Consider the following 128,712-nt stretch of genomic DNA (forward strand, 5'->3'; position numbering starts at 1 on the left):
AACTACTCCCAAGTAAGGTAAACATAAGATTGTTGCCCCTTCCTCACCTTATCCCCCTATTCTACAGTCCAAATGCCTACTTAATATAAGAGATATCACTACACTCGCAACTAGCACCTAGAAATTCCTGTGCTCAGAATATTAGGTAAGTAGATCAAGTAATATATGTTATAAGAAGTGAATTTGGAAAATATATTATTATTTTGAATTGACGGGCACAAAGGGTAAACTCTAGGTTCCTCCATAACAAGTTTTATTTGTTATTTGATATTGATTGGAACAAATTATAATATTTAAAGTTTCTCATAGTTGGTTTTATGTTTGTTCTAAATGCGTTTTGCAGGACTCTGACTATTTATATTTATTGTTGTTGAAGATTTTTTTATTTTTATTTTTATGAAGATATGTTATTTAGAATAGATTATATTAGTAATGGTTATTGATTTATGTTGTAAACGAGCTACAAATTAGCTAGAGTTCTTATTTTGGTGATTTTATCTCTTTAAATTGGTAGATTTGATAATTTAATATAGCTAATTTTGTAGTTGTTATTAATCCCAACAACCACAAAATGATTTTTTTTTTGTCATTTAAACAAAGACTAAACAATCTTTTTCATGTTCAACGATAAAATAATTATTTTGCTAATATTCTGGTAAATCTTCTAACAATATTAATGAAAAATTAAAAAGTGATATATTTTGTAAATTTATGTAAATAATTACAAAAAAAAAGGTTTTAGTGTATTTTTTTATAAAAAGTAAAACGTCATCTGATCGGTCTTTTGTATTTACCATTTTAGTGATAGTTGAGAGTATATTAATGGACAACAACCATCTCTTTATTCTATTGACTATATGTTGTACAAGAGCCAAGAAATAAAAGCAAAAACTTCACTTATTGCAATACTCAATTGCTAATCGCTAAAAAGTCTTATGAACTTTTGAGCACAAGATGGATTTGACAGTCTTATGATTTCATAAAATTATAAAGAAACTGATCATGTGGGTTTGAGACTTTGAGTCAAGAATAGTAGGTAAAAAAATAATAATAATTAAATGTGCGTTTTGTTTTCAAATGTTATTGAGTTTTTATGGTAAATAAAATTCATAAAGTTAAAAAAAAAAAAAAGCCATTCTTGCCTTCTTGGTACTAAGTATTGGTGCAGGAAAATGAGGGATTTTATTAAGGAAGATGGAAGAAGATGGCGTCAAGGTATTAAAGGAATAAAAATAGGTGTTAATAAAAAGGATGGGATTATTTGAATCCATTAAATTTTTCTATATGTACGTCTAAAAAAAATAATTATTAAAATTAAAAATCCTAAAATTATCATTCAGTCATTTTCTCTTTATTTTACAATTTTGTGTTTTCTCTTTCCATTATCACACTATGCATCTTAAAATATCAGTTTCATTCATTTTGCCCTTAATTCTTTTCTTTTCTTTCCTTAATAAATCAAACTCTAGTTTTTTCTTCCTATTACCATTCTTTTTCTGTTGTTCATCTTAGATTTGTTGTTTTAAGGTATGAAACCCAAATTAAGAAACTTTTATGGTTTTCAACCATCACTAAATTGGTAAAAACAAAAGACCGATTGGATGGTATTTCATTTTTTATTAAAAATACAATTTTTTTTTTTTTTTTTTTTTTGCAGCAATCTACCTGAAATTTACAAAGTATATTACTTTTTTACAAATGAAACCACCAAAAAATCATTTTTGTAGTACACCAAGAGGCGCAAGCATTGGCAACAATCAAAGTCCAATTTTGTAGCGCGCCAAGAGGCGCAAGCGAGCCACTAGTTTAAGTTGTTAGCAGACACAGTATCGGAGATTGGCAGTGGTAAAATCATGGTCCTAATATTTTTGGGCTTGCATATTACTATTTGCTGTGTTTTTAGGTTTGAATGATTTATTTGAAATAATTTTTTTTTTTTTGTGCAGTAAAATTGAATCACCTGTTGTTGTTGTTGTTACTGTTGTTATTGTTGTGCTTTCAGATTAATTTTTTGGTTCTGTTGCTACGGTGCATACTAGGAAATGAGAGAAATGGGATTTGATGCTTCGATGTTTTTTTTTTTTATTTTTTTTTATTTTTTTAAAGAAGAAGATAAAGTTGTGGATTTAGTTTTAGAGTTTGATTTTTTTTTGTTATTGTACTTATACATACTTATATATTTTATTATATTAATAAATTTATTAATACATACTTATATATTATAATAAATCCTATTTATTATAATGACATGTTTAATTTATTATAATAAACTTTCATTTTTAAATTCTTTTGAGTTATGCTAGCTAATTTAGTACTTATAGCTAGTTTAATTCAAAGAATAACCCAACAGTAATTTTAATGGACTGGGTGCACGGTGATAGTTGTTGAAAAAAGTGAGTATGCGGTAAAATTTGTTGATTCTTATTGGGGCGGCAAAAAATAACCCATTTCCTTATAAAATTACCTAAATAACCAAACATAAGTTAATTTGTTTTTTATTTTGAATGAAAATTTAATTAAGCATTTAAATAAATTATTCTTTTTACAATTTTTTTACACCCATCCCATTTTCATAATTTATATTAATATTTTAAATTTTAGTTGAAAAATTTTAAAGAGATTTTTAAAAATTTAGAATTATAGAGATAAAAATTATATGACAAGAAGAAAATAACTTAAGATTTTAGGATTAGTATACATTTTATAAATATAAATTTAAAAGAAATACTTAGTCGTTTGTGGGTTAGTATTTTATAAATTAAGCTGGGGAACTTTAAAAAATATAATTTAAAAGGAGTGTTACAAGGATTTTGGAGGGGTGTCAAAAGCTCCACTGATGTATTAGATGTTCATAGTCCGGCCCAAAAATAACGCAATTCTAAATTCTCAGCCGTTTCGTTTTCTCGCTCCTGTTTTTCTCCCGCCAGCCACCTCTGTTCTGCTAAACCCCTACTAAACCCTAATTTGTAATAACCGGTTGCCGATAAACCAACAGTCAGCTCCTTTTAAAGCCGTTTACCCAACGGAACGATACACCGGCGAACAACAATGGATGCTGATACCACTGTCACGTTAACGGATCCAATGGACTACAAAGTAGAAGAGCTTTTGAAAGAAGTCCACTTCGCCCGAGCACCTGCTATTACCAAGCTCGTCGACGACACCGTGTCGGCCGTAAGAAAATCAATCAGTAAAATCCCCGATGCCTTTCCGGTAATGTTAAAACCTCATGAAGTTCAATTGAATATAGTCGTTTATTTTAATTGAGAATTTTTGTTGCGTCAACAATATGTGCAGGTTACGGCGGATTTAGCTCCTGGTTTTGTGAGAGACATTGGTGCAGACAAAGTAGAGTTCAAGTTTAACAAGCCCAAAACTTTTAAAATTGGCGGTAGTTATTCAATAAATTGTGTAGTCAAGCCTGCTGTGAATGTGGATCTTTTTGTTGGGCTGCCAAAGGTAATTTATCAAATCAAACTGATAAGTATAGATGGGATTATAAATTTCCATTTAACTGTGATAAAATTAGGAAGAAGTATGGATGGATTGTGTGATTTTCAATTAGGTTAGCTAATGCATTATTCAAAACAACAAGCTTTGTGTTGTTTCACGGTGAATACCATCAAACATAATGCTACATATGTGGAATATTATTTTAAATTGATGATATATCAGTCTATGAGTGATAAAATATGTGTGTGAATATACCATCCAAAAGTTGGGTAGCAACAGCTAGATTTGAGAATTGAGATGAATTACTTTATTTGAAAACCTGAAGATATAAGCATTTGTGAAGTTGCCATACTATTTTGCCTGCTTCAGTACTTTGGATATATACATCCCTTTTAGGTCTTTTTATTAGTTTATTTTCTGAGAGCTTTTTGGCCAACAGGAGTGTTTCCATGAGAAAGATTATCTTAATCACCGGTATCATGCCAAAAGGTGCCTTTACCTATGTGTAATAAAAAAACATTTGAAATCCTCCCCATCATTTGATAAGGTGGAATGGTCTGCCATGCAGAATGAGGCCCGAAAACCTGTATTAGTTGTCTACCCAGGTTTGTTTCTCCTTGCATGTTTTTGAAAAAATGGTTGACCACATTGCATTAATTTGAGTTACGAGATTCTTGTTTCTATAACTTTTGGTAACCCTTATCACACTGTTGGAAATGGGGAAAATAATAATGTAGCCGTGAAGTCTGTTGAGGCTCCTGGATTTTTTGTAAGGATAATTCCTACGGCAGCATCCCTGTTCAACATTGCAAAGTTGAACTTGAAGCGGAACAATGTTCGTGCCTTTAATCAAGGTAGTGTGTTGGCTTTGGTTTGAGTGTGGTGTTTGTTTTGAGCTATGTGGTTATGTTAATCATATGTTAGTTACTTGTGTTTTGAATTATCCTGAAGATGGTATTCCTCGGGCTACACCTAAGTACAATAGTAGTATTCTGGAAGACATGTTTCTGGAGGATAATGCAGAATATGTTGAGAAAACTATTAGCAGATGGAAGGAACTGGGAGAGGCTTTAATCTTGCTGAAGGTATAATACTAGATATCTCAATCATTTTGATTATTTGCTGCAATTTCTTTGTACATGAACCTTCGTTAATGGTGTTGTAGGTTTGGGCTCGGCAGAGAAGTTCGATATATGTTCACGATTGCTTAAATGGATATCTAATTTCTATCTTGTTGTCATACCTTGTGAGTCTGGATAAAATTAACAATTCTATGAAAGCGCTGCAGATACTTCGTGTTGTTCTAGACTTCATTGGTATGTTAAGGTCTTTTTCTGAAGTCCTAATACTCTTTCCTTACAATTGAGTTTAGTAGAAAGTTCTGGGTAATGTTACTGTAATTGTTAGAGGAGTATTATCTTATAACCAGGATTACCAACTGTTATTTTTGTATGCAGCCACTTCAAAATTGTGGAACCGTGGGCTTTACTTTCCACCAAAAGGCCAGATAGGTGTTTCAAAGGAGGTCTGTTACTTCATAGCTCCTTACTAGATGGATGTGTGGTTTCTTCTGGCTGCTCAATATGAATCTCTTGCGTGTTCTATCTTTTTTCTCTTTTTTAAATTTAGTTTTTTGTGAATACTCCATTATACGCCGCCAAGACTCACCATACACGGTAATAAAAGATGAAGTAGTGGAGATGTTCTTAGTGTGAGCATCCTCTAGGTTGCTCTCCTCCATAAGATCCACGATGGCTGTGCAATTCTTAATCACTTAACCATTGCTAAAGTTTGTTATGGCTCTGATCAGATTTAGGAGCTAATTGGAGGATGCAAAAGGGGTTTGTCTATATCTTATTGATTGAGATAATCCCAAATTTCACTGAAGTCTGCTAATTATTTTTATGAGTTTCCACTTCAGGATGTTCTATCATTGTTACCTGACTTTAAATATGCAATGTTGATCATCTTTATGCTTCTTATTTATCATACTTGAGTTATTATTACTATGGGCTTGCAGGAAAAATTGCAATATAAGGAAGCATTTCCTGTTGTTATATGTGACCCATCCGCTCAAGTAAATCTGGCTTTTCGGATGACAAGTGTTGGATTCTGTGAGGTACTCTTAAACCAGCATATTGATGAATTGATTAGTTACAGTTCAGAAGGGGGGATCTATGGAAGTGGATCTCTTTTGGGATTTCTAATATTTTTAGACCATATTGCAAGTGCCTGAAGATCTTTTTTTTCTTTTAATTTTGGTTCACATTCAGCTCCAAGATGAGGCTGCTTCAACACTTCAGTGCATGGATAAATGCGGAGATGGTGGATTTGAGGAGACATTTTTTACCAAGATTGACTTTCCTGCTAAATATGACTACTGTGTTAGGTATTTTGGTTTAATTTGCTACGTTTTGTGGGGAGGTTGGATCAAACAATTGCAAGTCCACAACATTCGATCGGATTTTGTTACAATACAGTTATTTTATTTTAAAAATGATTTTTGTACACTATATAAGGATGACACTTCAATTGTCGTTTTGATGACTGCTTTTGGTCCTGGCCTAGTTGACTGTTAAACATATAGTCAATAAAATTGCCAGAGCGAAGGTCAGACAAGTTTTTCTGAATTAGCTTAAAGTTGCATATTGCCAGTCAAATAGCTTTGCATGAAAATGATGACAAGTGCCTTGCCCATGCATAACTGGTTACGAAAGAAGACAACTTGAGGTTCATTGGTGTGAGATCTAGGTTTTAGAATAATGCATTACCGTTGCTTGTAGTTGCATTATGATTTTAATTTCTTGATCAGCTGCAATTTTATGCCCATAATAACTTCTTTGCATTTATTTTATGAAATTTTCCCTTTTAGATTAAATCTGAGGGGACATACTGAGGTTCATGCATTGGGATTTTGTTTGGATGATGAATGTTGGAGATTGTATGAGCAGAAGGTGCATAGTTTGCTGAATCAAGGATTGGTTGACAGAGCAAAGTCCATTCGTGTTACTTGGAGAAACTCTCCCTCGGAATGGAATATAGAAAATGTATGGAATCAAGTATAAACTTCAAAACATCTTATATTGTTGATACACTGTCTTCTATCAACTCCTTTCTTTCTTTCTGATTCCAGGGCTTAGCAGTACTTGATAGGGAGCCATTACTTGTTGGTATTTCAGTGAGCTCTCTTGAGAAACTTTTTAGGATAGTTGATATTGGTCCAAATGCCGAAAATAAAGAAGAGGTATTTGAAGAGTCATATATGTTCATTTTTTTATTATTTTATTTTTTCTTGGATTCAAGTATTTATCGTACTTAACCTTTGCACCAGGCTCTCAGGTTCCGAAAGTTTTGGGGGGAGAAGGCAGAGCTTCGCAGATTTAAAGATGGTACAATTGCGGAAAGCACAGGTTGGGCATTAATATTTTTGTGTTCGTTGCTGTTGGTTGACAGTAAATGGACAACAATGATTAAAATAACAATTTTGTTTCTCAACTTGACAGTTTGGGAAAGTGAGCAGTGGACGAGACACCTCATTTTAAAAGGAATTATCGAGTATGTGCTTCTGCGTCATCTTTCTCTATCGAAAGAAAACGTAGTGCAAATAGTTGATCAACTTGACTTCTCTCTGCTTCATGGAGCTAAAGGTAATACTATTCACTGCTATAATATTTGTGATTTTTGGTTGGTTGTTTGTTTGTTTTATTTCCCTGTACTTTGGAATCATATAGTTCTACAAAAGCAATGTTTTTATTTTTTCAGATCTTGTATCGTTTTCTGCAAGTTTGCTTGAAGCATTTGAAGTTTTATCAAAGCGCTTGCATCTTATTGAAGATATCCCTTTGAAGATATCTAGTGTGCAGCCTTTGGACTCGGGTATTACCTCTTAGCATTAAAGAATTTTTTGTTTAATGCTATTTTTTGTTGCTTTCCATGTTAGACTTTCCTTCATTTTGCTGTGCCATCATTGTATCTGTATAATTATTGTGAAGTAAATTTACTGTCCTCTATGAAATTCTTGCTAATTAATATGAAGGCAATAACATGTTCTTGAAATTATAGGATAGAGAAAAGTTTGATTTAATTCCTAGTTGATTTCATTTGTTTCTGTGGTTTTGTTCCTTATGAATATAATGATTCTTAGCCTCTCCACATCTTCATCTTCTTTAGCCAAAAAATATTGGTGTATGCTTATCATTATTCATTAACTGAGTGGCTTAAATTTTGCGCTATTGGAAAAATGAAAAATGATTGGTCGGCATATTATGTATAACTATAGCCGAAGTTTTAGTTGTCTGTATCTTTCTTAGCCTTCTCTCCCTTGTTGACCAATAAAATTCATGTATGCTTATCATAATTGACAGCTTTCAGGTTCACATCTGTCTTCCCTCCTGAACCTCACCCGCTGGCCAATGAAAGACATACTGTTTCAAGACTACATAAGCTCACCCCATCATGCATTCAGCCACTGGAAGTTATGATTCAGGCATGATCACTTTTTAATAGTATTTTTCTTCATACATTAAATATGTATGTTCAGATTATTTCTGAAATTTTCATTGTTCTTATCTAGTTAGAAGGCTCTGGGAATTGGCCAATGGACCATGTAGCAATAGAGAAAACTAAATCTGCTTTCCTTATTAAAATTGGAGAGAGGTAGATCAGACTAACCTTTTTAACTTTCTATGTTCATTTGCTACACCCACCTGTATATATGTTGAAAGTCCTAACTGATGATGGTATTATTTCAGTCTCCAGAATAGATGGGGGATGACATGTAGTGCTACCGAGGATGATGCTGATATTTTCATGTCTGGATATGCGTTTCGTCTTAAGATTTTGCATGAGAGAGGGTTGAGTTTAGTGAAAAGTGAAAGTAAGAACGGTTTTATATATGATTTTTAGTTCACATACTTGCAATTCAGGTTCTTTTGACGTTTGACATCCTGAAACCACTACATTTTGTAGATGGAAATAAAGCAAAGCGGGTTTATTCAACAGACAAGATACTTTTTATTCGTGGTCAGCATGCAAGCATGATTAATGGGTTACAGGGTCGTTACCCGGTATTTGGCCCAGTTGTTAGGTGAGATTTCTTGAACTACTAGTAAGCTAATGAATGTATCCAGTTTCTACTTTTGCTGCTTTTATGCTTTTCAGTTTTGGTGATGATTGAAATACTTCCTGTCTTCCCAAGAAAAAATCAATTCATATTAACTTCACTTTTGATATCCTTAAGGGTTGCAAAGAGGTGGGCTGCTTCACATTTGTTTTCAGCTTGCTTGGTAGAGGAGGCTGTTGAACTATTGGTTGCGTATCTGTTTTTGAAGCCTTTACCATTTAATGTTCCGTGCTCTCGGGTTACTGGATTCTTAAGGTTAAGTTCTGTTTTGCTGCTTAAAATTGTCTTTTGTTGAGAATACATTCAGTTTGGCCAGCAAGGGTTACTACAATGGTCAGCATGTTCTTTGTTTTTATTTTCAATATCCTGAAAGTCTATTACTGTACCTTAAGAACAGACAAAGCCTATGGACCTACAAACAAGCAGAAACTTGATTGTTTTATTCAACATATGTACATTTAGGCTCCTTTCGTTTAAAAGAAAAAAAGTTACATTTGAGCTGCAGGAGACTGTTTGCTGTGTTGATTTTACAATGGTCTGTAAATGCTTGGAAACCTCTTTCTTTCCTTTTCCTATTTTTTCCCCCTGGGGGAACTCTAACAATTCTTTTTTGTGCAAAACTTATCTTATTGTTAGGTTTCTGCGTCTTCTAGCTGAGTATGATTGGACCTTTTCTGCTTTGGTTGTTGACATAAATAATGACTTTGGCCCAGAGGACTTTAAAGTGATTAACGTAGGTTTTCCAATTGAGAATTAAACTGTATAATGTATACTGGACTACTGGTCTTTTGAAGCTTTAAAAACATTTTCTAATTACATCATGATTGTTCAGGATAACTTCATGTCAAGTAGAAAAGCATCTGAAGAAAATGTGCAAAATGTAAACCCAGCATTGTTTCTGGCAACTGCTTATGACAAGGCATCTGAAGCTTGGACCACATGCTCGCCAAACTTTACGGTTTGTCGGTCCTTCCAAATTTGTTTGATGCTGATATCTTTAATGCTTGCTAAATAATTTTTTTTTTCCCTCACATTTGTCTCTCCCTCCTTACATTTTATTGGATGCTGCTGTTTCCAAAAACTTGTTTCTATATCATCTATGTCTTTATTTGTTATTCTCCATACAATCCCCCTCCCAGAAAAGGGAGAATATAACACACACACAAACCTGTTCTCTGTAAACTTACTGTTTAAAGTTTAAATTCATGGAAGCCGATTTTTTATCCAGCTTTTAGGTTTGTAATTTGAGACAAACTGATGAATATGCAGAGTTCTTAATTAAATTATCCACTAAGAGTGGTCACCTTGGTGAAACTTCTTCAATTGTAAGAATTCATGTTGGCAGTTCCTTGACCCTATGCTTACATGCTGTTCAATACTTATAAATTTATGTGGCATACATGTGGACTTATTACTTGTGGTGCTCCTGGCCTACCTCATTGGCATGTGGCTATCTCGATGTAACAGGAGCTAAAGAGGCTAGTAGCTTATGCTCGAAGCAGTGCAAACTTATTGACTAAACTCATACTGGAGGATCAGACTGATTCTTGCAGATGGGAGGTGTGTGAGTAACTTTTGTCAGATGTTATTGCACTCATTGTTTTTTGATTATATGCATTACAGCAGTGCTATTTTCCACTTGCAGTGCCTTTTCCGGACACCGTTGAACAATTATGATGCAGTGGTTCTTCTCCACAGGGACAGGTTACCTTACCCACGTCGCCTTCTTTTCCCGTCCGAAGTAAACAGAGGTATATCCTAGACTCCTAGTGAGGGCTTTTTGACACCTTTTAACTTTTGCATCTTTCCTAAATGGACTGCTTTATTAGCGTTACATCGGATTATGTTTTGCCTATTTAATAATATAGAAAAAATTGAAAAAAAAAATGACCTCCAATGGCTATTTCTTAGATATTACCCCTTCCCAATCCCAATGTCCAGTTTGTTCAAATATTCTTATTTTGATTAATGCAAGTCTTAATTTGCATATTTTGGGCAGGGAGGCATGTGGCTCGTGTAAATGCTAGCAAGGCTTTTGGCCCATTCTTGGTGCCTGAGGAAATGAAGGGAAGCTCAGAGGAAGTTAAAAATAAGATGATGGTAGACTTTGATCCTTTAAGATGCTTTGTTGGGGACGTAGAGGCAAGTGTTCTATAATGTTTTATTTTTCCTTAATATTGATTTGGATTCTTTACTAACATGCTGTTATTATACGTACAGAAAGAGTACTCAAAAAAATTGAAGTTGTGGTATGATTCTTTGGGAGGTGACGCCATCGGACTAACATGGGAGAGGGTTGGGTCAAAGGTATATTAAAATTGAACATATAACCAAAATGTCCTGTGAGAATATTGTCTGATATCTTTATAAAGTTACAACTGTAGCTAATTACGTGTTCTGAACCCTCGAATATTACTAGAAACGCGAACGAGAGGAAGCACCTGAAGAAGAAACAGATTCAATTGGTGTGCTAAAAGCTGTGGGCGAACTGGGGAAAGGGTTCGTGAGGGATATTTATTTTCTCAAGGCCCCAAGGCTGATGAGTTAAAGGTGTCTGTTTTCTTGAGGCGCAAGGGTAACCAATCATTTTGTACCATTGTATGTAATCTTTATGATTCATTGGCTTATCAAAATATATTTATGAATATAATAGACGACCCTCAAGGCTGAAGCTCCCAATTGAATTGAATTATACACGGTGACTTTACTATAGTTTTGAATGGGCACAACTATCTCTGCCTTTTAGCCATGCCTTTTATGGAAACCTGTTCATAACAAGCAAGGATTTGATAAAATGCGACACACATAAGTGACATAACGTACAAATATTATAAAAATTAAAATGCCTTGTATGAAGAAAAAGTTTTTATAACAGAGCAAAGCCTTGGAAAAGGATCATAATTAAAGCAAAAATGGGTGGAGGTAGAGCATCAATCATTTGATTATTTTATGGGTATTGGGCCAAGATTGGTGTTGAAAGCTTCGTCAGCGTGCAAAATGCCCTTGTTGGTGTAAGAATTAGGAAGCTTGCAACTGCGAATGGAGGCAGCAAACTGGTGGGGCATTTGTTTGTGAATACCACAGCAGCAGGACAAGGTGCTTTCGTCCTCGCTTTCCACCCAATTCCTACAATCTTCAAAAACCGAAAATATTTGGCTTCCGTCACCAATCTACCTTCCCTTTACCCAATTTATAGTTATTTTATTTCCTGAGACCACAACAGGCATAATAAGCCATTAAGCATGAAGTTTCATTTATTAATCAAGTAATTTCTGGACTTTTCTTGCTTAGTGTCGCATTTGATGATCAGCATTCTAAAGCGTTTCATATTTACAATTGTAGTTTTAGAAAATTACTGAAAACTATAAACAAGTCTGACATAAAAATGCAAGCCTAAAGTATTATAACTTATCCTAACAATGAACTAAAAGCAATTAAAAATTTACATAGCATTCCTATAATACTACTATAATCATACAACTTAATTAATAATAATATTGTATATAGAAATTAAGCAAAAGGCCAGGTTTTAAGATCGATAAACCTCAACTGCCGTTACACGGTTAAAGCGAGTGATGCTCAGATAATAATAATAAAATTCTAGTCTCTTTTATTAAGAACTAGGTTTTGGTTGAGATTAGGATTCGACTTGAAGGTTTCTAATTAATGTGGGATCCTAATAATGATAGACTTTATATATATAGACATTTTTCATTTAGCATCTACTAAATCCTTATTGGTTTGCTTACCTCTATTTGGAAGGTACTACAAATCGTTATTTATTGGTACATATTTTTTTTTTTCAAATTGGAAATAATTATAAACACTCCAGTGGTCCCAGGAATCAACTTCAGTGATAAGCTTCTAATTCAATGGCTACAGATCACCAATCCATCATCTTGGATTTTATCAGGAAACAAACCGGGCCCTTTGGGTATAAAGAACTAAACATGCATTACATGCAGTTTATGGTTCAATTGTTAAATATTGTAACACATCTAAGATACATTACTTGCAAGAATCATTGTTTATTAGTTCAATTGTGCTGAGAATATCAAATAAAATGCCTTCTCAACGGGAAAAATAAATCAATCTGCAGATATGAGTATAATGGGTTCAATCCCACAACTCAGAGGTACTTGAATTTTGACGGATTAATTCATTGCTGTTGAGCTTCCCATATGAGTTTTTCAGTGAGAGCTTTAGAAAGTCCCATCACGGTATCGGTTGCCCCCACCTACAAAATACCGATTGATGCATATAACAGAAGAATTGGAGGTAATTGCCAAATTCTCATGACCATTGTATGCACAGAGAGAGAGAGAGAGAGAGAGAGAGAGAGAGAGAGAGGGAGGGAAGCAAACCACAGCTTCAACAAAGGGCAAAGTCAGCGGATGTTCCAACATCAAACCCCCGGCAACATTGAATGTAATTCCCTCTTCAATCTGAGTGCAACACACCACCAACAGAGGGACTATTACCTTTAGCAAAAAGAAAAGCTCTTGAAAAAGTACTAAAAAGGCTTGTGTGTAAAAACAATTTTACCAGGTTATCAATGACTTCATCAGGAATGTCATGGAAATACACCTGTATAACGTAAACAAGACAATAGATATCTTAGAACACTAACCATTAGCTGAAAGGCAACCTCAGTATCTAGACTCTCAAAGAAATAATAACTTGACAGAATTAACTTCCAAGAAAATTATCAACATCTTAGGCACTATAAACTTTACAAAAACTAGGAGATGATTTATTTCTAAAGTCCAAATAATCCGACGAAATCCCATGGCTCCAACCATATAAGGCAAAATAATGCAAAATCAAACTTTGAATTAACTATGTAGTATTAAAAATTTTATTTTCAGTAATGAGAAAAAAGCACAAATTAAATAGGTTGCATGTGCAGGTAACTTGTACCTCTGCTCTATCCCATCCCCCTTTTCTTATTCCTGTTTTAAGATTGCTTATAAGCACCGATCCAACAACTTCTGCATGACTGCCTGAATAACCTGCAACAAGCCAACAAATAGGCAGCATATGATTAAATTCCTCATGAGGGAAAGATGTGAACGTGAAGCCGATTATGCAAACCTTTGATAAACTCTCGTGCTTCTTCCTTGCTAGACGGTTTTTCTCTAATTGAACCTTTATACACCACCACCTCAAAATCCATCGGATTTAGCAGTAAGAAATAACCTCAAATAAGCCCTATTTCCCAACAAGCAGAAAATCACCAGATTGAAATGTTGTTTCCTAATGTTTAGTGATAACATCTTCTATTAATAGTATGCACATATAAATTCTGTAAAGTAGATCTACATGGCATGCAACCAACATGGCAATGGCAGCAGCCGGAACCAGATATGAGAAATGCAGATTTTCAAGTAAAACAGTGATGCAAGATATAGGTCTGCTTGGCCACCAGGAAAATGGAGAATGATGTATGAGTATGTGTAATTCATTAAAAAATTCAAAGCAATACGTGCATTATCATTCTAGAGAAGTAACTGGTAAAGTGACTTAGGTGAAGGTGCATCGGTGCTATAGTGACTACCCAAGAGGATTAAGGAACTTGACATTAACAAGCTACCTGACAGATCCCTTGAGAATAAGGCACCAGTTACTCTTGCCAATTTCAGTTAAGTAAATTATAATGTGAAAATAAAGGGGAGGAATTAAAACATACTGTGTCGGCAGTAATTAACAGAGTTGTGGGATTTAGTTGACCTGCACTTTGGAGTCTTGACCTGATGGCTTCTGCCTAAGGATAAAAATAATCATGTTAAGACACTAGAGTCGCTAACTAATAACTATCAAGCTGTAAAGTAGAAGGGAATGTTGTTCTGTTGTTCTTTCAAAAGACACGACAGTAACAAAAATTAAGATTGATACAGTAAATACAAAAGTCATGTATACCTTAGCCTCAGCAAGAGCCATTACCAAATCTTCTGGCTTATCCTTCCTAATGCTTTTCTCATCTATTTCTGCAGTCTAAAATCATAAACGGATATGAAACTGGACTGGACGAGCTCTTGTGTGTGTGTGTGTATAAAATGAATGCTCACTGGAACGCTTACTACGACAGTAAATTCATATCCCATTTCTGCTAGGATTTCTTTCCGTGCCATTGATGATGAACCAAGAATTATCTGTCATGAAGTCTAACCTTTAACAATTAGGAAACCATATGGAAATGCTTCCTTCCATATTACACACACACACATATACATATATGTGCGTGTGTGTGAATGCAGCTAATTAAATAGGAAAAGGAATAATTCGAACCTTAATCGGCGACGATTCGCTTCTAGCCATCCCTCTCTTTCTCTCAAACTCGGTTCCAGACTCCAGAGTAGTCTGTAGATGAGCTGTGCGAAACGTGGCTGCGTAGGCGGTATTCATTCTCTCATATCATCTACTCCTTACACGGGAGTTCTTGTTCCATTGTTCCTCCACTTTCAAATATAATAAATACCAGTTGAAATTACAAAATACTCCCACTAAAGCTACTCAAATTACCAACTTTAAGCCGATTAAGAGAGAAGAAGAAGAGAGAGAAAGGGGGGGAGGGTGTTCAAAGAAACCAGCGGGTGATCAAATCTAATACTGTACTTGACAGTTCGGATTAATGAATTAATCTAACTTTTGGTCCATATATTTTGGGGCTTCTAGTCCAAATTCTTTTATGGGTTTAGGGAAAATTAATTCTCAGGTCTTATTTTAAGCCAAATTAATAAAATTTTATTCGATAATTTATTTTTCACTTGTATTTAATTTTAAGATTAAATTTCAAAAAAATTTACGTCAATAATTTATATAAAAAATTAAATAATATTAAACAAAAAACTATTCTCTTATTAATTTTATAATAACATTGTATATTAAAAATCGACAATTATTATTATAATTTTAAAGTAATTGAACTATTGAAATAGTTATTATTTTATTAAATTGAATTTAACATAATGCTATTCGACATTATACCAAATAAAAAATAATACTTTATATAATATAATATAATCCAATCTAATCTCATAAATTAATTTAGTCTAATCATATGTGCCAAACATAGCCTTAGACAATTATCCCTGTTAGGAAATTGCACCAGCCATGTGACGGGGTGCCTTTCATAACAACATCGCTTCCAATCCGTCTAGCAGGCCTATGTGTAATTATATGCTTTAAGCTTCAATTTCTTTCCAATATTTTTCCCCACCCTCTTCCCAAATAAAGCCATTAATTTTTTTTTATTTAAAAATTTCAGTCATTAAAAAAAAAAAAGTTTTATTTCTACATATTTTAGTTGGTTTAATATTAATGAGGGAGCTCATTTGACAAATCACAAATATGAGTTCTTCTACTCTTCAATTTACAATTTCAGTTTTATTATTGTTCCAAATCACTTGAGAAAGTCCAAACTGTAATATAAGTGAGTGAGTGAGTGATAATTAACAAGTACTGGATTAAGGATGTTAATAAGTTAAATTTGTTGTTTGTTAAAATCTCTTGTGTTGAAAATAATAAGTTTAAGGTTTGAATCAAACTCATACAGGTAGCAAAGAAATTGAGTTACTGTTATACTCAGAAATGATAAAACAAGAAGTGCTGAAATGAAAATTCCATTGTTCTGCTTCCCTTCATGATTTGTATACATAACAAAGAGTTGAGCAAACTATATATATTCAAAAAACAAAATGAAGGAAAAGAAAGTAATGTGCATATATAAGTCTAGGTCAAGAACAAAATTTGTTACATTTTTTTTGTTTTTTGAAGTTAAATTTGTTACATTTAAGTTATCATAGACAGGAAAATACAAAGACAAATTAAATTAAACGACTAGTGATTACTCCTCCAAAATTCTCTTTCTCTAATTCATGCTTAGCAGTCGCCATTGATCAGCTTTATGCTTCAGCCCTGCGGATTAGAAAAATAAAAGCCAGGCAGCAAAAAGTGCTCTGCTGACACAAATTAACTAGCTTTTTTAACATGTGATGCTTGCTGCAATGATAATGAATTTTAAAATAGATACCTGCGCTTTTCATTGCTGGTGTCGTTTTGTGCATAATCAGGAAGAGGCACTCTGTCTGACTCAATGCTCTTGATGTCATCAACGAGCATCTCATACCGCCTTTTCACTTCCTCATCGCTTGTTCCCCCAACAATCTTGGCTATGATTTGCCATCGATCAGGGGTATCCTTATCGTATATTGCCAGAGCATTTTCAAACAACTTGTTTTTCTTGGCTGTCCAACTCGACCCCGAAATAGTAGAAGTACGCTGACCGGAATATTCCATATATATAGGTAAACAATGGAAGCAAGTTGTACTCAAAGGGAAACGAAGGCGAATTTTCAAGAAGACCAGAGGTGCTTAAGCAGAATGTATAGAGAGAGAAGAGAAGCTCATGAACAGTGAAATGTGAACTATCCTGGCAAATTAAATGGAGAAATGAAATGTGAGTGCAAGACTCTAGTCAAGATAGAAAGGGAAGCGAAGTTGCTATGCAGGCGGCGACCAAACCAGAAACGAATGGAGTGTACAGTGAGGTGCAAGTTGGCTAAAACTAAGTTTGTATATCGCATATATATTATATTATATTAGCCATAAAACACGAAGCAAAAGGATATCAATATTTTCGTTGCTTTTTTTAAGTGTTAGTCAGCCCACAGCAGCTTGCTTTTTCCTTTTGTCTTTTCTTTTGGTTAATTAATTACTTCTTTTCCAAGTCTTCAAAATTTTTCCTACATATTTTATTAACTGGGAGTACGACGTTCTTATATAGTTTATGAGCATGTGGGCTTTTTATTATTCAAAAAATTATTTAAGGTTCTTGAAAGAAACGAACCCACTTGCATAACCCAGAATATTATAGCTGTCTCAACACGTAGATCAAGAATGTGACCAAAAGTCTAAAAGCCAGATCCTGTGCTCCTAATCTTGTCTGTATGAACGATTAAAGGTTGAAAAACATTTTTGAATACTCCTGTTCATTTGAGTTGGAGAGATAGAATACAACTTTCTTTTTTTTCTTTTTAAAAATTTTTTAGAATACAACTTAAAGTGGCAACGAAACACTAGTTATTATCTATTGCAAGGCATTTGTAAATTATAACTTCAAACCTGAGGAGTATTTGAAAGTGTTTTTCGTAATAAACATGTCTGATCCTTCGCAAAATTCATTTGTGATATCATCAGCTTTTATTCCATATTTTCTGCTAATGCTCTTCTGGCAAGTATATTGCAAGTAGGCGAATCGATGCAGATGAGGATGCCAATTGAACATTGATATTCCAGTCTATGATGGATACAAGAGTAGCGACCCTTTTTTTTTTATATCTGAGTTGTTAAGAAGGTACTGCCCATTGATAGTAACTTAAGGAAAGCAGCTGAGGCCGAGAGCTAAGAGATTAATAAAAAAAAAAGAAAGCCGAGAGGCCGGAGCTGCTAACCAACTGGCAACTTGTCATTAATCAAGAATTAGTTCCAGGATGGCAAACATCGTTATTGCTAATTTTGGTTAATATTCGAGTGCTCTAGGATAAGAATCAAGTGTGGAAGCTGAGCTCTATAGGCCTGAATTACGGGATCAGAGAGATTTAATTTACAAAGTTGGCATCATTTAATTATTCAGATAAGGTTAAGATGTAGAGATTTCCCTGTCACAAGAAGCACAAGAAATCTTTCAGGCACGTGATGCGACTTTCATGCCTAATAAACGTGGTTGTTCACTAGCGTCGAGGACTTTCAAGTTCTTTGAGAAAGCAAAGGCCGCTTAACGGGCTAAATAATCAGATTCTATCTTAAAAAGGTTCTTTTAAAACCCAACGGGTGAGAAAAGCCCTAATTTATTTTTCAAGCACCTTACTTATCTTGGAGATTTGTATTCGGATGATCAATAAAATAAAATTACTTGAAATTCAGTCAACCATGCTCTTAGAAGTAAATAAAAACTTAGTTGTTAACGTAAAGGATTTTTAAATTGACTTGTTAATCACTCCAAATATGCAGTAAGGTCAAAATTTGCTAATTTCTCTGTTCCTACAATTAATTTAATATTCAATTTTATGCGAGAAAAAATCAAGTGTGGAAGCTGTTAACGTAATGTGCAAGTTACCTCCATCTGTTGCACTTGGTTCGACCTCATGCGAGAAAAAATCTAATGTCAACATTAAATAATATTCATCTCTTCCCCACTTAATGAGAATCCCCAAAAGCCCTATCTCCTTTGAGATTTTTGCCTTCCATAAGCAATGCCTATCTATTGTAAGATTCCTAATTATTAAAATGGTATAAAACTGACGTGTACCCTTGTGCCGTGGATTGGTTTTTATTGCAAACAAGGCCTCTTAACTTATTCCTTCTTAACCACTTGGGCTAAGCCCAAGTGGCTAGAGCCCCTCCCTCACATTTATGAGGGAAGGGGTTCGAGCCTCCGCAGTCGCATTGTAGGGGTTTAATTTAAATATTCTTCCTTGGAGCCCTTGAGCTCGAGTGAAGACAGTCTTTCTCCCAGGATGGGAGTTTGACATCCCTCGAATATTTGAGAGGGTTAAAAATCTGAGCTGTGTCATATCAACATTCATATCAATAGGACTCAGTACAAATATATGATTGTACATATCAATTATACTCTCATGTAATATGAGTTGTAATTTGAACTGTAATTTGAGCAATAGTCTCATGTAATCAAAAAAAAAAAAAAACTTATTCCTTCTTAACTGATTTATTATGGCTAAGCCCAACATTTAATATTCAATTTTATTCGGGAAATGGACATGAATTAGATGAAAATCCTATCCCCTCTCTATTGTGCCCATTTTTAGCTTTTATTTTTTTTAATAATTCCTAGTAAATATATTTTAATATAAAACCCTAATATATATATAGAATAATATCAATGAGAGATAATGTAAAGAATTGAATAAAATTTGTCAATGCCTCAATTATATAGACAATAACACCTCTATTTTGTGGATGAGTCACATATGGATTATGTTGTAATATTGATAATATTAATTCTGTTTGATGGAAATATTTTTCGACCTAGTTTATTTTGATATTTTTGTTTTGGTATAATGATTTATACTATTATTATAATATAATTTTATCAAGTTTATAAAATAAAATTATTAGTTATTTAAAAATTAAATTTTTTTAGAATCTGTTTTTATTAATTTGGGATTCTCCTTTCCTTCCCTCAAATAATTATAACGAGGATTTAAGCAGTACTTTGGGGATGGGGACGGTCAATCCCTTCCCCTCTTTATTGCCACTCCTAAGTAAATTAATAGGTAAAAATCATCACATGTAAAAATCATATCAATTGCGTCGCATTCATGTGTTAGCCAGCTTAGAAAACTCATCTTGTTAATTAGCCTGATTGTAAAACTAGAAGGGAAAATGAAAAAGGTCCCACCGAGATTTGAACTCGGGTTACTGGATTCAGAGTCCAATGTCCTAACCACTAGACCATGAGACCAACGGTGAACAGAACGTCGTTGTCAACAGAGAAGTAAAGTCAGGAGCACACTACTAAATCCCACAATGCTAAAGTTTAGTTTTTGATTAATTTCCTATGTTTAGATAGCCATATTTTTTAAAATTTCAATTTATGCCATTTTTTTTAAGAAGAGAAAAAGGTATTCATCAATCCACCTTATTTTTACCTTACCTTTTGTAGGGGTAAGTATTGGATATTGCACCATATATGTTGGCATATAATTTATGTCATCCCATTATATTTTCTTTAGATCGGATTAGTTCTTGATTGATATGAACAATCGGATCAGATTGCATTACTTATTAAAAAATAATAATAATAATTAAATATAAAAATAACTATAGATTTAGTGAGTTTTATGTGAAAATTGTCAAAAAAACTCTAAATTCGAATTTAATCTGAAATATCATTTAAATCGAAATTCATCCGAACTTAAATTCATTTGAGATAATCATCCTTCAATTTATTTCGAATTGATTTTGAGGTTCGAATTTGATTCAAATGATTTTTTTTTTCAATCCACATAATTTGAAATCTAATTAGATACATCTGAGTAGTGAATTCGATCCGAATCTAATAATCTTTAGAATAAAAATAAGCGTAACTTAAAATTTTTAAAAGTAAATGGAGCGGTTTGAATATAGTGGGGATAATTGGAAATTCAACCCAGTATTAATCCACTGTCGCAAATGGGTCCATTTCAACTTTGCTAGACTCCAGCACTCCCTCCACGTAAGAACTCAAAATTTTGTCGCGCATTGTGACACTTCGAGTCTCCTACGGAGGAGTAAATGTGGAGAAGGAGCTTTAGCAACGGCGTTAGCTTGACACGGACGTTAAAGGGTAAGAAATGGGACGCGCTGGTGATCGGCGGAGGCCACAACGGCTTGATAGCCGCCGCTTATTTGGCTCGCGGAGGCCTCTCAGTGGCCGTGCTCGAGCGGCGCCACGTCATCGGTGGGGCAGCCGTGACTGAAGAGCTTATCCCTGGCTTCAAGTTCTCTCGCTGCAGCTACCTTCAAAGCCTGCTCCGCCCCTCGGTCATTAGGTGGTTCCACTCCACACTTTAGTAATTAAAACGCCTCTGATCGTGTATTGCCACATTTTCTTTACATTATATTGCTAATCGAATCGACAATGCTTTAAAATGATAAAACCTGAAGGGAATTAGAGTTGAAAAAACATGGCTTAAAGTTGTTAAAGCCAATTGCGACGTCGTTCACACCATGTCTTGATGGCCTTTACCTTCTCCTGGGGTTTGATGATCAACAGAATAATTCAGAGATTTCCAAATTCTCAAAACGTGATGCCGATACATATCCAAGGTTCTTTGAATTTATTTTTTGCTGTTAGATTGTTGTGTATGGACTATTTATTTATTAAATGTCTCTTCTGAAAGGTAATTCCCCCCCCCCCCCCCTTTTCCTGGCTAATTAACAGATATGAAAATGAGCTTTCTAAATTCTGTAAAATCATGGATTTTCTTTTGGATTCACCTCCACCTGAAGCTTTGCATGGAGATTTATCCTTTCATGATCTACTGAGGGACAAGATGCAAAAATCAGTTTTCTGGGCGCGTTGTCTGCGGCATGTCTTGTCGTTAGGCCAAAAGGATCTGGTGTATGTATCATTTGGACCACAAATGTTATTTACTTCATAAAAAAAGAAAAGAAAGTAAATGCATACATGTGTCATTTTGATTGTTGTGAAAACTATATGATAATGATTTATTAACACTCAGCTTTGTAATATTTTGATAGGGATTTTATGGACATCCTATTGTCCCCAACGACAAAGATTTTAAACAAGTGGTTTGAGGTTGTCATAGCTTAATGATTTGAATAAATTCAATGTCATGTTCTTTTATTCAATAAATCTTGTAATTTAAATCTTATATACTAGGCTTCAAAATTTGTGAAACTATGAAGGTGTTTCTGACATGAATATTTGGTGTATGATCCCATACAACTATTGCATTTGAAGCGCAATATATAATTTGTGTCAGTAGTGTTATTGATGTGTTTTTTTTTTTCCTGAAAAATTTAAAAATTATTCCTGCAAATGGAATTTCCTCTGCTTACGTTACAAATTTACTATTAGATGAATGAATTGAAGCTTGGTTTCAGAGTGATGAGGGTGTTGTCATGAATATGAAACTTCTTACTGAATGTCGCTCTTTGGTTATCTCTTTATATGTTACATGTTGTTGTATTCCACTAATTTACCATTAGTGATTAAATTCATCAAGTGCTTTGATCTTCATGAGTGTGTGGGGGTGTTTGTTTTATTTTGTCTTTCTTGATTTTCCTGATTTTATCTTTTGCTAAATACAGAGTGATGTATTGAAGGCAACAGTGGCAGCAGATGCTATCACTGGGAGTATGGTAGGACTTCTCTTTTTTATCCTCATTTGAAGTTAGATTTCATTTTGATTTAGTAGAATGATACAATTAAATTTTATGAAATTGTTTCACACACTGATGTTTTTTATTATCTATCTACACCCGTTTCTCTAAGTATTAACAACATTTAGGTGTGAGGATGATCATCCTTTCACCTTGCTTTCTTTTAAGGTTCAGATCTTTTTTTGCATTACTGAAAAAATACAAAAGGATGTTGGTTTAAACTGACTGATGTTAGATTCAGTGTCAATCTATCTCAAAATCCGGAGTCTGGGGTTGTGTGGTGCTCTACTGAATTAATTGTACATTGCTCAATTGGCACTCTCAATTATTCTAGGCAAGTATCCATGCACCCGGGAGTGGATACGTGCTGCTGCATCATGTTATGGGTGAAACTGATGGTGATCGTAACCTTTGGTCGTAAGTATTTCATTTGTGAAGTTGATGTAAATCGTAATGATGCTACTGTAAACTGCAAAATAGTAAGGTACAAATTGTCAAGTTCAAAATTAGATCTATTTTACTATCCCATGCATTATTCCAGCTTGGATGTTTGTAATCACCTGAGGCTTTTAACTCATGTTCCAAATTTTTCTCTCAATCACCCTTGATATGATACAAGGATGATGGATCGGTTCCAGCAATTCAGTACTTCTCCATTTCAAGATCTGTAATAAAGAGGATATTAGTAGTGAATTGGGATAATTTGTGGAATAAAATAACAAGGTTAAAAGACAGTTGTAAATGGCAAAGCGTGAGTTTACATCATTGTAAGTTAACAAGTTTATTTATGTTATGATTGGGTTGGACTTCTCTATATGATTGAGTATCTTACTACTCCTTGCAACAAATTGGAAACACCTGGTCTACAACACACGTCGACTTTTATGATTGGTAGTGTCAAACTATTTGAATTTCATGACCTCAAGAGGTTATGTATCAAGGAGATAATTTTAGTTCAATTGCTTCACAAAAGCTTTTGAACAGATTCATAAAAAATTCGAACAGATGATTTTAGTTCAATTGTCTTCCTTTTCCAATTCCATTAAAAATTCCATGAACTTAGCATGCGGTTTTAGTATATTTCTTGTTTTCCTTGGAATGGATTTGAGTATATTTTTTGTTTTCCTTGAGTGCATATTATATTACATTAGGGTTGTACAAGATCCACTTAAATAACATAATGCTATGGACAGAATAGTTAGAGAGAGAGAGAAGTTCAATTTATCAATAAAGCTCCCCTCGTACCATCCAGGTTTCCCACAAAAAGGGGGGGGGGTGTGAATTAGTTAAAGTATAACAAATGCTTTTTGGTTAGCGAGAACATTTAATTCAACCAGCATATAGCTGAAATATATTAGTTATAGTATGTAAAATGAGCTTTTCATGCTAGAGTTACATTCCTTGTAGGCATGTTGAAGGTGGGATGGGTTCAGTATCCTTGGCCATAAGTAAAGCTGCCACCAAAGCTGGTGCACATATTCTAGTGAATACAGAGGTGTGTTTAGTGTTCTTCCTCATGTTGTGTTAATTATTTTTTACACAACTCTTTCATTCAAGCATACCTCTTAACCTATGCAATACTGGAGCCTTGGTCTGGAGTGAAGATGTGAATATAACTGCAATGTATTTTTCTTTGAGTTTGACCTTTTAATGATCCACTCTTGTGTATTTAATGAGTTATTTAATTTCCTCTCGTCTTTATTCCTTTCCACAGTATTATTTGAATAGTTTGCTATGGTTTTTCATTAGATTTTATGTTCCTGGGTTTTGAACTTTTTATCTTTGCATACAGGTTTCACAAATAATGATCGGAGACTCTGGTGAAGTAGATGGGGTTGGTTCACTTTATGCATTGCGTCGACTGAGTTGATCTAAAGGTTTAATCAGACTATCAGATAATTTACTATGTTGTTTAACTAGGTATTGCTAGTTGATGGGACACGAGTTCATTCTTCATTTGTTTTGTCAAATGCAACCCCTTATAAGACTTTCATGGTAAGAAGTGTATTGCTGGTAATCTTTTTGTTCAAAAGTTATGTCTGATTAAAGATTAATGTGATGATTCATGTTGTACAAACTTTCCTTACTATCAGATATTTCCTCTCAAAACTTAAGTTTTTCTAGTGCAGGGATTGGTTCCTCGAGATGTTTTACCAGATGATTTTCTTCGTGCTATTAAGTACTCAGACTACCACTCTGTAAGATTGCTTAATTAATAGCTTCTATTGCTGATGCCCGGCAAAATGTTAAACTTTATGCCCCTTTCATTTTTCAATCTCTAATTTCAGATTACTTTGTAATTTTGAATCATTATTTCTTTAAGATGTTGTTGTTGATTCATCACTATTGTTTCATTGGTTTGAAATTAATGGATTCTCAATCCTTGTTAATCAAGATCTACTGATTAAATCAGGGAGTTACGAAAATCAATGTTGCTGTTGATAAATTGCCACAATTTCATTGTTTCAAGTCAAGCCAACTTGAGGTGGGCCCTCATCATACAGCCACTGTACACATTGGTTGTGAAAGGTATGCTTTTATTTTTATGCTTAAAACGTATTGCATGGGATCTTCTTTTCTTTTTTAAATGAGGTTGTCCAATTGCCTGCACCTACTTCTATAACTGGTTATGCCTGCTTTTGCAAGTGGTATTGTTGTGTTATATGCCTGGATTAAAATAATGTTGAAAATTAGAGATTCAATCTCCCAATTTGATACCAGCTTGTTACGTGCACAGGTTTTAGAACTGAATTGTTTAATTTTAGAGTGTGATACTGCTACTGCTCATTATCGATTATTTATTTCATTTGTCAAGTATGGAAGAGATTGGCTCAGCTTGTCAAGATGCTTGGAATGGTTTACCATCGCGAAGGCCTGTTATGGAGATGACAATTCCTTCTTCACTGGACAAAACTATTTCTCCGCCTGGTAAGGGCTTAGTTCCTTTTGCCTGCCTCAGTTTTCTTGGACAACTGCTATTTTTTCTTCACTGAAGGTAAAAAAAGGTAAAAAAACTGCAAATAATTTTCTCAAGGAGAGAAACGAAAGTGCAATAAATTGGACACTTTGTCGATACTTTCAAGTTGTAGATAATGCTCTTACTTACATATTATGTGTTCAACCTATGAGGTATGTTATTTTACCTAACTAAATTATGATTGTAGAAGAATGATCTGCACATTTTCTTGTAGGTAAACATGTTGTCAGCTTATTCACACAATACACACCGTATAAACCTTCAGATGGTAGCTGGGAAGATCCTACATACAGAGTGAGTTGCAGTTCCAACTAGTTCAATTTTTTGTCTTGTTCACTGCTTTGGTACTCTCTCAACTGTCGGTTTGCATTTCTATTTGATACATTAGAAGAAGATTTTTACACTTGTCATGTTCTTGCTTGTTAGCAAAACTAAACAGATGCATTGTGAGCTAATTGATATTGTCTCTGTAGGAATCATACGGGCAAAAATGTTTTAGTTTGATTGATGAATATGCCCCTGGCTTCAGCTCATCAGTAATTGGTTACGACTTGCTGACACCACCTGATCTCGAAAGAGAATTTGGTCTTACAGGTAATTTGACTTCCCAGCCGTAGACCTGTAAGTAGTGCCTATTGGAAATTGACATGATGAATATCCATAATCTTTAGCTAAACACTACACTTTTTTACTGCATTGTTGAGTTTACTAAATCTTGACCGTCCATGACAGGCGGAAATATTTTTCATGGTGCTATGGGTTTGGACTCCCTTTTCTTGATGCGACCTGTCAAAGGATGGTAATGCTTAACAACTGGGGATGATCCATGAAATTTTTATAATAAGAGACAGAAATCATTTTCTTTAAAATTACAGGTCAGGTTACAGGACTCCGGTAAGAGGGTTATACTTGTGTGGGAGCGGATCACATCCTGGAGGTGGAGTAATGGGTGCACCTGGTCGCAACGCTGCTCATGTCGTTCTACAAGATTTCAAGAAGCAATCTCGTTAGTTTAGATTAATAAGAGATGTCTAATACATGAAACTATGCATGTGTATGTGTTTGTCCGCATTATTGTAGAATAATAAAATATAGAAATCATTTCGATGCACTTATATATTACAAAACTTTTAATTTTGATGAATTTTCTTGTAAATACGTGACGCCCAGTTGACTAGAGTACTCATTACTTGATTACTTGACTGTTTTGTTTAATTTGGGTATTAAATTATAAAATTAAACTAAATTCATTATTGATGGTGTGTTTAGCAGCTTGCATTTACTGCATTGTATTATATTAAAATATTATTTTTACGCTAACCTGCAGTTTTTAATTATATTGCACTGCATTAAAAAAGTGATTAATACAGTGAAAGGTGTATAAATAAACCTATGAGGAGTGGGGTTTTGGCTATTGCATTAAAATACTAATTATATTTTAAATATAGTTATTTTAACTTTTATTATTCAGTAAATTATATAAATTATAAAAATTATATAAATTAAATCAATTAAATATTAATTTATATTTATACCTAAATAATAAAATTTAAATTAAATAACAATATAAAATAATAATAAACCTCAATATTTAATATATAAATGATAATACATTATTTTACTTTCGTTACATAAAATCATTTAAATTAAACAACGATATTCCACATTAATAAATAAAAATAAGTTTATAATTTAATATTATATTGTTTATAATATAATATATTATATTACTACATAATACTAATTTTCCTTATAATATTAAGTTATACTATATTATAATGACTAATATATAGATATAAATTATATTAAATATTTTTATATAATTTATTAACAATATTATAGTATTTTATCATACATAGTACAAAAATAAAATCATAAATTTTAATAATATTAATTTAATTATTATATTAATATAAAATCATATTATTTTATATAATACAGTTCATACTATACCAAATCTAATATGCACATTACAATTTAATACAATACACCTTAGTACAATATAGTTAATGGTGTGTTTGACATAATGCATTATATTGCATAATGATGTATTAAGCTACAATATAGTTTTTATATCATTATTTATGTTACTATTAATTGTAAATTATTATCATTTAAATTTACTAATACTTAGGTACTTATTATTAGTTACATTAAACTATTTAAAAATAATTAATTTTTATATATTAATTATTGTAATATAATGGCATAATGTAACATTTTATTGTACTTTTATACACTATTTAATGTTTATTATTACTTATATTAAATTTAATAATAATAATAATAATATACTTAAATAATACTTCATGTAATTATATTTTTAATATAATTAATATAAAAATAAAAATATAATAGAATATTAAATTAAAAACTTATTTTATTTATTAACTAATAATGCAGCCATTGATGCAGCCAAACATCAGACTGCACTCTTTCATTAAACACGTTCTGCCTAAAGTACTCGACAATCACTGGTCTGTGGAATGAATGAAAGAGTGCTTGTACTCATCAATATCAAATCAGCATATGTTCATAATTTTAAACTGTGACAGCATATTATCATAAATGGCCAAAGTTTGGTGGGTTGTATAAAGGGAAAAATCCCTGTGAAAGAAGATTGAAAAAGAAAATCTCATCGAACAACAATTAAAAAAAAAAGGGCCAATAATGGTACACAATGCCTTTGATTCGCTGGAGCTAATCAGCAATTGCTCGCCAAAAATCGATGCTGTCGCATCTTACGGCTTGAAAATCCTCCTTGGCTGTTCCGATGGCTCTCTCAAAATCTACAGTCCAGGGTCCTCAGAGTCCGACCGATCTCCACCGTCCGACTATCAGTCTCTCCGCAAGGAATCATACGAGCTTGAGAGAACCATTTCTGGCTTCTCGAAGAAGCCTATTTTGTCAATGGAGGTATTGGCCTCTAGACAGCTCCTCTTATCGCTCTCTGAATCGATTGCTTTCCATAGGCTCCCCAATTTGGAGACAATCGCTGTGTTAACTAAAGCCAAAGGTGCTAATGTGTACTCATGGGACGATCGAAGAGGCTTTTTGTGTTTCGCCAGGCAAAAGAGAGTCTGTATTTTCAGACATGATGGTATTTACCTTAATTTATCTTTTGGTTCTGATCATTTGTAGAATTTAGAGAAAGAAACTTTTCAAAAATAACAATAGTTGTCAAATTTTAGATTTTGTACCTTATTTTTCTTATCAGTCACACTTTGTGAGAATTTGAGGCATATTGAGTGAATTCAACTGTTAGAAACTTTTATCGCTATTCACTTAGATTTTGTCCCACCAGGAAGAAGCAGCTGCAGCTTAGATGTGGGAATGAATGATATATATATATTTTTTCAAATATTGATGTGAAAATAGAATTTGCTAATTCAGCTGCAGCTTGTAGTGGAAAGTTGAAGTTCAAAAATGTATTTGTGGTTAATCTGTATGTGTTGCTCTAGGGGGGCGAGGATTCGTAGAGGTAAAAGATTTTGGAGTACCAGATACTGTGAAGTCTATGTCTTGGTGCGGTGAAAATATATGTATAGCAATTAGGAAAGGATACATGATACTGAATGCGACAAATGGTGCATTGTCTGAGGTGTTTCCTTCTGGGAGAATTGGACCGCCATTAGTGGTCTCGCTTCTTTCTGGTGAACTCCTTCTTGGAAAGGTACTTGTCTTTGATGATCATTTGCTGCAAAACAAATTTATATTTTATAGTTTTTATATTTAGTTTAGATTAAATTTGGCAGACAAAAAAGTAACAATTCATTTCTTTTCCTGCTAGTTGCTATGTCTATGAAAGCTTTCCTTTCTATAGACATTCCTATGTTCTGCTTCTCTGTTCTTGTATGTTAAAATGTCCTTGAACTGCATATGAATAGAAAACCATTTTACGATGAATTAATGAACAAACTCGTTACCGTGTGTATTTAGAATGAATGCACCCATGATTAATCGCTGCTTGGGGATCTCAAATTCCTAATTTACTGTATGCAAAACAAATATTGATTTCTGATATCAACTTATACAGCAGTTCAATATCTTGCTTGAGAGTTATTAAGGTAAAGTTTCTTACTGCTGTCAGGAGAACATTGGGGTATTTGTGGACCAAAATGGTAAGCTTCTTCAGGCAGACAGGATTTGCTGGTCAGAGGCACCTATCGCTGTTATCATCCAAAAGCCTTATGCAATTGCTTTGTTACCTAGACGTGTTGAGGTAGTCTGACTAAATGGTAGTTCATTTTCTTTAATTTGATGGAAGTTTGGCATTTATGCGTTTCTGCTATTCTCTTTTACAGGTTCGATCTCTTCGAGTTCCGTATGCTTTGATACAGACAATTGTTCTCCAAAATGTCCGGCATCTTATTCCAAGCAGCAATGCTGTTATTGTTGCATTAGAAAATTCTATTTTTGGGCTCTTCCCTGTCCCTCTTGGCGCACAGGTATCTTAGTACTCTTGATAAGGTCAATGTTATGTATAGATAGACATAGGATTTGTAAAAGCAAATTGGACTGATATAAGATTTCATGTGAATTAAGAATAATTCTTTTTATAGTCTTATAATTGCCATTTATGTCTTTTGTTGCTTTATCATGCTTTTGGCCATGACTTGGTGGTCTAATGTAGAAAGAACACAATACCTTGCTTCAAGAATTGCATAAGAATTTTTGTCTGTTAATGAATTGCAGATTGTACAATTGACAGCATCTGGGGATTTTGAGGAGGCTTTGGCCTTGTGCAAGCTGCTTCCACCAGAAGATGCAAGCCTTCGAGCTGCAAAGGAGGGATCAATTCACATAAGGTGAATATCCCTCTTCACTCTCTCTCTCTCTCTCTCTCTCTCTCTCTCTCGCTCTCTCAACTTTCACACCTTCTTTAAGAAAAAAATTATGAGACAGTAATACATCAAATCAATTTTGCAGTACAGTTTTGTATACTGCAACTGAACATGCAAAAAGAACAAACCAAGCTCTATATTTATCAAACTGCATCATGAATTTATTATGATGTATAAACTCCATGCCCGGAACCTGACTTGATTTAAAAGTTTAATTGATTGCATTGCGGGTTTATTGGCTGGCCCAAGTGCCCTGATCTTCCTTTTGGGTAGCCATGGATGGATAATATTGGCTCTGCTGGGCTGAGGAAAGAGCTTGATGAAATTTTAGCCGGTTTCTCAAAATTTGGGTGCAGCCAAATGCTGGTGTTTTTCTTGCTGGATTTTTGAAGTTACATTTTTATCAAAATCTTGAGCATCATTTCTAAATCCAACTCTACTCATTGTGCAATGTCATTACAGCTGTTGCATCATTACAGCTGTTGCAAAAACTGGTGGTCGTAAGGCTCATAACCTTTAGGTCACGGGTTCAAATCCTGTTAAATGTTAATTATATAATTAATTAACACGTTTTTCTTTCCCTGTTGGAGTGGAAAGATAGAGGCACTATATTATCACAGTCAACTATAAGAAATCATTCCTATTAACTACATTACTTTACCCTAGCGGATAGCGGGAATCAAACCGGCATCTTCTCCTTGGTAGAGAGAAATTTTACTGTTCGATTATATTCACATTTTTTCCTTGAAATGTCTGGAAATTCTTTATCTAAAGTTAGGCCAGATACTCTCTTCAGGGTAATTCCATCAAATTCCAGTACCAAACCATTTAAAATCAATTTACTAAGTAGATATTGAACTTCAATATTAATTGCAATTCATTATTGAATAGTTTTCAATATTTTTATTTTTAATTATTGTTATATTACTATTTATTTCTAATATTTTAATGCACTAACAGACAAAAAACTGAGTTTCTAATGTATTAAAATCTGTGGTTTTTTTTTTTTTTTTTGTATTTCAGTTAGCATCCTCACTTTGTTAAAGTGAGGATATCCACATTAAAGAAGAATTACACACGACATTAAAGAAGAATTACACACGCACATACACACTTATATTAATTATCAGATAATTATATTATCTTTATTAGAATTCTATTAAATAGATTCAATTTTTGAAATTTTGATTACTATTATTTTTCTACAATAATATATCTTTATAATAGAATTTTATTGTTTATAATAATAAGTATGCTTGCTTAGAGAAAAAAACAGAAAATGACATATTATGATCTTTGCTTTGCTTTGCATTGTTGTGGGTACCATCTAATTGAGGTGGTAAAATCTCTTATCTTGGAAACAGTAGGTCTGGGATTCGAGCCCTGCTTACATAGGTGGGGAGGGGGTTGGGTTTCCATTAGGTTAAACAATTAAAAAAAAAATTGATCTATGCTTTTCTACATAAGGTTTACATTTATATGGTGGCTGATGGATTCCGTTGTACATCATATATGTGCAGTGCATATTTTGCTGATTAATCATTCAGGTTATGCATGGTTGTATGATTTTTTGTTTTTCTCATCTGCTCGTGATGTATATAATAGTGGACTATAGGTCCTCGTGCTTGTACATTTTCAACCATAAACTAGTGTTAATTTAGTTTGTTACTGTTTTTACAGATTTGCTCACTACCTTTTTGACACCGGGAGCTATGAGGAGGCCATGGAACATTTCTTGGCATCTCAAGTGGATATTACCTATGCGCTTTCTTTGTATCCATCTATTGTGCTTCCTAAAACAACTGTGGTTCCTGAACCAGAAAGGCTGTTGGACATTTCTTCTGATGCTCCAAGTCTCTCAAGAGGTTCTTCTGGGATGTCAGACGATATGGAGTCCTCCCCTCCAGCACAGCTATCAGAATTGGATGAAAATGCAACACTTAAATCCAAGAAAATGAGTCATAATACTCTCATGGCTCTCATTAAGTTCCTGCAAAAGAAGAGATCCAGTATAATTGAAAAGGCCACTGCTGAGGGAACGGAAGAGGTTGTTTTAGATGCTGTGGGAGATAACTTTACATCTCATGATTCCACCAGGTTTAAGAAATCAAGCAAGGTGAATTACTAGTTTCCTTTAGTATACTTTTCTCAAAATTTCGTGTGTCATTACCCTATATAATATGTTTGCTATTCATGATATTACGTTTAAATAAATGTCATTGCCCTGTATAATATGTTTGCTATTCATGATATTAGGTTTATATTTTACTTTGAATGTGAATATTGCTTCTTCTTTGCTGGATGATGTCGCATCATGCTAGTTTTTATTCTATAATTGATAAATTAGTATGGATCAGATTTAGGTAAAATGATGTAGATGCACTAATGAGTGCATTGATATTGACACTTATCTGTACTAAATGTTTACATTTTTTGAGTCTTTTTTGACGATTTGTCATGATAAAAAGCTTTTCCAAATAATTTATTTCAGTTGTACAAGTTTCCAGTACACAAAAAGTTTAGGATCTAATATTTTTTTGGTCCTTTAGGGGCGTGGTACCATCCCCATGTACTCTGGTGCTAGGGAGATGGCAGCAATACTGGACACAGCGCTACTGCAAGCTCTGCTTCTTACTGGACAGTCTTCAGCGGCTTTAGAATTACTGAAAGGTCTTAACTACTGTGATGTTAAAATATGCGAGGAGATTCTTCAGAAAAAGAACCATTATGCTGCATTGCTGGAGCTTTACAAGTCCAATGCAAGGCACCGTGAAGCTCTTAAACTTCTGCATGAATTAGTTGAAGAATCAAAATCGAATCAGTCACAGGACGAGCATACCCAAAAGTTCAATCCTGAGTCAATTATTGAATATCTCAAGGTAAATATTCTCATTTATGTGATAACTTGTATCCTGTTTGCAGTTTAACAAAATCAAACCATAGCACCAAAATATTTGATGTGTATTGCATTGGAATCCAGTAGTGAGGTTGCTTTTATATTGGGTGAATCTTTGTTCCTAGAAACTAAGGAACTGGAGTGATGAGTGAGACTAGAGCCTTTATATGTGGAATACCAAACTAGTTTCTGTGGATTTTCTTTTGCAGCCACTCTGTGGGACTGACCCCATGCTTGTTCTGGAATTCTCAATGCTTGTTCTTGAAAGCTGTCCAACGCAAACCATTGAGCTATTTTTATCTGGGAATATTCCATCAGACTTGGTCAACTCTTATTTGAAGCAGTATGCTCCTAGCATGCAAGGGAGATACTTGGAGCTTATGCTTGCCATGAATGAAAATTCAATCTCTGAAAAGTTACAAAATGAAATGGTGAGAGTTCTTGATTTTGTAACTTTAAAAAAAAAAACTATGATATTTCGGTTCAGGATTTGAACGAAAAAAAAGATACTAATAAGTTTTGTATGTATCTGACTGTGGACATAGTTGGTGCAGGCAATGGTGATTATGACATGACTGCTGATAATTAGCTGAGATTTATCTTAATTATGTCTTGTAGGTGCAAATCTATCTTTCTGAAGTACTTGATTGGTACTCAGACCTTAGTGCTCAACAGAAATGGGATGAGAAGGCTTATTCACCAACAAGGAAGAAATTATTGTCTGCTTTGGAGAGTATCTCAGGATATAATCCTGAGGTTTTGTTGAAACGTCTTCCAGCAGATGCTTTATATGAAGAGCGTGCAATACTGTTGGGTAAAATGAACCAACATGAGCTTGCCTTATCTTTATATGTTCATAAGGTATTTTTGATTAATCAACCTGTTTTTCTCTTGATAAGAAGAATGGCGATGGATATAAAACCACTTGTAACAGAACATGAAATCAAGCACATAAATTGGAGGGTACTCCAAGCTACCATAATAAAACTGTTTTTCTCGTCCTTACTGAGGTTAATGCCAAGTAGGTCATACATATGGAAGGGATTCTTTGTAGGAACCTCTCATCCTTAAGAGGGAAGTAAAACACAGAAAAAAGTTATTGAAACTCTGACTACCGCTTTGTAGAGCGGGAAAGGTTTGACCGGCATAATTTTAATTCTTTGTTTTTCGCTTGATTACCTCTTTCAAGATTGGGAAAGGTTCCTCCAGCATAATCCTAGTTCTCCATTTTTCTCTTGATTTCTGGTGCATTATTATGATTACTTTCTAATTGTAGTTGGTTTTATTTTATTTTATTTATTATTATTATTATTTTTTTTAACTTTTGTAGCTTTGTGTACCTGAACTGGCACTAGTTTACTGTGATCGAGTGTATGAGTCTATAGCTCATCAACCATCTGGAAAATCTTCTGGCAATATTTATCTCACGCTTCTGCAAATATATCTGAATCCAAGGATGGCAACCAAGAATTTCGAGAAGCAAATTACAAATCTGGTATCATCTCAGAATACAACCATACCAAAGGCTGGGTCTGTAACTGCAGTCAAGGTTAAAGGAGGACGTACAACCAAGAAAATTGCTTCCATAGAGGGCGCTGAGGATATGCGAATGAGTCCCAGCAGCACTGACAGTGGCAGGAGTGATGGTGATGCGGAAGAATTTAGTGAGGAGGGAGATTCTACTATCATGATTGATCAGGTCCTTGATCTGTTGAGCCAAAGGTGGGATAGAATCAATGGAGCTCAGGCTCTCAAGCTCCTGCCAAGAGAAACTAAACTACAGGTATAGTTTTTGTTGTTAAGAATTGTATGTTCCTGCTGTTTGTAATGATTTCTTTGCTGAAATAGACCTTGTGTTTATCTCACGGTTCTATATGCGAGTAGATTTTGTATGTTAGTTCATGTTGGCAGTTAGCCTCTTTAACAGAGTTTCCAGATAGTGAGGAAGTAGCGACAGTGTATTTATTGAATGTGTAAATGATTCAATACCATCTATGTGTTTTAATCCTTGTGTATCCATGCTGGGCAGTAGTATTTTATTTGTAAGCTTCTTTCGTATTACGTGCAGAACTTGCTTCCATTTCTTGAACCTCTTTTGAGAAAATCCAGTGAAGCCCACCGGAACCTTTCAGTGATTAAGAGTCTGAGGCAGAGTGAGAACCTGCAGGTAGCATGAATTCTTCTTCTTTGAGTTTTAATTGGCAAATGAGTTACTAGAAATTCAGTTTTTTCTTTTACAATGACATGGCTGATAGCGCATGCTTCTGATTAGCTCTAACTTAACTTATATACATCCAATCTAGTTATCTAATTGAAGAATTGTCTGAACAGGTGAAAGATGAACTCTACAACCAGAGGAAAACAGTAGTGAAAATCACCAGTGACAGTATGTGCTCGCTTTGCAGCAAGAAAATAGGAACTAGTGTTTTTGCAGTCTATCCTAATGGGAAAACGATAGTGCACTTCGTTTGCTTTAGAGATTCACAAAGTATGAAAGCTGTGGCAAAAGGCTCACCACTAAGGAAGCGATGATGATTATGGGAGTGCTGCTGTAAAGAAATATTTTTCACGCTGAAGCATTTTGAGTAGCCACCTGTGTGCATACATTTCACTTGTCAATACCAGTGATGCTGTTTTGAAATGGGAAACTGCTGCTGGCGCGCGTGTGTATATATATATATATATATTGATATACATGACAGGCTTGAGAGTTAGCTTGGTATTGGTTTGTAGATTGTGTGTGTCTGTGAGGTTCTTTAGTTTGAAAATCTCTCTCTCCGGCCTTTTCATCTAAAGCATGTTGTAAGGAAAACGCTGCAATAAATTTATGTTTATATCTGCATTTTTGGGTAAAATTATCATGTTATTATGATATGGATTGATGATATTGTTTTCAAACTGAGAACTCGATGAGATTTTTGTTGTTGTGTCGTGTTTCTGACTCAAGTGTATTTCGGAGGGAAGGAGCATTGATCGAAACGCATACTTAAATTTGCGTTAGCTACACTGACTTGATGATTTAGAACTTTTTGCTTTCCCAGTCATACGATAAACAACCACACCGAGCCTGGCACCATTGCACGGAAGATCTGCGTGTATGGTCTCAACATCAAACAGCTTCTTCGCCTTCTTGAAAAACACCGAGTCTTTCTTCCACCTCCTCAAATGAGCCATAACAAAACTCATCATCTTCTTCTTCGGCTCAGGCTCGCCTGAATTCAGAAACAAACGTAGCGTTACAAGTAAAGGATCAAAGAGGTGATCATGATACACAACGTCAGAGGCAAGTATAACGTCAAACTCCCGTCCAACGACCGCCACGTCATTAGCCTCAGCCTCTCCCCACCTAAGAGGCGCAACGTGGACGGACCCTCCGCGGAGGGATATCAAACCAGCATTGGCGTCAACGTTGAATTGGAGGTTGGTCAAAACATGAGGGAGGTCGGTGACCGTGACTTTAGCCCCGAGGATAGCCGCTGCAGCCATGCCAACGAGACCAGTGCCCGAACCAAGCTCAAGGATGTTGAGCTGGCAACCGTTGGATAAACTGGAGGCGAGGGGGCTGTTGCTAGGGTGACTGCAGAACTGGTCTAGGAGAGTAACTAGCGTGGTGGCTGCGGGCCAGAGCTTGAAGGAAAGGCCCTGTGACGGCAGCTGCCGTATGACCAGCGTTGACTCAATCGAGGGCATGTAATGTTGCTCGGTCTCGGATGAGGATGAAGTCAAAGTGTCCTGCGTTAGCATGGCCATGGGCAAAGGACCGTTTCCATGTGTTTCATCAGCTGGAAACAGCATTTTTGCAGGATTTATTTCCATGTCGTCTTCATCGTTTTCCTGAGTAGCCATTTTCTTATGACCTTGGGATGCGCCGCAAATGCCAGTAAATATCGCTTTCCTTAAATGGCTCGTTAGTGTCGTTAGGGCTTGTGTATTTGTACATGTCAAATTTAACGGAAAAAGTCACTTTCATCCAGTTTCATGGAATAGTCTATTCCATTCATATTTGTTAAATTATGACCTAAAATACCATTTCGCTAATTCACCATTAGTTTAATGCTGTTAATTAGTAGTTCATTGAAGGTAAAATATAATTTTTTATTAAAGTGGTATAAATTATATTAAAATATTTTTTTATACAATTAAATAACACTACAAAATATGTAAAATTTATTAATTTTTTCTTAAATGAAATCAACGATGAAATAGTTTAATATAGCCATTGAATAATCACCATAAGCACAAATTGTAACTAACACAATATTTTTAAATCATTGGAAGAAAAACTCAAAAATACAACCAATTTTTATGTGATTGCATGTGCTGAAAATCTTTTTAATCTTTAACTAATTTTTATTTTGAGCTTTGCCACCACTCTTCTTTGACCATTATTATCTCCCTCAAGTCCTTATCACTCTCCTTAAGTTGGTTCACAGTGCAATTAAAGAGTATACTTATACGAATATGAAAATTGTGATTTTTTTTTATACTTAAATCTCGGGTTTATAGGGTTTTTCATGCCGCCAAAATAGAGAGTAGTGCAAAATAATTGTTTGAAATAGAAGTTTTCATCTTTTTTCGGTATTTCATGTCAACTTTTATTTATTATTTTAATTTTCTCTTTAATAGAAAATCATTTTTTACCCTCAATGAATAACTAACAAACGGTATTTAACTAATAGTGAGTTAATAAAATGATGCTTTGAGTTATTATTTAAAAAGCAAGGATGAAATGAACTATTGTATGAAACCCTAGGGATGAGAATTGATTTTTCCCTAAATTTAAATACTTCTAATTTATAAGCATTTTTCTTTAAATATGTACGTCAAATTATTATAATTTATCTTCTTTGTAATAATTTTTTTAATAATTATTTAATTGGCCTTCCTTAAATTTCTTCTATTTCTATTTGGATAGTATTTTCTTGGTAGTCAGCTATTATTATTTAAAAAAAATATGTTTTAAATTTTTTTCCAAAAACAAAATTTCTTATATTAATCTATAATAAATCTCAGCTTTGACTTTTTATCTTACTATCACAAAAATTATAGTATATATCAGAGGTACTATGGTCCAATTTGAAATTAAAATTGATGTATTAAATTATTTGGTAAACATCAGCTGATGTAGTTTAAAAATTATGTTGATATAATTTTTTATTTGTACCATGAAACGCTTATATCTTTAATAATTTTATCAAAATTACTATTTAAAAATTATGTTAATTACATATTATTAACTTTTGTTTAATAGTTACAGTTTTTTTTTTTTTTACAGTAACTATAATTTCTCAATTCCAAACAAAACCTATATAAAAAATACAACAAATAAACAATATTATGGTACTTGTGTTTTATGTACTTTTTTTTGTTCATAAATTTTAGATTTTTATCTTTCTAATCTAATTTTGTTAACAAATTAAAATGTTTTTTTGAGAAATATTTCTAACTTAAAAAAACTAAACTCTTATAATCAACGTTATATAATTTTTTTTTTTTTTGTATAACTAATTGATTCCCTTTTTTTAATGAAAGAATTAATTTTTTACTTTCTATTTTGTTGATAAGAATGAAATAATTTTATGACCCGGTTAGTATCGCGATTGTTTTACTCTTTTCCATAATCTTGACCCGAGCAAATATTACTTGGGAGTTGAAATATTTCCATAAGCTTTCCTTATTTGCGATTTAATTTATTATTAAAAAAATTCATTGAATTTTTTTTTTAAAATCTGCATTATTATCTATATTTTTTTTTTCTATCTATATTTTCCATGACTTAAAACTCATAATATTTTTTCTTTAAAAATATTATTTTATGACATTATAACGAATAATTTTCTTAATTATGAAAAATGGAGTGGTTATAGGAAAATTATTAGTCACTTAACTAAGAATTAAGTATTGAAGTGAATAAAATTGCTGGTTTTATAATGCTTTCTATAAGATGTTTTAAAGCCTGTCTCTCAAAATTAAGGGGACGAAATTGTATATTTAAAAAAAAAAAGAAAGGAAGCCATTGATCACTGTCTGATCAGTCGATCTGTAGTTTACTTGCTTGGAGCGGGAATAGAAAGCCAAAGGAATAAAAATGATAAAATCGGTGATGGTTATGAACACGCAGGGCAAGCCTCGCCTCGCGAAATTTTACGATTTTCAGGTCTTCCGTTCTCTATCAAACCATTACATTTTTTGTTTATCAATTTTTCCTCCAATCAGTTGCGTCGTTGTATAATCAATTTCGTAATTTCAGCCCGTGGAGAAGCAGCAAGAGCTAATACGCAGCGTTTTCGGAGGTCTGTCTGTCTCTCTCGCTCTCTCTCTGGCACTCAGCAACACGACTGTTTGTATGATTGATCTTCCATTTCTTTATTTATTTTCGTTTTGATATTCATGCAGTCTTATGCGGTAGAGCTGATAATGTCAGCAATTTTGTTGAGGCTGATTCAATTTTCGGCCCGGTATATTCACTTCTTGTTTCATTTTCAATCTTCGATTTTCATTTCAATTTGTTTTCATAATTATTTTCCCTAAGATATGTAAAAGCGGTTGATGTATTTTATCATTTGGTGTCTTCTTTTCCTTAATTATGCTTTTAGCAGGGTACACGCCTTGTATATAAGCACTTTGCAACTCTGTACTTCGTCTTCGTATTTGACAGTTCTGAAAATGAGCTAGCTATGCTTGATCTTATACAAGGTACATTCTATAAGTGTTTTTGTTTAACTTCCACATTTGGATATTCTGTTTTGCCTTAACTTAAGGTTATTAAAATTTCTTGTTCAAGGAAAAAGTTTTGGATGTTGATTATTATGAATGAAGACTTCAGTAGTATAGTATATGGGCTATAATGTTGAGACCTAAAAAGGGAATTTCTGGTCTATCAGCTTGGTAATGAATTCTCCTTGATCATCTTCATAAAAGTGTGTGTAATGTAGCAATAGACCAGAGTTGATTTGTGTCCCTTCTATATGGAATCAACTCAACATATAGTTAATAGCTTGTTGATTATATAAACTACTTTCTTCTTGAACCTTTTACGAGGTTGGATAATTTGTGTCACTTAAAACTTCTGATGACTGCAGTTTTCGTGGAGACTTTAGACAAATGCTTCAAAAATGTATGTGAGCTCGACATTGTGTACAACTACAGCAAGGTTGAGTCTTTATCTTGTTTTCTTCTTTTGAAAAAAACTCTTATGCTCCCTGAAATATGAATTCTTTATATGGTTCAAATTTGAAGGCTCTATGTTGGATTTAACAGGCATGGGAGATTTAGTTGAGAAAACACTTAGATATTTTTATGTTTATGAGTTAGTGATACCTTTTGCTCTGCAGTAGGTCTAGTTGATACCTGAAAGATTATTTCACTGCCTGTTGACTTATTTTAGATTTAAGCATTTAGTTAAATATTGAGTCACTTTGTGAAGCAACTTTTCCTCACTTAAGTTTTTTCAACCATATTGATGTGCTTTTGGGAGTTGTATTGCAACATCCACGTGAAATACTGATGGAACATGTGGTCTGTTGGTCTTTGACCAGAAAATAATGGGCTTCTACGTGATTGCTTTAGAGGGGGACCGAAGCACTCCCTTTCTTTTATAGTAAGCTCTTACAATTTACTATATTTTGGCAGTTGCACACTATTCTTGATGAGATTATTTTTGGAGGTCAAGTGCTGGAAACAAGTTCTATAGAAGTGATCAAGGCTGTTGAAGAAATATCAAAGTGCTCTCCCTCTCTCTCCCTCTACCTGTTTGTCTTTCTTCGGGCCTAGTACTCGCCCACTTTTGTTATGTTATAACTAATAGATGATTCTGCATGTTGCAGGCTGGAATCAGCCTCAAACGCTATCGCACTTGTCTCCAAGTCTGTTTCTGGTTGGCGAAGTCGGTAGCATGTAGTAATGCAGCTGTTAAAAAAAATCAATGTCACAATTTGAAATTTGAAATGCAATTACATTCAGTTTCAAAACTTATTTGTGTTTGAGAGGGTGGGTAGCTGTGATTCAGATTGAGCTGTCAATATGATACAGTGTTTCTAAAATTGGTGAAGATTTTACTTCTTTGACCACTAATAATTGGATTCAATACAATAAGAAGATACGCTTGGTGGCTACTAGCAAAAGCCGGACTGCTGGAGGTTGCATTCAAAATAGATTTTGTGGAAGAAAATGATAATGTAAAAACTCCTATATATTAAATTATGCATATTTACCAATTATGAAGTTTGTCCTTTGTTCCGGAAATGAGTTTGTTCTTTATATTTTGTTTCAATAGAAGTCTTCACCAAAATAGAACAATGATCATTTCAAACTGAAAACAGAAAACAAAAGGTTGTTCTTAGTATTACTTGGCTATCATTGAATAGTTCTGGTGAAACCACAGGATTATTTTCTTTTTCCAATCTCATTTTTCACCATTTATTTGGTTTGTTGACAAAGATGCGCTTAATTAACAACATCAAAGTCATAAGCATCATTAATTCAATGATTTCTTTAAATCTTGAAGAACTATGCGAGCAGCATTACGGCCAGGTGCCCCCATCACGCCACCCCCAGGATGAGTTCCACTCCCGCACATGTATAATCCTTGCAGCGGAGTCCTATAGTTTGACCTATACTCCAAAATTAACAGAAAAAAAAAATTGCATTAAACTTGGCCAGATATAAACATAACAGTCACACAGCAAAGGCTGTAATAATTACCATCCTTTTACTGGTCGCATGAGAAAGAGAGAATCTAATCCCATAGCACCATGAAAGATATTTCCTCCTGTAAATATTCATTTAAAGAATCGGGGACTGAGTGTGATTCATTATATTAATTTTATATCTGTGTGTTTGTGATCTAGGATCCTGAAGGTTGCGGTACTGAAGTACCTGTCAGTCCAATTTCTCTTTCAAGATCTGGTGGTGTCAGCATGTCATAGCCAATAATTGATGAGCTGAAGCCAGGGGCATATTCATCAATCAATGAGAAACATCTATTTGCAAATGAATCCTGCAGTAGAAATTAAATGGATGATATAGGACTACTGGGAAAATATTAGATCAATTAACCTTGCCTTGTGAAATATATATAGGGTTAGTATACCAGCTAGCTGCTGAAAAGGAGACATTCCAAAATTTATGAAGTGGTTACAGAATAACAATTGGAAAACATCTCCAAGTTTAACATGCTATGAAGCTTCAAACTGAGAGACTTAAATTATCAGTTCTACTCACTCTGTAAGCAGGATCCATCCAGCTGCCATCTGATGGCTTATAAGGAGTGTATTGAATAAACAAGTTAATAACATGGTTTCCTGCAAACAGAGAATTTTTTTTTTAATTTACAACGTAGTAGAGAAATTATACTTTTTGCAGATAACATGAAAAACCACAAGGATGACGAATACGTTCCATTTTTTTGCAGGATAAAAGTACCATGAACAAAAAACTATCCAACACCAACTAAATCCATAAAAACCTATGTTTGATACCTGGTGGAGAAATAGTCTTGTCAAGTACAGAAGGAATCGTCATTTCAATAATTGGCCTTCTTGATGGTAATCCATTAACAGCTTCTTGACAGGCAGAATGAATCTCCTCCATGCTAATAACAGTAATAAACCAGATCTAAGATTTGCCGATGTCATTTACACTAAATGGTTTTAATGATGTTAAAGTTCAAAATGAAATGTAAAAGCAGGCATGCAATGGCGAAGTAGCCAAGGTATTTTGATATTTGGGCGTTCTGTTTTACCAAAGCTGGTTTCTAAAACAATTAAATAAGATCTATGAGAGATTGAGAAAGAAAGTGATCGTAAAATCTTGTGTAGTGGAACCACATATTAGTAAATCAAGAAGCAAATTAATCCATTGCACTTGATTTTATCATCAACAACGAGCAATAAGAGCCATTCTATCAATCAAAATCAGACTCCTATCTCGAGTCCATCTTTTCTCTCCAATCAGGTTTGCCCTTCCAACGATAGGCTTCTTACAGATAAGCACATAGGTCAAACCAACAAGTTAACCAAACCGTATCATACCTCTCCGAACCAATATGAATGGTACCCACATGCTGAGGACCTGGATCAGGATGACTTAATTTGCAACATTGAAACTGGGGCAGTTTATCAACAGCTAAGTTTATTTTTGTAGTTCCCTGTTCCAATGAAAGACCGTCATACAAGAAATGTACGTTGAAGAATGAGAAATGACACAACCATTTAAAAGTTTTTTTCCATGGCCCCATAAGAAAAATGTCAGGACAAGACCCACAACGCAGGTATGGCTTTGAAGCACCTTACACTTTTAACAAATTTCAGAATTCAACACATAGCTAATGCATTATTTACCAGTATTATTTATATATAGAATAAAACCACAATGATTTCCTTCAACTTGGAACTGACAGTCCAATTACCCTTTAACTTCCGAACTAACATACAGCTGCATGCCATTAGCCAGCTTCACTTGTACAGAGGAATAAATTATTCCGTATGGATGCTACCCTAATGTTCCAAATTGACAAAATAGCAGATTATGTACAATAAGAGAAAAAAATATCGATTAAAGTAAAAACAAAAAGATTGTCAAAGACTTACAGAGCTGTAGTCAGAGTGCTTAATGGAAAGGATGAAATCATCAGGAAGAATGTTACCAGGCACCAAGTCCTGCGATAGAAAATCGCAGCCTATTATCACAATCAAAATCAATTTGCAGCAGCAAGTTGATGCTGCACAAGAAATTTTGTATTTGTTAACAAGTTACAGGTATAAACGCTTTACCATGAAAGTTTTATATGGGGTTGCGTTTGATAAAACAATTGAAGAATGAACCTGCGCACCATCGGCTAATTGCACCTACATAAAATTAGCAATGTGTCCGATATGTGATTAGTCCGATCCAAACTTCAAAATCCGCTTCATTGAGCGCATGTTATAGTGAAACTAACCCCGTTTACTCTGCCAGAATCGTTGATCATCAATTGTGAAACCTTTAAAAAAGTAAGTAAATAAAAATATAAGTTATACGAGTGACTATATACAATATAGATAACCAATGAAGGTAAAAAGTTTAGGGACAAAGTCATAAATTACTCCAGAGCTATAACCATAAACTAAAGACGCTAAGATAGCTTGAATGCTAAATAATTCTGCAATAAGAGAGGAAGTCACAAACAATTCAAAATTAAACCAGCAAACTTTTACATGTTCATAAATTCCCAGAAAGGCAAGCAAAGAGTACAGGAAATTAATCATTTAAGTTCAGGACCATCCCTCTGCTGCCTAATACAATGTTAACATTCTGCTAGTTCCCATGATTAGTCTTCCTTACTAGCAATGCAGTTCTGTTACATGTAGCTAACTCTCATTGAGTTCTCAACTTTTTAACTGCAAAATCCTTTTATTCCCACCAGAAAAATGCCAAAGCAGGTATAAGCACATGCTGTGGAAAACTTTGCGTTACTTTAAAGCTATACAAAATGATGTCGAAATAATTCCTCCAGATCAATTCCTTTTTGTTCCCCTTCATTCATGTATTATAGGCCAAATTTCATCAACTGCATGATGTTTCTATGGTCACCAGCCAGAGAAAACAAGAGCAATCAGCCCTGGGGGTTCTGCTCTACAGATGAGCAGCACAATGCATAAAAAAGAGCAGCACACATACACTTTGACAAGATCTAACTAGAATTAAATTATACACCATGTAAAATTGATCTAATTCTTGAAAAAGATTTCAAGAGGCTGAGATGACTCTCCTATTAAATTGTCTCAATTAAGTATGATCCTTCAAACATACGTTTCAATTTATTTCAAGCAGGTTCCAGAATTCATCCCACCTATTCTGGTGTGGACTGATACCAAACTACACATGTTCATGCAACCAAAGTCAGCACATACAAGTTCATAGAGTACCTTTTAATCAATAATAAGGAATGAGGTGGATCACAAAGGCTAAAGAAGTGATATTGGGCAAAAATACCTCTGCTCTTGTCACGATATGAGCCCCAGCTTCCCGAGCAGCACTGCCGATGGCCATGGATACTGAACCCATCCCACCTTCAACATATCTGGGGAAGTGTTAGTTATCAAAAATTCTAGTCACCTAGACAGCTTATAATGTGATAGATCCAACAGAATCATGGCTCACTGAAATTATCAACACTAAAGAACTGCTCTGGAAATTTTAACAAAGCAAAAATGCAAACTAATGTAGGAAGAAATGGGCAAATAATATGAAGGGAAATTTACAATCGCCCACCTATTTGTTTTGCCTTTTTCAAAAATACACAAACACTTTTTTTTTTCAGTGCGCCACCTAAAGTTTGTTTTTTGTTGCATTCGTCCACTTCCGTCTAATTTCCGTTAGTGGATTTAACGGAATGTTAATGAAATGACCTTTTTACCCCTCAAAATTACAATTTAACCCAAAATAAATAGAAATTGGAGATAAATTAGATGGATTTAATTTTTTTCAAAGATGGATGCTAGAAATTGGAGGAAAATAGTGTTTGTTGCTTGCTAAATTTAGAAAATTTGTATTTATTTTTTTGAAAGAGAAAAAATAAATACAAATTTTCTAAATCTAGCAAGCAACAAACACTATTTTCTTCCAAAAAAATAAATACAAATTTTCTAAATTTAGCAAGCAACAAACACTATTTTCCTCCAATCAACCTTTGAAAAAAATTAAATCCATCCAATTTATCTCCAATTTCTATTTATTTTGGGTTAAATTATAATTTTGAAGGGTAAAAAGGTCATTCTGTTAAATTCGCTAACGGAAATTAGACGGAAGTGGACGAATGCAACAAAAAGCAAACTTCAGGTGGCGCGCTGAAAAAAAAAAAATGTTTGTGTATTTTTGAAAAAGGCAAAACAAACAGGTGGACGGTTGTAAATTTTCCTAATATGAATTTGAGAAAAACACATGAGACCAAACTTTAATGGCATATCCCATACATGGCAATATGCAGGTAATTAATCTGGTGGGTTTAATAGAGTAGAAACATACAAGTCCATTTCTATATTCTCCGGCACAGGATTCCAAGAATGCAAAATAACAGGGGGCCACTGGTACCATGGTAAATTTGAAGATTTTTGAATTTTTTAAGGGGATACTTGGCATATTACGGCTTTGTACTTCCCTGAAGCACAATACATACATCAACCCAGCAAAAGAAATACCTACGACCAAATTCCAGGATTGCCATCAGTTTCTCCCATCACATGATGTAGAAGAACATATCCACTCCCAGGTGTGTGGACGCTACTCTACAGTAGAAATATGAAATGGAAAAATGAGTTTTAGCTCAGGTAAAATTGCAAAAAATGAGTAATATTTGATTAATTTCTAATGAAATGAAATGACCCATCATCACATCATTTTCAGTTGTCACTAGAGAAAGCCAATTGCGCAAGGATGGTAATTCTTAGGGACTATATTACATAGAAAATACGAATTTGAAACCAATCCATCTCCTTACCAATCAACAAGGGTTTCTTACCATGGTCCCTATCACAGCATCTGTGGCAAGGGTTGCCTTCAAAACATCTGTCTGTATGCATCAAAGTCCACAAACGAAAATTGATTAGCAGACATAAGCAAACCCTTCAACAAAGAATATCTAACAGCAATATGACAACTAATGAAAGATGTGTGTTGAAAAAAGACAACATTGGTGAAGAAAAGCTTGAGGAGTTCATATGAGATATTGCATAACATACCACAAAATTAGATAGATGATACAAATTAACTACAAATGAATTACCAAATAGCATACAATCAGAAAATTCAGAATGGTTTGCCAGAGGTAAGTACTGAGGAATTGAGAAAAATCCAATGAATACATACCCATGGAAATCAAGATATCCATATCAACAACATTAAGCTCAAATCTAAAAAGTTGGTTTCACTTTCAGCTGAGATTCCAATAAGAAAATAAACTTAACAAACATAGTTCAAAAAATCAAAGGATAAACTACAAAGAAATCAAGATTAAATGACAACCTCAAACCACTTGTTCAAAACCTTAGAAGCTGGTGAGAGTAAAAGGTCCACAAATTCCCTGTCAAAACATGTAAATACATTTTTAGAAAGGAAGAGGCTGCAATTCATGATAGCTAAGCCGGACAATCATGTCATGTCACTCATATCAAGGCTAGTTAGGTGTCATTGCATTAAAAATCACTCAAGATTAACAAAAAGAACCCTTACACCAAGTCTTTTTGCCCCAGTGAGATGGCCCGTCGTAAGCAATGAGCCCAAAAGGCTGAGTTTCGTATTTTATTCTTGAATTGATGACTGTAAGATGAGCTACCTTGCAACAATTCGGGAGGGGACGAATCGAAAAGTAGATCCACGAATTGGCTGAATTTATCGAGCTGGTCCTCAAATCTGTGAAATGTAATTAAAATTGCATGACATAAGCATTTAGAATAAAAAGAGGAATGAAAAAATATACCCACGTCAGCTCTCACAAGTAACCTGTATTTAAATATTTAGTTAACTTTCACATAATTATTCACTTGTCTGAAGGTAATACACTAATATTCCATGATTTAAACCTACTAAATTTACAGATATGTTAGCCTCATTCTATTTTATTTTTCTTTTTGTCCGTCCACTTGTTTGTTAATCTGATAATCACATTAACGGACGCAACTAAGGTCATCTTCAAGAAACTAAATCTTAGATTTTCCTTAAAAAAAAATTTTTTCAACATACCGTTAAACTAAAACCATACATATATTATATATTCATATAACCACAGCATGTAACAAAATAAAAACAGGAATTTTTTTTGGGGGGGGGGGGGGGGGGGGGAAGGCACCTGACATAAGCATCGGCGTCTCGTTCTGAGAACTTGGAAATCTCCGAATGATTGAGTTGCTTATCAGGTCCCAGTAAAAGGTAACGTCCATCCAAACATGGCGTAAACGATGATGGATTTCGCTTCAACAACTTCATTCCATGTCTCGCCAATTCGAGTTCCCTGTTTTAATTAAAAATTAAAAGAAAAGAAAAATCGAATAAATGAAGTGAAGGCCATTGTATTTTGTTTGGAAAAACGCGGGACTCAAACACACTTGATGAGGGAGGGACGGAGGAGGCTTTGGAGGTAACTGCAGCGAGAGAACTTGAAGCCAGGGATAAGTTCTTCAGTCACGGCTGCCCCGCCAATGACGTGGCGTCTCTCGAGTACGGCCACTGAGAGGCCTGCGCGAGCCAAATAAGCGGCCGCTGTTAAGCCGTTGTGGCCTCCACCGATCACCAGAGCGTCCCATTTCTTCTCCTTCAAAGCGCTTGTGGTGCTGGTGAAGCTTCTTCGCCACATTTCAGGTCAGGTACGGTGTGTGATATTAACTAATTTGGTTTTTCTCCTCCAACTAAGAAAGGAAAGGGAGTGTTCTGTTTTGCACTTGCACAGTCGGATCTTTTTGTTTTTCCAGTAGTGGATGTCAAATCCATACGTCAGCAGCGCAGAGCCAGAGTGGAATTTATTTACACCTCAGCTTTTGTTGTCATTTGCGATAATTCCACAACTTCTCAGAAAACCGATCAGAGAAATAAAATTCATTATAACTTGTTAATTTAGTTGAGGGTAAAAAATAGAAATTTAGAAGCTGGTCCCGGCGGGGCTCGAACCCGCGACCTTCGGCTCATAAGACCAACGCTCTAACCAACTGAGCTACGGGACCAGTATGTTTCATAGGAGCCGGAGCAATTTGTATTGACGCGTTTCTTTAAATTCCAGACCAACGACAATTGAGGCTAGAGGCCACCAACAACAGTATCTTGTATTAAACTTTAATCCTTAAATACTAAAACATTTTATCCTTTATTTCGCTATGGTTTGGATGACTTTATTACTGTTGACAACCAACGTTAATTAAACAACCGTTACTTTAATATTATACAAATACGTATGTTGATACGATGAGTATAGGTGTTTGTAATTGAACTTTTGCTTATTAATCCTATATCATCTTTTTTAATTGGTAATTATTTTTTTAGTTTTTACAATCTATACATATTAATTTAAAATTTTCTAAAAATCTGAATTTATACGTTTATTATAACACAACATAAAAGTATACGAAAATAACTCATAAACTACATCTATTCTTTATTCTCACTATAATTAAAAATATATATATGTCCATCTTTATTTATGGGCGATGAAAAAAGTGGTTTTAACTGATAAATAATTTCCTTCACTACTTAACTACTTTATTTTTATAATACACATTTTCTTCTCGAATTATTTATTCATTCTCCAATTAAATATATTATGGTGAATAATAGCCATTTGGGAGAGCTACGTAGCCTGTCCCAAACGGGGTTAATTGCACAGAATAGCACGGTGAGATTCTTCATATTTCTTGCTTTAAGATGCTACGACGGAGGAACATAACGTACAAAATACGGGCATCGAATACGGTGAATGGATTATGATATATAAACAAAAGCAAAATGCAGGAGAACAAAAAAAAAAGCTCCTTTTTTAAAATTGTATTTCCAATATAGTTATTTATTTTTATTTTTATTAATCTCGTTCTTTTAAGGGAAAATGACACAGAGACCCCCAACGTTTGAATAAGGGACATAAAATTTTCTAATGTTTTAAAAAAGACACTCAGACCCCCATTGGTTAACGAAAATCGTTTCGTTAAATCATTACAAGGTTAATACTGTAATTACAAATAAAAAACAAGTGAATTGACTAAAAACCCACACACACATCACACGCACAAACAAACCCCACACACACACTGATTCCAGACAAATCTTTTAACACACACTCATGGTTTGCCTTCCGAATGCTGCTGGGGCTGCCGGAAGTTGCTGGAACTGCTCACGCTACCGAAAGCTGCTGGAACTGCTCGTGCGTCGATCGAGACCGCGTCTAGTTGCCGGATCTGCTCGCGATCGACGTTTGGCTGCTGCTTGTGCTGTTGGAACTGCTGGAATCTCGCGTTTGGCTATTGGAACTGCTCGCGTTTGGCTGCTGCTTGTGCTCGCGTTTGGTTGCTGATCTTGCTTGTTGAATCTCGCGTTTGGCTGTTGGAAGTGCTCGCTTTTGGTTGCTGCTCTTGCTTGTGGAATCCAGGGTTCAATTCTCTTAAATCTTATTTTTTCTCTTTAATTTTCATTTTTTTTACTAAATTAACTTCTCTAGCATGTTTGATGCATATGTGATGTATGTGCATGAATATAAATAAATGATTACGAGAATTTTTTTTTTTTTGGTTTATGGTTGTTTGATGAACATAGTTCTTAATTCTTGCTAATTACTTTTGTTATTTCTTTTCTTTATCAATTTTTAGATGTGCATGGAATTTTCTTTATCAAATTTATTTTATTATATCTAACCAGTTGGGCTAGAATTCTACCTAGGTGAGATATTATGCATTTTTTTTAATGGTCCTGGAGCATGTGAATTTTGTGCTTAATTTATTAGTGAAAAGAATGTATTGGTTTGCAGATGGTTGATCAGTCATCCCAAAACATGAATACTCACTCACTTTATTCTTTTGAACAAGAAGATGATGAAGCATATTGGTCAAATGATGACAATGAAGACATAACACCTGCTGATGATGAGGGAGTTGATGTTGGGCATATTGAAAGTTGTGAAGAAGTGGATTATGAAGATAGTGAAGAAGAAGATAGAATTCTTTCTAATTGTGAGTCAGATGATAGAGAGCATGGCCTGCTTTCTGATTCTGAAGATGAGCAATCATTTCATTGTTCAAAATCTAACCCTAATGAAATGATTGAAATCAGTGTTGGGCAGGAGTTCGACAATGTCCAACATTTCAGAAGAGTACTTGAAAACTACGTTATTAAGAATGGGTTTGATCTTAACATAATTAAGAATGAGAAAAGAAGGTTTAGAGCAAAGTGTTCCAATGAGGACTGTCCGTGGTTTATTTATGCAGCACTAGTAGAATTTGGGACAAAATTCAGAATTCAGAAGCTGAATAATGTACATGAATGTAATGGAGTGTTAGAGAACAAAGAGGCATCATATAAATGGATTGCCTCTCAGTTTGAATAATGTACATGAATGTTATGTTTACTGGATTGATGGTTTTAATGTCTATTGGATATGTTATTTAGTACAATTAAGATTTTGTAATTATTGTTGTAACTAATTTTTTTTTATTTTGTTGATTATATAAGTTTAAATGATTGACATATGAAGAATTGTTATTTTTATTATATTAATAATCAATTTAATTTATTTTTATTCTTGAGTAATGGATTAAATTTATTTAGTTTGAAGAGAAAATTTAACAAAAATTAAATGAAAAATTTATGTAATGAAGGTATATTCGTAATTTTATTAATAATATAGGGATAAATTAAATAATGAACAATTAATTTTTAATATGCTATAAGGGTATAATGATAATTATATTTTAAAATTATAAATTCTGTTAAAAGAAACGGTTTCTGTTAACCAATGAAGGTCTGAGTATCTTTTTTAAAATATTAAAAAATTTTATATCCTTTATTCAAATATTAGAGGCCTCTGTGTCCTTTTTTCTTCTTTTAAATATACATAGTTTCCAATTTCCACGGTGAATAAACGAGGAGATTATTAAAAGTGACGTGGCACAGAATGTTATTGAAAATAAAATTCAAAGTAGTCTCGTCTATGCCTATCTTAAGCGCCGGCGAACCAAAACATTAAAACTTGGAAGAAAAGAGAGGAAAAGATGACTCTTGGTCTGATCAATGCGAACCCGGTGGTTCACGCTAAGAAGGCAAGGGTGCCCCGCACCGAAGAGTCCCACTCTCACTCCGACGACTGCGTTGATCCCCTCGAGATATATGATATCCTTTTTCCGCTGACTCATTCTTTTTTGATTATTTGAATTGAAAAACGAAATGGCGATCCTTGACTCAAATCGTAAATTTTGTGAGAGATATAAGAGATCCAGAGCATCCTTATTCTCTAGAGCAGCTGAGCGTTCTATCTGAGGAATCGATCACTGTTGACGAGAAGCTTGGGCGTATTTTGTAAGTCTTGATTTACTTGGCCCTCAATATCAACTTGTGTTTCACTATAGATTCCATTTTGTTGTTGGTATATTGGTTTAATTAATCAATTTTTATCACACTCAAGCTAACTATTAGGCATTTTCTTATTTAATTTTTAGGATAACTTTCACTCCCACTATTCAGCATTGCAGTATGGCGGCGGTGATTGGTCTCTGCTTGAGGGTTAAACTGAAAGAATTTTTCCCTCCGCATTTCAAGGTCAGATTTTGAGTTGTGATTTTCGATAATTGTTTTGACCTTTACTTTATTCTGATTGAATGCGAACGCCAAAACTGAAAGAATGCAATGAACATCATGAATTGTTTTCCTTACTAGCTTATTTCATGTGAATGCTGTCTCTTTAGTCTTATCTGCTTGTTTGTTTATCATCATAAACTTATTCTGAATTTTAATCAGAATTTGTGTTTCCTATCTCTTGTTTGACAGTTGTGAATGCAAGTCTGTTACTTATTTTGGCTAGAGTAATATTACGAATACAACTATCTATATATTAACTTTTTTTTTATTTTCACCCGTCCACAACTTTCATGTTACATTAATTCGTAGGAGAAGAGTTTATTGTTGTTTAGATTGTGTATGTTGTCAGTATATACTACAAATTAAAAATGTCACCACACCTACACTAGGAGTGTACCAATATCAGTTGGTTTGCAAGATGATGGGGAATCAGTTTGGTAATGCAGCTTTTCTATTTTTGGCTTCTCAGCCATCTGGAATTATCTGCATGCGTCAGATTCTCTGGAAGTGATATTCCTTAATTGTTAATGGCTATCCTGAGCGGAAAAATTGGGATCTGCTAGTACGTTTTCCCTCGGCATGTATATTCAAACTAACTCTAGAGGAATAGTTTATGTGCTTAATGCATTAAGTAACTGGTATTCATGTAGTTTCTTTCTTTTTTTATCTTGAAAGGGATATTTACCTAGTTTCTTACTATGTTTACTGATATACTTTTGCAGCTTGACATCAAAGTTGCTCCTGGATCCCATGCTGATGAAGAATCAGGTAAAATTGCTCAACTCATATAATGCCATTCAACTTATATGGTAATTATGCCTTTTCCTTTTTATACTTGCTTTGCATCTTTGTGAATATGATTGAATCTTCTTGAAGAATGGGTACTTCTCATGAACATATCAGTCCCTTATCTTCTACTTCGCCATCTTAAATAATTTTCTCTAGGAAAAAGTGCATCGTAGGGAAGGAGGTTTATTAAATCATTATTATTTATTTTTTGCAATTTTTCTTTTGTAAAAGTTACAGATTGATTATGAAAAGATATACAAAGTTTTTTTTCTTTGTTAAATTCATTTTACTGTTCATATTTTGCCTTGAAGATCTTTTCCATTCAGAATGATGCAATATTATTAATTTTGCCTCATTTATCTCTGGAGCATTTCTGAAATAACATGGTCATTACAATAGGATTTACATTCTAACTTGGTTCAATTAGCTGAACTCCTCTGACATTGGCCTTCCTTTGGTTTCAAAACTATTCTTTAAGTTGAGCATGTTTCTCTGTGCAGTTAATAAGCAGTTGAATGATAAAGAAAGAATTGCAGCTGCTTTGGAGAATCCTAACCTTCGCCAACTTGTTGATGAGTGTCTCTATTCCTGTGAAATTTGAGCAAGTGCACTCAACTGAGCAAAAATCACTGTACAGAGTAAACAGCAGCAGTATTGGGGTGTATGTAATAAGAAATGTTGTTGTAAAATGAATTTGATGTAATGACTCTACTGTACCTCTGTTGTGTGCCTCCTCCATTTTTGTTGGCTTTATTGATCAATTTATGAATCCTTTTACAGACGCTAGAAACTTAGATGGTGCACCAAGCTGCTTAACAATTTAGCAAACTATTTCAAGGCGGCAATTGAATAAGCTGTGAAAGAATTTAAAATTTCGTTTGTGATTTGAGCCCTATGGAAACTGTGACTGGTAGAGGTGAAAAAAGTGCAGGAATGGTTTGTTAATGGGAACTGCACTCTTTGGGTAAGTCTCACTGGCCATGTCCAATAGGTCGATAATTGCTTGCTCGCTCTCCATTTCAATCGGAAGTCCCTTATCATGAAAACGCTGCAAAAGTCTGAACTATTTTATTATACTATTATCATAAAAAAAGTACTCTGTAACATGTTTCCGCAATCATGAAAACGTTGCTGTTGTCACAATTCAGTGGGAGTTTTTAAGTGTATATATAATGCTGCAGTCTTTGGACATTTCAGTGTACAATGCCAAACAGTTTGGAAACAAGCCACAGACCACTACGGATCCGTGTTCTATTGAGCCATTATATGCCGAGCAGTTTGAAAAGAAACCACAAACCACTAGAGATCCGTGTTCTATTGAGCTATTATTTAAAGGGGTAATTTTTAAAAACCTCCCCTGAAGTTTGAGGCTGTTGCAAGTAGATGGTGAAAATTATTTTATTTATAAAAGACCCCTTACCGTTAGTTAAAATTTTCATTGACTAATTGTTGACTTTAAAAAGACAATATTACCCCCAATAATAGTTTATGTCAGTTAAAATTTCCTTAAAATCTTAAAAAAAATAAAATTACAAACTTAAAAAAAATTATATTTTATATCAAATAATTAAGATTTGTAATTTTATTACAAACTTTAAAAAATTACATTTTTATATTAAATAATTAAGATTTGTAATTTTATTACAAACTTAAAAAAAAGTTTACGTCAGTTAAAATTTCCTTAAAATCTTAAAAAAATTAAAATTACAAACTTAAAAAAAATTATATTTTTATATCAAATAATTAAGATTTGTAATTTTATTACAAACTTTAAAAAATTACATTTTTATATCAAATAATTAAGATTTGTAATTTTATTTAAAACTTAAAAAAAATTATTTTAAGATTTGTAATTTTATTTTTTTAAGATTTTAAGGAAATATCAATAACTTGATCATGGTGAAAATAATTGTTTTAATTACTTATGAAATTGTAAATATTTAGAATTGTAAATATTATGGGTAATATTGTCTTTTCAAAGTCAACAGTTAGTCAATGAAAATTTTAACTAACGGTAGGGGGCCTTTTACAAATAAACTAATTTTCACCATCTACTTGCAACAGCCTCAAACCTCATGGGAGGTTTTAAAAATTACCCTATTTAAAGTAATCCCTGGGCATTAACTATTTTATGCCCTATTATTAGGGATGGTAAAAATCCCCACGGGAACGGGTACCCTCGGAGATTTTCCCCATTCGGGGAGGGTATAAGGATAATTTCATACTCAATTTTTTATTCGGAGAGGGGATGGGGATGAGGTGGAATCCCCATCCCCTACCCATTTCCCCATTTTAATTTTTAATTTAATTTTTATTTTTTAAAATTACTGGTAAATAAATATAAAATTTGAATTATAAAATTATAAGTATTGGTAAAAATAAAAAATATCAAAATATTTATATTATTAAACTTTTAGGCCTAATTAACTAATTAAAGTCCTAAATTTTTATTTAGGACATTAAAAAGACTGGACAGATTCTATTAGCCCAAAACTTTTGTTTTAATTTTAATATTCATTAAATATTTTAAACTTAAATCTATTTTTTATTTATCTTAAATCTATTTTTTATTTATTTTTAGATGTTATAATTGGCCACAGCAAATCACAATTTTAATATCTAATATAATCTAATATTTGCTCTTAATTTGCTTCGACTTAACTATTGTGCTGTAAAGGGAATAGTCCACATTTATAAAGTGTCCACGCCACCATTGAAAAGTTAATTTTGAATCTAAATTTGATTTTATTTGTAACAATTTTGTATTAGGCTATTAATTTGTTCATGATAGTTTGTATCCCTTGCATGTTGCGTTACTTACTAATTTAATGTATGTGACTTTTGTAATAAATATTAATGTAAGATATATTTCGAACATTACTTTTATTTGAATTTTTTTTATTTTAATATGATTAACTCAAAATCGAAAATAAAAAAAAATGTATTAGTTATTCGGGGATCGAGGACCCTCGGGGATCCCCTGTTATTATTCGGGAAGAGGATGATGATTCTCTTAAATAATTTTGACGGGGATGGGGAGGAGACGAGAACATACGTAAAATATCGGGGATGAGTACGGGGAGATTGGTCCCCTCCCCTCCCCTCCCCATTGCCATCCCTACCTATTATTAAGTTGTGCGAGAACAGTGAAAGCTTTCATAATATATGCAGCAGGGAACTTAATAAACATTTCACCGTGTTTAAGATGACAAAATCAGAAAGAAAAGACAATATATTGTGAAGGAAAGTCTTTTTCTCATTATCAGCATATTTGGAACATCTAAATGTTAATTCACCTCAGCGTGGAACTGGATAACGTTTCCAGTTGTATCAGCATATTTGATACTAAAATTTATATCAGTCCAACTTCGAGCAGCCTTTCCCATTCTTAAATTCCTGCGTACTACTATAATAGACATAACGTTGTAGAACTCAACTAGCCGGTGGTGCAAGTGGAGCTAGCATCTCATCCCTGGAATGCCCCATTAGTAATCTTGCGCGGCCTTTGGTCATCAAGTCCCCAGAATTTAGCAGTTTTCACATCATCCTGAGCCATTAATCTTGAGAACTCCTCATGGTCATACTGCAGTGTGGCTTTCCCTCCAAACTCAGTGGGAAGGTTTTCAACATCGAATGATGACTTCATGAACTCCAGGCTCTCTTTATTATTTGGGTAAATGAACTTCAACTTCTGAGTTGTTCGTGGGTCCAGAAAGTACCTGATTGCCTGTAGAAAGAGTAAGTAGCAAGAAGATCTCGCACACATGAGATAGCTCAACAATCCACTACTAATGGAAATGTTACCTAAGAATAATCATTGATCTGAAATCAGAAACATCTCTATTTGCCATATGCCCATTACAGAGCAAACTGCATTTATTGCACTACTTGAACTTCATTGAAAGAGGAAATTACTGCTCTTCAACTTTAGGTATTATTATATGTCAAAATGAAAAATGAACCAAAGATAGATAGGGACAGGAGTTCAAACCTTCCAAATTGATTCGAAAAACTTGGGTGGATTATACAGAATGGAAATAGCGAGCCTCTCAGGGTAGTGATTCTGGAAAATGTAAATTATATCACGAATTGTCTTGATGGAGATGTTGGTGTTCAAGGTCCACCCAGTGAAGTCAATCAACCAAGTCATTTGTTCTTGACCTTCGCCAAGGTTAAGGATAGAATTTTCTAGGAGATATACCAGATGACGGACATTACCTTCTCCAGATGATGTGTTCTGTCCAAAATAAAAGAGAAATTTAATAGGTCAATTTTATTTTATTTTTTTATTAAAAAAAAAGAAAAAAAGCTTTGTGTGTGTGTGTGTGTGTGTGTGTGTGTACACTTAGCAAAAATGGTCCAAGTACAACTAATCAACCTGTTTGCCAGGCCTCATTATAAGCACGGTCCTTCCACAAAGATCGTGAAAGTTTGCTCTTGATGCTTTTCCAGTCTCACCTTCATGGGCTACCTCATTCTGGAGAATCAAATTCGTTAGTTTAGGTTTAGGTTTTTAATTAGTATATAGACATCGAATTCAAAGGCATATTATTATATACACTATTATTAATATAATCCAATTGGCATACCCAACGAATTTCCTCAGGTTTATAAGCTGCCCTCCACTTGAGTGTCTCTTGCAACATTTTCTTTGCCTTATCAACATTCCAGTCCCTGGCTACCAAATATCTCCTCAGGCATGCATCGGTGCCGAACTGTGAACTGCGTCCAGACAGCGGTCCAATCTCAGCTCTGAGTTCACTTACCTGCATTCACATATATTTGCTTAGTCACAAGTACCAGGGTCTGTTTTAATCTGTTGCTTTGTGAATGTATATAACATTCTTCTTCCAAGTGAAAATTCAATGTCATTATTATCTGGTTATTTCAATTGATCCTTCTAGAGAGTGGAGATATCCATTAATTAATCTTATGGATTCTGAAGAGAAAAGGTGACATAGATAAAATTAACATAATAATAACAATTAAGTAGCTCAAAATATTAAAATTAATAAAAAAATCCTTAAAAGTATCTATTCTTCTTGTTACCTTTGCTTCCCGTTCCGTGGAATCAATGTCCTGAGGATTCTGAGACTGCCTTCTCCGAGAAAACATACTTGCTGCAACTAATGCCAAATTGAATCATAAATTGCTCCACGAACTTTTTGCAGTGACAAATAGATACTTGCAGCATGAGCCTCTGAAGATTTGCTCACTGATCCCCCAACAAAACCCAAAAAAAAAAAAAAATCGAGATTTTGAGATGAAAATTGAGTTTACCTGGTGAAGCAAGACAGGGTGAGAAAGAGCTCTAAACTCAGTAGTTGTTGAACAAAACAAAATGACAGAGATGCGTTATGTAAGCTGCTTTGTCTGCACGATAAGTTCATTAACACAACAAAACAGATCATGAAACAGAATGTGAAGGAGGAAGAGCTTGTTCAAACGTCAATGTGCTAATTTCATCTATATATATATATATATATATATATAGGAGATTATATTTTTTTTCATTAGTACTAAAATTTGAATTAGAAAAAGAGAGTCTACGTTGGCTGGCTTTTGCCCTTTTCATTATTTTAATAGGGTCTAGTCTACGTTTCTAGCATTATTTTAATGGAAAATCAGATTCTTTTGGTTGTTTTCCTGTTCAGTAATCGACCAAAATATAAATGATTGGTCCAACAAAATCAAACTTTAAATGTAACCAACACTGATGGCCCAACCTTTTGCTGGTCAGCTGGTTAAGGAAAGCTCAGGTTATGAATTCGATTTGCCGTTAATTTATTATTCTAATTAATTAATTAATTAAGTAGTTAAGTAGTTGGCTACGTGGGGCATGTAATTATAACTCCAAACCAGTGGCTGGCCGGCCTAATGAAATGTGGTGGGCCGAGCTCTTCATAATGCTATATCCTTTTCTACTTTAATATGCTTCAATTATATCATTCAATCACCGCCTCGTTTGTTGGGGGAGCGAGTAGAGTACGGCTGACCAACGAAAAGCTAATGGCGGGAAGCATCGCTTGTCAAACAAGCTTCTTTTGTGTTCCACGCAACACGGCTGCAACGACGATCATAGCCTCGAAAATCAACCTCTTTTTTTTTTTAAATTATTATTTAGACCTTGTTAGAGACTAAAATATTGAAAATAAAAAGAAATTTCTGTGTGTATACATGTAAGAGTAGGTTTAAAAACAAACAGTTCATGGAGTGAGAATATTTGTTGAAAATGTGATGATGATTACACCCATCTTTTATGTAACACACACTTCACACCCCCGCTAATTGATTGATTAATTTACAAAAAGATATTTTTATACAATTACTCGATTAAAACCGTTTTAATAAATTATTTTAATTTTAAACAAATAATAAACACTTTACTATATCCATAAGTATAAATTCATTAACCATAAATGTACTTCACACCAACGATCATTTGAGTTCAAATAGAGACATTATTAGTACTGGGCTGTAATTATGTCAAATTTATATGGGATGACAATAATTAAAAGGGAGGGTCTAAATTTAACGTAACTTACGCCCTCTCACAGCAACAATAACATTGATGGGACTTGGTACTGTTGCTGTGAGAGACGTAAGTTATGTTAAACGTAACTTAGCGCATGCCTAATTAAAAAGAAAAAGATCACCCTAAATTTTATTGTGTTAGAGCCTGAGTGACAGGCTGTTGACTGCAGACAAAAAATAAACACCTAATGCAAGGAAAGAAAGTTAAAGTGGTAAATAAACGTAAAAACAAAAAAACAAAAACAAAAACAAGAAAATGCTAATCTTCATTTGATAGTTATCCTGAAGAAACCCCAAATATTGGGCCGTTCTTTAACTTTGGTAAAATGTAGACCAAAAATGGCAAACTATGCATCATCTGATAAGTCCTACAATCTGTCAAAACAACAGTAATCTAATAATATTCCTAAGAAAACGAAACGACATTCATACCTAAACTTAAATAGACTCTCCCACCCCTTAAGAGAGAACCCGAAAAATTTTCTTATTACTCGTTCAACGATTTCATTTTTGTAACCTGCACCAGCTTAATTAGAATACCGAGAAACAATGAAGGAGTTGAATAGAAGCTTCAAGCTTCGTAGGGGTTCTTCTAAAAAGATCGCAAAATCAATGAGCTTTCTTCTTTTATCAGAATCTGCATCTACAGAGCGTTCAAGCGTTACAGGTTACAAGAGGTTATCAGAGTCTGTGAGAAATAAAAATAAAAATAATGAGAGTGCGTGCGATATAATCAGCAGCAATGGTACTGGTAATGGTAATGGATCATCATGCAAGAGGAGCACAAGTTTGGGGTTTATGAAAAAGGTATTTAGCTTTAGAAAGGTTTCCAATGCTAATGATGATGGCATGAAAGAGAAACTCGAGGTCACAGCGTCCACTGAAGAAGATAAAAAGATCAAGAGAAAGTCTAATTGGCTTTCTACCTCTAAAAAAATATGGTGATCATATAATTGTAAACACGTAGATGGTTTGCAGCAATATGAGAGGATCCACTGATGAAAAATCTTCGCAAATCTTTGAGTCGAGTTTACATAAGAACACAATTGTATTTCTTTTTATTTTGGTTGAGTAAGTTTGAAATAAACAAGAGATTTGCGTATTAACTTGCAACTTGTGGTAGCTTTAATTTGCTTAAATAAATTGTTTTGGTACACAGAAAGAAAATAAAAAAAAAAAGAAAAAATCGAGTGCATGCAACGCCAGCAAAGAGGCCTGGTTACTTCTTAATTAATTCTGGCGGACCTGCACAATTGCGTCGTTTACTTGTATTTCATTTTCTTTAACATAACCCATTGAGTATTGAAAATTGTTAAACCCTGAACGTTAAGATCAATAGTTATAATTTCATAAAAATTACAATAAAACGTCAAGCACAGGAGTATCAGTTGACAGTTGCGGCATGCAAAAAAAATGATGGTACCTCTTGTACAAATTTATCTTATACAAACTAATGTGACATTAATTCAAAAATATAAAATAATATAAATAAATTATGTAAGTCAAGAGATATTTATTTCAATTAATAAATTAACATCAAATCAATTTGTACAAAATAAATTTATACAATAACTATATCATTATTCCATAAAAAAAAACTTTCTTCCTAATTTTATGATTGTTATTTCTAAGCTTATGTGATTTTAAGGATATTAAAACACAAGAAAAATAGAAAAGTGCAGATCTGAGTGGATTCGAACCACTACCCTCCCAAACCAAGAAGGTATAGATTTGGGCGCTCTTCCCATTTTGAGCTTACAGATCTTTAATGGGACAAGTCGGGTGTCAGGAGATACTGGCCTTAGAAAAAAATTCTTGAACATTTTAAACATGCTAAAAGTTCAACCCAACGTTTTGTACGTAGAATAATAACTATGGTCAAAATGTACAGAAATTTCCACGTCTTTGTAAATTAGTAAACTTAGCCAGGATTTATCCTAAATGTTACGGCTTTGAAACCATTTAACAAACCTTTTTACTACTTATTATGACTTGATGAGGTTTAATATAACGGGAGCCCCTATGTTACAATTAATGTAACATACACACTCAACAACAACCACACAAATAATAGACCCACACAATTTGTGTGGTTGTTGTTGAGTGTATATGTTACATTAATTGTAACATAGCATTTGCCTTAATATAATTATATCAAATAAAAGTCTCTCGGCATCTTCAAATAAATAAAAAAAGAACAAGACCAAATTTTGAATATTTTAGGGGTTCAAATTTGCAATAACCAAATCCTACCTCTTCTCTCCAAAAGCTCATAAACAATCATTCAGCGTTGTCAAAAAATATTTTAACAGTCTTTTCACGAAATTTCAATTTTATCAAAATACAATATAAAGATGCCCAAATCTCAGAAGAAAACAAGGGGCCCACAACTAGATGTATCTCTGAGCCCCTTCAGCTCCCTAACAATCCCAGATTCACCAAATTACAACTGAACTAAATGGAAAATGTGAGAAAGTACGTCACCATGACTAAAAGCTTCTGCTCTGCTCTCACTTAAAATAAATGAATGAGCAAAGAAACTCTATATTAATATTAGTTAAAGGAACTTGTAACAGAAAATTAACTAATGGCCTATATAAAACAGTTCAGAATGACATTGAAAAAAATATGATGCTGAGTAACGATTTAAAAGAGGCGACAACATGCTACGGTGAATATCAACGGAAAAAATGAAACCAAAAATGGAAGAGGACCAAATTTTGAATTCGTCAATACATATAAAAAATCTAAAATAAAACCAGAAGATGGTCGAGTTACAGGAATGCAATAACCAAACCATTTACTTGCATGTTCATAAATTAAAGATCAACTAAAATTAGAACACTTGAAAATGGATTCCAATAAGATTAAATCACCTCAATAAAGCACACTGCCTCAAAGTGCTGGACTGGTAATACTAAATATGGACGAGTCACTGAGAAAGACTGCTGCAACAAAAAGGACGAATCTCTGCAGGCTAATCATTCATTGATACAGAATAATTTTAGCTTCCCATCGATCATTTATTATTACAAAACTCCTGCCGACCAGTTACTGCAACTTCAGATTATCCCAAGCATTAATCCGTCAGAATTCAACATGGAATACATTTTGGTGGAAGCTTCAAAAAATTTGAACTCTGGATTTGAGGACATTCTTCACTCTCCATGACATATCAAGACAAAATTTACGCGGCAACACAAGCCAACAGAGTACCAAATATCTTGTTCAGCCATCAATAACAAAAATAAAATGGCACAAATTGATATCTCCACAATGTCTAACTTGAAAATGAAAGGTAGTCTCAATTTTCAACAGAAATAGACAAAGCAAAAGAAACAACCAAAATCGTAAACTAAACATCTTGATAAGATAGTTTAGAAAATTGATCATGAATAACGAACTAGTGATCAAATTCATCATCTGAATAATGCCACAAATAATACAAAGGATGCAATGACACATTGCTTCATATGCAAAACTTTTATGCAAATTTCGTGAGTGCAATTGAGATGTGAATATGGAAAAGTTCTGAAGTTGCAAGAGGACTACTATTGCTTGCTGAAACTATTAGCATTGTAATTGGTTGCTGACACATCTCAGTACAGTTGGAGTAGTAAGACCAATGATTCTGCAATTTGTAATTATGACATATGAGATCAAAGGGAATTATGTGATGTTGGTTATATATGCCTTTTACACCAAAGTAGGTGTGTGTATATATGTATACACCATACCGGCCATCCATCATAGGTAAAACCAAATTTCATGGTACCTTTCAAAATCAAAAGTCAGACGATGTTGCCATGAACTCCTCATTGCCAAATTTTGTGTTTTAACTGTCAATAAGAAATATCCATACATGCATAGTCAGATATACTTGATAATCAAAACCTAATACACCATAATTTTAAGCTCTGTACCAACTGCTTGAAGATGAATGATTGCAGAAGCATTATATACTGCATTATACCTCCAACGGACTTGTTAAATGTAAATATTACCTGCAATTGAGCTAACGATAGCCAATGATGTGGATTGGGCAGCACGAAAAATTGAAAGAGAACAAAAAAAGGGAAGACACAGGCACAGCGGAGGGGAGAACCCGGGCAATCCCCGTGCGATCTCCCCTCGAAAACCAGAAAACTTCGAATTTTTATTAAGAATATGGGGTGACCTGCCATGCAAGCGCACCTGCATGGCAAAGGTCGGATGACAGAGATTAACCAGGGTTCACTCAGCTCTACCAATTCAGGAGCCTTTTTAGCCCCTACATCTTATACATCCATGTACAAGACAATTCAACTTCGATCTTCGATTTCCTCCACTCAATTTACATAGATCGACATCGTTCTTATGTGCCATGGCAATTCCACGAGATTTCAGCAGCTTCAATCAGCTATCAGTAAGATCGTCCATCCACAACGCGCCCGCTCTGACGCAAGCAAAAACCAAGCACATGAATATATAATAGCAAAAATCAACTTCAAAGTTAATCATAACATAAAGTAACTTAAAATTTAAATTTAAATTACCTGTCACCGGCATATGCCATCATTAATAAAACTGACGACGATTATTATCAGCCGCGATAAGAGATCCGCATAAGATCTATGAACCTACAGATGCAACAACATCATCAGAAAATATAAAACATACATAACACGAAAATAGATCAAATCCGGCTACAAACCTTCGATAAATTCCAAGGCCATGCCTTCAAATACGTATTTTCTGGTATCAAAACATAGATCGCCAGAAGATCGGACAGAATCTGAGAGCGAGGAGCAAAGTATTTTTCTGGTATCAAAACATAGATCGCCAGACGATCGGACAGAATCCGAGAGCAAGCAGCACAGACTAGAAGCCATCGACGGTTGATCAGAATAAAACTGAATGAAACGAAAGCAGAGAAGATCAAAATAGCGGTAGGTAAACGGAAAGAACGATGTCCAATGAATGACATAAAGAAGAGGAGCCTTGTTTTAATATATGATCTGTTGAATGCAACGGACGGACAGGATTAAAGAAAGAGTAGATGTCAGATCGACGGATGTGATGCATCTAACGTGCCTTGTTCGGTGAAGTGTTTGTGTTTGTCTAGGATTGACCGCCTCGTTTGAGCTGGATACACATCAGCCGCTGAGCTGACCATGTGAAACACAACGCGCGCGCCTGCAGCGCCACTGGAAGGAGATTTTTTATTGTGGCCTTTTGTGGCAGGAACTGTAAAGCCCATCCCGTACAAGCAGAACAGCATCTCAATTTTAAAATGTCACTCAATTCGTGTTCCAATCCCTCATATTAAATAATAAATAAATGAAAATTAGGATTTAATTTGATGATAAATTTTGAAAACTCATTACGAGGCATTGACAGTTTGATAATTGAGGTACGGTCTAGAGTGAAGTGGTCAAAGCTCTCCCAAATTATAAAAAGTAAATTTAAAAATAAATATGAGTTGGGCCTATACATATATTGGGTAAAACAATTTATTGAATTTACAAAGAACTGACGACCCACTAATAAACACTAAACACAGTTACGATAAAGTAGAAAAAATATTTCAACTCTAAAATAAAACAGAAACAACTAGATTGGAAAACTTGGCTTAAGATTTAAATGGACATGTTCGTATAAATCCTAATTATAGGATTCAGACTAACAGTAATGCTCTGTTTATACAAGGAAGGGAAAAGTTTATTTATAATCCGAACTGATATACATTTAAATAAATTCGTGAAAATAGTTAACTATAAAACCAATCAATGACATCTAAACGGACATAGCCAGATACCAATTGCAGGCTGACATCTAAACGGCACAGTTTTGTCTTTGTTACTGGATTCACAAGCTAGGATTTTGACGCGTAGTGAGCGGTGATTCATTTGAAATGGGAAATTTTCAGATCTGACACGTACTACGTGATTGATAAAACTCTGGAGTCTGAACCATACTTTGTATTAGATCTGGGCAGGTTGTCGAATAGGGTGCCCATGATGGGCTGCCCCGATCCAACCTATATTGAAGAAAATACCACTTCGGCAATTTCTACCAGTAGCGTAGTTATAAAGAAAAGTTGAGGGGAAGTTGAATGATGTTGAATTTTGCTAATTTCTCTTCCTCTCTTTCATCTTCTCTCATAGCAGAGTAACAAGATGCAGAGAGCATGGATTATAAAGAATGCAACCTTATAGGTAAAGGCAGAGAGGAATGCAAGAGAAATAATAATTATATAGTTTTTGAGAACTCTATAATTCATTTCAAGTAAGTCTTAACATTGTAATTTGAGAAAGCTTTCCGAATTTGTGATTTCCCATCAAATTGAACTGTGATTCAACCTTGGTTCTTCCACTTCCGCATCCACTTTCACATGCAACAGATAAGAATTCAGGTAATTGTTTTTGAATTCATGGAGCATGCTATATATTCTGGCATTGGTATCAGAACCAGCTTAGGGTGCTTTTTTTTTTTTTTTTTCCAATGCGTTTGAAATCCACGGAAACACGTTTTATTGATTTAAAAATATGATCATGGTATAATATGATTCCTTAACTGTAATGCCCTGATTTTGTAGACGACAGAGAAACTACTTGGTATTGTTGCTAAAGGTCTTAAGGGCAGAGTATGCACCCCTAAAAAGATCTAAATATATAATGTTTATAGCAATTCTCGAAAAATTGTATCTTAAATTTCATGAAACTATAATTTATTACAAGATTTAGATGATTAAAGAAACCATTACTTGCATGATAAAAAGATCAAAGATGATGATAACATTTAGATGGTTAGGAAAAATGAAGAGTTTGTCAATACCGTGAAAAATGGCTTTTTTTAGCTCAGAAATATGGACAAAATTGTCTATATTTTAGGAGTTTCTAATTTAATTGGATATTTTAAGAAAATTTTTAGTTCTATCATAAGAGTAACATTTATATCACAGATATTCTTTAAAATATCTTGAGTGGCTAATTGTAAGCTAATTGGGTATTCCTATAGAAGTTGACTAACTATTAGTCTTATGTGCCTAAAAGACCCTATAAAATAATAGTACATGACTAGTGTTCCTTATTTTACTGTCAATGAGAGTCTTATTTACACTATAGTGCAACAAACCAATATTTGATATGCTAGTGAGTAGATACCAATTGAATTCTAGAATGAGTATTGAAATTTTGTCCAGAAGATCTTAACATTCCTCTAAGATATTGGGTAGGCTGGTGTATGATCCCATTCCCAAGAGGGTTCTCTAAACTCTCTGAATTTGTGATTGCTTTCCGAGGTGCGTAATGCAATATCTTAAAGGCACATATGCTAAACTTTATGAACGGAAGGGTGTACTCCAACATCTTATATATAGGCATATATGCCCGTATTCTTGGATTGTCTATTTGAGCTGTATATCGGCTCATTGAGTTCATAGTCAACTTATGCAGTATTTATGTTACTTCGGTTTTGAAGGGAATCTCATGAACAAAAATTAATATTCTCGTATTTCATATTTCGTTATTCAGCTGAAAATAGCAAAGAGTTGATTCACAACCCAACACACATGTTCCTCCGGAACTTTAAGATTACAAAAAATCTAGATAATAGCTAAGCTATTCAGCAAACACTACTACATGCATTGCTAGTAGATTTATATAAAGACGCCGTCCAACAGGTTGGCAAAGTTTTTTTTTTTTCCATTTAGTTCGATGCATTGGTCTGGTGCCTAGCTTTTTCTTTCTCCTTCACTTCGCTGCCTTGGCTCTTGTCAAAAGCTTCGCAAAGATACAAAACACCCACACAATCAAAACAGTAATCGTGTTACAAAAATTATAAAGATTGATTAGTTTAATAAAATCATCCAGATGATATGAAAAGACCAGTTTAATTAATCAGTCACCTGGGTGATTTTCATTGATGTCCTTATCTTTGTCATCTTTATTAGGAAAGAATTGGTTGCCGCCATAGATGCCACCAAATCCTTCTTCATCAGACCTCGTGGCATATCCTTCTCCAAATGAATGAGACATCACGTCCCTTATCCCAGAACACAGCAAAGAAAGCAATTTACATAAATAAATACAATTATCCACGTATATATATAAGATAACAATTCAAAATAATGCATAAAACTAACCCAGTTTTCTCTTGAGGGTTATTGGGATCCATCTTCTGGGACGTCTCCATGTTCTGGGGATTAGTCGGTTTCTTAGACAAAGTAGTGACCTGCCTCAGTTCAACGCTTGAAGCTTTGTGGGCAGCGCAAGATGGGAATGAAGACAATAAAACGGCCGGTGGATTTGCCCGAAATGATCTGATTGCGTGATTCATTTTATTCTTGCGGTTTCTAGAGATCGTGTATTTATATATATAAATTTAACTGTGAGATAAACCAGTTAAAATATGCCACTGCAAGGGCTACATTTAGCAAATCAATTGGTTTCTGATCCTCTTCTTACGACAATACTACCAAAAATTCGCTTCTCCTTGGTTCTACACGTAGCAACACCCATGCCATGTGTCAAGACAATGGAGTGAAAAGATGTAGCGTTAAATTTGCATGTCTTCTCATTTCGAGACAAATGGCATGTACTTAATGTAGCCACGTGACTCAAAGATATGTATAGAGAGATCTGTAATTCTGTGTAGCTTTTCTCTTTTACTTTTCAGTCTTCATGGTGGCCCAACTACTACTGTCATCGGGTGATGCTATTAGCACCAGTTTAAAGTACTTGTAGAACCCCTTTTGCACAAACAACTTTTTAAAAACATATCTGAAAATTACGCTGCTTTGAGTACACCCATTTCAATTTCACAGACACCTTCACCTTCTTATTTGTCAACAAAACCCTATAATCTCTTATTGGAGTTTGCAACGTTTTCACTAGCTTAGTTTTCTCAAAAGAATAATTAACTAGATAAGATCGCTCCATAATCTCTTATTACATAAATTTCATTCTCTTTATTCTTTGTTTGTGGCTCCAACAAATTCAATTTTGAATAAAGAATAACTTACAGAAGGCAAGAAACTCTTGATAAAAATCATGCAAGGTTCTGACCAAAGAGAAAGAAAAAGAAGGCGAGGCATTATCACTAAGTGATCTGCCTCTCAATTTCATCAGCAAAATCGGATTAGAGCTTTAAAAAAATACAAAAATTATTAGCTTCTTGCTCTTTTGAGAATTTTTTAAATTTGGGCACCCACAACTAAGAGTCCTATTTTAATCGATGGAAGATTATATCGGGGTTTAATTAGATTTTGTTTCTCTCAACTTTAAACCTTGTTTAATTGAGGTTAAAATTATAGAAAAGAGATTTTATAAAAATTTTAGGGTGATGCCCCTATCTCAACTCATTGCCTTCACATAAAATCAAGCCTGTACAAATGCTTTATAAAATTAATTTGAGTGATTCTATTGGCACCCTTTCAATATCCTTATGAAATCCTGATTTCATATCATAGCATTTTAATTGATAAAATTACTTGAAAGTAAAAATATAAAATTAATTAACAAATCCATGTATTTTCCTTTTGTTATAACCTCTTCACACCCGCTACATGAACTCCTTATAGAGAAAATATGTAGTTGACTATGAAATCTTCAAATAAAACAATTGAAAAAAAAAAGATTCATCCGATCTATTGAATTTGATTATTAAATTTGCAATTATTTCATCTACGAAAAAACATGTCAAAAATTAAGGGGAAATTAATAACCAAAAAAGGGCCCAATAAAGTATTTGACGCATGACGAGGGCATGAAGAATTAGTAGCACAAGGAAATTACGTTTGATTTTCATTAAATTTATTTCTTATTACGCGTGATTTTGACTAAGAAAAGAGCTATAAAAATAAAATTGGGGTTTTTGAACGAGTTCTAGGGAGGGGCCAAATTGAATCAATTAATGCTAGATGAAGCCACCCAAAAGCCCAAAACCTGACATTATTACCAATTTCCAAACAGAAAGTCAGGAACCTTTATACAACATGCCTATAGAAACAAAGCAAAAAAAAGAAAAAGAAAAAAAAACATGCCGATAGAAACAAATTGAAAATTACCGACAGATTTTAATATGTTTTAGTGAAAGTTTGTGAATGTAGAATTTGCGGTATAGTTGGGTTCAAATTACATGTAACGACTCGGAGCTAATTTTCGATCGGGTCTTCTATCTAACTTCTAAGTCATAGAGGCACCTTAGCTGAAAGAGTAAAAGTCAACAAATGCCGTGTGAAGTAAATTGCCTAAACAAAACGTACCATCAGAAGGCGTGGCCTATGAAATATGAAGTCAAATTTCCAGCCAATTCAAAGGAGTCGCAATCCCAGAGCAGGAAAATATTTGCGACTTATTTGTTGTGAATGGGGATGACAATTTTGCCTGCGAAGTTTTATATTTGGACAAAACTATGGTGTAACTATGGTACCATACCATAGCTGCACCTAGCCATTAGATTTAGCTGCACACATGTACTATAGCTGAATCTAATGGCTAGGTGCAGCTGTGGTATGATACCACAGTTGCACCATAGCTAGACCCTTTATATTTGTACACTCACAAAAAATTCATTAGTTGTGATAGGAAAATGGACAATTTTAATAATATAAACAAAAATCCACCTCCAATAGGGTAAAAGAAAAAAATACATTCGAATAATCCTTGCGGGTATTCACTAATCTGTATTAATTTTTTAAATAATTTAAATGTTAATGTTTATTCTCAAAAATATATAAGATAAGAGTGAGACCTAACATTAAAGATAAAAGTAATATGTAAGGTAATTGTAGGAATCATGTTGGATATGTACTACTAATAATGGTGAATGAAATAAAAATCTTAATTATTATAGCTTGGAGCTTGATGTTCAACAAGATGGATCATATTTGCTACTCTTGGATGCTAGTTTGTGGATTATAGATCTTTGTCTATTTTTTTTAATAAAAAAAGTAATTGTGGTGGACTTGTGTATTTTGTATTTAAATTGGAGAATTTGGGTTAGATTAATACATTTTGGCTATATTTGACACACTATATTGCATGTCACTATGGTAGTTGTATTACATTATGGTGTATTATACTAAGGCATATTATTGCATCAAGTTGGAATGCAATATAATGTTTGATTTAGTATGGACTGTATTATAATAAAATATTATTATTTTATAGTAACATTAAAATTAAATTAATATACGGTTTTGCTATTAATTTTATAATATAAAAATAATTTTAATAATATACTATCATTAAATAATAAAATATTACAATATTACGTTATATTATTAACAATAATATATTATAATGTAATTTATCTCTAATATTAGCTATTATAACATTATAAATCATATTATAATATAGTATAATTTAATATTATATTGTAAAAGTAATATAATATAATTTTATCTTACAAAACAATATAATATTAAAATAAATTATAAATTAATTTTTATTTATTAAAATAAATGATTAAATAAATTTAAAATACACTTTATGTATTTAAAGTAAAAAAATTAAAATGATTTTATGTAATGAAATTTAAAAAATGTATTATCATTTATTTATTAAATATTTAGGTTTATTATCATCTTATATTATTATTATTTAAATTAAAAAAATTTAAATATAAATATAAATGAATATTTAATAAATTATAATTTATTAATAATAAAAGTTTATATTTAAAATTTGAATAACATTTTAATTCAATACATTCTAAAACTCCTACTTTTTACATATTTAAACTTGAACTTGCAACTAAGAATGAGTTAGTATAAAAACAATGTTTAATACAATGCAATACAGTGTAATGCAAAATGGCATACACACCATACACACCTTTTGTGTATTTGTTTTAATATTGAAATTTTTATGTTCTCATTTACATCGTTAAAAATTTGAATTAAGCATGTCATTTTTATTTTTTGGCTAATTTTATTAATTTATAGTTTCAATAATGTGTAATTTATATTTTTGAGTCTGGCAACTACCAGAAAAAAAAAAAAAAACAAATCCGCAGGGCTACTAATAGGGGTTCCGAGCAATCGGCAAGTTTTTGAAGAAATAAAATAGTACCTGCGCTGTAAGCATGATGCAAATTTGGTAATTTAATTTAATTTTTTTTTTTGTTTTATAATGTTTGCGAACGTGAGACTGACAGACAAACTACAAACCCGCGTTGCATGCTGCCCGTCGTCATCCCAAGTAATATAGATCGCTATTATTATAAAATGGGCATCGGAGGAGGAGCCCAAACCAAAAGAGTTGAAGAATTGCACGCAGTGTAGATGGACATCTTGGTAATTTTCATTAAAAAGGGAAAATCAGCAGTTTGGCGGGTGTAAAGCCGCGACCTCTGCCACTAGTGTCAGATCATTCAACTTAGGGTAATTCAGGGTGCGGCGCAGCCTACTATAAAATTTTTAACGAATATACAGACTTCTCATATGTCTCCAATTCGTGGGACCATTTTACCGTTGCATCTACACCAGCGTCAGCAAAGCACCTTCAAGCAGTAGACCTATGGCACATTATGTCAATGCCAGCTTTTATCATATGAAAGAAATTACAGGCGCTGTTCTGGTTTCAGTTTCAGTATCATACACCCCCAGCTGCCTTAAACAAACAAAATTACTAAAGTTCGTATGAAAATCACGTGTCTGTTTTTCTTTCTTTATTTCTTCCAAAATGTCTTTAGAGAACTCCGGGCACAAAAGCTCAATGCACCAATATAATGCTTTTTTTTTTTTTTGTTTTACTTATGTTTTCATCAGATTATATATATACCTTTTCCTGTCAAATTTAAAAACCTTCTTTGGATTTAGTTAGATTATCATATAATGTAGCACTGGTCTTCTAGATCGTTCTCTGCTATAATAAATTGTCCAGTGACCAGTGCCCCAAAAGATACGGCGGTAGGGACCAATTTTGATTGATTTAATAATTGTTGAACTAAGCCCATTGGTCTGGTGCCTTAAACTTGTGTCCATTGTCACCAACTACATCTTAGCTTGAGGATGAATTAGCTCTTTTCTTCCTTGAAAGTTATGGTCCCGGGAGAGGGTCGGCTGCAGCTTTATGGTGCGTTTGAAATTGAGGTGTTGTAATTTTAAAAATATAGTTATTGTGAAAAAAAAAACTGTAAGTATAAAATAAAAGTTAGTAATATATGGTAAATTAAATTTAAAATAATAATTTTGATAAAATTATTAAAGATATAATAGATTTTTCATTATACAAGTAAAAAATCATATCAACATATCTTTCAAGTTACAGCAATTAATTTTTTAACAAACACTAAGATGTCCAACCTCAATTCCAAACGCACCCTTAATCATAAAATGAAAGCATATCTCACCCCACGTGCATTAAAGATGCAACCCTTTAGGTCTTAATGTTCTTCGCATGAAGACATATCGGAGAATTTGTTTGGATCACTACAAAGATAATTATTGCTCAACCATAATGTAACATCCGTTGTTAACAACATAAACATAAACTTTCAAGAAAAATAAAATGGTACGATGGAGTAGATGTTCATATATCCTATAGAGCATACTTAAAGATGCAGTGAGATAATAAAAGCATGGATTAATAAACATTCAGCAGATTAAAAACGTGGACTAATGAAACATATTTTGCTCGTTGTGACACGACCAATGTTCAAATGATTTTACTTGAATTGGATAGCTTATAGAATACAAAAGCTTCCGACTTAGAAGACCTAATAATAATAGGTCTAGGATATATCAGGGGATAACCTGACGGGAGGCAATATGATTTGGGCTAAATCAAATGGTTTTCTTGAGCTAAAGGTGTCAATTTGTGTAATCGTGTCGTGTCAAATTTAAATAAATACAAATACAACCTATTTATTAATTGCGTTGAAACATCAAAATACGAATATAACCCCTTATTAATAATGTTAATAGTGTTGATCTGTTTAATATAAATAATACAAAAAAATTAAAATATAAATAAATTTATGACACAACATGAATATAATAGAAATAATTAATTTAGTGTTTAATATGTACGTGGGTGTATTAATTTTTCAATAATATTACCATATTTTAATTGATAGTTAGTGCCATAAATGTATAATAGTATTATTAAGAAGGTCCAACACAAACATGACAAGATTATTTATCATGTCATGTCGTGTCGATTCATTTATTAAACATCTTAATATTTGTCCATACAAATACAAATAAGTCAATGCGCATCATATCTTGTAATCTTATTGTAACCCATTTATCCACCTCCGAGTTTAGCACAATAGAAGACCTAATTACAACCGTATTTTTACGAGAACAAATCATATCCCAAGTTGCTTGTAGAATGGGCATGTACAATGATGATGGTTATGAGAACGCTCAACAGACAGCTGACAAAACTTATGTGTCAAGTAATACAAGTTACATTCTAATGGGGACTAAGATGGAGAGAATGCCTACCTAGCTTCACCAAATTTACACACTAATGATGCTAAAAGATAAGCTGTCATATTTAGGCTCCTCTTAAGTCTTATATCTTTTGTCTGCAGACTGAAAGCAACATGCACGAGATGCATTAATTCCTTGAAGCTATAATCAACAAATAAATGCCCACAGCTTCGAGTAATCAGAGTGGAAAGAAAGCCAGCAAGGCAAGTGATGCAGATTTTTGAGGTCATTTTCCATTCATAGGTTTATGGAAAGCGATAGGTCGCAAAGCAAAACAGAAACCTTAAAAAGGTTTAGAGTTGAACGGCCAAGGCAAAATAAATACCCAAAACAAAGGGTTTTGGGTATGTCACAATCACAAAACTAATTAGATGTAAAAGATAAAGTCAGGTTTAAACTTCATCAAACACCGAATGTAGAAACCAGGCCACAGCTAGTGGGTACTGATCAAATACTAATCACAAAACCAGATAGACAGTGACAAATTTTCATGTTTCACAAATTTTTGCAAGACAGGAAAAATTATGGGGAGGGGTAAAAACACACACAATAGCACAGTTGCAGTACTTTGTCAATAGGCTTTGAAAATGTCAGAAAATTTAGAAAGCTCAACAAATAAAGTCATGGTTATCCCTGACCCTGAGCCATGAATCAATTTGCTTCCCCGTACCACTGCCACTACCACTACCACTTGACTAGAGCATTAAAAAAAATTAGAAAGAAATGCTAGATCACATTCAGATTTAAATTTATAAACAGAACAGAACAGACTACAGAGACAGTAATGCAAACATTTTCCACTTCGATTTCCAACTCACTGTAACTACAATTAGTCATGCTTTCAGAAGCGACGGATTCGAAAATCGAAAGTAAGCAAAAACCCAAAAAAATACATCCAAAAGACGCCTACAAGGACAAAAGCTAAACGAAGTGGGATAAACATGGTTAACAATGCTAATGCAATGTTTCAATTGGTTGGCGCTAGACTAAGAAACTACATATTAACTAAACTAGAGAATGAAACTGAAAGCCAAATCCGATCAGTAAGGTGAACAATATGAACAAAATGAGACAGAAACCCACCATCATGATCAACATTCAACGCCATGAAGAAACGGTAAGAAGAGGCACCTTCTTCCATGACAAGGTTAACAAGTTATCGTGAGACTGATTCAACGTGAACAGAGGACTGTAATTATAGTTCCATAACAAAATCTCAGCCTGACTAAGTGCATAATGGCTGAAGGGTATCCCTTCAAAATCGGAATTCTCCATGAAAATGCGCCAATTCTCGATATCCTCGACACGTTCTCTTTTGGCTCCCTGTTTCTCTGGTGCAAGCAAATTTGCAATTCTTGGACCCAGAATTTGTCTTTCAACTTGGAATCTCTCATCTGAGTCCGTGGTCATGTTCGGCTCCAGGGACTCAAACACGGCAGTGTAATACTTCAACGCGTTCTTGAACCTGGCCAAAAACCCCGTCCGATTCAAATTTGCTTCGTACTCTGCGAGAGTAACCACATTCGGGTTTAAGGATTTTGCCATCTGAAGAGCATTTTCCACAGCAAGCCGGTTGTCGTCTAGTAAGCTGTTCAACTGAAGCATGAAGTTCACAACCAACGCCTCGTTCGGGTCGACCCGAAAACTCGAGGCCCGGAGTTTTCGAATGGGGATTAGAATGGGTTCGAACTCCAAGTTCAATGAGAGAGATCCAGCGAATTCACGGAGACGATCACCAGTAGCGAGGAGCGAGGCAGCCGGGGACTTGCCGAGAGCTGGAGCGGGTATGCCTGAGATCCGAACCTTAACGGGCTTTCCAGTTGGTCGATTGGCTAATGCTTGTAACAAGAATGACCATTGAATTCCCTGAACAATCCCGAAATCAACTATGTGAATGTGGCTTGCATTTTCTGTGGCTTCGAGTATTGCTTGATTGGCTGTTAAATAAGCAAATTTTGAGTATGGGCAAGCATCGTTGAGGGTCTTGAAAGAGAGAATGCAATCCTCACAGTTAGCCTCCAACGTCGTTATCGATTTCTCCGCTCGTTGAGTCAATCTCTTATACAACGCTTCAGTGAAGTAATACGCCACTCTTTCAGTTGGATTTCCGTGAGCACACACTGATCCTCTGAGTCTTACAAGAGACTTCACGGCTTTGTCTGGTTCTGATTCGACGAGGCGAGCGCAGTCAATTAAAGCCTTTGTTAGTGGCTGTGCCAATTCAGCTTCAGCAAAGCCGGTTGAGGTTGAGGCGCCAACGGCGTCGTTTGGGGGCGGTACACGGCTAGGACTAGGGCTAGGACTTGGACTTGGACTGACTTGTTTGGCTAATTCTTTGACCGCTGATTCTGGAGGAACTAGAGGCGGCGGCGGAGATGGAGGCCATGCTGGGAGAATGGTCTTCTGCGAGTCAGCAAACACGACGCGGTTGAGTTCGGAGGTCGGAGAGCCGAGTTGACTCGGACAGCTGGTGAAGGGATCGGTTGCGTAAAGCCCGAAATCAGAAGCATTGTTTTGCCACGCGTCACAAGCAGGAGGCAGATTAGAACTATCCGTTGAGTGAGCGGTGTTCATTAAACTCTCCATCCACTCGTCCGAGTCAAACTCACCCCCGGGCCCGCCTCCGAAATCAGAGAATCTAAACCCACCAGAAGTAGAGTGATGATCAATTTGTGGGAACGGAAACCCAGATTCTCCAGTATCTAACGGGTCGGGGAAGCCCGGACCCGTGAAACCGTAGCCAAAATTAGGAGAGTTGGACACCGAAATAGAATGCTGACTGCTGCTTGTCCAGGGGTTTAAAGAGTAAGGATTGAGGCCGAAGAATTGCTGCTGCGGTTGATCGCTGTTTTGTTGATGTTGCTGCTGCTGCTGCTGCTGCTGTTGTTTTTCTTGTTCTTGTTTTTGTTTGATGACTTGTTGGGCAACTGCCATAAGATTGCCACTGTCTGCACACATATATGCCATTCTCCAGCTGAAACTCTCCAAATAGAAAAATCTGCACTCACATTATCACCAAAATGTAAGCAAGACAGAAAAGCTTGTGGAAAGTCAAGTGAACGAACACATCTTTATAGAAAAATAACTGAGAGTTAGAGAAGGGAGAGAGAGAGCGCACAGTACCCAGCACCAGAAGCCCAGAAACAACGGGATCACAAAGTTGGCTATTCTGGATTCGCCTCAGCTAGAGAGATAACAGAGAGTGAGAGCTAGAGGGACTCGAGAAGGTAGCTTTAAAGAATTGAAAAGCACTGCATAGTCTCCTTAAGAAGAACAAACGCTGATTAAAATCACCTCCTAAATTAATGTGGGTCCCTTTTACAGATCAAAATTAATTAAATAATTTTTAAATAAATGCAATAAAATGATGAATAGACCTCTATTCTATGTTAGTACTACATCAGTCTCCTATGGTGGCATCTACAGTGTCCTCATTTAGAAATTAGAATTACCTTCTTTTTTAAAAAAAATAAATAAATGTTCCCACTCGCGACGAGTAACAGTTCCGCTGTGCTAGAGCGGTTCGTATGACGTGGCGTCATATGCCAGTGGGACCCAGGTTCTTTTGATATTACAAACATCATGTTATTGACGTCCACGTGTCCTCTTTCCTCTCGCCCGCTCTGTACGGGACTTGACATCGTTGTGGGCCCTGCCCGCCACAAGCACGGCGCGTCTACGTCGCCGTCTTTATGACGTCAGCCTCGCTGATTTCCCTCGGTAAACGAAACAGAATCCTCGCCGTCCGTTTCAGGATCTGCTTGACTTGCCACAGTAACAATCTGGTTTTGTTCTGTTACTGAAACTCTGAAAGTGACCTTTGCATGAACAGTGAACTCATTGCATTATCAAAAGCCTAAATCAGCCTCGTTTATCTGGCCGCCGTATGCAAAATAGTACACCCTGTGACTAAGCAATATCTTGTAAAAATCATTTTAGTTTCACTTTTTTATTCGAGTTCATTAAAAATAGAAACAGAATTTAAGCTCCGCCAGTAGGGATGTCAATGGGTCATATATAGATTGGAGATACTCTGGTTTAGATTTTGATCTATAATAAAAATTAAGATTTATTTTATATTTGTCATGAATTTATATTTTTTACTTTATATTCAGATTTAAAAAAATAAATAAATATTTATATTTGTTCTAAATTTAAAAAAAAATTAAAATCTAAATTTATTCTAAATTTGTCATGAATTATATAGCTCAGCAATAAAATAGTAATAATTTTTTAGAATGAAAATTGAAAGCTAACATGTATTGATAACAAATAAATTATATAATTTTTCTCAAAAATATGATAAATATTGTAGCTTATATTTTTATACCAAAATAACAAATAAGAAAGATAATAAAAATTACAGGAGTAAGATCAATCTAATATTTCATTGTCTCCCTCATTATTCTAATATTCACAACACACCTACTCTCATTCATACAACATTAGATAATGACATATAAATTAAATATTATTTATATTCAGTCTTTTATTATTTTTATTATGACCATATTTGACTAAATATATGAATAACTATATTCCTTAAAAATTATTTGGCCAATATAATAAAATAAATTGCTAGGTTGTATTACTTGGTTTGCAATTTGAATAATGCATGTACATGCTTTGGGGCTGGGTGACATTTAAATTTACAAAATTAACCTTTAAGTTTTAAGAGTTTAAATGCATGGTAAATATCACTAATATGCTATGAATAAAATTTATTATCATTATAATTCCACAATTATTAAGAAACTTTTAAAATAAAATAAAATTAAAAGATGGGTGGATATGGATATGGATTTAGATATTAAAATAGATACAGATCTACTCCAGATCCGTCTTAGATCCGCACTAGATCAGCACATCAATATCCAAATCCGATCCAAATTTATTGGATCAGATCCAATCCATTGCCATCCATATCCGCGAGTAGCCTTCTTGTTTTCTTTTTTTCGGCCGACAATCACAATATTGCTAAGAAATGAATATATGGTCTTTGCCTCTTTTTCCATAATTACATGAAATCAGGATCAAGTTTCAAAATTTAGATATTTGCGATTTTTTAAATTTCAAAACAATATTTCCACCGGTTATAAGTTTTAGATTGAGAAGTTTAAACTCTTATATAAAATATTTAGATGTATTTGAATTGTACTTTTTTTTAATGCGTGATTGTTTTGTAATTTGTAAAGAATTAGTGTTTTTTTAATATAGATAAGTTGTGTTTATTAAAAAAATAGTTGATTAATATATATTAAGGATGCATTTGGAATTGTGGTTGGATAGTTGTAATTTAAAAGTTACAATATTAAAGTGTTTGATAAATACTAACTGCGGTAACTTAAAAGCTATATTAATATGATTTTTCACTTGTATGATGAAAAATCTATTATATCTTTAATAATTTTGTCAAAATTATTATTTAAAATTTATATTTATTACATATTATTAACTTTTGTTTCATAATTATAGTTTTTTTTTCACAACAGCTGTAGATTACTAACTACAACACCTCAATTCCAAACAGGTCCTAAGTCATTAACTATCATGCAAAAATTCACTTATGACTTCTAGTTTGGTAGAGACAATTAAGGTTAAGGTAGTGTTTATTATTTTGTCCGAAATCTAAATAAATTTGAATTTGACTTAATTATGAATGTAAATTTTGAATGACATATTTTTTTTAATATCTAAATATAAGTAGTATCTTATTTATTTTTATAAATAAAAAAATCTTAAATATTGTAATTTGATATTTATGCAATCAAAAGAAAAGATTAGGTTTTCTAATTTAGGAAATAATTTTATTTAATAAATATATTTTTAGGATATAATATTTACTTTTCATTTAAATATTTTTTCTTTAAAAATAAAAAAATCATAAGAGTTCACTTTTTATATTCATATTCAAATGTCTGAAAATCAAATATAAGTTAAAAAAATAAATTAAAAAATTAAAATTAATAAAATTTTAAACTTCATACATTTAACAAAAAAATTCTAAGTCCCCATTAATGTGTGTGCAAATATTTCTTCAAAATATGATTGGAGCACATATCACGTCACCTGCATATAAGATACGCTGATTTTGTGCCGCTCTATAGTCGAGCTAATTCAATTATATTGTCACATATATAATTAAGGTTCAGTTATGTTGGAACCGCTTTAAGATAAAGTATACCTTTATAACCACACGATCAAAATTACAACTTATTTTTTACTATTTATCACTTTGTGTATGTGGTTGTAATTTGTGCTCTACCTTGGAGTAGCTCCAAGGTAGCCATAGCCATATAATCAAAGTTAATTCAAATGTAGTTTTGATAAATTTTACTATTGTTGTAACTTTCCATTTTTAGTTTCTTGTCTTAATACCAAGTAAGCAAGCTAATTAATACCAAGTGTCTAATGATTTGCCATTGTAAATATCAATATCAAAAATAGAATTATTTTATTGTGGTCTCAAAATTAACACAAAAGCGCATTGATCATAACACTATCTTTATTACATTTTTGTAAAGTGTTAATTCGTAATCAAATATATTAGATTAAGGGCAGGTTTTGGATTTTTTTTGGAAGGTTTAAAAGTAAATTAAAAAAGTTAAAAGTTAATTTTAGTGTTTGGTAGATTTTTTTAGAAGTCCCTTTTGATAAAATTATCCAATCCTTCATTAAATTTTGAAAAATAGGAAGGGAGTGGCTTTTTAAAATTTGATTTTATGAATTATTTTTACATTTAATACAATTCTATATATATCATCATATATATTAAAAAAATTAAAATTATCTAATTATTAACTTTAAAGAGATTATTGTTATTGTTATCAATTATATTGAGATAACAAAATAAAAAAATTAGTAATAAAATATTTATTGTAGTTATCAATTACTATATATACGCAATTAAAAATATTATATATATATATATATATATTTATTTATGAATATATAAATAAATTTTATTCGCCATTATGTATAATTCAGTCATTTATATTTTTACAGTATTTTAACTTTACCAAACATATATAATTGCTTTTAAAATTCACAATAATTTTAAAAATAAGTTTTATCAAATATTTAACTAATTTTATTCACAGCTGATTATTTCTACAGCACAGCTAATAACAACTATTTTAAAAGTTACAACATTGCAAAACTAATCCTAAATTTACCTTTTTCAAGCTTTAAACCACACTTACTCCGCATCTCAAGTATTGCCATAATCTTTCGCCACCTAGGAACGTGTTGATAAAAACTCTGTTATAAGTGTCATGGTGAATTGGATCATTTAACATTGCGCTAGAGACGTAACGTCAATTTTATTATAATACATCATCCCGTGAAATTTAAAATTATATTGTGCCATGTCGATATATTTTGAAACTCAACCGATTTGTTTATTGATTCGGAATTGTAATTTTTAAATTTCCAACCATTTTTTTTAATATCGCTGCTCCACGTGCACGGGTGACTTGAACCATGTGGGAGAGACTGTATTTTCTTGAAGTAATTCTTTGAAGTCTACGATATTAGGTTGTTTATTAAAAAAAATCAAGGTAATAAAATAAGAATAGATCTAAAAAGATTAGACTTTTTTAAATTTTACTTATGTCAAGATAAGAGATAATAAATTTTGGTCGGAGAAAATGACAATTTAAAGATAAAAAGACCTTTAAAAGAGTCTTTATTGATTTGCACCATTAATAAGACACGTCTTGGTGCGTGAGATTTAAAGTAAAAATAACGTAAACATGCTTTAATTTAACGAAGAAATTGTGCTTCTGATTTACACACATCAATCAATAAAAAAAAACCAAAAATCTCCCAAAACAAACTTAATGAAGTGGAGGGAAAAAAAAAAAGGTGAAAACGCTCTCATAAACAACTCTTAAGAAAGTTTGAATAAAAAAGAGATAAAACCCCATAAAGAACCCTAACAAAGTAAAAGATAAAATTATCATAAGCGAGAGAGATGGAAAACCATCCAGTCATTAACATGAAAGACAAAAATCATGTAAACGTTAGACTTCAATGGGTCAAGATCGAAAAAGGGGTAAAAGTTAAGAAAAAGGTGAAAATTCTCCCTACGGAGGGCTTTCTTTCGACTCTTTATTGACAAAGTGGAGGGCTTTGTCATGTTGGGGCTGCTCTTTTTGGGCGGTTAATGGGTCCAAAATGGACCGAATGTGGGCCCGTTCTGCCATACACAAATCAAGTTAAAGAGGTACAAGTGGGGCCCCTAAGGCAGGCAAAATCCTCGACGAACCTAAACGCAACCACCAAGAAACCAGAGAAAAATCTTCAAAAAAAGAATAATAATAATAATAATAATAAGAGAGAAAGAAACTAGGGGAAAACAAAAGCAACGGTGCAGGATATTTTGACGGGAGCAACGTTAGCTTAAGCCAAGAGGAGGAAAGCAACTACACGTTGGCACGGGGGTCGGTACTCGGTAGTGCGGTGCCACCACATCACACTAAACGACGCCGAGTCAACTTGCAACGTCTACATATTTGAAGTTAAATTCAAACGACCTGGTGGTAACTGGTGATTGTGGTTTCGTGCATATTCATCATGTGGTGCACTTTTCTTTTGGCGCAAAACGTCTTCATTAATGTAACTGAACTGACTGCTTGTGTAGTTTGTTGTGGCTAACCTTGATTCGTCACTTGCGAGTTCAATTTAGTTGCTTTATTTGGGATTGGAAAGTGGTTTACGCTAATAAGGGTGGTTTTTAGAGCATTTGAAGTCATGATCGAAACATAAGTCATGATCGAAACATCTCACTATTGCATTAGAGGTTTCATGATGCTTTTTGAAAATATTTTTTCTTTAATAATAATAATAATTAAGAGAAAAGTCATCAAAACTTCTAAATTTACTTAAATAAACAAGTAGACTCCTTAATTTTAAAAATGATCGCATAGACAGTTTTTTGAAATCCAGTTAGAACTCTATAATCAAAGGACATAATTATTTTTTTTAAAAAAATATATGACTGAAACTTAAGTTATCTAGATGGATAATTAAATAAACCTTAGGGCCCTTGGTTTTAAAACTAATTATTATTTTTAGAACAGAAGTAGACGAAATTAGAAGTCTTAATCGCAGTCATTGGTTGGATAGGTTGAACAAGAAATTGGAATTGCATAAGTCCATTCACAGAGGCCCACGCACTAAACCTTATCTGAACTTTCTTTTTCAATCAACCTTGCTTTCCTTTCTTCCCTTTTTCTTTTCTCACTTGCATTGGTTTCAGATTCTGGGAATCCAATCACTCCTTCTCAGAGCCCACTCTAGCCCTCAAGTTGCTGACTATAACTAAACTATCTCAACATTCAATCCTAATAAAATGTTGGCATTATCTATTAGTTAGGATTGCTTTTGTTTCGCACCACTAAAGCCTTTTTATAAATAAGCTAAAAACACACTTTTCTACTTTTCAATGTTTTATTATAACATATAGAAAAACTTCTTGAATTTTTAACAAAGATTAACATAGAGTTGGAAATAAAAAAAAGTACATTAAGTTAACTCGTAAAATAAACTGCATATATATATATATACTTTATCAACATGCATGAAGCACTTAATTAAACATAAATTTATGAGTGACAACTTATGAATTTGCTGGATATTATATTATATCTAACATAGTATAGCCATAAATTTAATATCATTATTTGATATTTAAAAATACCCAATATTGAATGTCAACTAGCTGATCCAGATTCATCATCTGATTACGACTTGGAGTTTTTTTTTTTTTTTAAATCCTTAATGCGAGATAATAAGAATTTGAAATGCATCTGAAAATGACAGAAATGACCGTTCAAAGTTTATAAACATTTATCTTAATCTTGAAGCCTAGTTTAATTAAAGGAAGATAAACTTGCTCACTCACTATAAAATAATTGATGGAGAATGATGGCGAGAACTCTTTCCAAAATCATAACGCCGATATCATATGAAAAACAATGATGTATTTAGATCCTTCGTTATCCACGAGCTTTCTTATTCAAGCTATATATAATTTGTAGCATTTGTGAAAATTTGTTATGCTGGCATACTTCCAATTTAGACAATGATGTAACACATAAAAATCCCTATCACATTTAATTTGGGCAGCAACTACAACCATGGTTAACAATTCTAATTAATTGTCTAGTCATCATCTTGCTAAATTTGTTTTGATCACGAACACACTACCCTTTATCAACTAGTCAGTAAAAACAGATTAATACCATGTCATGTTAATAGAAGTAAGTGTATACATCAGGGATAGAGTGGATATATGACGAGCATGGGGTTTAGAAAAATAAAACAAGGTGAAGATTAATCTACTCACAAAAATTAATATTCATTTGGATATATATTCACTGGTGGAGAGATGATACCGAAAGCAACCACCCCCTTTTTTCCCAATGATCTAGATTCTCCCATTTTGGCATATATACAAAGCAGCCATTCCTTTTTCCCTCAACTCACCCTCAGTGGAAGCCATCCATCTCTGTCTACGCGGAGGACCAAATTCGTTCTAATTTTCAAATTTTGGTTGATTAGATGTGCCTGGCCTAATTAGACAGTTCTACCAAAAGCAATTCCTTTTTCCATTCTTGCATGGCACTAAGAAATGCTCTCAATCTTTCACCTTAGATTTAGAGCCTCTTTTCGTGATGGAATGGGTTGAAGCCGTCCATAAAAGTGCTTTATCGGATTAAAGCAGATTTCAGATTCGATCTTGCAGTCAAACCTGCAATTAAGCAAAGACCGCTTTTTTCCCGAAATTACAAGACTACTGGTACTGGCAGTGGCAAGTGGCAAGAACAGCGACACTTGTGGCTCGAATGAAAGTTTTAATTTTCATTGGATTTTGGGTAGTGGAAGACAGTGTGTTGACTTGATCACCAAATCTACTCATTGCCCCATTTTTTTTTTTTTTTTCTTCTCATTCACCCACTTGGACTCGGTGGACATGAGTAACCTTTATGTCTTTCACATAACTAGTGAATCACAAATTCACAACAGGCCATGGCTTATTGGCATGGCCTCCAAATGCTTCGACAATATTCCCGTGCATCCAAATGTTTTGATTATGTGCACGGCACCCTCATTTTCGTAAATTTAACAATTAAAATCTAATGGATAGGCGACACGCATCCGAATGTTTCGACCATGCGCATTGCAGCTTCATTTCCGTTGATTGAACAATTAAATCTATCAACGGTGCAAGGGAAAATTTAGATTTAGAAGTTCAGTGGATAAATAACCTAAAGAAAAATTAAAAAAAAAAAAAAAAGACTTTTTTCCTCCATTCTTCTTCTTTTTTTTTTTTTTTCCATCTTCTACGTTTTCCTATCTTCTTTCTTTTTTCCAGTTTCTTTGTTTCTTCTTCTTCGTGTGCTTCCTCCGTTTTTCTTCTTTTCTCCTTTTCTTCTTCTTCTCTCTCTTTTCTCTGTATGGACGTTCTCATTGCCGGCTTGCATTCGGATATGTTCGAATCGGTGACACGAACCGGGTCGGCTGAGTTCGGAGGAGCAACGCACATTCGCAACGGGAAACGGCGGTAGAGGAAGACCACCAGCCAACCCAAGAGGCGTTAGTTCCGCAAATGCCAGTTTTGCCGACATTAGGGCGACTGAATCTTAATGGATTAGAATTATTTTTGTGATATGTACCGAAATTTACCCTTAAGAATATTAGGATTTGGATATTATTTTTTGGATTATTTGTTAGGATTTTGATTTCCTTAGTTTCTAGGTTTGGTAGTTGGTATGGGGTTCAATTTTGTTTTTTTTTTAAAAAAAAAGAAAACAAAACAAGAATTTAAAAAATAGATATGATTACGATGAAAGATAAAAATTGCTATAATATAATTTTTTTTAATGTAAAATGGATAAGGGTACGTATTCTGCTATTTACATATTCTATTCAATAAAAACGAGTGGCGTTATGGTCATTTAATCAAAATTAACTGCCAAATCAACGGAAATAAAGCGCGGTGTACATTGTCGAATAAATATTTGGATGCACAGGGCACATAGTTGAAACATCGGGAGTCGGTATTAAATTACCCTTTTTGGGGTTGTGGAAGGAGGGCTCAAACGCATGATATTTGGAGGGTTCGAAGCGTCACTTTCCTATCTTTATGTCTGCAATATAATGGACCTAATGGTTTCAACTTTACTTTGCATCCTAAAACCATTTTAGTTAAGGAATGAGCATTAGCATTACAAATTCTAGGAGTTGTTGTATCTAACATTTTGAAAAATCTTTTCTCCTATCTTGAATGTCGAAACTACCCAACAAATTTCTATCCTGCTACCTTTTCTGCTGTTTACTAGATTTGCAATTTCCTGACAATCTGTTTTTTAAAAAATAATACATGATAAGTCTGCTTCCTTTATAATCTGCATTTCCCACTCCATGGCTCAACTTCTGCTAATGCCACGTTATCACGATACTTCGAGCTTTTTGCAGCTGTTGCCACAATCTTGCCATCAGAATCTCTAATGACATTTCCCAATCCTGCTCTATCTTTCTACATCAATAGCAGCATCCGCATTGATCTTAAACCATCCATAAGGTGGGGGTCTCCACTGATTAATCTTGGCAGGTTTCTTAATCTGAACTTGATCTTTCAATTTAACTCTCTTAAAAGAATATACTACTACTTTTGCTTTGGAAAGGAAAAAAGAGGATTTGACTTCTTTCTTTTAAAAAAGAATATGGTTTCTTGCATTCCAGGCCACTCGCCAATTACATACCCTCAGTTCCCTATCTTTTTGTTGCAGTACTAGCACATTTCATTTTGTTTTTGGCTCATTAGGAGTGGTATTTTCGAAATTGCGTCAGCATCTTCTTTAGCAAAGTGTTGTTCCACCAAGTCTACATTCCACTAATTTTCAGAATCAATCAAATCTGCAACAACAACATCTTCAGGTATTGTTGAAACTGAAATTGGCTTAAAAGAATCAAGCCTCGGTATCCAACTATCTTTGTACACTTGAATCTTTCCTTCATTTCCTATCCATCGTCTAGCACCTTGTTGGATAACTTGTTTCCCCCACAGAATACTCCTCTAAATATAAGATGAATTAGATCCAGTGGATGCATTTAGAAAATCAGTATGTTTAAAGTATCTTGCTTCCAGGATCTTGGCTACCAGCCATTTAGGGAACTGCAATGATCTCTACCCTTGCTTGGCTATCAGTGCTTGATTAAATCTAGGGAAATCTCTAAATCGCGTGCCTCCTTTACTCTTAGCATAGCTCATTCTTTCCCATCTAGCCCAGTGGATGTTGTTCTTATCCTCTTCAGAACCCTACTAAAATCTGGCAACAGCATGCATTTAAAGAATTCTAAGATGTCCAGATGTGTACCATCACTATTCCTTATGAGCATGACTTCAATCATGATTGTAACCACAATTTTTTACTGCAGTTGTGGCCTTGTAATGGCAATGATTTTCATCACGCTTCTATGAAATAACATTTGCATCAGGAAATGATTTTGCACCAATTGGATGAGGTTGTATATTCTTCATTAGTAGCTAGTTATTCTTCTAGGCGACATGCAGATAAGACTAGATTTGAGATGTGAAATGTAGAACATGTCTTCTCTAGAATATCTTTGTCAGATGATCTTTAATCCACAGAATATTAATGGCGGGATGATTTTGAACAATAGAGAAATATATTTTTTGATGCTCTTGTATACCAAGGCTTTCCTGTTGAACACGAGGAAGAATTAATGCTTCAGGTAGAAAATCTCCCTTGGAGTGCTTTTTTTTTTTTTTTTTTTTAACGATAAGAGAATATATCCTCAGTGATTGATAGAGATGACTGAGGAAGATCATGGCTTTGGCATGATCTTGAGCGGATGTATTGCTGCCAGGCTTAATTATGTTGGGAGGCTGATAGCATCAAAGTGAATCTCTTCAGTTAATATCCAAAATCTTCTGATGTTTAAAAGATCTTCAAATTTTGAAGTTAAAAATTTCAGTCTTCAATTAACTTCTTCAAATTCTTGAATCATTCAGTCTTCATTGTAGAGCATTAGCAGAAAAATAAACAAAAACTAAACATTACTTTTTGATGTGGAAGACCCAAATTAATTATAACCACATAGCATACCGATAAGGATAGTTGTATTAAATAAACAAATAAAATAAAAGAGTAAGAGGATAGAATACTTCTTGTATCAAAGTGTTCTTGTGTTGATAACCTGTTATGGATCTATGTTGAAGTATTCTAATATTCAAAAAAAAAAAAAATCAAGAGAATAAAAAAGAGAGAACTTTCATTTTCATTCAATATCTTTTGAGGGAATTATTTATGTTTACAATTTATAGCTCTTATTTATAGGAAAATGTCACTGACCATTTGAATTCTCAACCAACCATTGGAATTCCGAAATTCAGAATTTAGAACTTAGAATACATAATTTATAACTTAAATCTCAGAATACAGAATAACTGATGAAGCTTGAAAAAATTTAACAGACAAGTCTAGCAATGGGACAGAAAAGTTGGACGTGTGTAGAGTTACTATATAGTGGACACTTTGATTGATTCGTCAATCAAGTTGATCACATGGTGAAGTCGGGTCTCCACCAAACAATGTGCTTAGTTTGGTGAGCATTCTCCAACGATGAGAACCAGTGAAATGGCATTTCATCCATTTCTGCGGGCTGGATAGCTTGAATGATTTGTCGACCGAAATTTTGAGAGAACCCACTTCTTAGATGAAAGAAACGCCAATATTAATCTTCTTGTACGGTTTATATAAAAGAAGAAAAACAAAGTTTAGTTCCTCGGAATACGATTCCAACACTTTGAAAAAGGAAAAACAAATGCTGTGTGTAATAGCTATTTGATGTTAATACAGGCAGCTGACAGCTCATATTTACCACTTTCACTTCTTGCCATGCAAATGCTGATTTACACTTAGGCCATGTTTGGCATGCCGCATTATACTGTATTAGCGCTCTGCATTGGATTAAAATATGACAATACGACGTTTGGCACTTCTCTGGTATTGCATTAAAAAAAAAATTAATGCGGGAAACCCCGCATAACGGAAACCCGAGTGAAACTCGAGTTTATACTTTATTAGTTTCTTCTTCTTCGTCTTCTCTATTTCTCTCTCTTTCTTTTTTTCCTTTCCCTCTCTTCTTCTTCGTCTTCCCTGTTACTCTCTCTCTCTCTTTTTGTTTTATTTTTTTCCTTTTCCCCTCTTATTCTTCATCTTCTCTGTTTTTCTCTCTTTTCTTTTTTCCTTTTCCCCTCTTCTCCTTCGTCTTTGCTGATTCTCACTCTCTCTTTTTTTCTTTTTTTTTCCCTTTTCCCCTCTTCTTCTTCGTCATATATGTTTCTCTCTTCTCATTTTTCTTTTATTTTTATTTTTATTTTTTCCTTTTCCCCTCTTCTTTTTCGTCTTCTCTGTTTCTTCTTCTTCTTCTCAGTTTCTTGTTTGTCATCTTCTCCTCCATTTCTCAGTTTCTTAGCTATTGTGATTTTGCATTTGCTGCTTCTTTTTTTTTTTTACTTTTGCTTTTTTTTAATAATAATAAATAATATAACTTTTTAATATAATATAATATAATATTTTCTTTTCTTTTATTTTCTTTTCTTTTATTTTTATATCATAATTATTAATATAAATTAATAATTTATTATTCATATTTTAATTTTTATTATATTAAAAATATTACTAAATAATGTATTATTTAATTATATAATAATTAATATATCAAATTGATTAATAAGTAATTAAATAATATATAAAAATAAGAATATAACTTGATATTACATTATTTAATTATATTATAGTAATTAATATATAAAAAAAGTAATATAACTAATAAAAATATTTATATATGAATAAATTTAAATAATATTAATTAAAAATAAATGTTATGCTGTCGATTATAAGGCTATAAGCTTCAATCTTTATGGAAAAATTATTTTTTTAATATTTATACTAAAAAATAATGTCAAATTTCTAAAATTTAAGACTTCCATATTTTGTATTTTTCTAGGTACTAATAAATATTATTTTCTAAATATATAATTTAAGTTAATCACAAAAAAATTAATACAGTACAGTGCAGCACCAAACATTATACAATATTATTATAATACAGTGCTAATGCAATACAGCATAATATAATACACCAGCATAAAAATAATGCAATACAGCATAATACAATACAGTGTGCCAAACGCACCTTAAGGAAATAGTTTCACGAGTACTATTTGCTTAATTGCTTTGGGGTCGGAGAATAGTTTCCCAGCTACAGTCTGGGGAAGTTTCAAGTTATTGCCGGAACTAAAAGGCATACACTTTATGGATATTTTTTTTTCAACATTTCAGTGGGATGAGAAAATTTACCTATTACTAACCACCAATTCTTACCTTTAATTGACTTTAACCAAGCCATCGCCAAAGGGGAAAGTAGAACTCCTTTGAGATGGTTTTACGAAATTCGTTTTAAGAAAAAAATATCCTTTAAAATGAACTATAATGAATGCATTTGAAGAGTCAGCATATTATTTATGTGTATGTATATATATATATATTATACTTGAAAGGGTTCTCAAAACCAGTAGTCATATAGAGCCTTCTTAAAATTGAACTGATATATTAAAGTCAGCTTGTTAAATCATGCAGTTCGTACGTAAAGGTGTTAACCGCTTCATTTTTCTGTTTGTTGATAATACTTAAACACCGCCGTAGAGCTTCATTAGCATTGATGTAAGTTGGTCCCAGTAATAATCTGATTTGTAAATATCAGGATCCTGGATCATAATAATAATCTGGGAGAGTGTTTGTGGCCATTGGATTTGATCCAACGGTCACTTTATATTTTCTTTATACAGCACTGCTTTCCGACATATGGACCCACACTGCAGAGTTTCTATAATTTTTGAAAACTGAAAAAATAAAAGAGGAAGCTCAATAGTCGCAGTTCTAGAGAGAGAAAACTAAAAAAAAACTTTTACACAACACCATTTAAGAAACATGCAGCTGGAAATAAAAAATTCCAAATTGAACAAATTAAATTTAGTTTGGCAAATGCAACAAATTAAATCCTAAACTGAACTACTTAACCCAGAACTGAAGCGAAAATACAGCTTTTGGATTAGCAAGAGAGAAATGAAGCTCTGTCATAACAGTGCTGCAGTCGAGTTTCTTCATTGAAGTGCAAATATAGTTAAAATATTAGTCAATATTGTCAATGAATTTGATTTTCAAGTTTTCATGTTTATTGATTTTTAACTTTATCCTAGAAATTTGTATCAGTTCAAACGTGTGGCATTTTTTAATAGGATTTCCTTCATGCTGGTTGCAAATCGAATTGTTGGTGCATATATTGTACTTTCCGTTGTGATTTGGCTTTTATGATGAGTGCATAATTTTATGGCTTTTACATTAGGTGCTTCCACAGTTCCACGTCTTTTAGGCTTGTAATGGAAATTAAAACACAATTTGGATTGCTATTTGTTCACAGTTTGGTCACTTTTGCCAAAGCACCAGTGCTATGTAGTGGCATCTACCAAGAAGTTCCTATCTTATCAAACTAGAGTATATATCACAAGCTTTGACATCAAAATTTACATAAATCAAAAGGTAAAGCCAATGAGTTCTCATGCATATAGTAAAAGCTTTAACATCAAATTACATCTTTAAAAAGTTAAATTGAAAAAATTCTCATATTTGACAAACGAGAGTACTACACAATATAACATAAAAAATACGCAAACTACTACAACAATTGAAACAACATTACTGCTCTCGATTCATTTTGACCCCCAATTATTTTGACAATTCCTGAAGTGACATAGATGTAGAGATCTTGGCCAGGCTCTTTACTTTATAAGGAGTGATCTGAGAGAAGAGGAATAAGAAAAAAGAGGGACGAACACCTATCCGGAAAACAAAAGGTCATGGGTAATCTGTTACAATAAGTTAAAAAAAAAGTTAATGATAGATTTATTCAATTACTTTTAATATTAAAAAATTAAATTATATAATGAAGACACGCTTGAATGAAATCAAACTACCTGTGGAAGCATAGCTTCCATCACTTGAATCAAACGAATTTATGTTTCTTTCTGTATTCAGCTCTAATCTAAATCATATAATACAACATCTTATTAAAAAACTGAAAAAAGTGAAAGTCGTGATAAACTTAATAAAAATAAATATGAAAAAGACACATTTACCTCTTGATGAGCAAGGGACAGTTTCTTTTATCACGTGACTGGCCAACTAGACCACATCCATTGCAGCGTCTTCCTTTGTATTCCCCTTTCACTTTCTCTTTTGTTTTTTCCTTTCCGCCTTTAAGTCTTTTCCCACACCCTTTAGCCCTAACTTGAAGTGGTTCATTAAAGTGTGGTTGTTGCAAACCACTATTCTTTTCTAATACTCCCTCACTTCTGCAACTTTTCATGACTAACTTAACCTTTTCTAGGGCATCTTCTAAGTTCTCAATGACAAGTTTAGATGTTGCTTCACTCAAAACAGCTTTATCAATCACATTTGAAGCAAGCTGAAATAACTTGGTCCTCCTTAATAAAATTGATTTGTCTGAACAATCATTTATTTCAACACCATCTCCGTCAATAACCCTCTCAAGTTTGGTAGCTTTAGTCCATCTTTTTAGAGTATAAATATTAGGCATAAAAGAAATTTGCAATTTTTTAAACAAAGCTAGCATATGTGTACACGGGATACCTTCACTTTCAAATTTCTTGCAAATACATGAAACAAAATCTAACTTTTTGTCATAAACTACTTCAAAGACTTTTGAAACACCATCTTCTTCATTCACAATATTATACACCAAACAATCTTCATTTTCTCTAACAAGCTCAATTGCATGTAACAAGCTATTCCATAATTCATCTTGAAACATATAAAAAATCTCACATGAATAAATTTCAGACATTTGCTTTTCAATTTGTAATGGTAATCTCAACATTGGTCGTTCATTCAAATCTTTGTTATCGGCAATCAACTCTTCATGACGTTGTTGTGAAAGTGCTCTATTAACTCGAAAAACAAAGTCAAGAAGCGAATTTGTTTTTGATACACACCTCTTAAAGATTGCATGATTACTTTCAGCTCGTTGGCTACTTGCATCCCAGCTGAAAACACATGGTTCACATACGCAGGCACTCATTTTGATCCGATTTCATACACCCCTTGTAGCCACTCATTCTCTGTTAATTTTGCCTTATCTATAACATCTTTCCACAGTGCATCAAACTCTTCTACAGTATTTGATTCCCAAATGCATTTTTGAAAATGTCTATAATTTTCCATATGGACTGTTTTGCTTAGTCTCTCTGAAAATTTGTTCAATATATGCCAAATTCAAAATCTATGAAAAGTGAATGGAAAGGCTAGAGATATAGCTTTTGTCATTGCTGGATCCTGGTCAGTAATAATCATTTTTGGATCATCACCAAGGATGGCCTCCTTAAATTGTTCAAACAACCAAAGAAATGATTATGTTGTCTCATCACTTAAAAAACCGCAACCAAAAACAATAATTTGACCATGGTTATTAACCCCAACAAAAGGTGCAAAAATCATACTATATCGATTGGTGTTGTACGTAGTATCAAACACAATCACATCACCGTAAAACTTGTATGCCTGCCTGCAAATTGCATCAGCCCAAAAACAATGTGTAATTCGATCATCACATCCAGCTTTGATACTGTAAAAGAATGATGAGTTCTTTTCCTTCTCAGACTGAAAATGCTCGTACAACATATCTGCATCATGACCCTTCAATTCATTTCGTAAATTTTTATTATTATTATAAAAGTCTCTCTGTACACATCCCATATTTTGCAAGCCCCCTGCCTGCAATTCAAAAAGACTGATTTGCTAACATGTTGGTATGTTCACTGTAGCTAATTGTTGACTTAAGTTTTTTTGAACAGCTGACATTGAACGATGAGACCTCAATAGATGAACCCTTCGAGGTGAAGATAATGCGTGATTATGCTCTTCAACAAATATACGAACCATATATTTACCGAATTCAGATTTAACCACCACTAATTTTGCACTATAACCACCTCGTATTATACTACGTCGCCTCTTACGATTAACAACTTTGGATTGTCTTGCTTGTCCTTCTTTAAAGCACACATATTCCTTCCTTATTATGTCATTACTCTCTTTGCATATCTTACTCGAATTAATTCGGATACTAAAACCACCCTCTTTAGCATATTTGTTGTAAAATTCATAAGCGTCATCTAAAGTGTCAAATTCTTGACCTTTATGTGGCTTACAGTCGAGTGCTACTTTTGGTACGTAGAGACTATCCTCACAGTTTGACTGGCCAGCCACATTCTGAGCATTCACTTTACTACAACTGAAATAAGGGGAAAAAAAGAAGAAAAAACACAAATTTAGGGAGCTAAAATAAATAATTAAAGAGGGTGAATATGTATCAGCATGCAACTCACTTGAAAAAAAAAAAGACTCAATGGCGACGCTGCAATGACGAAGCTCCGGTAGCTACAAATTCCAAACGAGTGATTCAATTTGATAACAAACAGTCGCTGCATTTGCCAAACTAAATTTAATTTGTTCAATTTGGAATTATTTATTTCTAGCTGCATGTTTCTTAAATGGTGTTGTGTAAAAGTTTTTTTTAGTTTTCTCTCTCTAGAACTGTGACTATTGAGCTTCCTCTTTTATTTTTTCAGTTTTCAAAAATTATAGAAACTCTGCAATGTGGGTTCATATGTCGGAAAACAGTGCTGTATAAAGAAAATATTAAGTGACCGTTGGATCAAATCCAACAGCCACAAACACTCTCTCGGATTATTATTATGATCCAGGATCCTGGATCAGAAAAGCACTATATATATATATATTATACTTGAAAGGGTTCTCAAAACCAGTAGTCATATAGAGCCTTCTTAAAATTTAACTGATATATTAAAGTCAGCTTGTTAAATCATGCAGTTCGTACGTAAAGGTGTTAACTGTTTCATTTTTATGTTTGTTGATAATACTTAAACACCGCCGTAGAGCTCCATTAGTATTGATGTAAGTTGGTCCCAGTAATAGTCGGATTTGTAAATATTAGTTATACTCTCATGTAATATGAGTTGTAATCTGAACAATAGTCTCATGTAATAAAAAAAAAAAAAAAAAAAACACCAACGTAGAGAACAAAATGCTAGCTAGGACACTGCAATAATTTATGCAGCATACGACCTCGATAAGTCGATAATTTCTCCTCTATGCTATAATTGGCAGCTTCAAGTTAATAAATAGAAAGGAGCATAATTGTTCTTGCAAAAGCCAAAATATATTATTATTAATTTAACAATGAGTTTAAACACCTATCCAGCCGTCCAACAACCATAAAGCTTATTACCCGCGCTTAAGCATGAACAAAATGCAAACTCTGGTTGAAATTGATAGAACCTTGCAATATTAGAAGTTTAATTCTGATCAATGCAATAATTATTTTGCCAAAATGCTGTAGCTACAACAATTTATTGAATTCCCCCCTCTCTTCCTTCCTTTCTCCAGTTTTTCTTATTTTTGGGGAGAGCAGATAGATCAATATACACGAGCTTTAGGTGGGAAGGACTCAATTTCATCGTCCAGCGTATTCATGTGAACTGGTCTGTAATCCAATCGTACCTTCTCATTCTCCCAATATCTACAAATCATTGGAACATATATTTAATCAAATGAATTAAACAATACAAAACTATAAAATAATCAAGGCCAACAACACCTAACATTGCTATTAATAAAATATGAACAATCTCAACCAACATGTTGGAATTAACATGAGATCAACACAAATACCATACATAGATACTGAATAGTCCCTAAATATTTAAAGTGCAATTGCTTTAACCGCCACGACGCAGTCCGTTGCATATAAAATTCAATTGCACACAAAATTCAATAGCCTTAATCCAACATAACTGCCCATCTGAATCAAATTTTTTTTTAGACTAATACCCAAAACCCATGCAGTTCTCATAAAAATGCACCAACGTTTGCACAAACTTCCTAGAATTTTTAAGCTTCCACAGAAAATTGTTACTTTTTGTGAAATTTAAGCAAACACCAGGGGCACAGTACCTAAATTTGATTCCAAATCAACCAATTTCATTTTAAGAAAGGAACAAGATGACTTACCCCAGAGTGTGCTTCATCCAGTTCTCATCATCTCTTTTCTGCAAAATCAGAATAGAGAACTTCAGTACTTTCAAAGAGAACAAAAATGAAAAAAAGAATAGCTAACTTCAATATAAAGAAAATTAACAGAAACAATGAATTGTTAACGAAACAAGAAACTAAACTGACCGTAAAATCTTCACGTGCATGAGCTCCTCTACTCTCTTTCCTGGCTTCAGCAGAATGCATGGTGATGCATGCATTTATCAAAAGGTTTTCCAACTCTATAGTTTCTATCAAGTCAGTGTTCCTGCCAAACGATCTCATAATTAAGATCATGATGTAAATATATTCCATAAAATAATTTCGTCATTAACATTATCATGCACCAAATGTTACCATATCAAACTACGATCTGTCAACTTAACATCATGGAAACTCTCCCATGCCTTGTCAATTAATTGACAACCTGCAGAAGCAACGCAGAAATAGAAAGTTAAACAGTGTTCACAAGGGATGGGAAAAGAACAGTGCGTAACAAAACTCAATCAAGCAAGTGTGTTCTTGTCTTTCAGTGTTTATCTGAGGAAGAAAACTAAATGATGAATTGTTGAAAAACACTATACCTTCCTCCAATGTTTCCTGTGTTCGGAAGACAGCGGCATTATTTTGCATCACGCGTTGCATATTCAACCGAATTTTTGAAGTTGGTATTGAACCATTTGAATTTCTTATTTTGTCCAGCCAGGCAACGGTCCTCTCACCAGCATTGTTTTCTAAAGGCTTTTGTTTCTCCCCTGCAAAAATAGAAAGTAAAGATATCTTTAATCGATATAACAATTAGAAGTAAGGGTGAGAAGCCCGCAACTTAAATTTTTGACTTAAAATCATGACTTAATTTTTCACTTAAAATCATGACTTAATTTTTCATCCATTTATCAATCCAATACAAATGGCTGATGGACAAAAGACTTAAATGCTACCTTTTTTAACTTTAAATTCACACCAATAGATTGAATGCATCCATGGATAAATATTTTAAGTCATAATTTTATGTAACAAATTTAAGCTAAAGGAACCCCAACCTAGAAGTAAGGGCATCTGTCAGTTCTGAACAATAAACATACCTGGCCTCTGGATTTCTGCAACTCTATTTGCACAAGCTCGACCGAAAACAACAATGTCAAGAAGAGAATTTGCACCCAGCCGGTTGGCACCATGAACTGATGCACAGGCAGCCTCCCCAGCAGCCATAAGTCCAGGAACTACTTCATCCGGATCATCACCTTTGATAGTAACTACCTGCACGAACATGAGCAGAATTGAAAATATCAACACCACTGCATCTTTCTCAAAGTTCACAAGCATTGAAAAACCACAAGTTGTTAAATATTACATATTGATTATTATTGGCATATTTCAACGTAAAATGTGATTCTAACTCGCACCTCTCCATGGTGATTAGTTGGAATTCCACCCATATTATAGTGCACAGTTGGTAAGACAGGAATAGGCTCCTTCGTGACATCAACACCAGCGAAAATAGCAGCAGTTTCAGATATACCAGGAAGCCTCTCCTTGAGTACATCTGGAGGCAAGTGGTTCAAGTGTAGATAGATATGGTCCTTCAGAGGTCCTGCAGGATAACAGGATCAAAGTTATTATGTAGCGCACGAAGGAGTGTAACTACAGATTATGATAACAAGTTATCATAATTATCTCTTCATAAATAGATAAACACCAATCTGTATAATTGATATCAGGAAGCTATGGCTATGGATTGTATGAATTTCTCACACTTATGGAGTATCAGAGGTCATAAGACCATCTTCTAGACTGATCATAGGAAACCTCATTTTCTCCATAACAGATAAAAACACAATAGAACATCAAATTCCAGAAGGGTTTGGTATAAGATTCTATAAAAGGCAATATACCTACACCACGACCTTCCCGAATTTCCATGGTCATGGATCTTGAAACAACATCTCTTGATGCAAGATCCTTGGCTGTAGGGGCATAACGTTCCATAAATCGTTCACCTTCACTATTTCTAAGGATACCACCTTCACCGCGAGATCCTACAAGTTGCAGATAAATCAGAAATGAAGTTCGCTCAATTACAGTAGAACAATAGTATTGCAATTCAAAAAGTTTAAAGAAAACAAAGATAAAAAGATAAAAGCAACCTTAATAGCATGTAACTAGAAGAACCAACCTTCAGTAATAAGGCACCCAGCCCCATATATACCAGTTGGGTGAAATTGTACAAATTCCAAATCCTGAAGAAGAATAAATCAAGAAATATAATTAAGGAAAAACAAAAAATAAGTCTAGAGAACTTACTTCAAGATCAATCAGCAACAAAACAAACCTCAAGTGGGAGCCCAGCACGCGAAACCATTGCATTGCCATCTCCTGTGCATGTATGAGCAGAGGTTGCAGAAAAGTAGGCCCTACCATAGCCCTGAAAGGAAAACATATGAATGACAAAGATGTCATTGCATACTTGAAATTAAACATACTTGCACAACATGTATAGTACCCCTGTGGCCAGAATGGTTGAAGCAGCACGGAAACGATGCAATGTTCCGTCCTCCATATTCAAAGCAATTACTCCTTGGCAGGTACCTTGACACATCAAGTAACAGAAATGAACAAAATCTTGAATTTTGTGCCACCTAACAACCCCCACACCCCCACCAAACCAAAAAAAGTAATTTTCCCGATTTAAAAAAAAAAAAGGCAAGATATGAAAGGGTAAACCACTAACATACCATCACTGTTCATAATTAGATCCAAAGCAAAATATTCCACAAAGAACTGTGTATTATGTTTCATAGCCTGGCCATAGAGGGTATGCAATAGAGCATGACCAGTTCTGTCAGCAGCACATGCACAACGGTACGCCTGCCCACCTGTATGATGGCAACATTGACAAAGTCAACGACAAAAAGGTACTGGTCATATCATGCGAATTGGAGAGTAAACTTCAAACTCGATTTATCTTACCTTTTCCAAAATCAAGACTTTGACCGCCAAATGCACGCTGGTATATTTTTCCATCTTCTGTCCGAGAAAATGGTAACCCGTAATTCTCCAGCTCAATCACTGCTTTTGGTGCCTCCCTACACATATATTGAATAGCATCCTGATCACCTATTAAATACAATTCCCCTCACATTAGCGCATAAACAAATGAAAACCTTATCTGAAAGAACTGTTCAAATTCTAGTGTCTGCACAGGCACTCAAATGAAGAGAAGGGAAATGATCATGCGTGTGTTCATGCAGGCACCATGCTGGCCTATTATCACAACTATATTGCTTCGTTATACTCAATCATTTCAATTCAAAATTAATAAGGAATGGCACTGTTAAGGCATAATACTGCATAACATATGTATCGTCTTAGACATTAAGAAGCAAATAAAATAGATAGAGCATTCGGCCACCCAAAACTACCCAAATATTCAGGCAGACAAACTAATTGCTTCATACTAACATTCACATTCCCTATCACCAGAAAACAAAAAAAAATCATAATTGACATACCTAACCAATCACTTCCCTTGACTGTGTCATACATGTGCCACCTCCAGTCATCTTCAGTCATGTTTCCTAAAGCAGCATTAATACCACCCTGTATAGAATATCAGAGTTAACTATCACAATCAGGGAAACCAAGCCAGTAACAACAAAATCTACACAGGGTCAAGCTATACATGTTCAAAAGACTTTGTCAAAGGAAAAGGCACAGCCACATAAAATTGAAAAAGACAAGAATAAGTGACCATAATATTTCATAGCTAAAAAACTTTAGAAAGAAAAATTAATAAATAAAGATGGAAGTTTTGCTGTCAAATAGCATGTTTCAAAGGATATCCAAGAAAAGCAAGAAATCAAACTCTGATTTGATAACAATTTGGACAAATACTTCATGAAACTTACAACAAGAAGTGAACACCATCCAGTTTGATTAGGCATGTGTTTACACTTCCAAAATGCATCATCAAACAAATAGATTAAACAACAAATTCTCAAATATGCATTTAGACATCCAAATATATATTTACATCTATTTGTAACTAGTAATATAAAGCAAAAACTATATGGCACAAAATTTGGAACCAAAGAAAAAATAATATTCCAATATGTTCATTGTTATTTTTTTTTTTTCCTTCTATAACATCATCCCTAAAATAACAAAGGGGATATCCAGAACTAAGGTGCCAAATACTTGAGCTGCGGGCAGCAAAGCAGAAGCAAAACAGTCAGAAACATACTCAAAATTTCAGCTAAGGATAATCTGTTGGCTCAGGAGAGTCTCATACCTGAGCCGCAACAGTGTGAGAACGAGTAGGGAAGAGCTTGGTAATGCAAGCGGTGTTGAAGCCATGCTCTGAAAGCCCAATCGCTGCTCTCAGCCCAGCACCGCCAGCTCCAACCACTACAGCGTCATATGTATGATCCACTATTGTGTATCCTCCAGTCTGCAGCAATTAATTAGAATAACCAAGTTTTACAGAATAAACAAATAAAACTAGCTGATTGACAGAAAATTGAATATAAATTGATCAAATTTGAGCTAAAAACGTACGAAGTGATTGAAACCAAATAATGCGAAAATACGATTACAAGGAATAGAAATTAAGAGAACCGTACGGAATTGGTGGAGAACAATCTGGAGAAATGAGATCTGAGAGAGTCATTGGAGACTGATCGTTTTGAACGATAAGAAGATAAGCCAAGGCCACGAGAAACGCAGCGCCACATCTCGGTATCTGTGTTTTACTCTCCCAATCTCTTGCTAATTAGTTATTACTCGATAGATCGCAAAGGCTGCTACAATGACAGACAGGCTATGGAGGACCGGCAGCGGGGAGACGAGAGATGGAAACCTGACTCGAATGCTCGGACTTGCCTTCGGTTGATGAGAGTTGTTATATTTTAACGAGGAGAAAGTAGTAATTTCGGATAAGCGAAATTGTTGTACGTATTGTTTTTTCATTGCCTTAAAAACTGAAAATAATATTTTGCGTCAAAGTACTAAAATAGGAGGAAAATTGCATTTTTAAAAATTAATTTTTAACTATATGATATCCGAATTGAAAATTTTATTGACAAATATCATTAGCTTAAGGAAATGAATATAACATGCTGTAACTTGTTAGGAATTTCTAGAATCGAGCATTCAGTCTTGTGTGGTTATAATAAGGGTTTGTTTGGATTGCTTTTAGCAAGTTCAAATGTAATTTTAAAAAGTAAAAAGTTAATTTTGATATTTGATAAATTTTTTAAGAAATTATTTTTAGTAAAATTATTCATTCGCACAATAGATTTTAAAAATTAGAGAAGGAGTAACTTTTTAAAATCTCACTTTGAGAATCAATTTTATATTTAATACAATTTCAAATATATTTTTGTATATATTATAAAAAATTAAAATTATCCTTATTAATTAGGAATTAAAATAATTAACTTTAAATAGATTAATTTTGTTATCTCAATATAATTAATAATAATAATAATTAACTTTAAATAGATTATTATTATTATTATTATTAATTATATTGAGATAACAAAATAAAAAAATAAAAGTAATCATATAAAATATTTATTTTAATTATCAAATATTATATATGCATAATCAAAAACATTTTACAATACATGTTTGGAAATGTAATTCACAGCTCTTTTAAAAAATAAATTTGATCAAACGTTTAATTGATTTTTCTCACTACTGATTATTTTTACATAACAACTTACTGTAATTATTTTAAAAGCTCCAACATTACTAAAGTTGTCCTAATAATGGTCTTTCTAAACAGTCAGTTTGTTTCTTGAAATCCTAAACAATTATTATTAATTGCAAGTTTCATGCTTCAATCACTTGGCAAGATTTAGGACCATCATTTAATAGGCAAATTTTGTAATTTTTGGGTTTGACATAGTTTATGAGCGCCTCTCACCCTTTAGTCGAGTGGTGGGTTATGGTTTGAGTTCCCTCAAGAAACTCATGTGTCCTCTCCAAAATAAAATTTGGATGGAAATAAGTATTTCTTTTAGTTGTTTGTAGGTGAAGTAGATATCTTTTTCAATATTTTTGTGAGGGATAGATATCTGGGTCATGTCATTATAAAATAAATATAGTTGATCCCTATAGGATAGGTATCTGAACTGTATTATCATAAAATAAATATAATTTGCCCCGATAAATATTTTATATAAATATCAATAAACCGGTAATTATATAACACATATTAGTAATTTAAAAAAAAAATAGTTAATGAACCCACACAAGATGAATAATCAAACCATCCTGTTAGCAAATCATTTTTTTTATTTTAACGAAACAGTTACGTGGACGATTTAAGACCGAAATGATTTCATGTCATGTGAGGCTTTCACATCAAATATGGTGGGCATAGCGCGATAACGTGCCGCCTCAATAATGCGAAGACGGTGCTCTTTTGGCCACGACGGATTTGTAGACATTCGCCTCGTGGTATCACTCCCATCACAAACAATCATTGGAAGTCCGCATATGAGTTCTTTCCTCGGCAAACATCTAACGTAGTCACGTTATTGAATGTTTATAATTTATTGTCTAGTTGACCAGAGAATCACCTTCCGCATTGAGCTCAATTTTAGTGAAAATTTACAGAATTTTTGGTGTAGTGAAAGAAGTCGTATCACATTCCAGAAAATTTCCGGGCAATTTTAGGTTCCTTATGGGCATCTTGGTTAAAATAACAGTTGTATTTTATCATATAAATATTTCTACAACCAACAATCCTTAACACCAGTTATGCACTTTCTTGTTTTTTCTATGAAGTCGACGATTTGAATTTGAGTCTCTTTACGAGTGTGTGGATATGTTTATTTATTATATTTTTTAGAATTTCAAGTAACAAATGGTAAAAAGACCCGACTCAATAGTTAGTCTGATTGATTCGGCTTAAAATGCTCGAGCTTTGATATGAATTTAAAAAATACGGATTAAGCTTGGTTTAATATTGAGACCCGACCAAATTCTAGTCAAAATTCGGATCATTCTACCCGACTCAACCCGACCCAAACCCTTAAAGCAAAACAATCACAGATTCACGCATACATGCATCACACATTCACACATTACACATATACAGTGATTTAAAGCAAAGGCCCAAATTCTAGTTAGAGACAATAAAATAAACTCCTCCCACAGAATAAGTCGAGAAAAAGCATGTTACCATGCACTTGTTATTCCAACATTTACAGACCTTTTACCTTTCATTGGACGGCCCAATATTAAAAGGAACCAAACTTCAAAATTGGGGATATTTTTATATCAAATATATTCATTTTCAACTTGTATTTACAAATGCTGTATTTTACTTGTAAAGCATATTTATACATACGTAAGAAGGCAGCAATTCTAAATCACAAACGATTTTCTCATATTAGCTCACTGATTTAATCTCAAGCTTTAGTTGCTTGGATTTTACTGTTGCATAAACTAAAAATTTGATATTTGCAGATCAAAATTAAAAGAAAAATTATGGTCAGCTCAGACAAACAAATTAGTCTAAAGTTATATTAAAAGAGAAACGCAATTAATCTAAAGCCACATCCCATGTACACAAGGATTAGCAAATTAAGCCCACTGAATATTCGTTTCAATCGTCGTCAACACATAAAAGTGGCATTATTTAACCCCCCTCATTTCACACCATCACACCCTTCTCAGTTCTCACCACTTTTAATTGATTTCCAATTCTATCCGCAAACAAATTACCAAAAAGAATGTCTCTTTTTTAGTATTGCATGAGAGAGTACGACACAAACACAATTTAATATGCGTGTGGACTCGTAGGGTTGGCAATGGCCTTGGCCCGAGCTAGAACCTGTAACTGAAAAAAAGGACTGGAGCCTGAAACGAGCCCAATGCTTGGGAAAGGGAAAAATATTTAATATTTATATTTATTGGTTATTTTATTAGGCAGGGGTGCAGAAAGTAGGTCTTGGGCTAAACAATGGGCTAGTTTGGGTCTCTTGGCAAAATTAAGTGCACTGTGAAGGTTTTATTGTGTTATTGGTTTAGGGAGCGGTGATATTTCCCATTTCCAATTTATCTTTACCAGTGCCTCTACTTTTCAATTAATTTTATTGATTTTCGAAAATACCCTTAATTAAAAATAAAAACATGAATTTAAAAAAATTTACATTTTATTTTTCGTTCTCTGTCATCTACACAGTGTCTCTTAAATCGATCAACCTCTCAATCTCAATGACAGTTATCCAACCACATTGCAACCGCATTCAAATCTAAATGTTTTTTTTAACATCAATTCCGCTGCCATTACATTGTGAACAATTGCAGCAATTGAAGGTGTTGTAGTCCTGCCACTGTTTATCTCATGAGTTCCCTCAATTAATCCAATTTATTTTCAAAATTATTCTCATAAAGCCCCTTTTTCCAATAAATCCATTTTAATTGAATAGCTCGCTGATAGCGAGTGCTCTTTCTTAATCACAGACCAGTATCATACTGAAGGTCGACTGGCGATGGACATTTTTATGGATCCGCAGCGTTTGAACGTGGCTGGTTAGCTCTTATACATGCGATTGTTTATCAAAGTTTGATTTTGCGTATTTTTCATTTACTTTCTGGTGGCTTGTTCAACTTTCTGGATTGGAGAATAGTAATATGAATATGTCATAAAGAGTCGAGTTAAAGAAAGAATTAAGAATTCCCCCTTTTTAATGGAAAAAAAAGATTTGTTAGATCTACGTGCTGCTAAAGGTTACACTAAGCATAGCTTCATTCAATTCCACGTTTTTTACTGCGACCTTCAGCTACTTTCTTGGAGTGAATCAAATATTCTATGTGGGAATTCAAACTGATGACATGTTGCAATTATCTTAATTGGAGAATGCAACGAAGGGCTATTTTTTAAAGAAAATAAAATTATATAATAACACTCGCAAGATTCTGAAGTGAAAGAGAGACAATTTGAAGAATGTGTCGCGGTGTTTGATTCAAAGACAGGAAGTTCGATTCAGTTCGAGTGGCAGTAGCAAAAAAGTGGAACTAAAAGAGGAACAATTTGAGTAACATCCTCCATTTCGTCCTTTACTCAGGCCCATAGTCCATTCCGAGGCCCATAATCCATCTGAGTTTCTTGTCCAACCGAGCCAGTGACGTAAATGTGAAAAGAAGTACTAAAAAATGGGACCGTCGTTCTCTGAAGAGTAAACATATATATAAATGCATGTAATGTCTTTTTGCATGTACAATTCAGTTCCATTTTCGAATTTGCAATTGGCAAAAACCACTAAATATGTAAAATAGCCAGTCTGATCCTGGCGACGACGGCATAAAACAGACAAATGGGCATTTCAAAATTCAAAGCATATCATTGGTTTCCATTCCAAAAATTATAATCACATTACGATGTTGGGGAAGATGATGAAATTAAGGGCCAAGGAGTAAGGACCTACTCAGAAACTCCTATTTATTTCGTTTGGTAGCTCGCTCGCATGATCTCTCTCAACTCTCAAATCGTGTTCGTCATCAATTAGGAGCCCACGGCCCCTACTTGCATCAACAACGTGCGACCATCCCTGATCACATGCCTGCTTTCACGTGTTTGAAAGTTAACATTTCCGGCTTTATTAAAATGAATTCATTTCGTTTTCCCTCTTTACGCAAATCGTTTGTTGAAACATTAACTGGAACACGTGAATCGCGGGGAAATGACAAGAGAAAGTGAAAGGAAACCTACCTTGGAGGCGTACCGTTGGTTCTTTTTGTGATGATCTCTCTCCATTTGTTTCGATATAATTGTTCGTTTTCAATTTTGGAATATCGCCAAGTGCAATACAACTCCTTCGTATTTAATGATTCGATAATGATCATTATTATATAATTATTTTAAATACCCCAACATACTCATTTGGTCTAAAATCGTAAGCAAATTAAATGTCCGTTTGGTAATGTTATGATTTTTTGAGATAATAACATTTCTATTTTATTAACTTTTTTCTTTTATTTTATTGCATCAAAATAGTTGACAATAAAAATCATCATAATAATAATGGTTTTTTTTTTTTTTTGCATAATGTATGTGAAGATAGATACAGAGTTGTATTAATGATAAAATTAATTGTTAAATCCTATTTTTTTTTAAAAAAAATTATTTATTATTTACTTTTTGATATAAATAAACTGTAAAATGAGATGCTTTTACTAGAAGACTTTTGAATAAATTAACCAAACATTAAAATTAAACTTCAGCTTTCGAAATTATTTTTAACTTGCCAGTAGTAATCCCACACTGTCCCAAATATTACTTACATGAGCCATTAGTTTGAATCAGACTATCCACAAGAAATATTATATGATGTGTGGTAAAAGCATGGCCGACATTCCAATTGTTAGTCAAGAAATGGAGGCCTCTTGTTGTCTAACGACCTTCATGGATTTCTAAGATGCCACATGTCACACTAAATTAAACTAAATCAGGTTAATTAATTAATCAAGCCGTCCACTAGATTATGTTTCTTTGAAATTGACGATTGATGTTTCTAATATGGCGGCTTAATGTATTAAACTATTAATGGTACGTATGTGTGTATGTATGTGTAATCCAAGATCCTTAATTTTATTGAAGTCTGAGAAAGTTACAAGTCATATTGTTTAATAGTATATTTTTAACAAAGTTGAAGATTGTGGATTGGAACATGTACGTGTGTGTGTGTGTGTAACTTATGTGCCTTCTTAGTCTTTAACTTTCATTGGATTACACTACTCTGAGTAAAGGTATCACATGTCTTAATAAATTTTTTGGCTTTCATTGGATACACTATTCTGATTGAATGTATCACATGTCTTAATAGAATTTCTGACCATTTTATTGTTAAAGCATATGACTTAACAACTTTTTAGATTCTTGATTGGAACATTTTATAGAAATTCTTATATATATGTAAATTCTCAGGTGAGGGCACCTTTTTTTATTTTATATGCAGTCATGCTATTAAGCCATATAGCTTTATAGTTAATTGAACATTGATCCCATTAAATCACATGGTTTAATGGTGAATTGAACAATTACTCTATTAAATTATATGGCATAATAACATGTTTGCATGAAAAAAAATTGAGGTTATGTCAATTATATCAATTAAAACAAAAGATTAGCTGCATATGTCGCATGTGTAAGTAGTTTCTCTGGTCTATAAGATTGGTGAACCAAAATTTCTCTTTTATTTGTAATTAGTTATTTTATTTTCTAGGTCAATCGACTTCTTAGGTAGGAAGATTAACTGTTTAGAGTGGTAGTTTTGTTCGTTGCTTCTTAATTACTCTATAAACTACGCAATTGAACAGTAATTAATGCCTGTCATTTTGGTTAATAAGAAATAGTGATTTAGGTAAGCTATCCATCTTCTACCAAAAATATCAGGTGTTGACTATGGGATAAACTTATCAAATAGGTCAAGGGAAATCCAAATATCAAATTGATATTTTTTGGATTGTTTCCTAATCTTTGATTTGATTTTCAAGTTTCCAACAAAAAGGTTAGACTTTACCCTGTTTCTAGATTCTTATCTACTCAAATATTTTGAGTTGTGTTTAGATGGTCATCATCTAAATGCAACACTTGAGTTATGCTCAGATATAATAATCTTGGAGATTCCATTGTTATCCCAACATTTGAGCCCCTCCATAATAAATATTAAAAACTAACTTGATGAAGTAGTTATTGATGAACCGTTACATACATCATCGGATAATTAGACTCAAATGTTTGAGATAATAATTGTCATATCTAGCATTTTAAAAGTTCTTAATTATACAATTACAATAAATGATCGTGTATTAAAAATTACTTATCTTTTCATCTTACTACTACAAGGTATATGTTACTATTTTAATATCAAAGATGTAACTGATAATTGAAAGAATGACCTAATGGTAAAATTGAGAAATGGTATGAAGTGTAGTTATCCCTTCTGGCTTTGTAAATGTAACATTATACACTCGTTATATGTTCGGCTACACATATTCGGAGGTTGCTCTTTGTTTTTGTGATAATATATACATTTTAGGTCACTCTTTGTCAAATTTTGATAGTACATAAATACCAATTAATTCTATTTGAAATCTCGAGATGAGAGAGAGATTTTTAAATCCATTATTTAGAATATAAGGTATGTATCTAAATTGACAAACATAATGTTACTCTTTACATACCACGGCCCTAAAAAATAATGTTAAATTAATTATATAAAAATCTGATAGTTGTATATTCTCAGTTAACGTGGGATAATACTTTTAATAATACCCTCGTCGTGTGCACACTAATCTTTTTAATATAAAATGTAACTTTATATTTTAAAATTGTTGTGATCTGAATTTGAACGTATCAGGTCCACTTGACCAGGTCATAGCGACGATAACAGTGACGTTTGTCGGATAAAATATTTACGTGACCCGCCAACGCACAAATATATAAAAAATAAAAAAAATACAACTATTTTAATAAAAATGGTGAAGACTTTACATGATGGAAAAGGCCAGCCAGCTGTGCAGAGGCAGCCGAGTTGTGAGAAGTGGGCCTGACAATAAAATAAAATGGGGGACATGGATTGCAATTGCATGGTAGCAACCAAATCTGTTCAACGTGTCCCAACGGGACGGAAGTAGATATAAACGGAACGGGACCGCTTCCCCGTCCCAGACGACAAAACGCCCTTTTTATTTTTTTTTTCTCATTCCATTTTGCTTTCCCAGATGATAGTTACAGGATGTGCACATGCGCCTCTTTATTCTAGTAATCATCACATCCGCTCGCATGGAGTCCCCACCAAGATCGTCATATAATCCCACGATAAAGAAATTTCATCATCACGGTGTGCAAATTCTGAAGCACGTATCTATCTCATGGAATAAAATTTTAGGTGATCCGTGACGGGTTCTGTTTGTTATGCTCTTTAACCAAACAAGGAGCTGACAAATTAAGAATTTAAAAAAAAAAAAAAGGACGTTAACCAACAAAATATTGGCTCCGCTGGTAATAGAGTTCTCTTAAGTGGCTTGACTGGGTTTGCTCCCCAGTTCGAGTCGTAGGAAAGTCGCCTTTGTTGAGAGAACCTGTGCCTCTTGGTTCGAGCGGCTGGGTTGTGGTACAGGCTTAAAGGTGCCTCCCACAGTTGGAGCCCTCCCTAGGATACCTAGTGGTCAAAACCAAAAAAAAAAAAAACCTGTGCCTCTCGATTCGAGCGGAGACTTCTAGTCTGACTTGTGGTACGGGCTTAAAAGTGCCTCCCACAGTTGGTATCCTTAATCGAGCGGAGACTTCTAGTCTGACTTGTGGTACGGGCTTAAAGGTGCCTCCCACAGTTGGTATCCTTCTCAGGATGCCTCATGGTCAAAACAAAACAAAAAAAGGACGTTAATTATCGGTCAAAGTACTATAGGGATTGGTGGTAATTTTTCAATGATTATGCCGTGACAATATGCTTCAAAAGTTTTCGGTTTTAAATTTACAAATGTTGTAATTAAAAAAAAAAAAAAGAATTATTGATTGTCATGGTAATGTTCATATTGGTAGGAGCGGCAAAACAGATTTATGAATCAAATTTGTGATGAATCTTAAATAAAAGAGTAGTGTTATACATTTTAAATTTTTTATCTCAAAAATTATTTTTAATTATGTGACGTTCATAATTGGTTGGTGAGATAATATTATTAGTTTACTTAGATTTTATAAAGAGTTATCAATCAGTTAATAAAGGACACATCAGTTGGAATAAAAATTGAGATAATCAATCATTACTCTAAATACAATGGGTCAATTATATTTTAGTGGATTCTAATTTAATTTATTTTCTAAATGAAACCTAACCATAAGATTCGAATTCTATTTGTTTTGACTTGTCTAATTGGTTGAACAAATTGAATTAATGAATGAAACGAATTGTATATGGATTTGTTAAAATTTATTTATCTACAATTATATATCAAATAATAACTTATAAACAATCAAGCAAAATAAAATATCAAAAATTTATCATCCGAGCTATATACTAAAAGTTTCAAAACGAACAGAACAGATAATACATTCAAACCCCAAAGTTCTATATTGCAAACACAAATTCATTAACAATGCAGATGAAAGGAACTAATAAGATCCTTAGAATAAACTAATCACAAACAAATAATGAATCAATGAGCGCATTGAATTCAATCAATTTTTTTTAAAATTCACCATTTTGATTCGAATTTAATCGAATTAGTGAATTCTAACTCAAATTGCCTGCCTTGAATTATTGGGTATCAGATGTGAGAGTATAATTAACAGTGGATGTTCCGACATAAGAATTATGGTAAGGAGAGAGACCGTAATTAGTAGAAATATTACATATAAATGAATAATTTACTCCAAGCCGCAAGATGGAGATGGAGAGGGACCAGAGGAACGTAATAATAAATTAAAATTTACAGCATGGTGAGATGATGATGATGGGTCCTAATAATAGTGTCTGCATGGTGTGCATTTCTTGGTCTTCCCTTTGGTCGTGCAGTGATGATATGATGAGCCGTAAAAAGCACTTAGAAATAAGCATGCAGTTGGAAGATCCAAGTTGCTCAATATCTCCATGTTTTGTATTCAACACAACAGGAGAGGTCGATCCCTTTTGTAAAATGCATGCAAATTGACATGTCTGATTCTATTTCAACGTGTGGCGATGGATTCTGATGGGTAAGCCTTTTGGAAATTCGACAAAAGGGAAGACAAATGCTTGATCATCTTCAGCTAATTCCCACTTGAAGTTGAGGACCAAGTGGTGAACAAAGACGGCCATTTCGAGTTTCGCCAGATCTGATCCGGCGCAGAGCCGCGGTCCTCCTCCGAACGGCATGAAGTTGTTGTTTGTTGACGGGCTCGGGCTCGGGCTCGGGCACGGGCACCCAGAAGCCGATACCGGACTTCTCCCATTGTTTTGCTGCATCACCATCACCGGCCACCAAGTAAAAAATAATATAATAGTTAATATTCAAAATTGATGGTAACAACCATTAATCGAAACCGAACAAGTAACTTGAAATAAAATAAAAAATTTAAAAAAATCTTGTTTCATAGTCAGCTTCTAGGCATTTGTCATTGTCTTGCTTTCAATTTATCTTTAGTAAATTGTGATTCGGTTTCGTTTTTATCAATTTAACATTCCACAACCTTTTTAACGAAGATTTTGTTTAGGAATGTTGTTGGACCGGTTTCTAAGATGACCCACAAAAGAAGAAAACAAGTGCACGTGCATGTGAGAAACGCAAGAAGCCCCCACCATTCACATGGCCTTTAATTTTTTCAAACTCAAAGCTCCCCAACACATATTTTAAACTGACAATTAGTTTTGGAAAATTCTTGAGTAGGAAATAAGAAACTTTCTAGTTATTGTAAAGATTTGGTTGCGATTAAGTTAAATTGAAAAAAAAAAAAAAAAAAAAAAAGCCTCTCTCTCGTCTCGCCCCACGCGCGCAAGAGAGGTTCTTCTATGGGACAGAACACAGCAACCACGGTCCTCTGATCATGACAGTACATCTGATGGCCGTGGGGAATCCCTGAGATCCTGCTTCATTTGTATGTTCACGATTAAGCTTGCTGTGCGCCACCCTATGAATGGTAATATATGTCTTGATGAATTTATATTATGGTCTGTTTGTTTAGAACATTGTATTAGCTTAAGTCAAAAAAATAGATCTTTCATTTTTTATTATATATATTAATTAGGAAATTAATGTGAGTGAGAATCTATAAATTAAGAGACTCTGGATCAAACATCTTTAATAAAAAATAACTTTTTTTTTTTTTTTAATTAAAGCCGAATTCATGAGATATTCACGTAGTCAAAAACTTATGGCAGGCCGCGGGCATGCTTAGCTGTGGGGTGGAACTTTTTGTTCTTAATATAGTGTGCTATGACCCAAAAAGGGGAAAAAAGAAGGGAAAGAAAGGCAAGTTGCGGTGAATGGTGATTAAGCTGACTAACCTGCCACCTCCAAGGATTGAAATGCTGAGGGTGGTCAAAAAGAGAAGGATCCAAGTGCACTGCTGCTATAACTGGCAGCACTTTCCACCCACATGGTATGTCATATCCTGTTATCAAAAATAAAATACAATCTTAAGCACTTCTTACTTCTTAGCCTATTAATTAACCTCCTTGCATTTTACTACTGCATTATAGACTCTAGCTACTTACCCTTATACCGAACATCTTTGAGAGCTTTTCTGTGCAGAAATCTTACAACATTACCGAGTCTCAGTGTCTCATTGACAACCTACAGAATTTTTTTTTATTCAAAGTTACTGTTAGTGAATCCCACATTGAAAATTATGTTTTAATTCATGAAAGGTATTAATCAAGGGAGCTTACAGATTGGGTGAAATTCATTTTCTTGTAATCTTCCCATTTCAGCTCCACTTCACCTGATTGCTTCTTGGCTCTGGCAATTTCAAGATGCTCTTCCTGTATTTGCCCAAAAAAGAGGGAAAAAAAATGATGATCAACATAAGCCATTTGAGATTGAAAGTTATGAATAATTAATTTAATCATTGATTTTTGCCTACCCTCAACTGTTGAACAGCTTCAGGGCAACCTTGCAAGAAGTAGATAGCTAAAGCTATGGCAACTGATGAAGTTTCATGGCCGGCAAAGAGCAAGCTTAATATCAAGTCAAGAATTTGCTCCGTTGAAAGATTGGAATGCTTCAAAAGCCATCCAAGAAGATCATCTTCCTCCATATTTTCTTTCCCCTTTTTCATTTTCGTGAGTCTTTCACTCATCTTTTGCTCAATAAATTTAAGTATGTTTGATCGAGACTGCCAAATAGCAAAACAGAACAAGATAGATATTAAACAATAGCAACTTAAAATGCTAAGTATGATACAAGAGCTTCTTTGAATTCTTCAATTACCTGCAAGGCCTTCCTGTAAGCACTTCCAGGCAAATTTAAAGGAGGAGAAACAACTCCTTTCATGAAAGTAACATATTCTTTCTTTAACAGCTCGGTCTCGGGCTTGCCAGGCTCCAAGCTCATAATATGTTTGGCCATCAAATTGAAGGTGAACTGAAATATCAAATCTCATAAAAATTAAAAAATTCATACATTCAGAGTTCAATTAAAGAAATAATTTTACCTTCTTTGCTTCATCTTGAGCGGAGAAAACAGAGTTGTCCTTCCAAGAATTCAAAACAAGCAAAGTATGCTGCTCTACTTCTTTAAGCAAATGAGTTCTGAGCCTGGCGAGGCACAAGAAGTTGAGAGATATAATTCTCATGTCTCTGTGCATGTCACCAACCAAAACTAACATAGACCATTTTCCAAGAATTCCACCTATGCTTCTTGGATAGCTGCATTCAAACAATTTGCCTTCATTTTGTAATATGTATCGATTTAGCCCAGCATCCGCAGATACTATCGTCGGCTCCCCGAACAAATTTGACTTGTAGATTTTGCCATACCTGCGTCCACATAACACAAAAAGTTTGAGTCGCATGATTGGATTAGAGTACTCTTGTTTGTGGGGATTCATTTACCTTGAAATATGCTGTTCCATGAATTCTCCAGTTGATGTAGCACAATAAGGTTTCAAGTAACCTATTGTTTCTCCAACAAAAGGCCAGCCCATGTTGCCTGGAGGCAGATTGAATCTGGTTTGCTTTCTTGTGACGAGAATGAAGAAGATGAGAAGCAGAGCTAAGATTGATGAAACGAGCGAGAGAATATGCTCTGAGTCGGACATGGAGAATGGCCGACTCTTTTCTCTGTATAATTTGTTTAGCTGTTCTGAGCAATAATGAAATGAAGTGAAATGAAATCAGAGATATCTACTTTTCTTCTACTAGTTATTCATGTATAGAAAGGAAGTTCCTTTTGTCTTTGTGGAGTCTTTTTAAAGTGATTATTCAGATGTTTTTTAATGAAACCAAACTTAATAAACTGCTTTGAAGCCAATACCTTAGCTTGACAAAACTATAAGTTGCACCCAGCCATTAGATCCAATTAGATCCAGCTACAGTTGTCATCATAGTTGAATTCAATGACTGAAAGTTACTGTGGTATGGTACCACAGTTGCACCGTAGTTGGACCAACTAATAAGTAATAATAAATAATGCATTCATTTCGTGTCTTTTAAGAAAAGAGAGCGAAAAGCAAATAACGAAATTGGTTTTCTTTTTTAAAAAGAAAATACAAAGAAAAGGAATTTGTTAGGGACTAACTAAATCAATTTTCTTATCTCACAATTCAAATTTATATATTTTTTTTCAGATTTATAATTTATATTAGAATATATCAAATTTGTTAATAATCAAGGATAGATCTACGCATATTTGTATAGAGAGATTTCTACTTTTATCCAATTATAAGATAGAAATGAGTCCCTACATAATGTTGGGATTTCAACCATTACCACGTACTTTGACGGCCATACGATTGACACTAAGCTACGAGCTCAAAAATAAATAATGAAATTAGATTTACACTTTGTAAAATACTATCCTTCACAGTTAAACTTAGATATATGAATGTTTTTTAGTCAAATAATATTTCAATCACGTTGCTTCAATCACATTTACTGCCCTTTAGTAAATCATCTTCTTGTTAAATTTTCAAGTACAAACATATGTCTAAAATATTAATTTAAAATTAATCTAAAATGTACAAACATTAAAAAAAAGAACTCTTTATACATGTATAGTTACTATTAATTTGAGTCAACAAACTTAAAATTATGAGGCTAGCTGGGTAGCTAGGTGTTAATAGCATAACATGCAGACGTTTTGGCAAAAATATCTTTAATTGTCAACACCAAGTTCTTAGTTAACATTAGAGAAATTTTAGAATACATTAGAGTTACCATATCAGCTATACAACAACTAAATCATGCTAGGATATATGTACATTTATTTTAAAAAATCATTATATAAGTGACAGTTATATTTAATTCAATAACACACGTCATATGTGCATTATTTAGTTGTATTGCCTCTTATATACTTTAGAATTTCTTTTAATATGGACCCTTTACTTACTCCAAAGATAGATTGCATTGTTTCATATGTTCACATTAGTTTTAGAATTTCTTTACTACGGTGATGGGATGCTATTTTAGGATTCTAGATTTTTTTTTTAAATTTTAGGTCTTTTTGATTTTTTTATTTTAATTATAGTCAATTATGGAACATGCTTTAGTCTTTTACTTCCAATATAATTGTGATTTAGTTTTTCTTCTGAGATAGTTTAGTAGATTTAGCATATTATAAACAAGGAGATCTTGTTATTATTTTCATAATATTTTGACTAATAAAAATTATTTTTTTAAAAAAAAATTCTTCTAGGATTGTCTAACAAAAATCTCTCTTGGTCTTGGGAGAGACGTCCGGATTAAAGTATCATCTAATCTTGTTTAATGAGTCGTTTGTATTAGAATGAGATTTCATCACTTTTTTATTAGAGTGTATCTAACGGAGCAGGGTAGTGGAAGCAAATTGGTGGGATGGATAAACAGTAGATATCGTTCTAATACCAGACCTATCCGACATGATTAAATTATGCTCTAATCAAAATGTGATTAAATCTCATCATAATCCAAACGACTTAATGATATTTTGATAATACTTTAAGTGAGATTAAATAATACTCTAATTTAAATGGTTTTATAAGAGATATTTTGATAGATAATCCCTTCGATAGATAATTCCAGAGAGAATTATAAAAGAAGGTTTTAGATGATCTCAAGGGGAATTATAAAAAGATATATATTTTTTCTTTTTTATAATATGATCAATTTACTTCCTCAAATAACTTAGAAAAAAAATAAATCATAATTATAATAAAAATAAACGATTAAAATACATATCATAATTGATTTTAATTAAAATAAAAAATATCTAAAAATCATAAAATAATGTCCTACATTATTCACCTAATCGCGTTAACTTAATTTAGTACTAAAATAATAACTAATATTTATCTCCTTAATTTATCAATTTAATTATGTGACCTCATGTGATTTATCATCATTTCTCAAATCCAAACAAATTAATGGCCCACGTACCAGTATGCAGTCAAAGTCAAACATGGATTATTGCTTAAAAATCCACAAAAAAGGACAATAAACCGATTGGACTGGAACTGGAAGAAATGCCAACCGGACGGGATCATAACCACAAGTCCACAACCCCACACGCGGGGGCAGCTCAGCCCCGGACAGTCAAACAGCGGGGCTTTTGATATGACCATTTCTTTCGTTTGCAGGAATCTCAGGTACTTGCATTTTCAATTGCCTTTGAACGTTATTTATTATTATTATTTTTATTATCAGAGCCTTTGAACGTTATTTTGTTCTTTATAAGCACTGATTGCTGTTGACTTCCAAAGACCTTGTGAAACTCGGGCTGTCTTATTTTATTGCATGCAAATATGCTATTTCTCGCTCCTTCTATTTCTTGCTGTTAAAAGCTGAACGGGTTCCCTCAAGAGATATTGTGAATATATTTGGGGTCCTACAGTTGCTGAAGAAAATTTATGGCTAACAAAGAGATTTGGTTGGTCGCAACTGGCAACAATGAGATAGAATTATAAATTTCGCAGGGGACTCTGTATACACACAAGATAACGTAACTATCAGGTGAATTCACTATTGAAGACTAGTTGACACCAAGTGGCAGAAAGAGATGTGTTTTTCTAAATCAAAATGAAAGGTGTTACGCCTCATACGATTATGACAACACATGCCATTATTTCGCCTAATTGATCAACGATTAGGACCGTTAGCTACTATTATTGATCAACATACTCATTTCTGCTGTTCTAATCATGGAAAAATCTAATAAGGCATATGTACACACCCCATATAAAAGGCCCCACTAATTGGGAAATATCATACGAGGAAATGAGCACCGGCTTCCTAGTTAATCTAACAGAAATGCTGCCATTTTCAACTTTGAAAGCAAAATCACAGCTCGACAAGTAGCCTTTTTTAATTCGAAAGGGCTGTTAGTCTTTTTCCACGGTTTGTAGTTGTCCTTGTGCAGCAGTCCAAACTGTTGAAAGAAAGAAAAAAGGGAAAAAAGAAGAAGAAAAAAGAACAGCACAGCACATTGAGTGTGAGGATGGCTTCACTCACGCTTTTTGCGCAGAATGACCCATCTGGCTGCTGGCAAGTTCAGTCTCCATAGATGCATGCCAGCTACTACTTTCAAATTCTGAAAGTGCATGCATCAGCTAACTTCACGCAATAGGCTAGCGGATCACCGGAAAATATGATTAATTGAACCACCTTTTTGATGCTAAAACGCATTTAGCTGTTTTGACGCAATGTCATCTGTTAGGTTAGGTATCACTCTAGCCAATCCAAATTAATAGCGGAAAAATTACTTAGCAGGGAGGACATATGATGCTATAGTCCAAACCATGTGTAAGTTTAGATAGATAACTGATAACCCGCAGGAGAAATTAATTAAAGAGAAGAAGTCTATTAGTCAAATGTACGAAAAAGTATCAGGGTTACAAAGACTGTTAGAAAGGCGCGTGGGCTTGCATATTGATCTGTTGCTGGAAAATGTGCCAAAATGATGCAAATCACAAAAATCTGAGTCTGAGAGTACCCGTGGTGTCGCCGGATTCTCCCTCTCCCGGTGATGGTCTCTGGCGCCGGCTAAATATTCTGAGTCTCTTTTGATTTATCATTTTTTCATAAAATTAAGACATTATTATTTATTTGTTACTGTCTGGTTATTTTGGAGAATAAATAAATTTATGCAGTGTATTTTAAGTATTGTACATTGCAAAATCTGATTACAAAATAATCAGATTTTAAAACGTTATTCAACGTTACTATTGATGTTTAGTATAAAAATAGATTATTTGAGAATCATATTTTTTAGATAATTTATTTTTGAAAGTGTTCCAACTATTTTTTGAGTGCTAGATCGTCAAATAATTACAACAAATTCAAACATAATGTTAATTAGATTAAAGTAATAATTTAATGAAACCGAGGAAAAGTTATTATTTATGACAAATACTACTAAAATAAAAAAAAAAACAATATTATCACACGTCACAATTATCTTGTTTAAGAGGGAATATTTTAACCTACTAATTTTCCCTCTACACCCTCTTTTTATTTAAGAATTTTATTATCTAAATAATTTTAAAAAATTTACTAAATTGATCCTTTTTTTTCTCCTTCTCTTCCCAATTCCATAAATTTTCATCAATTTATTCATATATATTCCTTTAGTTACAAGTAATTAGTATTGCTAATAAAGAGTGACAAAACCTACTATTTAAAAATGAACATCAGTAAATTTTTATTAGGTATGAAAGTTAATCAATATCAATAAATAAAGTTTTACCAAACCCAAAATGTAATGAATATCAAGAGCAAATATACTTATATATAAAAAAAAATATGAATTATATATTATGATATACTAAGGAAAGCCAAAAAAGAATTGAAAAAGGAGTGAAATTGAGTTTTAGTTCGTAAAATGTAAAGGTAGATAGAGAATATGCAATTGTAAGATGAAGAGAGAGAGAAATTAGTGAAGAGTGATTTCGATATTTTTAAATTTAAAATTTTTATTCGTGAATTTATTTTTTACTTTGGGTATAGGAAGAAATTTAGTGGGTTCAAATAGTCCACACATAGTACATTTGTTTGTTTGTTTTTTTTTTAATTTAAATATTATATAATGATGAGACCTTTGATATAATCTCAAAATATTTTACTTGTTGAACCACAAATGACAAAATTTTGAGTTTGACAGTACCACTAGGGTCGCTGAAATCTTCCTTTCTCAATGATACTCAACACTTCAAACCGACACTGACAAAATATTATGAGCTCTTTTGATTTATTATTTTTTATAATACTTATTACTATTTATTTGCTACTTGTCAAAGTATTTTGAAGAATAAATAATTTTATGAAGGGTAATTTAGCTATTGTACTTTACAAAATCTAACTATGAAATAATCACAGTTACTTTTGATGTTTAGTATAAAAAATTAGATTATTTAAGGATTATATTTTTAAATAATTTATTCTTAAAAGTGTTCCAGCCACTTTTGAATTAGACCGTCAAATAATTAAAACAAATCCAAACATAGTCTTAATTATATTAAAATAATAATTTAATAAACTAAAGTTGGTTGGTGTGAGTGGTTCGGTACTTTATCCCTTACAGGCCGACTCGCTGCGAGCCGATCCGGTGCGAATAGTGATTAGTCTGAGTTGTAGTATGAGGTTAAAAGTGTCTCCCATAATTGGGACCCACTCAGGACTACCTTGTGGTTAAGACAAAAAAAATAAAATAAAATATAGGAAAAATTATTATTTATGACAAAAACTACTAAAATTAAAAAAAAATTTACAATACTTGCAAAACTATCATACATCACAGTTATCTTGCTATAGAGGGAATATGTACTCCACCACATTAGGAATATACTAACACATTTCTCTGTTTTTTTTTTTTTAAATTTTGTGCAAATATTACATAATGCTGAGAACTTTGATATCATCTGAAAATATTTTACTTATTTAACTAACAAGCTGAAGTAACAAGCACTCACATCAAGCATACCATGCTGCTGTCAAAGCAAAATCTTGTTTTAGTGGCTCGTTTTTCATAATTTGAACTTTGAAGTAAAAGAAAGGGACGGTGAGAAGGACAGACCCGTGATGCCGTTGGGGTCATATTTGTTATAATTGTTTTTTTGAAGATGAAGAGTGACGCTCTCTATTTCTCGCATACACCGAACAAGAAAAAAAAAAATTATTCAATGAGTCATCGTTTTAATTCCAATCCACGTGCGTGCATTATTGCCCTTCACGTAAATGCTCATCTGCCAACTTATAATTCCAAGCTTCACCATTTCCACATGCTTTCAAAAGATAGAGAGAAGCTATTTATGCAGAGAAAACTTGTTACTGTATCAACGAGAAGAACAAATTACCGCATAAAAATTCAACTAGAGTTTTATTATAATTTGTTCTAAAAAAAATGTTTCTGATATAATTCTTAAACCCACTTCCCGAAAAATCATAAATTGCTTTAATGGCTTTCACATGCAATTTTTATCGTAAAGGGGTTTCAAATTCCGGTTTCGTGATGGCCTGCACAAATCTGAAAGTGTACTTGACAGACTGACTGCATTGATTACTATAAACAGAGGGCAAATGAGAAAGACACGTGGCCCAATGGGTGGCCGTTCGTTAACATTACGTAGCCAAGAATAAAATAGCGAGTGATGAGGGTGAGATTAGCTAGCCTAACAGACGCAAAGCCACACCTAACCACTCGTGCGGGTGGCCAACACTGCCAATGATTGATGGCACAGATACAAAATTAATTTAAATTGAATTGATATGAGGTACTTGCCACGTGGCAAGACTACACGTGCGGACTAGCTGACGAGACTTTACTCATGGTCTGTGGAGAGCGAGGGTTCAATTTAATGCGCAGCAGCCCGGAGCCCACTTTACTTATTATTATTTTCAGTGTAGGGTAGCAAATGCCATTTATTGTTTATTTTGTTAACCGATACGTCATTCATTACTCTTATTAGAAACGACGAATACACGTGTTACGAAAAAGAATAAAAGATAATTACAAAGGCTTCCCAAAAAGAAAATATCCTCTTATCTGAGCTCTAACTAATTTTTAAAGATCTTATATCATGTATATGAATAAGATTTTATTTATTTATTTATTTATTTTATTAATAATCAATCACCACATGTATATTTATTCAGAAAAAGATCAGATCATAAGAGAATCTTGATCCATTTCAAAAAGATCAGCTCACGTCGCGCCTATTTGCATTGCATTAACCAATTGTCCTTACAGTGAAATAAAAAAAATAGTTTTTATTAAATTCTTACGGCACAAATTGTCTGTGTTTAATCAAGAATCCAATTACTTAAATTATAGCGTTCACAAGGAAATGTTTTCACAATGTGAAAACATATAATTTCGCTTTTTTTTTTCGAAATTTTCTTTTGAACGATCTTAATTTGAAGTATGTATATTCTTATACAAATAATAATAATGAGCATGCCTCCAACAAGAGAAATTTAAGTGGGGTGGCCAAGTCATACTTGTGAAAACCGAAGGAACTCTATCATTTGTTCACGCGTGTTCGTGGCCCAAAAAAACGTGGCCGCACGATGCTCAAGAAATTGTCAGGCATATGATGGCATGCTTTGGGCTCTACTTTCAGGTAATAATCTTTGACCAGTTTTTACTTCTTTTGCTTGACATGTTCATCTCAATTGTATTTAAGAATACTGAAAGTGATTTGGATTTTAAGGCTCTCTATGGAATCATTACGCTTCCGAAATGATGATTTAGCAACCGAAAAGATTGTTGCTTTGAAGGGCCAATTTTCCATAACAAAGGAAATGTATTTGAAAGATTTAATAATGTCAAGGACACGAACTCTTTGTTAAAGAGTGTGAACCCATCCTCGTTAATCGTTATTATTGCCATAAGTTCTTTTGGCTTCCATTCGTGTGCAAGGGCAACACCAGACACAGATGATTTCGAGGATTACTAGAAAGTCATTTATGCAATAATTCACCATGACAGATGCTAGTAGCCAGTTGGATTTTTTGTGCAAGTGTAGTGTAATAATTCGGTTTAATATCCAATCAAGGCATGTCACCCACTAAAAAATGTAACAAAGAAAAGATATCAGTTTACATCATGCATACTTGAACCAATAGGATTCATTGGATGCACCAATAATCAAATTTAAGCAACCTTTGAAGAAGCACGAATGGTTAGCATGGAGCCAGTATGAATCACATAATCAAGGCAACATAGGCCTACAAAAGTTAGTAGGGATAAATGTCAAGAGAAGAGCTGAGGTTTACGGCCAGCATCAGGGCACTCGACTTGGGTTTTGTGATCTTAATTAAAGACTTAAAATTGTAAAGCCTTTATTTTCGGCGTTCTAAAAACAACTTTAAGCATTCAAAAGAGAAACATCTAAAGTGTAACTATGACCACAGTGACAAAGTAGCATCACGAACCTAGCCCTTTAGCTAATGGATGGGAAAAGAGCCAACCTGGGTTCGACCTTTTTATCTTTCGGCTGCTATCGAATCAAAACCTGCGGTCCCCGTTCATCGATTGACGGCTCAGATTCATGAATCAGGTGAGAGAGAATTTCTTGGGACGAAGACAACATTTGGCATTAGTTGGAATCATGCTTAATCAATGACGAGCTATATCAATCAGAGGTTCCCATAATCGCATTAAGCTAATGTAATTTAAAAGCTTGTTGATAATCTATAATAAATCATTCAGGCTTAGTGGACGAGACTTCAATTAGGTGGCCGAGAATTTTGGCTTTTTTAACAAGCGTCACTGAGTATTCATGACAGCTAAATTGCAAGAAATATTACATTAACATATAAAGCTCCTAAAGAAAAGTGTTGTGCATGTTTCTTGACATCGACCAATTCTTAATTGTAATAAAAAGGCAAATAGACCACACGAGAATTAGATAAGATCCAACAATTCTCTTCTCCAGTGCCAAAACTGGACTTCATAAAGAAAGCACGTCTCTTAAAGGTACTTTCTGGCGCACTAGTTACCCTCTTTTTGTCACCAAAAGAAGTGCCATGCACGATTAACATGCATCATCAACAGCTTATGAATTCTATCGGGATAAGCCAAAGTATTATGCTGTAATTACATGGTTAAAGCTCATAGATAGCATAGTTTAAAGTATGCAACAGCTTCTTCCTTAATTGCAGCTATATTTTGCATAATCAAATCGTCGGAAATCAGTTGGCACATAGAAGTCCAATAGGAAAATCTATCAAACAGCTTCCAGAAAAGCTTCAGTAATTGAGCAGGCGGATTCAAAGATCAGAAAAGAGTTTCTAACAAAGTAATGCAGCTAAAAAGCTTGAAATAGCCATTAGAAATCTTCTAACTGACTCAACCTTCTAAGTAAAATAACAGAATCAGAAAACAGAAACTGTGCGTGAAGGTTTATGGACATTAGATCATTGAGATTCAGAAGCAAACGGGTAACTGGCTATCATATTCATTTGGAAGGCATGCATCTGAGTGGACATTCACTCGTTTATTAAATTAGTAATATGTCCCTCAAACACATGCTTACCATCAGGTAAATTAAATCTCTTACTATTCTTCTTCTTTTGCTGATTATAACTTGTGGCAAAAAGGATGCAGCAATGTTTATGGAAACATATCACAATGGTCCCCCATGACGGCCTAGGTGTCTGTACACTGATAATAATATAAAAAAGCAAAGGAATATATTTCAATCCCAGTTATTAACAACTTAAATGCCATGAGCAAAAGCAATGTCGCAATTGTTGTCATCAGAAAACACAATCTCTTTGGTGCAATAATGACATCGGAGACTAGCAAGTAGTAACAAAATTTTAACGAATAGATATGTCTACCACACAATACAATAAGGCGTCATCGTATAATATTGCTACCTATTCTACTGCATAGTTTAATAAGGCATCATCTTATAATGTTGCTATCTAATATCTATTCTACTACATAGTACAATGGGGTGTCATCTTACAATGTTGCTCACTTTTTGAATTCAAAAACAATGAATTTTAATTCAAATTTGATTCTCATTGTTAGTGAAGAAAAATAAAAGTTCTATGCAAAATAAGATTGTTTGGAAATTATCTGGCAAATAATTAGTTGTTTGGAAATTATCTGGTTATATGTATTTCTTTTTTTCGAGTAGGAACTACGCGACTGAAGATGGATATTTTTATTTATCTATGAGACAAATGTACAAGAAGTATAATTAAGCAACTACACTTCTAGATTTGACAATGTACTGCCTTTGTATTTCCCTTACTAGAAAGATGAAGCTACAAAAGCAAGAATCATGGACTTCAACTTCCCACATCAACAGTCAACAGATAGCAAAAAGGAAATATAGAAAATAAAAGAAAATGCTTCACCATTTAAAGAGCAAAATCCTACCAATCTTCCTGGATGATCCACATATCATTCAGTGTTCATCCTCTCTCTCCCTCTCTCTCCCTGATCATGACAAGGGTTTAAGATTTTATACCTAACCAGCTAGTGCTAACCTGTTACATGTCCATCTAAAAAATGAAGAAAAAGAAAGCCCAATCTGCAGAATATTAGTAGAAAATTTCTTGAACCTGAATTCAAATCACTATTTGAAGACGAGAAAAATTAACAGGCAGTTGCCTCTTTACTCACTCAAATCTATGGTGTATAGATGTAAATAAAGTATGTATTTAGCAATTCTCATGCTGTGTATGCTGAAGAAGTATGAAGGAACTGTACCATCCAACAGAGAGGCAATTGAGGGCCCTGTTGACCAAGTTCAGTACTTCAAACCTCACATAGTTCAATGTCTAGTATAAGCCAAATGAGTGAAGGGTGAGTAGTGAGCCCTAGTTAGCTGGTCAAAAAGCTGCAAGTACTTTATTACTGTGGAGAGTTCACATGGATAAAGGTAATAATAATCTCCTCTCCCTCTTCCTGGCAACTGCCTGCCTAAAACTTCTTAGGCGTATGGGAAGTAAAATACTAAGGCCTAAAATGAAGAGCGAAAGCCAGAAGTGCCGCAAGTAAAATGTCACGTAGGATGATACAACAAGCATGCTAAACAATGTGGCCCAAAAGATAGCTACAGCAACATCAACCCTGCATGAAGCCGATAAAGTCTTTCTCATTTGATAATGGCATAATCATACAATGATGTGCATTATAACTCAAAAATTTAAATGAGACAGCCACAAATTGATACAGATACAGCTATCATGAACGTTTCCAATGATGAACTAAAATTCATGAAGTCAGAGAAGCAGTATTCACAAAGAAACTTATATTTTCCTAAAAATAAAAGAAGAATAACCAAAATTTTCAGTAGCACAGCAGCACAGGATGGCATCTGAAAATTTGGGGTAGGTTCCAAGTTTCAATTTTTTCAAAGGCATTAAAATAAAAAGATGTAAAGTTTGTACTTCAAGACTATCATGAAGCAGCTTAGTATCCTACAAATCCATCAAAACTAGTACATTTGTTCGCATTGAATCAATCCTACAAACCCCCCCCCCCCCCCCTCCTTTTTCCACATTTGCCTCACTGCTGTGCTTCCAATAATACCTAATGGATTTGATGTAAAATTATGCATGCAGAATGTCGTTGGAGCTGTCCACTGGATCATCTCTAATCAAAAGGATAAATCTGATAGAAGTGATTCAGGTCTCAATCAAGCAGGAGTCACTTCTGTTTGAAATAACAATGAAAGTTCAGATGATGCTTTCAATGTTGGCAGTACTTATCCATCTATGATGTCTTAAACACTATCTTCTCTTTACGGTGTTTGGGATAGCATTCTTTACAAAGATACCCAATGATGGAGGACGTTATTTTAGGACTTTAGGATTTTGTTATTTTAGATCTTTTGATAGTTTCTATTTTAATTCGAGTCAATTAGAGTATGTGTTTTAGTTTTTTATTTCTATTATAATTGTAATTTAGTTTCTCTTTTTAAGTTAACTTGGGGAAGTAGGTTTACCCTATTATAAACAGGGAGGTCTTGTTATTATTTCATAACTTTTAGAATTCCCTTTGGGATTATCTATCAACAATCTCTCTTGTAAAGTCGTTTGGATTAGAGAGTCATCTAATCTCACATAAAGCGTTATTAAAATCTCATTGAGTCATTTAGATTAGAATAAGATCTAATCACACCTCGATTAGAGCATAATCTAATCGCGTTGGCTTAGACCCGTACTAGAACAATATCTAGTGTTTATCTACCCTATCAATTCGCTTCCACTATCCCATTCCGTCACCCAATTTGACAAATTCATCTAAACATATTGCTCAAATGGAAAAGGGCCAGGATTCGAAGCACTGGTTAGAGCTCCAATATTATTGTTGGGCCTTCCATTTAAAATTAAGTATTATGTTAAGAATTAGATAAGCCTTCTCCAACATTTTAAGTTTTTCTGGAGGCATATGTGAAACCCATACCTCAATATAGTGTAGAAAATGGGATTGCCTACACCAAGCAGTTTCAGTGAATAAACTAGACCACTTAATCACCAACGTTTCAGTAAACTATTTTTCATAACTGGCAACTACTAACAAGCAGAGAACTGATAAGCCTGCAGCCAAGACAGATTGGTGATAGAGTTTGAAAGGATGGGACAGGGGCATAGGCCCATTGCATTACTTTTTTACAGGCCAACACAGGAAGTAGGCAATTATCCAATTTCTTTGACTTACAGCTGGAGGGGATGCAAATAAAGGAATCTTTTCCCTAAAATTGTGAAATTTGTGTCCTATACCCGCTACAATTGTTGCACCATTGTTAACTGCCTGTGAAGATATACACTCACCTCAACCTAATCTTAATCCTCATGGAAAAAGTGTATGGATTATCTGAGTCGAAAATTCCTTGAATCTGTACCTGAGCTGGGCAAAGTCAGCTCAATTCTTTTGGAATTTAAGTGCTTCCAATATGCTAGAATATATTAGGATACCAGTTAAGAATCTAGCTCAACTCCATTGAAATGTAAGTCAGTCCATAAGTGACCCACGTTACCAACGAAAGTAATTGAATGGAGGAGACATGCAACTTCTTAGATTTAACATGGCAGCAAATGAGGTCAAATTCTTATAAGTAAACTAAGTGATAAAACACGAATCAGAGTTTAGGAAAAAGAAAAAAAAAGGCTCAAATAAACTTATCTACGGACCTATTTCAAACTATTTGTGTTCTGTAGCATGGATCCTTCAAGCAGTGCAAATATCGTTTACGATTCTCACTGCTAATCGCAATGTCATCTTTTTTCTACATACCATAAAAAAATGCAAATTAAGTCAAAAATCTGTTCAATGATTCACTATTGAGACGTATAAGCTACATTAAATTCAATTTTGCTAATGCCAGAAAGCACGCATCCAAATCGCAATATTCGTGCCATTGCGACAGTAAATCCAGGCAGAAACAGACAGTTTCCAACTCTCAAAACCACAACACTTTGTAGCTATCACGAAATTTCAACCATTTGGCCTCCACACACAACTATGGAACAAGCTAATTTGACATCTCCACATCTACTCCACTTGTAACACTAACCATAACTAGTTCGTACTAGAGTTAGAAAAATGCTAATTGTTCCATTAACTGAAAAAAATGAATGAAAAATAAATTTAAAGCATAAAAAGAAAAATAAATAAATCAGTAGAATTTGCAAATTTAGCTCATTCAAAAAAACAAAAAGGTAAGAGAAATACCGGGAAGAGAGAAATGGCTTAGGAGAGAAGACGGTGAGAGCAGGACACTTGTGTTGAGATCGGATCTGGAAGTCCCTCAGTTGCTCAACCAGTTTAGACCGAGTAATCATCTCTTCTTCGACCTTCTTAAATTCAACAACACAGAGAGAGAGAGAGAGAGAGAGAGATACGCCAATTGCTATGCGAAAATACGAAACCAAATACTGAGATCGACTAATTAGTGATCAGCTAAATGTTGATGGCTTCAATTTTAGTACGCTTGCTTTAACTGTTTTTTCCTTCTTTTTTTTTTTTTTTTCTCCCCTCCGGAAACGTGCTTTCACTGATTATTCTGATGAATTTTCTTAGTTTTGCTGCGGAATAATGTAACCGCATTTTGATTTTGGGAAATATAATATAATTTTTTTAATATTTTTAATAAATTCACTTTAGAGGCATGAAGTTTTTTTTTGGGGTGGTCAGTCAAACTCATTACTAATTTTACTATTTTACTATTTTACTATCATGTAAATTTAATAAATTTTCTACTAATAATGACAACAATGGTAAAAATTTCTCTATAACAATTTTCTGATAGTAATAATGGTAAACTTCGGTAGAAAAAAAAAATTATTATTATTATGCCGTTTTATTCTAATAATTATTTATCTATTAATTTTAATATTTATACGTAAATATGCACAAGGGTAAATAAAATAAATTAAAGATAAGAGTATTTAAACCCGTAAAGTTGAAATTACTACTGAATAAAACTTGTCAAGAACCCTTATTGTCATGTTCTGCAATTATCTATAATAAGTATTATAAGGATTGTGGTTCCATTTTTATTTCTCAGAGTCCTTTTAGTAAAATATTAAAGAAATATTCGTATATGTTTGCCATAACTCAGGACACAAATTTGCAAAGCCAT

The 128,712-nt window shown here is 33.7% G+C and overlaps 15 protein-coding genes, 3 long non-coding RNA genes and 2 other non-coding genes across 34 annotated transcripts; 6 read left to right on the forward strand and 14 right to left on the reverse strand.

The window, feature by feature from the left end:
- Positions 1–2,867: 2,867 nt before the first annotated feature.
- Positions 2,868–11,287, forward strand: LOC102628475 (uncharacterized). Of its 3 annotated transcripts, none has more exons than XM_052444767.1 (26): positions 2,872–3,213; positions 3,298–3,459; positions 3,893–4,058; positions 4,191–4,307; positions 4,405–4,538; positions 4,619–4,769; positions 4,911–4,978; positions 5,474–5,572; positions 5,727–5,842; positions 6,326–6,500; positions 6,587–6,697; positions 6,785–6,863; positions 6,957–7,100; positions 7,216–7,329; positions 7,818–7,939; positions 8,027–8,109; positions 8,205–8,329; positions 8,422–8,539; positions 8,693–8,830; positions 9,212–9,308; positions 9,408–9,533; positions 10,043–10,135; positions 10,221–10,326; positions 10,575–10,721; positions 10,800–10,882; positions 10,995–11,287. In XM_052444767.1, exons 1-26 carry the CDS (start codon positions 3,049–3,051, stop codon positions 11,121–11,123), a joined length of 3,168 nt encoding a protein of 1,055 aa, XP_052300727.1. In that variant the 5' UTR covers positions 2,872–3,048; the 3' UTR covers positions 11,124–11,287. The 3 variants fall into 3 exon arrangements, with proteins under 3 accessions (XP_015381525.1, XP_052300727.1, XP_052300728.1); XM_052444768.1 differs by having other exon boundaries at positions 3,044–3,190; XM_015526039.3 differs by lacking the exons at positions 10,043–10,135; positions 10,221–10,326; positions 10,575–10,721; positions 10,800–10,882; positions 10,995–11,287 and adding an exon at positions 9,845–10,036 and having other exon boundaries at positions 2,868–3,213.
- A 1,223-nt stretch (positions 11,288–12,510) lies between these two features.
- On the reverse strand, positions 12,511–15,101 carry LOC102627985 (uncharacterized). 2 transcript variants are annotated; one of them, XM_006466734.4, is made up of 9 exons: positions 14,864–15,101; positions 14,656–14,727; positions 14,495–14,569; positions 14,265–14,339; positions 13,670–13,739; positions 13,496–13,587; positions 13,121–13,162; positions 12,940–13,020; positions 12,511–12,812 (listed from the first exon to the last, which is right to left on the reverse strand). In XM_006466734.4, the coding sequence occupies exons 1-9, from the start codon at positions 14,978–14,980 to the stop codon at positions 12,735–12,737; spliced, it is 702 nt and encodes a 233-aa protein (XP_006466797.1). In that variant the 5' UTR covers positions 14,981–15,101; the 3' UTR covers positions 12,511–12,734. The 2 variants fall into 2 exon arrangements, with proteins under 2 accessions (XP_006466797.1, XP_006466798.1); XM_006466735.4 differs by having other exon boundaries at positions 14,656–14,739; positions 14,864–15,004.
- Positions 15,102–16,278: 1,177 nt separating this feature from the next.
- LOC102623591 (protein RADIALIS-like 4) lies at positions 16,279–17,125 on the reverse strand. The gene is made up of 2 exons (XM_006467084.4): positions 16,608–17,125; positions 16,279–16,492 (listed from the first exon to the last, which is right to left on the reverse strand). The coding sequence occupies exons 1-2, from the start codon at positions 16,871–16,873 to the stop codon at positions 16,480–16,482; spliced, it is 279 nt and encodes a 92-aa protein (XP_006467147.1). The 5' UTR covers positions 16,874–17,125; the 3' UTR covers positions 16,279–16,479.
- Positions 17,126–19,985: 2,860 nt separating this feature from the next.
- TRNAQ-CUG (transfer RNA glutamine (anticodon CUG)) lies at positions 19,986–20,057 on the reverse strand. The gene has a single exon. It is a non-coding gene; the product is annotated as a tRNA-Gln (tRNA).
- Positions 20,058–20,741: 684 nt separating this feature from the next.
- On the forward strand, positions 20,742–26,713 carry LOC102627104 (uncharacterized). 4 transcript variants are annotated; one of them, XM_006466730.3, is made up of 16 exons: positions 20,748–21,126; positions 21,242–21,403; positions 21,519–21,698; positions 21,839–21,896; positions 22,412–22,462; positions 22,818–22,900; positions 23,891–23,978; positions 24,276–24,317; positions 24,404–24,478; positions 24,613–24,681; positions 24,897–25,012; positions 25,299–25,411; positions 25,675–25,754; positions 25,934–26,054; positions 26,193–26,259; positions 26,336–26,713. In XM_006466730.3, exons 1-16 carry the CDS (start codon positions 20,870–20,872, stop codon positions 26,469–26,471), a joined length of 1,698 nt encoding a protein of 565 aa, XP_006466793.1. In that variant the 5' UTR covers positions 20,748–20,869; the 3' UTR covers positions 26,472–26,713. The 4 variants fall into 4 exon arrangements, 3 of the variants coding, with proteins under 3 accessions (XP_006466793.1, XP_052300947.1, XP_024957189.1); XM_025101421.2 differs by lacking the exon at positions 21,519–21,698 and having other exon boundaries at positions 20,750–21,126; XR_003066479.2 differs by lacking the exons at positions 26,193–26,259; positions 26,336–26,713 and having other exon boundaries at positions 20,742–21,126; positions 25,299–25,488; positions 25,934–25,995.
- A 1,163-nt stretch (positions 26,714–27,876) lies between these two features.
- On the forward strand, positions 27,877–36,055 carry LOC102626538 (vacuolar sorting protein 39). Of its 2 annotated transcripts, XM_006466728.4 has the most exons (12): positions 27,877–28,560; positions 28,922–29,133; positions 29,551–29,682; positions 29,765–29,908; positions 30,156–30,268; positions 31,985–32,420; positions 32,854–33,183; positions 33,410–33,631; positions 33,819–34,061; positions 34,531–34,983; positions 35,269–35,367; positions 35,532–36,055. In XM_006466728.4, the coding sequence occupies exons 1-12, from the start codon at positions 28,131–28,133 to the stop codon at positions 35,730–35,732; spliced, it is 3,015 nt and encodes a 1,004-aa protein (XP_006466791.1). In that variant the 5' UTR covers positions 27,877–28,130; the 3' UTR covers positions 35,733–36,055. The 2 variants fall into 2 exon arrangements, with proteins under 2 accessions (XP_006466791.1, XP_024952831.1); XM_025097063.2 differs by lacking the exon at positions 35,269–35,367.
- A 142-nt stretch (positions 36,056–36,197) lies between these two features.
- LOC102626836 (uncharacterized) lies at positions 36,198–37,183 on the reverse strand. The gene has a single exon (XM_006466729.4). The coding sequence runs from the start codon at positions 37,044–37,046 to the stop codon at positions 36,198–36,200; it is 849 nt and encodes a 282-aa protein (XP_006466792.1). The 5' UTR covers positions 37,047–37,183.
- Positions 37,184–39,109: 1,926 nt separating this feature from the next.
- Positions 39,110–41,419, forward strand: LOC102626246 (AP-3 complex subunit sigma). Of its 2 annotated transcripts, none has more exons than XM_025097520.2 (7): positions 39,110–39,357; positions 39,451–39,493; positions 39,597–39,658; positions 39,797–39,896; positions 40,283–40,353; positions 40,833–40,924; positions 41,027–41,419. In XM_025097520.2, the coding sequence occupies exons 1-7, from the start codon at positions 39,289–39,291 to the stop codon at positions 41,091–41,093; spliced, it is 504 nt and encodes a 167-aa protein (XP_024953288.1). In that variant the 5' UTR covers positions 39,110–39,288; the 3' UTR covers positions 41,094–41,419. The 2 variants fall into 2 exon arrangements, with proteins under 2 accessions (XP_024953288.1, XP_006466790.1); XM_006466727.4 differs by having other exon boundaries at positions 39,111–39,357; positions 39,800–39,896.
- Positions 41,420–41,480: 61 nt separating this feature from the next.
- LOC102625956 (uncharacterized) lies at positions 41,481–48,750 on the reverse strand. Its single transcript, XM_006466726.4, has 16 exons — positions 48,281–48,750; positions 48,025–48,186; positions 47,409–47,588; positions 47,202–47,259; positions 46,699–46,749; positions 46,383–46,465; positions 45,174–45,261; positions 44,140–44,181; positions 43,973–44,047; positions 43,790–43,858; positions 43,232–43,347; positions 42,680–42,792; positions 42,423–42,502; positions 42,078–42,198; positions 41,904–41,970; positions 41,481–41,812 (listed from the first exon to the last, which is right to left on the reverse strand). The coding sequence occupies exons 1-16, from the start codon at positions 48,526–48,528 to the stop codon at positions 41,677–41,679; spliced, it is 1,689 nt and encodes a 562-aa protein (XP_006466789.1). The 5' UTR covers positions 48,529–48,750; the 3' UTR covers positions 41,481–41,676.
- A 68-nt stretch (positions 48,751–48,818) lies between these two features.
- Positions 48,819–48,892, reverse strand: TRNAI-UAU (transfer RNA isoleucine (anticodon UAU)). The gene has a single exon. It is a non-coding gene; the product is annotated as a tRNA-Ile (tRNA).
- A 2,957-nt stretch (positions 48,893–51,849) lies between these two features.
- LOC102625666 (protein AE7-like 1) lies at positions 51,850–54,072 on the forward strand. The gene is made up of 5 exons (XM_006466725.4): positions 51,850–52,037; positions 52,118–52,223; positions 52,364–52,463; positions 53,225–53,270; positions 53,792–54,072. The coding sequence occupies exons 1-5, from the start codon at positions 51,920–51,922 to the stop codon at positions 53,890–53,892; spliced, it is 471 nt and encodes a 156-aa protein (XP_006466788.1). The 5' UTR covers positions 51,850–51,919; the 3' UTR covers positions 53,893–54,072.
- A 127-nt stretch (positions 54,073–54,199) lies between these two features.
- LOC102625391 (uncharacterized) lies at positions 54,200–58,776 on the reverse strand. Of its 3 annotated transcripts, XR_008056744.1 has the most exons (7): positions 58,572–58,776; positions 58,341–58,411; positions 57,881–58,057; positions 57,670–57,768; positions 57,283–57,528; positions 56,588–57,018; positions 54,200–54,339 (listed from the first exon to the last, which is right to left on the reverse strand). XR_008056744.1 is itself a non-coding variant. In XM_015525496.2 (6 exons), exons 2-6 carry the CDS (start codon positions 58,404–58,406, stop codon positions 56,758–56,760), a joined length of 849 nt encoding a protein of 282 aa, XP_015380982.1. In that variant the 5' UTR covers positions 58,407–58,411; positions 58,572–58,776; the 3' UTR covers positions 56,434–56,757. The 3 variants fall into 3 exon arrangements, 2 of the variants coding, with proteins under 2 accessions (XP_015380982.1, XP_015380984.1); XM_015525496.2 differs by lacking the exon at positions 54,200–54,339 and having other exon boundaries at positions 56,434–57,018; XM_015525498.3 differs by lacking the exon at positions 54,200–54,339 and having other exon boundaries at positions 56,434–57,018; positions 58,341–58,417.
- A 3,752-nt stretch (positions 58,777–62,528) lies between these two features.
- Positions 62,529–64,668, reverse strand: LOC102625011 (uncharacterized). 2 transcript variants are annotated; one of them, XR_003064619.2, is made up of 4 exons: positions 64,519–64,668; positions 64,361–64,444; positions 63,830–64,260; positions 62,529–63,664 (listed from the first exon to the last, which is right to left on the reverse strand). It is a non-coding gene; the product is annotated as an uncharacterized LOC102625011 (long non-coding RNA). The 2 variants fall into 2 exon arrangements; XR_369425.4 differs by having other exon boundaries at positions 62,529–64,260.
- On the forward strand, positions 64,395–64,756 carry LOC127903761 (uncharacterized). The gene is made up of 2 exons (XR_008056524.1): positions 64,395–64,552; positions 64,619–64,756. It is a non-coding gene; the product is annotated as an uncharacterized LOC127903761 (long non-coding RNA).
- A 2,539-nt stretch (positions 64,757–67,295) lies between these two features.
- LOC102624721 (hypothetical protein) lies at positions 67,296–68,198 on the reverse strand. The gene is made up of 3 exons (XM_006466724.3): positions 67,951–68,198; positions 67,714–67,850; positions 67,296–67,588 (listed from the first exon to the last, which is right to left on the reverse strand). Exons 1-3 carry the CDS (start codon positions 68,142–68,144, stop codon positions 67,515–67,517), a joined length of 405 nt encoding a protein of 134 aa, XP_006466787.1. The 5' UTR covers positions 68,145–68,198; the 3' UTR covers positions 67,296–67,514.
- A 6,834-nt stretch (positions 68,199–75,032) lies between these two features.
- LOC102624250 (SCARECROW-LIKE protein 7) lies at positions 75,033–77,531 on the reverse strand. Of its 2 annotated transcripts, none has more exons than XM_006466722.3 (2): positions 77,374–77,531; positions 75,033–77,248 (listed from the first exon to the last, which is right to left on the reverse strand). In XM_006466722.3, the coding sequence occupies exon 2, from the start codon at positions 77,215–77,217 to the stop codon at positions 75,349–75,351; it is 1,869 nt and encodes a 622-aa protein (XP_006466785.1). In that variant the 5' UTR covers positions 77,218–77,248; positions 77,374–77,531; the 3' UTR covers positions 75,033–75,348. The 2 variants fall into 2 exon arrangements, with proteins under 2 accessions (XP_006466785.1, XP_006466786.1); XM_006466723.4 differs by having other exon boundaries at positions 77,369–77,511.
- Positions 77,532–92,478: 14,947 nt separating this feature from the next.
- LOC107178840 (protein FAR1-RELATED SEQUENCE 5-like) lies at positions 92,479–93,444 on the reverse strand. The gene has a single exon (XM_015534472.1). It carries the CDS (start codon positions 93,442–93,444, stop codon positions 92,479–92,481), a length of 966 nt encoding a protein of 321 aa, XP_015389958.1.
- Positions 93,445–95,582: 2,138 nt separating this feature from the next.
- On the reverse strand, positions 95,583–101,367 carry LOC102623970 (succinate dehydrogenase [ubiquinone] flavoprotein subunit, mitochondrial). The gene is made up of 16 exons (XM_006466721.4): positions 101,099–101,367; positions 100,768–100,926; positions 99,989–100,076; positions 99,447–99,593; positions 99,212–99,352; positions 98,980–99,065; positions 98,809–98,901; positions 98,653–98,716; positions 98,372–98,515; positions 97,883–98,070; positions 97,562–97,736; positions 97,061–97,231; positions 96,834–96,903; positions 96,624–96,744; positions 96,456–96,493; positions 95,583–95,964 (listed from the first exon to the last, which is right to left on the reverse strand). Exons 1-16 carry the CDS (start codon positions 101,207–101,209, stop codon positions 95,862–95,864), a joined length of 1,899 nt encoding a protein of 632 aa, XP_006466784.1. The 5' UTR covers positions 101,210–101,367; the 3' UTR covers positions 95,583–95,861.
- A 9,339-nt stretch (positions 101,368–110,706) lies between these two features.
- Positions 110,707–114,422, reverse strand: LOC102623486 (cholesterol 22-monohydroxylase CYP90B51). 3 transcript variants are annotated; one of them, XM_006466719.4, is made up of 8 exons: positions 114,026–114,421; positions 113,626–113,950; positions 113,403–113,555; positions 113,056–113,307; positions 112,862–112,954; positions 112,688–112,766; positions 112,478–112,584; positions 110,707–111,433 (listed from the first exon to the last, which is right to left on the reverse strand). In XM_006466719.4, the coding sequence occupies exons 1-8, from the start codon at positions 114,229–114,231 to the stop codon at positions 111,158–111,160; spliced, it is 1,491 nt and encodes a 496-aa protein (XP_006466782.1). In that variant the 5' UTR covers positions 114,232–114,421; the 3' UTR covers positions 110,707–111,157. The 3 variants fall into 3 exon arrangements, with proteins under 3 accessions (XP_006466782.1, XP_006466783.1, XP_024948439.1); XM_006466720.4 differs by lacking the exon at positions 110,707–111,433 and adding an exon at positions 111,448–112,101 and having other exon boundaries at positions 114,026–114,422; XM_025092671.2 differs by lacking the exon at positions 110,707–111,433 and adding an exon at positions 112,001–112,143 and having other exon boundaries at positions 114,026–114,422.
- Positions 114,423–124,338: 9,916 nt separating this feature from the next.
- LOC102623287 (uncharacterized) lies at positions 124,339–128,364 on the reverse strand. Its single transcript, XR_001509422.3, has 2 exons — positions 127,803–128,364; positions 124,339–125,195 (listed from the first exon to the last, which is right to left on the reverse strand). It is a non-coding gene; the product is annotated as an uncharacterized LOC102623287 (long non-coding RNA).
- Positions 128,365–128,712: the final 348 nt, after the last annotated feature.

This window comes from Citrus sinensis, chromosome 7 (assembly GCF_022201045.2).
Source record: "Citrus sinensis cultivar Valencia sweet orange chromosome 7, DVS_A1.0, whole genome shotgun sequence".
Lineage (NCBI taxonomy): Eukaryota > Viridiplantae > Streptophyta > Magnoliopsida > Sapindales > Rutaceae > Citrus > Citrus sinensis.

What these genes read in the sequence shown, in the direction of transcription:
- LOC102624721 (XM_006466724.3), bottom strand. Translation starts at nt 68,144, where the DNA reads ATGAATCACGCAATCAGATCATTTCGGGCAAATCCACCGGCCGTTTTA. An exon ending in AACCCTCAAGAGAAAACTGG is followed by an intron (nt 67,851 to 67,950) that starts GTTAGTTTTATG and finishes TTCTGGGATAAG; the next exon opens with GGACGTGATGTCTCATTCAT. An exon ending in CATCAATGAAAATCACCCAG is followed by an intron (nt 67,589 to 67,713) that starts GTGACTGATTAA and finishes ATCTTTGCGAAG; the next exon opens with CTTTTGACAAGAGCCAAGGC.
- LOC102625956 (XM_006466726.4), bottom strand. Translation starts at nt 48,528, where the DNA reads ATGTGGCGAAGAAGCTTCACCAGCACCACAAGCGCTTTGAAGGAGAAG. An exon ending in TTTTGAACAAGTGGTTTGAG is followed by an intron (nt 46,750 to 47,201) that starts GTTGTCATTTAA and finishes TGATGCATACAG; the next exon opens with ACAGATGTTTTGAAGGCAAC. An exon ending in ATATCGTGACAAGAGCAGAG is followed by an intron (nt 44,182 to 45,173) that starts GTATTTTTGCCC and finishes ACTTTTTTAAAG; the next exon opens with GTTTCACAATTGATGATCAA.
- LOC102626836 (XM_006466729.4), bottom strand. Translation starts at nt 37,046, where the DNA reads ATGGCTACTCAGGAAAACGATGAAGACGACATGGAAATAAATCCTGCA.
- LOC107178840 (XM_015534472.1), bottom strand. Translation starts at nt 93,444, where the DNA reads ATGAGTGCCTGCGTATGTGAACCATGTGTTTTCAGCTGGGATGCAAGT.
- LOC102628475 (XM_052444767.1), top strand. Translation starts at nt 3,049, where the DNA reads ATGGATGCTGATACCACTGTCACGTTAACGGATCCAATGGACTACAAA. An exon ending in TTTTTGTTGGGCTGCCAAAG is followed by an intron (nt 3,460 to 3,892) that starts GTAATTTATCAA and finishes TTTGGCCAACAG; the next exon opens with GAGTGTTTCCATGAGAAAGA. An exon ending in CAAGTGTTGGATTCTGTGAG is followed by an intron (nt 5,573 to 5,726) that starts GTACTCTTAAAC and finishes GTTCACATTCAG; the next exon opens with CTCCAAGATGAGGCTGCTTC.
- LOC102625391 (XM_015525496.2), bottom strand. Translation starts at nt 58,406, where the DNA reads ATGTTTTCTCGGAGAAGGCAGTCTCAGAATCCTCAGGACATTGATTCC. An exon ending in CCACGGAACGGGAAGCAAAG is followed by an intron (nt 58,058 to 58,340) that starts GTAACAAGAAGA and finishes ATGTGAATGCAG; the next exon opens with GTAAGTGAACTCAGAGCTGA. An exon ending in TTTTCGAATCAATTTGGAAG is followed by an intron (nt 57,019 to 57,282) that starts GTTTGAACTCCT and finishes CTCTTTCTACAG; the next exon opens with GCAATCAGGTACTTTCTGGA.
- LOC102626246 (XM_025097520.2), top strand. Translation starts at nt 39,289, where the DNA reads ATGATAAAATCGGTGATGGTTATGAACACGCAGGGCAAGCCTCGCCTC. An exon ending in AATACGCAGCGTTTTCGGAG is followed by an intron (nt 39,494 to 39,596) that starts GTCTGTCTGTCT and finishes ATATTCATGCAG; the next exon opens with TCTTATGCGGTAGAGCTGAT. An exon ending in TATGCTTGATCTTATACAAG is followed by an intron (nt 39,897 to 40,282) that starts GTACATTCTATA and finishes TGATGACTGCAG; the next exon opens with TTTTCGTGGAGACTTTAGAC.
- LOC102627985 (XM_006466734.4), bottom strand. Translation starts at nt 14,980, where the DNA reads ATGAATACCGCCTACGCAGCCACGTTTCGCACAGCTCATCTACAGACT. An exon ending in GATATGAATTTACTGTCGTA is followed by an intron (nt 14,570 to 14,655) that starts GTAAGCGTTCCA and finishes TTATGATTTTAG; the next exon opens with ACTGCAGAAATAGATGAGAA. An exon ending in TGTTAATTACTGCCGACACA is followed by an intron (nt 13,740 to 14,264) that starts GTATGTTTTAAT and finishes ATGGATTTTGAG; the next exon opens with GTGGTGGTGTATAAAGGTTC.
- LOC102625666 (XM_006466725.4), top strand. Translation starts at nt 51,920, where the DNA reads ATGACTCTTGGTCTGATCAATGCGAACCCGGTGGTTCACGCTAAGAAG. An exon ending in GAGAAGCTTGGGCGTATTTT is followed by an intron (nt 52,224 to 52,363) that starts GTAAGTCTTGAT and finishes TTTAATTTTTAG; the next exon opens with GATAACTTTCACTCCCACTA. An exon ending in TTTTCCCTCCGCATTTCAAG is followed by an intron (nt 52,464 to 53,224) that starts GTCAGATTTTGA and finishes ATACTTTTGCAG; the next exon opens with CTTGACATCAAAGTTGCTCC.
- LOC102624250 (XM_006466722.3), bottom strand. Translation starts at nt 77,217, where the DNA reads ATGGCATATATGTGTGCAGACAGTGGCAATCTTATGGCAGTTGCCCAA.
- LOC102623486 (XM_006466719.4), bottom strand. Translation starts at nt 114,231, where the DNA reads ATGTCCGACTCAGAGCATATTCTCTCGCTCGTTTCATCAATCTTAGCT. An exon ending in CTTACAGGAAGGCCTTGCAG is followed by an intron (nt 113,308 to 113,402) that starts GTAATTGAAGAA and finishes GCTATTTGGCAG; the next exon opens with TCTCGATCAAACATACTTAA. An exon ending in CAAAGATGTTCGGTATAAGG is followed by an intron (nt 112,585 to 112,687) that starts GTAAGTAGCTAG and finishes TTTTGATAACAG; the next exon opens with GATATGACATACCATGTGGG.
- LOC102627104 (XM_006466730.3), top strand. Translation starts at nt 20,870, where the DNA reads ATGTGGAGAAGGAGCTTTAGCAACGGCGTTAGCTTGACACGGACGTTA. An exon ending in CCCCTTATAAGACTTTCATG is followed by an intron (nt 24,479 to 24,612) that starts GTAAGAAGTGTA and finishes TTTCTAGTGCAG; the next exon opens with GGATTGGTTCCTCGAGATGT. An exon ending in AAGAGAATTTGGTCTTACAG is followed by an intron (nt 26,055 to 26,192) that starts GTAATTTGACTT and finishes CGTCCATGACAG; the next exon opens with GCGGAAATATTTTTCATGGT.
- LOC102623970 (XM_006466721.4), bottom strand. Translation starts at nt 101,209, where the DNA reads ATGTGGCGCTGCGTTTCTCGTGGCCTTGGCTTATCTTCTTATCGTTCA. An exon ending in ACAGATCGTAGTTTGATATG is followed by an intron (nt 96,745 to 96,833) that starts GTAACATTTGGT and finishes ATCGTTTGGCAG; the next exon opens with GAACACTGACTTGATAGAAA. An exon ending in ATGCACGTGAAGATTTTACG is followed by an intron (nt 96,494 to 96,623) that starts GTCAGTTTAGTT and finishes CTGATTTTGCAG; the next exon opens with AAAAGAGATGATGAGAACTG.
- LOC102626538 (XM_006466728.4), top strand. Translation starts at nt 28,131, where the DNA reads ATGGTACACAATGCCTTTGATTCGCTGGAGCTAATCAGCAATTGCTCG. An exon ending in CTGTATTTTCAGACATGATG is followed by an intron (nt 28,561 to 28,921) that starts GTATTTACCTTA and finishes GTGTTGCTCTAG; the next exon opens with GGGGGCGAGGATTCGTAGAG. An exon ending in GTGAACTCCTTCTTGGAAAG is followed by an intron (nt 29,134 to 29,550) that starts GTACTTGTCTTT and finishes TACTGCTGTCAG; the next exon opens with GAGAACATTGGGGTATTTGT.
- LOC102623591 (XM_006467084.4), bottom strand. Translation starts at nt 16,873, where the DNA reads ATGGAATATTCCGGTCAGCGTACTTCTACTATTTCGGGGTCGAGTTGG.